This window comes from Notamacropus eugenii, chromosome 2 (genome assembly GCF_028372415.1).
Source record: "Notamacropus eugenii isolate mMacEug1 chromosome 2, mMacEug1.pri_v2, whole genome shotgun sequence".
Lineage (NCBI taxonomy): Eukaryota > Metazoa > Chordata > Mammalia > Diprotodontia > Macropodidae > Notamacropus > Notamacropus eugenii.
Genome location: NC_092873.1, coordinates 292078329 through 292222507, shown reverse-complemented (window position 1 = coordinate 292222507; position 144179 = coordinate 292078329). Strand labels below are relative to the sequence as shown.

The 144179-nt window shown below is 40.6% G+C and overlaps 1 protein-coding gene, 3 long non-coding RNA genes and 1 pseudogene across 5 annotated transcripts; 3 read left to right on the top strand and 2 right to left on the bottom strand.

Moving 5' to 3' along the window:
- Positions 1-50376: 50376 nt before the first annotated feature.
- LRIG2 (leucine rich repeats and immunoglobulin like domains 2) lies at positions 50377-87358 on the bottom strand. Of its 2 annotated transcripts, XM_072644382.1 has the most exons (18): positions 86863-87358; positions 69687-69752; positions 67976-68050; positions 67683-67817; positions 67217-67360; positions 66963-67106; positions 66260-66403; positions 65900-66043; positions 63849-63929; positions 62866-62937; positions 62656-62724; positions 61108-61271; positions 60058-60378; positions 57486-57767; positions 56554-57003; positions 55438-55587; positions 54155-54445; positions 50377-52276 (listed from the first exon to the last, which is right to left on the bottom strand). In XM_072644382.1, the coding sequence occupies exons 1-18, from the start codon at positions 87123-87125 to the stop codon at positions 52050-52052; spliced, it is 3222 nt and encodes a 1073-aa protein (XP_072500483.1). In that variant the 5' UTR covers positions 87126-87358; the 3' UTR covers positions 50377-52049. The 2 variants fall into 2 exon arrangements, with proteins under 2 accessions (XP_072500483.1, XP_072500484.1); XM_072644383.1 differs by lacking the exon at positions 67217-67360.
- Positions 87359-87519: 161 nt separating this feature from the next.
- LOC140527450 (uncharacterized) lies at positions 87520-107676 on the top strand. The gene is made up of 5 exons (XR_011974806.1): positions 87520-87685; positions 88337-88656; positions 97196-97233; positions 102681-102840; positions 107500-107676. It is a non-coding gene; the product is annotated as an uncharacterized lncRNA (long non-coding RNA).
- A 211-nt stretch (positions 107677-107887) lies between these two features.
- Positions 107888-110911, top strand: LOC140527451 (uncharacterized). Its single transcript, XR_011974807.1, has 2 exons — positions 107888-107981; positions 110382-110911. It is a non-coding gene; the product is annotated as an uncharacterized lncRNA (long non-coding RNA).
- Positions 110912-131480: 20569 nt separating this feature from the next.
- On the top strand, positions 131481-132684 carry LOC140527448 (pyrroline-5-carboxylate reductase 2 pseudogene; annotated as a pseudogene).
- A 3671-nt stretch (positions 132685-136355) lies between these two features.
- LOC140523917 (uncharacterized) lies at positions 136356-138798 on the bottom strand. Its single transcript, XR_011973509.1, has 2 exons — positions 137909-138798; positions 136356-136528 (listed from the first exon to the last, which is right to left on the bottom strand). It is a non-coding gene; the product is annotated as an uncharacterized lncRNA (long non-coding RNA).
- Positions 138799-144179: the final 5381 nt, after the last annotated feature.

Genomic DNA, 144179 nt, shown 5'->3' with positions numbered 1-144179 from the left:
TTTCTGAATATCACAGCAAGCCAGTTCAGAAACATGCATCCAGCAACAGGAATTGAGTACTGGTAGAATCCAGGAGTGAAAGACTCTCGAGGGGGAATTGTCCTTTGGGTGGGGGTGGGGTTTCCAGGGAAGCAAATCAATTTCTCTCCTTCACCTCCTCCAGTTATATATGTGTGCATGTATATATGCATATACACACATGTATATACATATATATACAAATATACACTTGTATAAACATACTATATGTGTTTATCTATATACGCACATGTATATACGTATGTGTGTAAATGTATGCTCCCTTCCTACCAAATATTAGTTACAAAAGGGACATATGAAGATAGCACATAGGAAGTAGACTCATTTATCAAGCAAAATAGCCAAACAGAAATCAGAAAAGTTATGCCAGTTAGAATATACTAGAAAAAAATAGATAAGAATGAAGGAGCTCTTCTGAGGATGGCGAGATAGGATCTCACTTACAACCAAGAAAGAGAGAACCCAATCTCACCAAAGTCTCCAGGGAGGAAAATTAGAGATCAGGGACATGTTGAAGAGCCAGCTTCTCTTATGTGTCTGCTGCTTCCAAAGCTTCTTTTTCTTTCTCTTCTGGAGGCAGTCCTGAAGGCACATAGTAGGTACTTAATAAACACTAATTGATTTAATTGATGGAGAGTCTGGAACAACTCATGTCTCTCTTGAAGAATGTATCTCCTTGATAGCTCTCCCACCAACTCCACCTTTCAAACAAGTGTCAGCATTAGATCAGCATCCTCTCCAGATAAGACTCTACTTCTTCATAAGCAGTAGTATGGAAAATACCATAAGCTTACTTGAAAGCCTGTTTACATACAGGTCGTTCAATCATTTTTCAGTCATGTCTGACTCCTCATGACACCATACGGGGTTTCCTTGGCAGAGATATTGTCGTGGTTTGCCATTTCCTTCTCCAGCTCATTTTACACATGAGGAACTGAGGCAAACAAGGTTAAGTGACTTTTCCAGGTTTATACAGTTAGTAAGTGTCTGAGGCCAGATTTGAATTCATAAAGATGAGTCTTCCTGACTCCAGGACCACTGCTCTACCCATTATGCCACCTAGCTGCCCCATATTCACATGTATACTTAGAAAGTATATACATAATATATGCAAAAAAATTTTAAAGGAAATTTGAGATGGGGAAATACAAAAATAGAGGGTTCAGGAATAGCCTTATGTAGGAGATGATCTTTGAAGGAAGGTCAAAGGCAGAGGTGAGGAAGGAGTGCATTCCAGGCACAGAGAACAGTCTGTGAAAAGCATATCCCATAAGAGCTACAGAGGAATAGCCTGAGGAATCCAAGCTGTTCACAAGTCATTAGTTGGAGTTGTTGGTCCATAAAAGATTCCATATATGGGCTAGTCACATTGTGATTCCAGATGTTAGCTGTCATGTTATCTTGGCCACACTACGTGGAGCCCACCTGGGAGTTGTTCAAATGAGAGTATCAGAAGTGATGTAGGGTGGCCTGGAATGGACTCTCATACTAATGGGATTAAAAGAGAGTGTTGTACTTGCCAGACTCCTTGGTACAATCTTCTTTTCCATGGAAAACAACCAAAAAATTTTGTTCAGGAACCAAGAGAGATTTTACCAAGACCACTCCAAGCGGAAAAAATCTCTTTGTTGTGACAGATTCCTTCCCATTCTAGTCCCCTCACAAACGTCTGAGGCAATGACCACAGCTGTGAGCCAATTATTGGAATACGTAAATCGAGAGTTCGTTTATTGTGTGGAGCTCAAATGAGTTTAAGAAGTTTGTGGACAAGAACCATTTCCAGATGTTACCATTGTACCTCCTCATTCTTGAGCAAATGGTCAGGTTAAAAGGAGTCTGCTGAGGAATGTTTTTATTTTTTGGTCTGGACCTGGGATTTCATCAATGTGAAAAGTTCTTCCCCTTGATGCCAATCAGCAATTCCTCCATGAATAATAATGAGGGAAGTGAAGAATTTACATAGCACCTACTATGTGCCAGATACAAATATTATATCATTTGATCTTCACAACAAGCTCTTGAGTTAGATGCTATCGTTATCTTAATTTTATAGTTGAGAAAACTGAGGCAAGCAGAGGTAAAATGACTTGCCCAGAGTCACACAGCTGCCAAGTGTCTGAACTCGGGATCTGTTTGACTCTAGGTCTGGTGCTCTCTCTATCCAATGCACCACCAGCTGCCTTAGAATGTAATAACAACCAAAAAAAAAAACCCATTTACATAGCGCTTTAAGATTTGCAATTTATTGCAATATATGCTGCATAAACATAAGGGGTTTTTGGTTGGTATTCAGTCCTATCCAACTCCATGTGACCCCATTTGGAGTTTTCTTGGCAAAGATACTGGAGTGATTTGTCATTTCCTTCTTCAGCGCTTTTATAGATGAGAAAACTGAGGAGAGCAACGTTAAGTGACTTGCCCAGGGCCCCTTAAAAACTGTAGGTATTTGTATTTACTAACTTCATATTTAAGGAAGCTCAATGGCACAGTGGATAGAGCAATAGGCTGCGAGTCAGGAAGACCTGAGTTCAGATCCTGCCTCAGACACTTACTAGCTGTGTAACTCTGGACAAGTCATTTAACCTTGTTTGCCTCAGTTTCTTCATCTGTAAAATGAACTGGAGAAGGAAATGGTAAACCACTCCAGTATCTTTGAGAAGAAAACCCCAAATGAGGCCACTAAGAGTCAGACATGACTGAAAAACCGACTGAATAATAACAGCTTTTAAATACCAGATAGCTTGAAAGGAAGGTCATTAGCACTTGGGAGAGATCAGAAAAGGTTTCAGGCAGAAGTAGATACGACTTAAGAGAAGAGAGGGCTCTGTGAGGTGGGAGTAAGGAGCAAGTACATTCCAAGCATAGGGGGTAGCCAGTGCAACATGTGGAAAAGTAAAATGGAATATCTTAAGTAAGGAACAGAAAGAAGGCCAATTTGACTGGATCCAGTGTGTGTGGGAAGGAAAGTAATAATGGCTATTAAGGCTGGAAAAGTAGGTTGGGGCCAGATAAGGTACAGCTTTAAAAGCTAAACTTTTGAAGAACCGAGGTGTATTTTTCCACAAGTTATTCTAGGTTAGAAACTATGACTCTCAACCAAAATGTGTCCTTAGCAGTGTAATCTTGTGAGATCATAGAATCTGTGTCAAAGAGGCTCCAAAATAACTCATCTCAGTTCTCTATATCTAGCCAATTCCAGGTCCCCAGATTATAGTTTACCTTATTCAGTCATCCACAGAATACCAGGTCCTTTGGGCCCCTGACCTTCAGAAATCCTGCTCTTTTATCCAGAGGGGAGTTGATCCATTTAACTTTGGGACCTGCTGTGAGGTAGAGTTGCCCAGAGTGGAGAGTAAAAAGCCAATTCCCACTTCATCAGGCTACAGACACCCATCCCATCCAGTCACCCACTAAGATAGGAGGGCTTAGATTGCCTCCTGATGCCTGCCCTGTACCAACAGATAAATGCCCTTCCCCTCCCACTTCCTTTTTTTGTTCAAGTAACCATAGTTAATACAGTGCTACTACAGCTGGTGAAAAGTCGATCCATGGCTTTGTGCTTCCATTTACCGTGCCTGTGACTGCCTCTCTAGGACCAAAGATCTCTTCCCTGGTCACCCCTTCCTCACATATGTTGTTGCCTTCTCATAGAATGTAAACTTGAGGGCTGGGAACTGTTTTGTTTTTGTCTTTTGGTATCACTCAAACACAGTGCTTGGTATATAATAGATAATAAAGAAGCAATTCCTCAGGAGCCATCAGATATGGAGTCTGGGGCAACACCTGAGGATTTACCAGAGCTAAAAAGGTAAGGGAAGCCGAGTTTTTTTTTCTGAGCCCTGCAAATGCTGAGAAGGAGTGCTTGCCATTTCTCTGGTCAGCAGAGAGACAGCCTTGATATAGAGTAATCCCAATTGTGTTGGTTAAAAGATTGTATAAGCCAAGGGAGGAGGGGCATCATGGATATGAGGCAATATTGTGGTTAAGCATTAATAACAATGGTGATGGGTTACAAACATTTGCCAGATAGCATGGTGGTAGAGGATAAAGTCACAGTTTGGAATAAGGACCACCTAGGTTTAAACCGTGCCTCTAAAAACAGGTTGGCTGAACGACCAGGAACAAATCAGTGCTTGCGGCAATTATCTCACTGTAAATTATAGGCAGCTGCCAATCTGCATTAAAGAAGGGAGTTCCCCTTCGGGTGCTCCGTAGACTAATGAAATCCCAGGACTAGAGAGGTAGATGGATAGACAAGATACTTTAAAGTTCATAATACACTTTATGTACATTATCTCATTTGTTCTTCCTAACTGCTACAGGTATTATCATTACCATCTTACTGATGAAGAAACTAATGCTCTAGAAGGGTAAATGGATTCCCATGGGCACACAGCTAGTGAGCATTGGAGCCAAAATTTTAATGCAGTCATTCAACAAATATTTATTGGGCTCAGATCAAGACTATGCGACAGATGTAGGAGGGGGGAGGTAAAAGGAAATTTAAGACACTGTCCCTTTAACAGTATAGTTGAGGAGACAAAATATAAACACATAAAGAGATAGCTATGTTGTGAGGTAGATTATGATAACCCTGCCCTTTGCAGTCAGGAGAGATAAGTGAGAGGGTGAGACAAAGATGAATACCACATTGTAAATGCCTTAAAGAGATTACAATCTAATAGGGAAGATAAAGTCAGTAATAACAACAAGGAGTCCCATTGATATGGGTCCCTAAGGTTCAGGATGTTTTCCTTATAAAAGCCCTTTGAGGTACAAGCATTATTGTAAAGACAAATTAGGTGGTGCAGTGGATGGAGTGCCTTGGAGTATATTGATGGCTAGTGGGTGTAACCTGGATGAATCACCAGCAAAAAAGGAGTCAGGTAGAAGGATCTCTCAATCACTCCTTTTTTTCCCTCTAGATTTGGCATTCTGCTCTCTTGGTTCCCCTCCTTGACTGCTCCTCATCTCCTTTGGTGGAGCTCCTGGCTCCACATCACACCTGCATGACAATGGAGGTCCAAGACTGTCTGGATGAGTCTTCTCTTCTCCCTCTGCACTTTTTCACTTGGTGGTCTCAGTGGTTCCAATTGTCATCTCTAGGCTGATGACTCTCAGATCTACTTGTTCGGTCCTAACCTCTCCCCAGTCTCACATTTCCCATTGTCTTTTTAAACATCTTAAATTAGATGTCCAACAGACATCTTAAACTCAACATGTCCAAAACTGAACTCATTACCTTTTTGTAAGTTAATTTATTTATTTTTAGTTTTTAACATTCACTTCCATAAGTTTTAAATTTTCTTTCTTTCCCTCCCCTCTCCAAGATGGCATGCAATCTGATATAGACTCTATATATACATTCCTATTAAACATATTTTTACATTAGTCATATTGTATGGAAGAATTAGAACAAATGGAAGGAAACATGAGGAAGAAAGGAGAGCAAAACAAAAAAAGAAAATAATCTGCTTCACTCTGTATTCAGACTCCACAGTTCTTTCTCTGGATGTGGGTGGAATTTTGAATCATGAGTCTTTAGGAATGGTTTTAGGTCCTTACATTGCTGAGAAGGTCTAAGTCAGTCATCATACAATGTGGCTGTTACTGTGTACAATGTTTTCCTGGTTCTGCTCACTTCATTTAGCATCAGTTCATATAAGTCTTTCCAGGTTTTTCTGAAGTCTGCTTGTTCATCATTTCTTATAGCACAATAGTATTCCATTACATTCACATGCCACAGCTTGTTCAGTCATTCCCCAACTGATGAGCATCTCCTCAATCTCTGGTTCTTGACCACCACAAAAAGAGCTGCTATGAATGTTTTTGTACATGCAAATCCTTTTCCCATTTTTATAATCTCTTTGGGATTTAATTCATTATCTTTTCCCCCAAACCCTCCGCTCTTCTGAACTTCCCTATTACTATCAAAGGTACCACCATCTTTCCAGGCATCCAGGATCACAACCTATCCTCACTCTAGAGCCATTCCCATAGGAGAGGTGAGTTCACCAGAGAGGAAATGAAAGCTATCTTTACTATTTATCGGCTTGGATTAAAGTCTTGGAGTTTTTCACTGGATTAGATAGTCTGTCCTATATACAATGTTTTGTTAGCCCGAGTACTTGCATAGGAGTTGAGAGCCTTTTTTCATTCTTTGTGGAGACCCAGACATAAGCTAGGTTTTGGCTTATGAGTTATAAGAGAACTTTTATTGTGAAGCATTCCAGCCTATGCAAATGTAGAACTTTAGTACTGAGCCAGGGTCATAGGTGGAAGACCTGGAAACTGTGATCAGAGAGAGGAACATCCAAATTTAAGATCTTGGAAGTGTAACCATTTCAGGCCTTGTTTCAATTTAAGAATATTTTTAAGCTTTGCTGAGAAGATATATGGAACAGAGTTGCATATTAACACAGTAGCTTTTTTGCATTTCAGTAGGAACAGCATGACAAACAGGATCTAACAGCATATTTATTTTGAAAATATGTTTTTTAATTTAAATGCAAACAGACGCTGCCTGGTCTGCAGGTCATCTAGCCTACTGTGATGTGTGATTAGCCAGACCTTTCTCCCTGGGTGGTGGTGCTAACTAATGGACTTGAGCTTTCTGGGTATGTTTATCTTCCTTTAATTACTATTTTGCCATATCTTCCTGCCTGTCCTGCTCTCAGCAAGGCCCCTACCACTCTGGATCTATGACATTGATGTGAACTCATAGGAGGTAGGGTATGGGCAGGACAGGCTTGGAAATATTAATGGAGAGGGCAGCCAGGCCATGTTGGCTTCCAACACCCCCATCCTCCTGCTAGTAAGTCACAAACAGCAGCCAGAGCTCCATGCCAGTGGCACCTCTCCAGGCCCAGTCTGAGTCAGTGCCAGACACAATTTTCTGTAAACGTTATTTGACAATAAATCTGAGCAGAATTCTGGGAGATTCCTCTTAAACACTGGGGTGAGTTACATGGATACCTTCAAAGGAGATGTTAAACATTACGGCAAACTATATCTTATAAATGATGAACGGGTCAATTTACTGGAGCATTTACTTCTAAGTTATAGGGCAAGTTAGAACTAGTAAAATTTCTTGCAGTTCAGATATAATTTCTGAAAATATGTCTCTGCCAAAATCAAAGATTTTGTTGGCAGCATGAGCCTCCCACTGTCCTACCTCCCAGAGTTGTTGTGATGATCAAATGAGATAATATTTGTAAAGCACTTAACACTGTGCCTGGCACATAGTAGGGACTTAATAAATCTTTATTTCCTTCTTCCTCTTTTCTTTCTTTCTTCTCTCCTTTGTTCTTTCTTTCCTTCTTTCCTTTCTCCTTCTTTCCTCCAGACTTCCTTTTTTCTTTCTTCTTTCCCTCCTTTCATCCTTCTCTCCTTTCCTTCCTTCCTTCTTTCCTACTTCCTTCCTTCTTTCCTGCTTCCTTCCTTCCTTTTTCCTTAGTTCTTTCCCTAATTCTTCCCTCCTTCTTTCCTTCCTCCCTCCCTCCTTCCTTTTTTCCTTCCTCCTTCCTTCCTTCATTTCAGGACTGTTGTGAGGAAGACATTAGATCATACTAATGATCCCAGCTCTGCTACTGATTTCACCTCCCATCAGTTAGTTTCCTCAGTCTCTCCCTCCATTAATGAACAGTCAAAGAAGGATAATCACATACAGTAAAATCCTAATTAACTGGAATTCTCAGGGAACTGGGCATTCTGGGTAATCAAATTTTCTGCTTAACTGAGTCTTAAGAAAAAACCTTTTTTTTTTTTTTAAATTTCAAGCTCTGCCATTCATATTTCCCCCTAAGGCCTAGGGTCCAATTCTCTGCCTGCTGAAATAGTGGATAGTATGGCAAATGAAGCTATTTCCTTCTCTGATGACTGGGAATCTTCCAGTGCTTTAGGGTCATCTTTTTGAATTTGACTTCTCAAGTAAAAATCTGCAGATGTGTAAATCGTGAATGCTAGCCTAAACTCGAATCCATCTCCCTCCCCCATTTTAAAAATAAGGAAACTGACTCCCCAAGAGTAAATGACATGTTCAGGGGTCACATAGGCAGTACATGGCAGAGCTTGGATTAGAACCCAGATTTCTGATGCCCAGTTCTGTGTTCTTTTTATCACATTGTAGAAGCGATGCACAAGCATTGTATGTAGTTTACAACTTACTTTTATTTTTATAGCTTAAATATTTACTATCAGCTTATTTTCTTCTATTTGGCTTTTGCTCCCTTAAAAGTAAATGGTGGCAAAAATTACAACTAATTGTAGGTTTAGATTCAGTAGGTTTCCAGTTAAATGAACATTCTGCTCCAATGCACAGAATTACAGAATCACAGAATTGGAAGGATTCCCAGAGGTCATTTTGTCCAAACTGTATGGAATTAGAATCTCCACTAGAACACCCCAGGCAAATGATCATTCAGCATCTGCCTCAAGACTTTCAGGGATGGGAAATGCACCACTTCTGAAGGCAGCCCAATTCACTTTGGAGAATTTGTTAGTCCTTAGGAACTAAAAAACCTGTTTGTTTTCTTAAATTTAGTATCAAATGAGTTGACAGGTAACTATCACAATTGAGTTGACAGATAAGAATCACCCAGTTCCAGTAGCGTTTAACCCCGGAATTTGAGGGACTCAGTATTTAGAGAGCTAATAAAGAGCTAAATCTCAGGTTACATTACATAGTTCAGAGAAAATGCTGAGTAGAGAATGTTCACCTCTAGGAATAAGATGAGAGATAGTCTTGTAGTATTCTGCCCCAGTCAGATCAAACCTGGAGTATCACATTCAGCTCTGGGGACCAGGGTTTAGGAAAGTCGCTATCCAAAATATAAACCATACTATCCCTATCCTTTATATTATAAAGAAATACACAACTGAATAAGATGATATTCAAAGAATACGGAAATGATGTATTCTGCCCTGGTCAGATTACATCCAATGTATGATGCTCAGTTCTAAAGAGCACAATTGAAAAATGTCATTGATAGGTTGGAGAATATTTACAGAAGAATAACCAGAATCAACCAATCTACCAACTAGTCAATTCATAACCAATTATTAAGTATGTACCATGTCCCAGGCTCTCTGTTAGATATTGGAGATACAGAAGTAAAAGTGAAAACATTTCTTGCCCTCAAGGAGCTTATAGACTGATTGAGATAGATGTGTGTATCAGCTTTGTATGTACAAAATAGATACAAAATCATGCAAGGTGGTTGGGGGATGGGGAAGGCACTAGCATCTGGGCTTGCTTGTTGAGCGTTGAAAGAGAATAGGGATTGAGAGAGGAGGACAAGGAAAGAGGAGAAAGAGGAGGAGAAGGAAGAGAGAAGGAGAAGGAGAAGAAAAGAAGGAGAAGGAAGAGGAGGAGAAGGAGAAGAAGGAGAAGAAGATAGAAGAATTTGGGGAATGGGAGACAGTCATCACATAGGCATGGAGGCAGGAGAAGAATTATCAAGTATAAGGAACCACATTTAAAAAGACAAGCATAGCTGGTCTGGAATGTTCATGGAGGTGACGGATATGCAAGAAAGCTACAAAGGAAGGTTGGGGCTAGGCTGCAAAAGACTTTGAATGTCAAAATAAATTTTTTCCTGGAGTTTATTGGATAAGGTAGTGGCATGGTCAGAGTTTTACATTAGCTGTGTGAAGAAATGATTAGAAAAGGGAGAGACTTGAGGCAGGAAGACCAGTTAGGAGGATATTGCATTTGTTCTTGCAAGAGGTGATGGGGGCCTTTAAGAGAGTTGTGGTCATGTGATTTGAGAGAAGGGGATAGATTAGAGAAGTATTGTAAAAGTGGAAGCAAGATTTAGCAATGGATTGGTTCTATGGGGCAAGGAGAAAGAGGAGCTCAAGATGATACTGAAGTGGTGAAACTGGGTGGTTAAAGGAGGAGTACTCTTGAAAGAAAAAGGAAACTTCAGAAGAGGGGGTTGGATTTGGGGGAAAGCATTATGAGTTGCATATTAGATATCTAGTTTGAAACATACAGTAGGCAATTGGCAATGCAAGATTGTAACTCAAAAGAGATTAGGGCTGAATATATGCACATCTGAAAGGAATCAGCATAGAGATGAACATTAAACCTATGGGACCTGATGATGCCCCTGAGCAAGAATATATAAAGAGAATTATTCATTCAGGAAGGGAAAGGAAAGGAATGGAAAAGAAGAAGGACGAGGCCAGAGTCTTAGTGTATACCCACAGTTAATGAGTATAATATGGTTGATTGTCCAGCTAAAAAGACTGAGGGGAGGGGAGGAGAGGAGAGGACAGGGGAGGGAGGGAGGGGAGGGGAGGGGATGGGAGGGAAAGGGAGGGGAGGAGAGAGGAAGGGAGGGGAGGGAAGGGGAGGAGGTAGTCAACAGAGCCACATGCTACAGAGGTCAAGGAGGATAAGGATTGAGAAAAGGTCACCTGGTTGGTGATCAAAATCACTGTTGACTTTGGAAAGGGAAATTTCAGTTGAGTGAAAACAGGAAACCAGATCAGAGTTAGAAGAGAATGAGAGGAGAGGAAGTAAAGGTGAGAGTAGACAATTTTTTCAAGGGGTTTGACTGAGAATGAGAAAGGAGAGATAGGATGACAGTTTGTAGGACTTATAGGGTCAAGCGAGGATTTTTTAAAAGATGGAGACTTAGGAGTGTTTGTATACATTGAGCATGAACCAATAGATAGGGAGAAATAGTGAGAGGTCTTGAGTTCATGCCATATGACAACTAACTGAAGGAACTGGAGAGAGAGAGAGAGAATTCATCAAGATGGTGGTTGTAGACTGGGGAACAGAAACTGGGAATATTTAACTTAGAGAAGAAAAAACTCAGGCAGATATAACTATGTTCAGCATTTTAGGGATTGTCCTAGGGAAGAAGGACTAGAGTTTTTTTTTAATCTTGATCCTATAGGGCTGATCAAGGAGTAATATGTAGGGGTTGCAAAGAGACAAATTTATACTTTGCTATGAGAGAAAAACTCACTAACAATCTGAACTGTTCAAGGGCTGCCCCAGAGTTAATAGATACCTTGTCACTGAAGGTCTTTAAGCAAAGGGTGGGTGAATACTTGTCAGGTATAATGTAAAGGGGATTCTTAGCTCTTGTTCTGGGGTTGAACTAGCTAGCCTCTACGGTCCCTTCCAATTCTGAGATTCTATGACTAATGACTGTGAACCCTCTATATCAAACCTGGCAAGATTTTTCATTTGCAATGGTCCATATGACAAAACTATTCCTTGGCCTATTTCTCCTCTGAAAACACAAGAGATCATTATAAGACATGGAAAAAGGAAGACTTGAGCATGACTTTGATCTTGGGCCTATGCAGTAGCAGGTAGACATAGCAAGAAATATATTCATTCTGGAGAAAAGGATGCTGAGTCTGCAGTCTTTGCAACTAGATGCTAAGTTCCAAGTAGAGTAATTCCTAACTGCAGGGATGGCCTTAGGCAAACCAGGAAAAGGAGGTGAAATTTGGGGCTTACCACCTCCTCCTTCATGCACTTTCACTTGTAACCCCTCCTAACAAATTCTCCCTCCCTCCACACCCTACACTCTTGTTCGTATTTTAAGAGAAAATTCCTAAAAATAGGGCTTTCTGTAGGTTTTCTTTCCACCTCATCTTGACAGAATGCCTAGCTTCCTTCAAGGCTGAGTGCATGAGCCATATCTCATAGGAGACTTTTTCTGATTCCCTAGTGTTGTTTCCCTCTTGAAATCATCATGTATAATTGACATATTTAGCATCCTTCTTCCTCTCTCTGTCCCTCCCCTCCACCCCACTTACTGCTTCAAAGAATAGTGGGGCTTTGGTGTTACAGTGTGTGTGTGTGTGTGTGTGTGTGTGTGTGTGAGAGAGAGAGAGAGAGAGAGACAGAGAGAGAGACAGAGAGACAGAGAGACAGAGAGACAGAGAGAGACAGAGACAGAGAGACAGAGACAGAGACAGAGAGAGACAGAGACAGAGACAGAGACAGACAGACAGACAAAGAGCCCCAAAGAGAAATACAGACAGAGAGACAGAGACAGATAGAGAAAGAGGAAGAGAAAGAAACACCGAAAGAGACAGAGATAGAGAGACAGAAAAGAGGGAGAGATAGAGACACAGAGAGACAGAGACACAGACAGAAAGACAGAGACAGAAAAAGAGATAAAGAAAGAGAGAGACAGAGAGAGATACAGAGCCGCTGCTGCAGCGGCACGATGACTGCTGGCTTCCTTACTAAGGCTGGCCTTTGACTCCGCTTAATGCAGTTGTACAATGAGTTAGCATCGGTGAGAAGCAATCACCAGACCCTGCCACCAACAGGATAGCTAAAACCACATACCAACTTGGAGGAATTCTGTTTTCTAGCTCAGATGGGATCCATATCCTTTGAAATTCTATTTCCTAGGGTTTAATCCAAGGAGTAGCTCTCCTAGATATGAGTCAAGCAAATGAGAGAATGCTGGATCAGAAGTCAATAAGACCGGAGTTCAAAAATGACTCAGACACTCAGACACTGTGTGTGACCTTAGGCAAGTCACTTAATCTCTTCTGCCTCCTCTGAAACCTGTTTTCTCAGTTAAAAAAAGAGGACACCACCCACCTCCCAGGGTGTTGTGAGGATAAAACAAGATAATATTTGTAAAGCACTTTTCAAATCTTAAAGTGATATTTAAATCTAGCTGTTATTTTTAATCATTTTGCTCTCTTCTCATTTGTCTGCTTGCAGAAGGAGCAGCAAGGGAGAAGGGCACTGAGTAAATTAACTGCATTTCCCACAATTCCTGGCTTTGAAGCAGCTTCTGTACTATGTGTGTGGGGAGAGAATGGGGCAATGATTTTTTAAAATTAAATTGTAATTAACTTTGTACTGTCCCCCTCCCTCCTTTCCTTCACATTAGGGAAGGCTACCAATTGACACAGATTTATAAATGTGTGTAAAACCATACTACACATACTTCTATTTATCATTTCTTTCTCTGGAGGTGGACAGCAGCTTCCTTCATAGGTACTTTACATTTGATTAGAAGTGGTCAATGATAAGGGCCTTCAAGTATCTGAGAGCTTTCTGGTAGATGCAGATTGGACCTGTCCTTGTTCCTATTCAATAAAACCAGGAGTACTCAGTAGAGATTGCAAGGAAGTAGATATTGGCTCAATATACAGGAAAGCTTCCTAACAATTAGACCCATTCCTAATGGAATGGGTTGACTCAGGAGGGGGGGGAGTCCCCCCCAATTACACTGAGTGAAGAACTGACAACCACATGTTGGGGATGTTGTAAAATCAGTCTGTCAGTCAACAGGTATTTATCAAATGCTTACTATGTGCCAAGCACTGTGCTAAATGCTGGGGATATAAAGAAAAGCAAACAAACAGTGGTCTCTGCCTTCAGACATCAATGGGAGAGAAAATTTGCAAATAAAAGTATGCATGCAAGATATATAGATATGCATGCAATATATGTACATATATTATGTGTACGTATATACCTTCCATTTCTGACATTTTCTAATAATTCATTGTACCTTAGTCATATTCTATCCCATTTTATCATCCTTTCCTACCATTCTCCTGCCCCCTTTCCTTTCCTCCCCTTGTCTTACCTCTCCTAGCCCTCTCTTCTACTCTCTCTGAAACCCATTTTTCTTCTCTTCTCTATTTCTTTCTCCTGAGTTGAGGGCTTGTGATGTTTGGCATCATTTAAGCTTGGGTTTATAAGGAAAACCTTAAAGAGGCTCCTGAATTCCTTCTAAATTTTGTTTCTGAATTTCAAACAGACACCTGCTGAGGTGGGCAATGTTAGGCCAGGGTGGGGGGAATTGAGAAGCTGAGAGGAGGAAATATCAGGTCTTAGAGAATTAGGAATGATGAACATGCATTTGCTCACCAGACCTCAGGTATACTAAAGACTGAAAGTAAAGACTGAGAGATTTAAAAAAAATATCTTAAGATAACTTATGGATGACAGATCTACAATATATATAAGAAATCAGACTGCGGCAGTGAATAGACCTCCAGCGCTGGAATCAGGAGGACCTGAGTTCAAATCTGGCCTCAGACACTTACTAGCTGTGTGACCCTGGGCAAGTCACTAAATCCAATTGCCTCCCCCCCCCAAAAAAAAAAGATTAAATAAGAAATCAAACTGATGTAAATTCTAGCTTTAGAGGGATCTCAGGGGTCATTTTTTCCAGCACCCCAATTTTACAAAGGAGAAGACGAAGTCCCAGACTTGTCCAAAGTGACACATGTAAGAACCTATTAAGTTGTATTTGCTATAGACTATCACAGTAGTCTTCTGGTTGGTCTCCTTGACTCAACTGTCTTTCCACTGCAGTATATCCTCCAGTTAACTATCAAATGGATCTTCCTAAAGTGCAGGTCCAACATACCACTCCCTTATTCCATGAACTTCAGTGTCTCCCTCTCACTTCAAGGATCAAATATAAAATCATCTGTTTGACATTCAAAGCTCTTCATAAGTGGTCCTCTTCTACCTTTCCAGTCTTCTTATACCTTACTCACCTCCACATACTCTGCAATTCAAGGACACTGATCTCTTTGCTGTTCCTCCCACAAGAGACCCCATCTTCTGACTCCTTGACTTTTTACTGACTCTCTCCCATACCTGGCATTCTCTCCCTCTTTATTTTCCTCTCCTAACTTTTCTGGCTTCCTCAGTGTCTCAACTAAAATCTCCCTTTTTACATGAAGCCTCTCCCAATAGCCCTTAATACTAAGAATGACTTTCGTCTGAGACTGTCTCCAATTTGTCCTGCAGATAACCTATCTGTGCACAGATTTTTGTGGATTGCTTCCTGCATTAGATTGTGAGCTCCTTGAGAGCAGGGGTTGTTTTTTACCTTTTTTTTTGTATCCTTAATGCTTGGCATGTTGCCTGACACAAAATTAGCACTAAATAAATGCTTGTTGCTGACACCTCTCCTGCAGTCCTTCCCCCAACTGATGAGTTCTGCCTAGAACCTCCATTTTGGGAGAGGGGCTCCACACCAGATTTAACCATCATGCCTCTCCTTCCCCATCCCCCTTTCTGCTTCCTTTTACATGTTGTCTTCTCCATTAGAAGAATTAGGACTGTCTTTCTTTTTACTGATATTTGTACCTCCAGTGCTTAACAGAGTGCGTGGCAGTTATGGACCTAAGGACAAAATATAGCAGAGGTAGCTTGGTCCCAGAAAAGTTGAGAAACTTTCCTGAGGTCACATAGTATGGAAGCGTATTAAAAGTCTCTTAAGACTGAAAATATTAAGAAATACTATTTTCTCCACTCTAAATACCCTTTCCAAGCTTGTCACCTTCTTGGAAAAGTAAGTGATATATTGAGAATAAGACCTTTCATAAGGAAATGTATTAAGGGCACAAATGGAAATTTGAACACAGAGGACCTTCTCTCTTCTTCCCCTTCCCAGTCCCCAAAAGCGATTGGTCAATGACACACTGCAGGGGAGTACACTCTGTTCTATTGAAGGTGAGATTCTCTGAATCCTGGAGGGGAGTGGCTTAGAAAGGAATGGGATGGTGACTCATCAAGTCTAGAATGTTAACCTCAGATTGTTCTTTTTACATGCTGTAATTTTTCTTCTTCAAAATTCCTATTAATGTTACCTTAAACCATCTTGAGAATGAACTATACCAGTCCAGATTTTTCTCTCTCTGAGCTAGAAATCATTTGAATATTAATGTTAACTTGAGTAAAATTGTTGATGGGAGATGTGTCTAAAAGTCAGAATACAATATTAAGGTTTTTTCTTCAACAATATGTAGCAGAAAGAACACGGACTGAAGTTAAAAGATCTAGGTTCAGATCCTGCCTCTGATGCTTACTAACTGTGTGACCCTTAGACAAGTTTTTTTCATCTCCCTAGTCTTCACTTTCCTCATGTGCAAAATGAATGGGCTAGACTAGATTCCTTACAACTTTAAATTTGTGATTCTAAGTTAAAGAGCCATAATTCAAACCCAGGACTTTTAACTGCAAATTCAGCATTTTTATCCAAAATACCAAACAGCAAAGAGAGTGATTGGTGACATCATTCTATCCCTTGCCATATCCCTCAGTCTTCCTCAAAAACTCAAATCTGGAATCCATCTGTTGTCCATACTCTGGCCTGGATTTTCCTACATCTCAGACCATTCATTTTTTTCCAATTCTTCTCTAAGAAATAAAAGGAAAGAGAAAAAAGAGATCCCTCAAACCCATAAGCTTTCTAATTGCCAGTTTTGACCTAGTTCTTATGGCTCAAAGTGTACCCTTCTCACCACCAACTGCTTCTCACCTAACAGCCAAGCATGGCAAATAGAGGAAAACTTGGGGAAAATAGCAAAGTTGCCAAGTTAAAGCCTTTGAGAAAATAGCTTGCAGTGTGTTTATTTCCATATTTGTTGCTCCTGTTTCCTGCAAATTACAAGATGCTGCAGGGTCTCTCACTGGGTGCCTTTTTTTTTTTTAATAAAAGAAACAAGATTTCACTTTCTGAATTTGCTTCCTTAGGGCTGAGGTGACTGAGCATCCTGTCTATGTTGAGTTCTGATTTTTTTTCTCTTCTGTACTTTTTGTTCAGACTCTTTTGGAAAAAATTTTGCTTTACTTTGCAAATCTTGACAAAAGAGATAGGCAAGCAGGGCCAGGGAGAAATAATGATCATTATTATAACTAACATTGATAGATTATTTTAAAGTTTACAAAGCATTTTCTTCACAACACCTACCCTTGGGGGTAGGTAGAGTAAATATGATTCATCCTCATTTCATAAATGAGTCTCATAAAGGTCAAGGGATCTGCTCAAAGTCAGGCTAATAACTGTAAGAGCTAGGTTCTGAATCCATGTCTTCTGACTCTAAATCCAACATTCTTATCCCTAAACCACTTCCCAGCCACCAGGCCAAAACATTCTACTGCCATTTATGGAATGTCTTAACCTGCTAGAATATAAATTCCTTCAGGGCAGGTACTTATTTTTGCTTTCTTAACCCAATGCTTGATTCATAGTAAGCTTTTTAAAAAAATGTATCTCTCCATCTGGCTACATTATGGCTAAAGGGTACAGATGAGGATGCTTTACTTCCATGGTGGCCAGGTGTGAGATGTTCTTTAGGGAATATTGTATAGCTAGGTTCTCACAGTTGGCTCTCTGTGACCCAGCATTCTCATGTCTCTCACAGCCTGGGGCTCCAAACCACAGCCCTCTTCTTACCCTGTTTTTTCCAATAACAGCTCCCTCCCCTTGCACTAGGAGTTGTCCCAAATCTGCCTCTCTGAGTCTCAGTTTCCTCATCTGTAAAATGAGGGAGTTACCCTAAATGACCTCTAATGTTCCTACCAATTTTCAATCTATTATCCTATAATCTGATGATTATTTAATATATATTTTAAATATATATTTTGTATGTATTATTAAATATATAATTTTAAATAGTATTTAATAACAATCTGATAAAATTTAAATTTATATAGAATTTTAAGGTTGACAACATTTTAGACTCCACATTATAATTGCTCTCTCTCATTTAACCATCACAACAATCTGAAAGGTCTGCAGCAGAAGGACTATTAACCCCATTTTACAGATAAGTAAATTGAGGTTCAGAGATGTCAAAGGATCTCAAATTTAGAGTTGAGTGGGCTATCTAGTCCACCACCCTCATTTTATAGATGAGAAAATTGAGATTAAGAAAAGTTACTTAATTTGTCAAAGGTTGCCTAGGCAGTAAGCAGCAAAGTCAGGATCTGAATTCAGTTTCTTTATCCCCCTGCAATACACTGCTATCTAATATCACTTTTTGTCCCCACTAAATTTTGTTTTATTGGTTACCTAAAACAGTGTTTCCTGAACCTGCCCTGCCCGGATACATCAAAATGATCATATTCAGTTCTGGTTGCCATATTTCAGAAAGGTCACTCACTGTAGAAGGAACCAGAGTGGAGTGGATTTAAAGATTAAATAACTCTTTCAAGGTCAAATGGCTACTAAGCGACAGAGTCCAGATTTAAGCCCAAATCATCTGACCCCACTATAATATGTTTTTAAAATTCTACATTTAGGTCCAAAAAAATCAATTGCACAAATACAGAAATAGGAAGAACTGACGTTTCACCATTCACAGGCAAAAGGCTTGGGAATTTAATTTGACCACAAGGAGATAGCCTGACCAGGTCTGCCCCAAAAGCTGCGTTGATGGATGTACGATGGAGAAGATCCTTCCGGAGCCCAATTCTTCTGCCAGACATCCCTTGGAGAGGGGCCCCCTCCTGGGAAAGGTACCTGTAGGAGGGTGAGGCAGTATCAAATCACAGAAGGTAAGCATCTGACTCCTTTGCCTTCGTAGTGGTTGTTCATTCATAACCCCATTTGGGTTTTCTTGGCAAAGATACTGGCATGGCTTGCCATTTCCTTCTCCAGTTCATTTTATAGATGAGAAAACTGAGCCAAACAGGGGTAAGGGACTTGCTCAGGGTCACACAGCTAGGAAGTGTTTGAGGCCAGATTTGAACTCATGAAGATGAGTCTTCCTGACTCCCATCCCAGCACTCTATGCACTATGGTGCCACTTAGCTACCCTTGTTTAGGGGCTGACCCTGACTATTATTAGGAGTTATTAAGAGTAGAGACTTTAGTTTAAACTTTTTAATCTAAGGAGCAATTTAACTTTAGATAAGACCTGGGGGAGAGGGAAGGGTCTTTTGTAAAGAGTTAGAAAAGACAGAAGAAGAGATGAAAAAGGTTTAGGGGTACAAAGAGAGAGGTCTCTGGAATACCAACTCATCAGTCTTGGGATTTAAGCATACTAAATATCAAAGGGATGGGGTGTATTAAAAGAGCTAATATTTGTAGATTAAATATATCTACCAGGCACCCCCTCATTTATCCCCTAAGAGATTTGGTCCCTTCTGAAACAGAATTGAAGGGACTTAGATTGGGGACAGTAAGGGTAGGGAAATAATATGGCAGAATCTAATGGATTTCAACTCCAGTCCATGAGTATTTATCAAGTGCTCTCTGGATGCCAAGCACTGGATTAGGTGCAAACACAAAATGAAAAGAACTTCTGCCCTCAGCACACTTCCTTTCTACTTGAATGAGCCCAAGACTTGAAGTTGGAAGACTTGGACTGAAGCCCTCCTGGCACTATGTATTTCAAGAATGAATCTGGACAAATCACTTAAATTTTCAGAGACAAAATTTTCTAATTGGTAAAATACTACCCCCTCCCCCAACTATCTATGTTGCAAAGCTGTTGTGAGGGACGTATTTTGTAAACTAAAAGCATTAGATAAGATAATCAATTATTATGACATGCACAGCCTACAGGACCATTCATAGGAGCTGGAAGGAACCTTAGACATTAAGTCCAGTCCTTTATTTTACAATTAAAGAAAATGAGTTCCAGAGAATTGCCTGAAGTCACACAATATGTGTGTGTAAACGACCAGATGCCAAATCTTTTGATTCTAGACTATACCACCTACAATTCTAAAAGAAGGATCAAATAAGATAATGTAACCATAAAGCTCTACATAGTGGATAGAGTGTTCAACCCTGGAGTTAGGAGGACCTGAATTCAAGCACTAGTTGTGTCACCCTGGCCAAGTCACTTAACCCTGTTTGCCTCAGTTTCCTCATCTGTAAAATGAACAAACCACTCCAGGATCTTGGGGTCACAAATGGGGTCATGAAGAGTAGTTCACAACTGAAAATGATTGAACAACATGGGCTTCAGAAGCTCAATGTTTTCAGCCTAGTTCTTCTTTCTGGCGAAGCTGAGGCTGGTGAAGCTAGATTTCACTCCTCGCTGGAACCTGATCACCTACTTCACTAGGAAATGCTTACATGGAATATTTCACCTCAAAGTCCTTTTTCCCCAGTTCTTTTGGCTCCCACTTCACCATATAATGAGTCTTTCTGGTTACACTTGGTAACTCTAAAAGAATTCTTATTAGTAACAAGCTAATAGAAACAAAAATGCAGCTTTGAGTAGTGGAAAGAAAACAGCACATTGTATCAGAAGACTTGGGTGTGCTCCTTATACCTGTGTGACTCTGGGTAAGTCACTTCATCTCACTGGGTCTCAGTTTCCTCAGTTGAAAAATGAGACAGTTAAACTAGATGATTTCCAAGGTCCCTTCCAGCTCTGAGTCCTACGAATTATTATGAAACCTGCAATGAGATGACATGTAAGGTACTTTTTAACTTTAACATCCTGGAAATGTAAAGTGACAATATTCACTTCACGCTGTGATTCCTTCCTAGGCCACTGTGGACACCAAAGAGATTGGCAGCGCTTTCCCTTGTTACTGTTCATTTTGTAGTCAGAACCTTCACCTGATAATTACCTCTCTTCCACCTGCACAGACAGCTCAGCCCTGGTCAGTCACTTTGGCAATGAAACTCAGTGGAGAGGGAAGAAAAAGGAAGACAGATTTAGGCAGGACTGGTTGCTTTGAGAGAGAGTCTATTCTCCCTAGCCTGTTTTTCCCAGTGAATTTAAAGCATTTGAGCTTATCTATTTGGGCCTTATTCCCTAAAATAACAAGAATTATGGCTGTTCTATTGGAGAATGGTAATATAGCTTTCTGGAAAGAGTCATGGATTTGAGAGTCAGGGGACCTGGGTTTTGATCTTACTTCTGTACTAACCTCACTTCTCCCTGGGTCTCAGTTTCCCCATCAGTAAAATGAAAAGGCTAGACTAGATTGTCTCAGAGGTAGCACTGACAGAATTGACTTGGCAATTAATTGAACATGGATACTGATGAGCCAAAAATATTTTTGTATCCATCATATTTTTTATGGTAGCCTAAAAAACCTCTATTTTTCTGTGCCTAATCTTTCTTGAAAAAAACACCATCTCTGTTCTAGATATGGCTCCTCCTTGACTGATATAGAACCCTTACACACACCCCTTTTCTAGAACCCTCTATTCCTGAAGATCTAAATTGCTACTTTAGTGCATCTCTGCATGTGACCAATCAGAAGTAAATATCTGACATTCCTTATACAACATCTTGCCTCCTTCTGCATCTGTCCCTATAATGAGGGACTCAGAGTTCTCTAGTCCCAAACCTGGAAGAGTAATGAGAGTCTGGCATAAATTGGGCACTGGTCATGAAAACTGCCTCTCATGAGGCCATCAATCCCCTTTCTTCCTCTGGTTGGGTCTAAAGATCATCTCATTCAAAATCTAAATCTTGTGCTAGCTGAATATGCATGTATTCTGACCCAGAGGGACCCAATTATTCCCCTCTCTCCAGTGACTGTGATCCAAGAGTATCCTTGCCCCTGGAATGTCTCAAGTGAGCTGCAAATCTTCCTTTGTCAGTTAGACTCTGCTGAGCACAAGTCTATTGTTTTTTGAATAATTAGCTCATTTGCTTCTCCTGAAAAAATTTCTAAGTCTCCCCCAAAGTAGCTGAATGACCCAACACATCCCGCCTTTTAGATATAAGTTCCATGAGGGCAAGGATTTAGCCTCATTCATCTAGAGTTTAGCCGAGGCTCTGTGCATAATATGTATTTCATAAAAATTTGTTGAACAGAATCAAGATTTTAATCCTAAATGACTGGATGTCATGACGGAAATCAGGAACACCTCAGTTCAAATCTCATCTCTGTGTGATCTTAGGCAAATCCCTTGACCTCTCTGGCCTAGTCAAAATTAAAAGACTGGCGTCATATGTCCTCTACAGTTCCTTCCAACTTAAATCTGCTTGTTTTGGGATTGTGTGACCTCACACCAACAGAAGATGATTCTTGTCATCAGACCAACACCAGGTGGAATAATGGTCACTCCTGAGTAATTCACTGAGTATGACATTTTTAAAAATTTCCTTAGCATTCCCTCTTTGTCTTTCTATAAAAGAAAATTGATACCTTTTCTTTTAATATCACTTTCACTTCCAAATATATCACTCCTCACTACCCTACCCAGTAAGCCATCCCTTACAAGAAAGAATTTTTTAAAAAGGAGAAAAATGAAGCAGTTTCACAGAACTGACATATCAACTGAATCTAATGGTTATACAATGTTTCGTTAGGGGGAACAGGAGTCTTAAGACCTTGCCCCATGAAACTAAGACTTTAGTTCAGTTGAGTCATTTTTAGTTGTGTTCGACTCTTGGTGACCCCATTTGGGGTTTATTTTGGCAAAGATATTGAAGTGTTTTGCCATTTCCTTCTCCAGCTCATTTACTGGGTTAAGGGTCACACAGCCAGGCAATGTCTGAGGTCAGATTTGAACTCAGGAAGATGACTTTTGCTGACTTCAGGGCCAGTACTCTATGCACTACAGCACCACCTAGCTGCCCTGACTGTCCTGAACTGACATATCAACTGAATCTAATGGTGTATGTAATATTTCTTGAGTGGGAGCAATAATCTCTGCCCCATGAAGGCTAGGCTGGTTTTTCCTTAATAGGTCTGTGTGTAGTTTGTACATGTTTGATGACTAACTGACCAAACAGGCTCAGAGAACTAAAGGTTCAGCCATGACCTAGCTTCCTAGTGCCCTAAGTATGAGAACCAGGGCAAAAGTAGTACCTCAGGTTTCTGACAGAGGCAGGGAGGCTGCACCCAATGAAATCAATGGTCTCTGCTCGCTGAATAACACTGCCTTTGCTCAGAATATCCTCCCCCAGCCATGACCAATCAAACCTCCTTTTAACCATCAGATATCTCTGCAAAGCAAGGAAGGAAGCACATTGTCCAATCTCTTCTTCAGGGTCCAAGACAGACAACAGGCAAGTCACTTATTCTCAGAATCCCAGTTTACTCATCTGTAAAAGGGAGATAATAATACTTTCCAAGCAGGGTAGTTGTAAGAATCAGAAGAGAGAATATAACATGTTTCTCAGACTTTGAAGAAGTAGTCAGTTACTCTTATCCTTTCTCATCAAATCAGTTCTCTATGGGACCATGAATGCCAAACTTCCATTTTAAGGGGGAACCCAGCCCTCCCTTACTCAGACAAAGTCAAGTGCAAGTCATGTCATCATTTCTCTGATGAAGTGGTCTTCTTTGGCAATGAAGGAGCAACACATTTAAGGAGGAACCTCAGCTTAGAAATCTCATTTTTCACCTGGCTGTCCTACTTTGGGATTTTTCTCTTGGACTTCTCCAGCATGCCCCCTTTTTGGGTCCCTATCCCACCCTACCCCACCCTCACTTTTCAGTTTCCTTCTGTGTTTTGGCTTCCCCCATTAGATTATAAGCTTCTGGAGGGCAGGGACTGTCTTTCTTTTTGTATTTGTAGACTTTAATAAATGCTTATTGACTATTAAAAAAATCAGTTCCCTACTCTCTCCTCTGAGCTCCAGACCTTTTCCAGCTGCTAGATTTGTCCATTTCCTGCCATCTTCTCAATAGTAACTTTGCTACTTGGCCCAGAAACCATATCCTAGAGAATTTAACACTTAACATCTCTGGAACTACCCCACTAAGGCCCCATACCCCTCCCCCATTAGTGACCCACTATATCTAAACCCAGCCCCATCTATGCTTCACTTCACAGCCTGGCCATCCTCTAGACAGCAGTCTTATCACCCCTTCCCCTTCCCCTTCCTTTCCAGTTCCAGAATCATCATCAAATTGAATTCCTTCTTTCATCTACTCCCCTACAGCTTCACTCACTATTCCTTTCCAAAACAAAATATCTTCCCTGGCTACCACTCCCTCATAGGTATTGCCTTTCCCTATTAGAATGTAAGTTCTTTAATGCAGAGGCTGTTTTCCCCTTTGACAGTTGTATTCCAGTGTTGCAAAATCACCGTGGGTTGTGGCGGCACCATCTCAAAGAATTCAGTCAGACCACCTCTAATCCAAGTATGGACATTTACTGAGAATTGACTCCCCTCAGAAGTCGGCTAGGTTCCAAGAGGAGCCAGTCACTTTGGATGAAGCAAGATGGATTTTTACAGGGTAAAGATACAATTACATAACAGAAATTATGAATATTAAAAAGGCAGGATGGGTTTGTTAAGGGATTAGGTCATAGAGAATGGGTCTCTTCTATGGTTCAGTGATCAAACATCCTGGTCCTGCTGCCCTCTGATTGGCCAGCTATTGTGATCCTGTCTGGTCAAGATGGATAGTTAGGTATTGTGATCCCGTCTTGGGCTAAATAATGATGTGATTGTGATTGAGTACAAAAACACACCTGTTCAAATATTTGAATTGGATCTGGGGGCAGTGGCTAGCTAGGGGCAGTTGTTGAATTGAGTCTGGTGGCCTGTGGTGTAGTTAAAGCCAGATTATGTGGTTAAATCAGGACATGCCTACTGTTCAGTAGGGTCCATAAGAAGTTAGAATATTGGGGCTGGGGGCAGCTTTATTAGGATTCTATCATCAGAATTTAGCACTCCATTCCCAGACTCCTGGACTCCTGCTATTTTCTCTTTCTTTCTTTCTTTCTTTCTTCCTTCCTTCCTTCCTTCCTTCCTTCCTTCCTTCCTTCCTTTCTTTCTTTCTTTCTTCCTTTTTCTTTATTTTTATTTTCAACATTCACACTTACAAGATTTTGAGTTCTAAATTTTCCTCCTCCTCCTTCCCCAAGACGACATGCAATCTGATATAGGCTATACATGTACAAACACATTAAACATATTTCCACATTAGTCATGTTGTGAAAGAAGAATCAGAACAAAAAGGAAAACCCACAAAACAGAAAAATAAAAAGAGAAAATAGTATGGTTTGAGATGCATTCAGACTCCATATTACTTTCTCTAGATGTGGATAGCATTTTCCATCATGAGTGTTTTGGAATTGTATTAGATCACTGCATAATTGAAAAGATCGAAGTCTATCAAAGCTTGTCGTTACACAATTACTGCGTACAGTGTTCTCCTGGTTCTGCTCCTTTCACTCAGCATCAGTTCATATAAGTCTTTCCAAGCTTCTCTGAAGTCTTCCTGTTTATCATTTCTTATAGCACAATAGTATTCCATTACATTCATGTACCACAACTTGTTCAGTCATTCCCAACTGATGGGCATCCCCTCAGTTTCCAATTCTTTGCCATCACAAAAATAGATGCTATAAACATTTTTGTACATGTGGACTCCTGGTATTTTCATTGGCTGTCTGCCTCTTGGCTTCCCTGGCTTCCTTCAAGTCCCAGCTAAAATCTCACCTTTACAGGGAGTCTTTTCTGATCTACCTAATCTCTAATGCCTTCCCTCTATTATTCTTTCCAACTCACCCTGTATACATCTTGTTTGTACAGAGTTGCTTACATGTTGTCTCCCATTAGATTGTGAGCTCCTTCAGAACAGGGATTGTCTTTTGTCTTTTTTTAATCCCTAGCACTTAGCACAGTGCCTGACACATAGTAGGTGCTTACTAAATACTGATTGAGTAACTGGCACATAGTAAGCAGTTTATAAGTGCTTTTCCATTTGTTCAAATAATTGTTAACTTTTATCCAGCATGTGTATTTTGCAGCTACTCTTTCCCTTATATCAGATTGCAAGGTCTTTGGGGACCAGATGTGTCCTACTTCATCTTTGTCTAGATGTTGTCTAGCACAGCACTGGCATACTCTAAGTGCTTTGTAAATGTTTGTTGAATTGAATTGAATTGATTGCATTGTGCACAGCCCTGTCAAGCAGCCTCAGTTATGGAGAGCATAAAGTTTCTCTCCTCAAGAAATCCACTGTGACATTACTGAAATCGAATGTGTCAAAAGATGTTGGGAGTGAAAGTGAAAGCCTAGATATACAGCTTCCTAATTTCTCAGGGAGGAAAGAAGCAGTGATGAAAGAAAGAGGAGGAGATGTTTTGGGTCTCACAATTGTGGATCTGACTGTTACCTTCCAGGTACCTTGAATTACCTCCTTAAGACTATGTGTGGACCTGTTCTGGAAAATAACTTAGGATTCTGGGAGAGAAGTCACAGAACAATTTATACTCTTTGACCCAGTGATCCCACTACTAGATATATACCCCAAGGAGGTAAAAAAAGGAAAGGCTCCACATATACTGAAATATTCATAGCAGCACTTTTAGTGGTAGTGAAAAACTGAAACTGACATGAGTCTCCATTTATTGGGGAAATTTTCAAACCAATTATGTTATATGAACATATATGAATGTGAGAAATGGCAAATATTAGTTGAGAGAAACAAGGACAAATTTGCATGAAGTGATGCTAAGAAAAACAAGCAGAACCAGGAGAACAATGTACATAAATGATGTGATGGTGGTGGTGGTCCGTCATGTCTGATGACTCTTCAAGACCCTCATATAAAGGGGTTTTTTTTGAGGCAACTGAGGTCACTTGTCCAGGATCACATAGCTAGTAAGTGTCTGAGGGCAGATTTGAACTCAGATCCTCCTGACTCTAAGGACAGTGAACCACTGAACCACCTAGCTGCCCCCCATGGGGTTTTCTTGGCAAAGATACTGGAGTGGTTTGCCATTTCTCTCTCCAGTATATCCCCATTTTACAGTTGAGAAACTGAGGCAAATAGAGGTTAAGTGAGTTGGCCAGGGTCACATAGCTAGTAAGTGTCTGTTTGAACTCAGATCTTTCTGTCTCTAGGTCTAATGCTCTATCCACTGCACCACCTAGCTGCCCCACGTAAATGGTTACCATCATATAAACAAAAACAATACTAAAAGGTGACAGAACTTTGAATAATTATAATGACTGATCTTGGTCCCAGGGAGCTGATCATAAAACATACTTCCCACTTTTTGGTGGAAAGGTGCAGAACCATGACCCTGGAAAGTTCCGTGAGTTCAGGACAATGTGCCTTTTGTCTTTGAATCACTAGATCACAACGCCTGGCATGTTGTAAGTGTCTGCCAAATGCTACACTGATGTGGCAGACACTGTCAGACATGGATTTGTGTCCATGTCTGATGGCAAGAGGAACTCTCTTTTACTTGAATTGTTCCCTAATGGCTCCATGGGAAGGGAGGAGAGGGGAGGATAAAGGAAGAGGGGGCCCAGAAGCAAAGGATGGTAGTTAAGGAACTGGTTAGGTGGTATAGTGGTTAGAGGACTGGGGTTAAAATCAGGAAAATCTGAGTTCAAATCCTATCTCAGATACTTACCAGCTCTTTGACCTTAGGCAGGTTTCTTAACCACTGTCTGACTCCGTTTCCTCATCTGTAAAATGGGGATAATGATAGTACCTACCTCCCAGAGCTGTTAACCAGATTAATTGGCTTGGCCCTTTGGTGGTCTCCCCTTCCAGCTTCCTAGGCAGACCAGGTGGGTTTACTGTCTGGTTTCAGCCCCTCAGAACATGGGGAAAGACCCACAACAGCTTTCCCTGCCCATTCTGTTCTGGTAGGCCCACAGCCATTCTTTAGGGGTATTGACATCCTCATCTTACCTCCTGCAGAGGTGAAAATAACTGTGAGTGTCAAGAAAAACAACCCAGGCGGGAGTATTTTGGCAAAAAGTGACAATAGAACTGGGTCCTTTGTGAGATTGCCTTTGAGCAGCCCCACAGCCAGGGGGAGCCCAAGGTGAAGGCCAAGACAGGAGACATACCACAAAAGCAGCTGCTTCTCCTAGATGATGAGAGGCACTCTGCTTTGCATAATTCACTCCAGTCCTAAACTCACAGTTTAAACAACGTAAGGGCCATGCAGGGGATATCAATATTGACTTACAGCTGAGATGAATTGCTTGTCTATAAAAAAAAAATCACTATTCAGATCTCAACCACGCAACCAGCAAGGGGAACTGGCCATTTATTAATTGACTCAATAGCAGTGCTGTGCATTGGAAAGAACTAGCCTGAGACCTGGGAGGTGCGGTAAATATTTAACAACTGACTCTTCAAAAAGTTGTGACCTTTTAAAATTTAACTCGCATTATGAATATTTACTTTCTCAAGCCTAGAATTGGGGTGGGGAACCTGCAACCTCCAAGCCCCGTATACCCTTCTAGCTCTTTAGGTGCAGCCTTTGGACTGAGTGTTTTACAGAACAAATCCTTTTATTAAGGGGATTTGTGAAGTTTGGATTCAGTCAAAGGGCTGTACCCAAGGACCTACAGGGCACATGTGGCCTCAAAGCCACAGGCTCCCCACCTCTGGTCTAGATGATCAAAAATAATAATAATAAATCAATTTTGTAGAATTTGCTGATTTCTGAGGTATAAATGTGCACACTGAAAATATAACAAGTCTCTCTCAGGAGCTAGTTCCAGTGCACCTTGGTCTCTCTCAACTCTGTTACTTATAGATCTTGGGCAAAATACTTTAGCTCAATTTCCTCATCTGTGGTGTCAGAATCAAATTTAGTGAGTACTTTAGAGAGCCCTCAATTATAGGATCATAGATTTACTACTAGAAGAGAATTTAGAGATTATGTAATCCAATGGTTCTCAGTGAGTTTTGTTTTGTGAACCCCTTTCAAGAAGAATAACAGGCTCTGTTGTGATCCTTTAGGGTAATTTAATATACTACTCACAATATTAAATCATTATTTACTGTTTAAGGGGCCATTGAAGATTTTTTAACCCTGACCCATTGGACCAGGAAAGTGAACCGCCAAGGGCTGTGCAAACCACCAAATAGGAATTGAGCTAGTTAAACCCTGACCCCTGTGACTGCAAAATTGCCAGGGTGCTAGGACTCCAGGGATTTGTTCTGTCTTTGTTTAAATGTGACTACAAAGTATATGACTACATAAATAGTCCCTGGATGGAACGTTCTACATTGTACAGATATACACGTATACAGACAGACATATACACACATGTGCCTATACTTGTGTGTGTTCACACAACACATATATGTGCACCTATACGTATTTAAACTGCAGTTGGACACTCATGTGTATGCATGTGTGTATATGCATATCCACAAATGTACACATACATGCATGTATGTGTGTCAGAAGAGAGAAGGCTGTATATATTACAAAGTGATGTCTCATTCAAAGGGTGACAGATGTTACAAAGGTAAAATTGACAGACCTTGGCCAGAGATTAAAGGGGGTAAAGTAAATGAGAAGTCAAGGATGGAACCTACACTGCAAGCCTAGTTGGCTGCAAGAATGGTGGTAAACTGGAATAGTAAGAGGAACATTAAAAAAGAAGAGAATATTTGTGGGTAAGGAGAATGAGTTCATTTTTGGACCTGTTGAGTTTAAGACGTTAATGGGGCATCCAGCTTGAAATGTCCAATAGTCAGGTAGAAATGCAAGATAGGCGATCATTGAAGAGTTTAGGGCTGGATAAGTAGATTTGAGGATCATTTATTTAGAGATGATAATTAATCCATGGGAAATGAAGACATTGCCAAGTGAAATAACATAAGAGGAAAAGAGAAGAGGGAACAGGATAGAGTCCTGTTGGGCATCCATTCTTCATTGGTCTGACCTAGATGATGATCCAAGATAGGAGACAGAGAAGTAGTCAGAGAGGAAGGAGAAGCAGGACAGAGGAGTGTCCTGAAAGCCTAGGGAGAAGAGAGTGATCAACAATGTGGAAGGATGCAGAGAAGATGAGGAAGATGCAGACTGAGAAAAGGTCATTAGATTTGGCAATTAAGAAATCATTAGTGATTTTGAAGAGGGCAGTTCAGGTTGCATGATGTGGTCAGAGGTCAGACTGTAGAGAATTCAAAAGAGAGTGAGAGGAAATGCAATGGAAACACCTATTGTAGAAGGTCTTCTCAAAGAGTTTAGCCACAGAAGAGGGATGAGATAACATGAGGTGATAGCCAGTGGTGACAGATGGATCAAGTGAGAGGCGTTGAGGATGGGGAGACATGGACATGTCTGTGGGCAAGGAAGCAGCTGAATAGAGAAGGAGAGTTTGAAGATGAGTGAGTAGACTGCTAGAGAACACATAAAGGAATGGGATCACTTATCCATGTAGATGGATTTACCTTGACAAGAAGTGTCATCACATTATGTGAGACAGTGGTAACAGTGGCAGAAGGTTATCAGGTTGATGTGAGTTGAGGAGGAGGGGAGAAGAAAAAACTCTTGCTACATGACCTTATTTTTTTTTCAGTGAAATATGAGATAAGTCTCTCAATGGAGAGGTGGGGGAAAAGGGTGCCATGAGAGATGGGGTAAGGATGAAAAGATTTGGAAGAACCACTGTGGTGAGTAGGATAGTGAATCCGTTAGGGAGGCATTAAAAGATTGCCTTGCTTCATTGAGGACCCAGTTGACATTGCATAACATAAATTTGTAGTGGATCCGTTCAGTAAGGTTTCGTGATTTTTTTCCAGCTTTGTTTGGCAGCCTGTGAGTAGGAGAGAAGGCACTGAGTAGATGGTAGTTGAAACATAGTAAATGTTTAATACTTACTAGTTGAGTGACTGAGTTGTTTGGTGGATTAAGTGGATAGAGGAAAGATATTGGAAGCAGAGGAATCAATTATTTAATTTCAATCATTTAGGAAAAAGATGAAGAAACTGAGATTTAGAGAAGGTTAAGTAATTGGTATGTATCTATAGGACCATGTAGATATATGCATACACATATGTATATATGAAGTAAGAAGTATAATTATATAATATATAAGTATGTAGTAATGCAAGTATTAAGTGACAGATGGAATTTGAACCCAAATCTTCTGATCCTAAATTCAGTGCTCTTTCCACTCCTGTGCTGCTATGCCTCTCAATACATAGGGGCTAGGCAAGAGTGGACCCACAAAACTAAGACTTGGATCTTAGAGTATGCATCACTCATCTTTGACCTAATAGCAAATAACCTCCTTCTGAGCGGCAATGGAAACAAAAATTTTAACCTAGCTGAATCACAGGATTATAATAATAACTCTCATTTATTATTATAGTGATTAAAAGTTTTCAATGCACTTTCTTCAGAGAAACTTGGCAAGGCAAATGGTACGAGGAGTTTTATTTCTATTTCGCAAATGAGGAAAATGAGAATCAGAGAATCAACTGATTAGTAAGTGTCAAAACCCTTCAAATGATCCTTTCTAGTCCTCTGATGAGGGAAATGGGACTGTCATTAAGTAGCTGTATGTTTGAAGTAAGTCACAATCTCTGGGTCTTAAATTCCTCCCAGGCAAAATGAAGGAGTTAGAATAGATGATCTCTAAGGTTCCTACCAGTTCTAAATCTTGTGATCCCTGCCTGAGAATAGCCTGGAAGTAATATTGAGAGGTAACATGGCATAGCTTATAGGGCTAGACCTGAAATCAGGAAAATGAGTTCAAATCACATCTCAGGCACTTCTTAGCTGTGTGACCTTGAGCAAGTCACTTAATCTCTTTGTCTCAGTTTTTCATCTGTAAAATGAGGGGGTTGGATTTGATGGATATCAAAATCCATCAAATACATTCCTCTCAGCTAAAAATCTATGAACCTGTGATCCATCTGGTACTCATCCTGTCATGATTCAATACATTACCTACAAATCCAATTCTTGACAAAAAACAAAGTAAGATGCCTTGAAAACAACTTAATCTTGAGCAATGTAGAAGGGGAAAGGGTCAAGGGAAAGGAAGGGGAGGAGTTCTAAAACATCAGTAAGCTCTTTAGCTTGGTATCCAAGCACTCCAACTTCTCTGGGTTTTTTCCTGCACCTCCAGGCAGATCACATTTCCATGGTGATTTCTTTGCTTAGTCAGGAGATCACCAGGGAAAAATTTCTACTTTGTAGGGACCATGTTTGTCTAGATTAGCTTGTGCTATTGTCCTTCATACAGAAGGAGACAACCTCTAAGCCCCATGAGTCATAGTAATTTCAACTCACATTTATGTACTACGTTAATATTTTCAAAGAAATTTTCTCACAACAACCCTTAGGAGGTAGATGGTATGAGTGTTTCCCATTTTTACAGTTGAGGACACTGAGTCTGAAAGAAGTGAAGTGATTTGCCTAAGGTCACAGAATTAGCAAGTGGCAAAGCTGAAATTTTAACCCAGTTCTCCAGATGGGCCAACTGTAGAGGATGAATGAATTTTTACCTCTTTCCCCCATATCTACAGGTCTAGTCTCCATACCACCAGAGAGATATAAAAAAAAAAAAGATATGGATAGAGGACAATCAACACAATCAAGAGCTCCTTTATTAAAACAGACATGAGCATTAAAGAGCTCGTGCAGCATGCGTGCACACACACATACATCAAATTATCTGGAAAGATAGAGGGGAGAATAACCAATATTTAGAAAACTATAAAGGATATGGAGAATATGACTGTATTCTCAAATACTACATTATACAATTACAGACTACTGGGAATGGAAAGGATCTTTCCATGTAAAGGTAGGGTTCTATTCCTCCATCCCAATTAATCCCAGAAGGCTCAACTTGAATCAGTCACTCAAAAGCCAGTAAGTGTGAATATGGTGATCAAAAGAAGCAATACAAGGGTACTCTCAAAGTCTCTCTCAAGAACTTTGGATTTGACTGTGAAACATGGGAGACACTGGCACAGGACCACTCAGCATGGTGTGTCCACATCAGAAAAGGTGCTGTGCTCTTTGAGCAAAGCAGAATTGAGACAGCACAAAGTAAACACAGAATGTGGAAATTTGGGATATTTACCCTAAATATTCACATAGACTATCTGTGCCCAACCTGTGGTAGAGCATTCTGAGCTCATGTTGGTCTGATCAGTCACAGTAGGACACACTGAAATTTCACTTTATCACGGTGATGTCAGTTTGGTCCTCTTTGAAGACAAAGGACAACAACCAACCAAGTGTGAGTAAGTCCTTAATTGATTCAAAAGGATTATAAGAGGCTTTGGGTCATTGGATGAAAGTATTTGATACCACACAGGAAATTCTTGTGATTGGTTAAAGATAATCAGTTATGACCTGTGTATCAGTTATGCATAGGAACAGAAGCAGTCTAAATGCAGTCAGGGAAATAGTGATTGACTCCAGTGATGAAAGATGCCTAAGAGGCAATTAACCTTGAGGCATGGTGAACTCCTCATTTCTGCTTCCATTGACCAGAGGATAATCTTGTAAACGTCAAAAGAAAAGCTTGGAAGATTTGATGCTACTACCAGTGTTGGTAACCAGTATCCACTGGAGTTACTGGTAGTATCCCCAGAGTAGCAGTGGCTGATGGGAAAGTCTATATCAGGAGCTAAAAGACACATCAAAGACAAACTAGATGAAGAGAGGAAAGGCAATTTTAGGACTCTACAAGGACACTAACTCTCACTTCCATGAGAAACTTCATAAGGACCAAAGGGGAATAAGGACTTTTAGTAACCCAAGCTGTGAATTATCTTTTTTGTTTCCTCTCCCTATCCATGGGTTCCCTAAGCATGTGCCTCACTACCGTTTTTACTATGAATTTGAGCCTACTGTCCTATAGGGAACTTATGTGCACAAGGGGAGAGTGTGGCTCAGTGTGGGGAAATTGTTTCTGTAACAACTACAGAAATTTCATCTTGTATATGATGAAGCTAAGACTCAGGGAGGGAAGTAAATACATCTCTTGAAACTTGAAAAGGGTAAATTTAAGACAAGAAAAAGAAAGTACTGCTTTAAATAGTAGGTAACAAACTTTTGGAATTTGTCATCATTTATTCAATCTGCCAACATTTATTAAGCATGTATTACATACCAAACATTGTGTGCTAGGCATTGGGAAGGCAAAGATAAAAATGAAATAGGAAGCTTACATTCTATCAAGGGAAACAACACAATCACATGTAAGTATATGGAAAATTATTCAAATTACTCAAATGTATCATGATCTCATTGAAGAGTTCCCTTCAAGGATACAGATTGCAGCCCATCTATGCCTCCCTATCTTATGAAATTCTTGTCCATGTTGTCCCAAAAGTTCACCACATGGAGTACACCCGTTGTGGAAGGATGTAAAATATATACTAGGTGATGTTGAAAGTGGGAATAAGAAGAAGAACTAGGTGCTAGAGGAAGGTGCTTGAGCATCTTTGAGGGAAAGTAGGATTTTCAGAGGCAGCAATAAGGACAGAGTATATTCAGGGTGGATGTGGGGCTTAAATGAGAATGTAGGTAAAGATCTTTGCATACCTTAAAACACTATATAAATGTCATTTATTATTATAGATCCATGTTCAATTTTGTATCATAGATTCTTAAGTTTTGGAGATTTGTCATGTGGAACTAGGTAGTGCCATAGATAGAGCAGTGGGTCTGGAAGACCAGAGTTCAAATCTAACCTCAAACACTTACTAGCTGTGTGACCCTGGGCAAGTCATTTAACCCTGTTTGCCTCAGTTTCCTCATCTGTAAAATTAACTGGAGAAGGAAATGGTAAACCACTCCAGTATCTTTACCAAGAAAACTCCAAATGGGGTCATGGAAAGTCTGAAATGACTGAACAACATGTGGGACAGGAAGGGAAAGGAGGGAATAAACATTTATTAAGCACCTACTATGTGCCAAATACTATGCTAAGGTCTTTAAATATATTATCTGACCTGGGAGGTGGTTGCCATTATGATCCACATTTTACAGATGAGGAAACTGAGCCACACGGAGGTTAAGTGCCTTGTGCAGAGTCACACAGTTAGGAAATGCCTGACTCCAGGTCAGTCTGGCTTCACTAGCTGCCTCCAAGAGCACTTAGACTTTTTGGCTTGGCTCCACACAACAGAAGCAGAAACAGTATGTAGAAATGACAATTAGGTTTGATGGCTGGGAAAAAATACTTGACAATTAGGATTGTTAAGCGTGAATGGGTACTGTGGGAGCAGGAAGGAAGGAAGGAAGAGAGGCAGGGAGGGAGGAAAGGAAGAAGGAAAAAAGGAGGGAGGTAAGGAAGGAGGAAGGAAGGAAAGAGGGAGAGAAGGAAGGAGGGAGGAAGGGAAGGGAGGAGGGAAGGAAGGAGAGATGAAAGGAAGGAGGAAAGGAAGCAAAGAAGGTAGGCAAGGAGGGAGGAAAGAAGGAAGAAGTAAAGGAAGGAAAGAAGGAGGGAAGGAAGGAAGTATAGGAAGGTGGGAGAAAAGAAAGAAAAGAAGGAGGGAAAAAAGGAAGGAAAAGAGGGGGGGAGAGAGGAAGATCTTTAAGCAACACCTTTCACTGAAGCTTTTTTTTTCTTGGAGATGGCCCTTTAAGAGTCTTGGGGAGGGGCTGCTCCCCTTTTGCAGAGCTGGCCGAGGCTGGGTTGTGGTCAGGAGGAGCCAGAGGCTGGGGCTTAAGGGGCCCCGCCTTCAATTTTTTGGTGGCAGGAGCTTATGCTCCTCAGCTCTTTTCTTCATCCAATTCTGAGCTCGGGTAATCAAAAAAGCAAGACATCTCTCCCTAGGCTGGCGGTGCGGGCCTGGGGAAGCACTATTGCCTCCTCCTGGAGACCTGGAGAGAGGCGTTTCTGCAGAAGCGAAGACCTCCAGGTCCCCAGGCAGGGCAGGGCGGAGGCTGCATCCTCGGTACTAAGCCGCCACCTAGAGGCATTAGTTTCCAAAGGGACATGACATTTCGTAACAGGACAGGAGAAAAGGGGTTGGTAAGGATGGGAGGTGGACAGAAAGCTCAAAGGACATCAGGGGGTGGGAAGGCTAATGCCTCTTAAAAGGATCAGCAGCCCCCCAAACAGATGACAGAACTCTCCTAGCTCAGCACACATTCACGCTGTCTCGGGTCAGAGAACAATCGTTTGTAAAATCTGTTTCATGGATCCTATCCTTTGTGGTGCAGCCAATCAGCTGTCTCCGCTGCCCACAGGAAGAAGGACCACACTCCAAGGACCTAAGGTTCCACCGGACCTAGATCTTGATACACTTTCCACTTATACATATTGTAGCCTCTTTGTGCTAGGGCTAAAACAATCCATCCATGACTGGCCCCGAGTGGGACAGTTTTACTTGACTGATAAGATACACAAATCCAGACTGGTTGGACTTCCTTGAATCCATTCTCGGGTTATTTTTCCTCATTTTACAAATTAAGAAACTGAGGCACAGAGATATTAAAATGACTTGCTTAGAGTCAGCTAAGTAGCTCAGTGGAGAGCACTGGTCCTGGAGTTGAGGATCTGAGTTCAAAACACTTAACACTTACTAGCTATGTGGACCCTGAGCAATTCACTTAACCCCAATTGCCTCAAGCGAAATAAATAAATAAATGACTTGCTTAGAGTTAAATAACTAGTAAGTTTCTGCGGCAGAATTTCAAATTAATCTTCCACACTCCAAGTCCACCTTTCTATCCACTAAGCTACTTGACTGCCTTAAAGCTATTCCATTAATTCAACAAACACTTATTAAGTTCGTACTACGCTAAGCACTTGAAAGATGAAGACAAAACAAAACTTCAAAGAGTTTACATTCTAAAGAAAGAAGGTATCATGTACAGAGATCAATAAATATAAAATACACATAAAATGAATTCACAGTAATTTCTAGACAACTAGAGAAATGACTGTAACAATCAAGGGATGAATGAATGAATGAATGATTTATTAAAAGCTTACTATATGCAAAGCACTAACTGCCAAGTAGGAAAGGGAGAAAGCCCCCGACCCCAAGGAGCTCACGTTTCAACTCTGGAGACAACATACATTGGAGGTTTCAGCTACAAGTCAAATGGAAAATCCCCGTGAGCTATCTCAGAAGGTAGTGGGTTTCTTCTCTCTGGAGGTCTCTGTATAAACATTTATTTGTCAGGAATGTTTGTAAAAGAGATTCAAATGCAGATACCAGCTGGAATAGAAGTGCTCCAGGTCCCTTTCTAGGCTTGGATTTTCTGGTTCTACAAAAGTGATTTTTAGCCAGAAAAGGACCAATTTTTGTTGTTGTGTTTCAGTCACATCTGATTCTTCACTACTCCATTTGGGGTTTCCTTGGCAAAGATATGGAGTGGTTTGCCATTTCCTTCTCCAGGAAATGAGATGAGGAAACTCAGGCAGACTTAAGTGACTTCCCCAGGGTCACATAGCTAGTAAATATCTGAGGCAGAATTTGAACTCAGATCCTCTGACTCCAGGGTTCCATCCAGTTCGACATCTGATTGTCCCTGAGACACTAGGGTTAAGTGACTTGCTCAGAGTCACACAGCTAGTGTCTGAGGCCAGACATAAACTCACAAAGAAGAGTCTTCCTGACTCCAGACCTGTCACTCTATCTACTGAGCCTCGTAGCTGCCCCAAAAAGGGGGCCAAAACCGAGTTCCAATACCATATTTATGAAACCAAGAATACAACTTTTCCAAATTTTTCTCCAGGCTGCGTTCCTGGACTTTCTCAACCAACTCACAGAAACATCTTCACCCTGAAAGTTCATATCAGCCTTGGACTTCTCATACTGGAAGCATTCTCAGCCCTTGTGCCCAGTTCCTCTGATTGGCTGGTTCATCCCAGACTCTCCATTTTGAGGATGCTCAGGTGTCCTCAATACTCCTGATTCTCCAACCTTTTTCTACCATTACCCCTCTTCCATATCAGCCTCCCACTTTCAGCTTCCTTTTCATCTTCTTCCATTAAAAAAAAATTCCCTGAGGGCAAAGACTTCTTTTTTTGCTTACATTTGAGAGAAGTGATTATTTTTTGTATTATACTAATAACCAATTATTAAATTAGGATTAAAGTTTTTCCTTTCTATTTCCTCATTCAAGGACAAGTCCCTGTAAATCATTCAGTTGATAGATGAGATTGGCCTAATACTCAGGGTACATGCTCCAAGATCTTGGGCAGAACCCAACTTGGAGACCTTACTTTTATTTATGGTGTAAACAGAATCTAATCCAGGTGAATTCCAGTCCCAAAGCATCAAGTCTATGCCCTTGCACCCCTCCATTGGAGTCTAGGGTAACCTGTGTCATGAAGGGAAAATCAATCAAAGTGGTCTGGGTAGAGATGGATTCCTTTGTCCAGATTGCTGGAGACAGCTGAGTCTCCTGATCAAGCCACATTCTTAGCAGGAGGAGCTGAAGGCTCTCAGCCCACCTCCTTAACTGAAAGCCCACCCCCTCATTAATTGTTCACCAATCAGGGTTGATTTTCACCTGTGCATTTGCACCTAAGCACATAAGCATTTGGTGATCTACAGGGTTACCAAGAGAACCACTAACCATCAATTTATTGATTATCAGCTAGCCAATTAATAAATTATTAATTACCCAGAAACTCTGTTTCTCAGCCTTTTCACTCATCTCAATTTGTATCCCCAGGCCTTAGCACAGTGCCTGGCACATAGTAATTACTTAAAGGCTTATTGACTTCATTCGGAAAAGTGGAAGGAGAAGGGTGGAAACCATCTGTTTAAATATTTCTGTCCTTAGTTCCTTTGCTGGACTAGTTATTCTTCTTGGTAGGGTTAGACTTATTTAATTTTTGTCAGATTGGAAACAAGATGAATTTACTCTTCATGATTCCATCTTCCACTGCAATTACCTCTGCCATCCCTGTTAGAATGCAGCAGTGCCATGTGGGACCCAGTGGTGCACAAAAGTCCCCTTGAAATAAGACTTCTGACATTTAGGATCAGAGAGACTGGAACTAGAAGCAATCTGTGAGGTCATCTAGGTCAGATCCTGGGGAAACTGAGGCCCTGAGAGGGAAAGTGACTTTCCCAAAGACATCAACCAGGAATGAGCAGAGGGGGAATTCCAACCCAGGTGCTATGCCCCTCTCTCCTTTGATGGAATTTCTGATACAACAAAGTAAAGCTGGTATGAAGGTAAAGTTGAATGAGGTGTGACCTTGCACGAGTCCTCAGAAAAAGCTCTAGTGCTTTTTAAAATTTTATTTATTTATTATCCTTTATTAGAGGCATTAAGGTAGGAGGCAAACTCCAATTCATTGGCAGGATGGAGGAGTATAAAAAATATAAACTGCCTTTCCTTTTGTCCTATATATAATCAGCTGCCAACTCTTGCCAGTTCTTTCTCCAGATCTCACCTTTGCCCCTTTCCCTCCACTCACGAAGGCACCGCCCTAGTTCAGGCCCTGATCACCTCTCTAGATTATCCAGGCCTAAAGTTTCTCCCCTTTCCAATCCTTCCTTCAAATAGCTGCCAAAGTGAGGTTCTTAAGGAAAGTTTGACCATGTCATGACCCTATTCATTAAATAACTCCAGGGCTTCTCTATTACCTCCGGGTTTAAACACAAATTCCAACTGGTATTTTAAGCCCTTCACTACCTGGCTCTAACCTACCTTTCCAAGTTTATTACATATTACTTTTCCCAACCTTCCTGCTAACACAATGATTCTGCATTCCCTTTCACAGAGAAAGGGGAGGGGTCAAACAAAAAGCCCTTACCACCAGTCTCATCACTATGCCCTCCAGCCTCCAGGCATTGCCATCTGACTTGCCAATGCACTCAGAGAACTCCTGAGCTTTACCAACTGTCCTAAAGCCACACCCTTAGATTATGGGGCCCTTTTGTTTGCCTTGCAGCTGAACCCATCGACATGTATTGTCACCCTCACTTAGAAGGTGAGCTCACTGAGAGTCCATACTATATTGCTTTTCTATTTGCTGCACCAAAATGCTCTTAACTTATAAGTACTTAAGAAATGTACTTTTAAAATAATGCATACACAGAGTTAAAATAAAAGGCTAGAGCAGAATCTGTTATGCTTCAGACAAAGTAAAAAAAAGGTAGAGGTAGAAATCATGATCTCAGACGAAGCAAAAACAAAAATAGAGTTAATTAAAAGAGAGAATCATGGAAACCCCACTGTGTTAAAAGGTACCATAGAAAATAAAGTAGCGTCAAAAATGTTTACAGCAAGTTTCTTTGATAAAGGCCTTATTTCTCAAACATATAGAGAACTGAGTCAAATTTATAAAAATAAGAGCCGTTCCCCAATTGGTACATGGTCAAAGATATGAAGAGGCAGTTTTCAGAAAAAGAAATCAAAGATATCTAAAGAGATATAAAAAATGCTCTACATCTTTATTGACTAGAGAAAGGCAAATTAAAACAATTCTGAGGTACCATCTCATACCTATCAGAAATGACAGATGATGGAGGGAATGAGGGAAAATGGGTATAACTAATAAGCCGTCGGTAGAATAGTGAACTGGTTTAACTATTCTGGAGAATAATTTGGAACTATGCCCAAAAGATCATAAAATTATGTATTTACCCAACAATACCACTACTAGATCAAAGAAAAAGGAAAAGGACCAATATATACAAATATTTATAGCAGCTCTTTTTGTAGCAGTGAAGTAGACATTGAAGGGATGTCCATCAGTTGGGGGAATGACTAAACAAGTGGCATATGATTGTGATGCAGTCCTATTGTGCCATAAGAAATTATTTGGGAGATGGTTTCAGAAAAAAATGACAAGAGCTATATGAAAGTAAAGTGAGAAAAAGTGGGAAATCATTGTGCACAGCAACAACCATGTTGCTGTGATGATCAGTTGTGAAAGACTTGGCTCCTCTGATCAGTACAGTGGCCCAAGACAATTCCAAAGAGCTTATGATGACAAAATGCTATCCACCTCCAAAGAGAGAATTGATGAACTCTGAATGCAAATCGAAATATTATTTTCTTGTTTTATTTTTTTGTAATATGCTTCGCATGATTTTATATGAACAATTGATATTATTTTGTTTGCCTTCTCAGTGGGTGGGGGAGGGAGAGAATCTGGAACTAAAAATTTAAAAAGAAAACAACGTCTTAAAATAAATGATAAAATGTTTAAAAAAGAAAAGGAGAAATATTTTTTAATTCATTCCTGGAGACAGAAGACGAGTTCAAATCAAACCTCAGATACTCACTAGCTGTGTGACCCTAGGCAAGTCACTTAACTTCCATCAGTTTCTCCAGCTGTAGAATGGGAATGTTAACAATCGCACTTACTTTCCAAGGTGGTTGTGAGGATCAAATGAGATAATATTTTTAAGGCACTTAGCTCAGCTCATGCTTAATAAATGCTTAGTTCCTTCTTTCCTTCCTATATGCACTCAGCAGTTCAGTCAAACCGGCTATCTTCCTCTCACACGGCATTCCATCTTCTGTCTGCTCCTTGGCACTAGAGATTGCACCTCATGCCTGAAATGCACTTGTTCACCTTTATCTCTTAGAATCCTGCATGGAACAAGGCTCAGCTCAAACACCATATGACCCTTCTGCTTATCAGCCCAAGACCTTCCCCTCTGCCAAACTACCTTGTATTTATGTGTATATGTATGAGTGTGTGTGTATTAAATACATACATGCATCTATATACATGTGACTGTATACATAGATATATGCACACATATATACACACATTTTTACGTTTCCTCTCTAATACAATGTCAGCTCCTTGAGGGTAGAAATTTTCTTTTTTGTTTTTGTAATCCCAGTACCAAGCACATAGTAAGCACTCAACAAATACTTAGTGCTTGAAATACCAAACAAAAATAATAATAACAACCTAATAACTCACATTTCATTTTCATAGCACTTTAAGATTTGCAAAGCACCTTCTTCATGAGCTGCCTGTGAGATACTCATTAGGATCACCATTTTATGAATGGGACAGCATGTGTATTGGAATACACAGTTCACTGGCATCAGAGAACCTAGGCTCAAATCCCACTTTAGCTACTTAGTAATTGTGTGCCCTTGAATAATTCACTCAGTTTTCTCATCTGTAAAATGAGGGGTTTTTTGGAGATCCCTTCTAAGACTGGATCCTATGAAAAACAAAACGTAAGCTTTCTTTTCTGCCATATTAGATCAAATAAGGTAACGTGCAAAAGGCAAATCCTACATAAAGGCATCCTCTTATCAGATATTTACTCCTCGAGGCATCAGAATATTACAGGTGTCTTTGTGAGAATGGGTTTCCACTGTGGGACTGAATTAAAGAGTGGAAGAGAAAGTAAGAAGGAAGGAGAGAAAAAGGGGGAAATACATGGGAGGAAGGGGGAGAGAGTAGTTTGGGGAAAGAATTAGGGTGAGCATGAAAGAATAAGAGGAAAATAGGAGGAGGTAATGGAATATAAGAATGGAAAGAGAAGTAAGATCATTGTGTTCATCCTTCGTTGCCAAAGAAGACCATGCCATCAGAGAAATAATGACACGACTTGCACTTGACTTTGTTTTGAATGAGGGAGGGCTGTGTAGGTCACCAGCCTCACTTCTCCTCCAGAGTCATCTGAATCCAGTGACCTGATATTCCTCAGGATGACTGGAGATGACCTAGGATGCACTGGGAGACCTTGGGTCCTTTAGACCAAGGTCTTTGCAGGTACTCAGTTAGGGTGAGGCAATGCCATTCATTGAATAGGCCTGTTTAAGAAGTAGCCAGGTCATAGCCAGGGAGAGAATGGGGAAGGATGCGGAAAAGAATTGGAGGAATGAGGAGAGAAGAGATGAAAAAATGAAGGTCACTTGCCAAGCCCCTTCTCTTCCTCTCCTCTTCAGCTCCCATTACTCAGATGCCTTCTTCCACTCCCTCCTCCTTCACCATCTCCCATGAAGAGATGGACCTCCCTGCCAAAAAGTAAACCTCTATACATGCACAAGTGATCTCATTCTATCCCATCTTCTCCAATATATTTTCCCTTCTGTCATCCCTATTCTCTCACTAATCTTCAATTATTCCTTGTCTGTTGGGTGTTTCCTACTGCTTAAAAATATACCCATGCCTCCCCCATTCTCAAAAACCACCACCCGATCTATTCATCCTTTATCTCTTCTCCCATGGTTCTCTGAGGTAATTTACAAACAGTACCTCTGCTTCCACTTTCTTCTCACTCTCTTCTGAATTCTCTAGTCTGGTTTCTAACCTCAACATTCATCTAAAACTGTTCTTTCCAAAGTCATCAGTGATCTCTTAGTTGCCAAATCTAATGGACTTTATTCAATTTTCATTCTTCCTGACCTCTCTGCATCTTTTGACATAGTGGAACATCCCCTTCTCCTTAATAATCTCATCTCAAGAGGTTTTCATGACTCTGCTCTCACCTGGTTCTCCTCACACCTGTGTGACTGTTCTTTTTCAGTCACCTTTGCTGGGTCTTCATCCAAGTCACACTAATAGTGGGTATTCCACAGGGGCTTGTCCTGGGTCTTCTTTCTCTATACTACTTCTTTTGATGATATCATCAGCTCCCATGGATTCAATTATCATCTCCATGCTAATGATTTTCAAATCGACTTAGACAGCCCAGTTATATAACCTCTCTGTTCACCTCACATCCTCAACTGCCTATTGGGAGATATCTCAAACTGGATGTCCCGTAGACATTTTAAACTCAACACGTCCAAAACGGTGTTTTATCTTTCCCTCCAAATACTTTCTACCTTCCAAACTACTACTGTTGAGGTACCACCATCCTCCAAGTCACTCAGGCTCATAACCTAAGTATCATCTTCAACTCCTCCCTCTCTTGCTCCCCATGTCCAATCAGCTGCCAAGGCCTGCAAATTCTACATTTGCAGCATATCTCATACATACTCTTTTCTCCTCTGACACTACCACCACCCTGGTACAGGCCCTTATCTCCTCACTCCTAGACCATTACAGTAACCTGCTTGTTTGGTCTCCCTGTCTCCAGGGAGGCAGTCCATCCTCAATTCAACTATGAAAAGGATTTTCCTAAAACACAGGCATGACCATGTCAACTTGTCTTCAGTAAATCCCAGTGGCTCCCTACTATCTCCCAGATCAAATATAAATTCTTCTGCTTGATTTTTAAAGCTCTTCATAACTGTCCCCTTTCTACCTTTAGAGTCCTCTTATGCCTTACTCCTCTCTCTCTTACTCCACAATCTGGTGACACTGACCTCCTTTTTGATCCTTGTACATGACATTCCATCTTCTGGACCTATGTATTTTCACTGGCTGGCCCCCATGCCTGAAATATTTTTCATCTCTGTCATCCATATTCCTGAGCTCTTCTAGGCATGAGGTAGAGCCAGAGAAAATGCCTGGAGATAAAAAATGGAGAGCCTTGTGCGAGGAACAGCCGGGAGACTAGTGTCACTGGATCAAACAGTACATGTCAAGGAGTATGATATAAGAAGACTGAAAAAGTAGGAGGAAGCTAGGTTATGAAGGGCTTTAAATGCCAAAGAGAGCATTTGCTCCTGGAAGTTATAGGAAACCACTGGAATTTACTGGGAGGGGTTGACATGAATAGACCTGAGTTTCAGAAAAATCACTTTAATGGTTGAGTGAAGGATGGATTATAGTAGGGAGAGACTTGAAGCTGGAACACCCACTAACTGGCTATTACAATAGTCTAGGAGTGAGATGATAAGGGTCTGCATCAGAAAGGTGGAGAGGAGGAGAGGTCAGAGGACAGAAGGGACCCTCTATGAGAGATGTTGCAAAAGTTAAACCAACAGGCCTTGGCAACAGATTGGATATGGAGTGAGAGACAATGAGGAATTCAGGTTGTGAATCTGAGGGACTAGGAAAAGTGCTGCCCTCCACAGGAATAGGGAAAGTAGGTGGGGAAAGATAATGAGTTCTGTCTTGGACATATTGCACTTGAGATGTCTGCTGGACATCCGATTTGAGATGTCTGAAGGGAGTTGGAGATGCAAATGCAAAATTGGAGGTCAGCAGGGAGATTGGGGCAGGAAAGGAAAATTTGAAAATCATTAGCATAGAGACAGATTAAATCCATGAGAGCTGATGAGATCAGGGTCCAGGACAGAACCCAGAAGGACACCAATGGTCAGAGTACCTGATGTGTGTGAAAAGATCCAACAAAAGAGAGAGAGAAGGAACGGTCTGATAGGTAAGAGAACCAGGAGACAGTCGGGCCCTGAACACCTAAAGGGAAAAAAGCATTAAAAAAAGTGATTGTCAAAGGCTGCATAGAGGTCAAGGAAGATGAGGAGTAAGAAACGGCCAGGATTTGACCACTAAGAGATCATTGGTAACTTTGGAGAGGGCAATTTTGGTGGAATAATAAATAAGGTTAGAAGCCAGATTGTAAGGGTTAAGAAGAGTAAGTGGTAGCATCTAATGTAGATGGCCTTTTCAAGGAGTTTAGTTACAAAGGGCAGAGACATAGGATGATAGTGAGAAGCCTAGCTCCACATTCCTTCACTAATAGCATGCATGTTTAGAGAGCCCAGGGCTTTCAAAATCAAAGATTCAGGCCACAGAGGCAGTGTTATTCTTGGTGTTTGAGGATGACAGTTCTCATTCAATAATTTCTACTAAGATGATCACCACTGGCCTGGACCTATAGTTTTTCTTTTAGGGAGATTCAGATTTGCTTTGATGAAGTTTATCTCGTGAAGAAGGGTGCATCCACTCCACTCGTGGAACTGCACAAATTTAAATACCTAATTTCTCCTGGGCTGTGATTATGCACTTTGTAACCTGAAAGCACTTACCTTTGGCTGCTCACCATAACTCCAGGCTTTGTTTCTAAACCTACTCTGCTGCTTATCTCTTCTCTTATAAATCAGGTTGGTTCTCTGGACTCATGTGAACATCAATAAGCATTGTTCATAGGCCCTTGTTTGGATTTTTAGTGTAAGGCTGAAAACATGCCGTCTGTCAAAGCAATAAAGTCACTGGATAGGGTGCATCCATCTAGCCTGACTCTCCCTCTGGGGACAAAGATATTTAAATAGCAAAGGCTTATATCTGGTCACATTAGCAACCAAGAATTGCAGAAGAGAAGCATGTATCTTCCGAATGCAAGATGACTTGGAAAAAGCAGGCTGGTCACATGGTGAGAGGAAGGCATTACTGATGGATCTCTTAGATGAACGGCCACAGGTCTCCGGGCCATGTTGAATTAAAGGCAAGCAAAGTGGGTTGGGCCCCAGTGGAAGATATATAGGGGGGATACAAGTGAGCAGGCAAGTATGGATTTGGATGCCTTATTAATGAGAACACAAGTGTGTTGATATTTTGTTGTTGTTCAGTTCTAATATTTTAGAGGAAAGAAGAGGTTTTAGAGGAAAGAAGCCAATAAGGATCTAGCTATCAAGGACTTATTTTTTAAAAAGTGACTTCTAGAATGTACCCACCCTGGGGTGTAATCAGCCCAATCCCTTTTTTTTCCCCATCTCTATACTGTTCTGTAGAACAAGTGTTAAATGCAAAATTCCCAGGTACTCCTGGGAATGGAAATGGGAAATATTAAACAGAAAAAATGCAATAAAACATAGATGCTAATTTGTGGCTTTCTAAGTCAATATACTGCCTGCAGGGATTTATTTTTATTTCAATTTGACACCATTGCTGGACAGTAGCTGCTGGCATTGGTCCAAAAGATTCTTTGCACTGGGTACATTTTATTAATGTGGTCGACTACATTTCAGGAAGTCTTGGAGAAGGAAAGAAATACTATTTTTGAAAATGTTAACCACAAAACAAAATTAGTAAGATGACTTCATTTTCTGCACATTATTGAAGTTTAAATTAAAAAAGATTCATTCAAATGCCTTCCTCTGACCTTTGTATCAGGAGAGGTTTTTCCTCCAGAAAAGTAATTATTGAACACCTACCATATTTAAGACATGTTGGGTACCATTTTTTTATTCATTCTGTAACTACATACCATAGGGTACAAAAGTCAGCTTTGCCTATGAAGGACAATTTTTATAATAATAATAATAAAGTTATGAATGATAATATATAAAGTGCATAACACAATACTATATAATCAATTATAACAAAGCTCTTCACATAATCTCCACCTTTTATCACCTCTGCCTGGTGACAGTGTTTAAAAGAGTGAAAGGCTGCCCCCAGGAAGGGATGGAATTGGAATGGCTGGGTTCTAGTCTTGGCTCTTACTTTGTACCAGTGTAATGCAAAACAAGTTATTCTCTCTTTCTAGAACTGTTTCCTCATCTGTGAAATGGAAAAATTGGCCTAGATTATCTATAAAGTCCTCCCAATTCTGACATTCTAGGATTTAATCCACTGAAACAAAAAGAAAATGGGAGAGCCTCTTCTTTTTTGACTTGAACACAGTGGTAGTTTTCAAAATGCCCTCCTCCCTCAAAAGAATGAAATCACTTTAGAATGCCATGTTTTCACTCTCGTACAGCAGGCAAAGTGACAAGGAAATCGCAACAGTCCTTGTGTTTTATTGAAGACATATTACAACAGACAAATATTACACATGCTATACAAAATATACATTCTTATAGGTGAGAAAATATAAATACCAGGAAAGGGCAACATCAAACCAGGACAGCTTGACTGATACCTCTCTTTGGATTCAACTGATTCCACAGCTGCTGCTACTTTGGCATCCTCTGATAGAGGGTGGGGAAGGGAAGGGAGGAAGACTGAGAGGTTAGTGGGGGAACGGAGAAGACAAGCGAAGGTCAGAAATGTGTCCCTTATAAATGAAGAGATTACTTTTGAACCAGTTGAAGTACCCTTCAGCTCTGTCTCGGATAGATACAGTAACAGCTGATAATGAAACAAAGTTCACTTTGCCAATTGTATCTTTTAAATACAGATATACCGAGAAGTTCCCAGCCTCCCTTTCCTCATATTATTTTGAGTGTGATGAGGACTTGTCAAGGCACTCACCATCTATTCTATCTTACAGAGGACTTGGATTTTCAAGCCTGATTGGGGTTGATATCAACTTCCAGAACACCAGTTAATTTGAAATTTTTCATTTTATAAGTCAATAAAGGCTGGTTTAAAAAAAAAAAAGACAAGCCCAGATGATTGTTGTGATTTCAATTAATCAAAAAAAAAAGTTAAAGGGCAGAATCAGGGGATGTGGATGGACAAAATTCATTGCCCAAGCAAAAGCGGGAATAAGGTAAACGAGGTATTATTTCCAAATAAAGAAATATAAGATATCAGTTCAACCTTACAAGGGTCAACTATGTCTCTGTGGCCTTTAAATAATGTAGAGAAACAAAGCAAAATAAGGAAAGTATGTGAAATGAGGGCAAATGAACTCTTAGCATTGCATCTGCATTCTGGCATTTTTAGATTTCAGCCCGTAAACAGATAAGGATCGGGGTACAACAGTGAAGAATACAAGTCCCTCTGGACTAATCAGGAAGGAGAATGAAAGTGAACCCATGACAATAAAAACAGTTTTAGCATATAATGGATATTACCATTTGTGGGAGATAGGGTGGAAGGCTTTTAATTACCAGACAGGTGCTTGGATTATCTGACCTCCAAGGTCCCTTTTCAGCTCAAGGAGCAGCATGGGACATATAAAACATGTGATTAATATATTTTTAACGTTGGCTGTTAGGCTCCTAATTCCACCTTCCCCATCAATGTCACATTTTCTGGAGATTCATAGGATTTAGAATTAACTTGGTAGGACCTAACAGCTTCCCTAGTCTTAGTACCTATTTTATAGATGAGAAAATAAGAGAAATTAAATGACTTGCCCTAGGTTACAAAGATAGGAACAGGAGAGCCCAGAATTTGAACCTTGTTTGCCTGATGCCAAATCTTTCCACTTAATCACATTTTGTGGCTTTAAAGACTAAGATACAGGAAAGAAAAAAAGATCCAAGATGGTTTTAAATTGGGTAAAAGTCCATGAGGGAGAACAAGAAATGGTGGGATTATCAAAATCCCCTGAAAATGTGGGAATTTCACAGAAATCATAATTGGAAGGGACCTTAAAGGTCCCCATGTCAAATCTCCTTCCTAATGTAGGAATCTCTTCTATAATATCCCTAACAGAGCGTCATCCAGCCTTTACTTGAATAATTTCTCACGGTGTAGACATAGGCCACTCCATTTTTGTGTAGTGCTGATTAAAAAAAAACAAACAAAAAAACTTCCTTACAGTGAACTGACAGGTATCTGCTGAACTTACATTCATAGGATCTGGGTTCAAATTTCTGCTTAATACCTACGTGACCTTGGGCAAGTCACAATCTCTCTGGGACTCACTGTCTTCACCTGCAAGTGGTTGGACTAGCTGACACACTAGGTCCCATCCAGAACTAAACCCATGAACCCATCACCTAATGCTTCCATTTTTGCACTGATATTATAATGCCTAATTCTCCTCCCCCAACATTTTTGGTAGACTGGAATAAAGTCTGACCTGCCAATATCCTGAGGTTCTTTCTCATCTTCAAAGTGATATATGGAAGCAATTGCTCTTGCACAGGTAAATGACCTATTCTGATAACACTCCCGGGCAGACATATATTTCATGGGTCACCTAATGCCTTCTATCTTAGAGAAGTCTGAATTGTTAGGGAATAAGAATGAGAACACGGATTTGTAACAGGAAGCCAAATAACTCAGTCAGACCTAAAAGTCCATGTTATGGTAAGCCTTGGGTAACTAGGAAAATAATGCTTATTTTTTTCAGGTGAAATCAGGTAATCAATCAGTGAAGAGATAAAAATGGATGATTAGGAACACTTGCTTATCCTGCTGAAAGGCAGTGATCAGAAAAATACAGCCCTGAGCACTTCAGCTTGCCTAGGAGCTAAGTAAGCAAGGATGCCTATTATATTAGCATTAGGTAGACATTACACTATTTAGAACAAACAATGAAGAGCCACTAAGTTTGTTTAAACTGTGTGGTCAAATTGCTACTGAAGCATTAGTTCTGTCATTAGGCCAAAAAATGTATGTACAATGAAACCCGTGTGATGCCTGCTTCTACAGCAAGCACTGAGCCATGAAGCCAATCAAATTCACTTCTTTTTAGAGCTAAGCTAGCTTTGCCCCTTCTCCAGATCCACCAAGTTACTGAGGGGGGAAAACCTTGGAAGACTTACATGAACTGAAGCAAAGTGAAATGAACAGAACCAGGAGAACACTGTGTATGTGGTCACAGGGATACTGTACAGAACTGAATGACTGTGAATGACTTAGCTATTCTCAGCATTACAATGATCTAAGACAATTCTGAAAATGCTATCCACCTCCAAAGAAAGCACTGCTGGAGTCTGAACACAGATCTAAGTCTACTTTTTTAAAACTTCATTTTTCTTTGGGTTTTTTTGGGGGGGAGGGAGGGTTTCTTTCACAATGTGACTAATTTGCATGACTACACATGTATAATCTATATCAAATTGCTTGCCTTCTTAAGGAGGGGGAGGGAGGGAGAGAATCTAGAATTCAAAATTTTAAAAGACTAAGGTTAAAAACTGTTTTTACATGTAATTGGAAAAAAATTACAAAATATAAAAATTTTCACCCAAAAAAAATTACTAAAGGGACTTAAGGATCCCATGACTACAGTGCAAATGTTTTAAGCTGACCAGTTATTGGGTACCCTCCTAAGGGTAGGAATGAACCACTGATTGGAGAAGTATAGGTAATTCTTGAGACAGTGGTGAGTGGATAAATGACAGTCCAGAAATAAGCAGTGGCTAAGCCATATGCAATCACTTTGGCTAACAAGGACATGATTTCAGGCTTGTTAACATGCCATCATTCCTGCAATAGAGGAAGAGAGTCAGGGATGCTAGTCCAAGAACACCACAAAACCTTGTTTTAACCTAAGTGGTTCTGTGAAAATTGCTTTTGTTCATGTAGTGTTGGTTTTTCTTGGATCAGGAAGAGAGCCCTTCAAAGTGACTCATATTGTAACAAGACAGGGACAGGAAGGAGAAGGATAAGAAGCAGGCCTGTCTTTCAAAAATTTTTTAAATGAAGAGATTTTTTGAGAAGTGATTCTAAGTGAAAGTGTCCACTTGGCAGTGGGAAGAATGGAAATAAGGGAAAAGCAGTATTATCCAGTCAAGAAAGTGCTACTGAAGGGGTAAGGAAAACATAAGAATTAAAAATAAATCAATGGAACTTAGCTGAAATTACTGATGGATGGCATGGAAATCTTTGTGAGAATCTAGATCTTCTTGAGAAGCACATTAAACAAGAAAATTTTAGTAAGATAATTAGTGACTGACCTCCCTTTAAAAATGGCTCAAACCATGACTGGGTTAGGGGACTGGATTTGAGCATAAGACCCAGAAGCTATAAGGAAAACAGAAATATGCAACATTATTTTTCTTTGCCCACTTAAAGTCATCAACTTACAAACAAAATCTTTAGTAACCAGAAATATCATTTGTTGGGGAAAGTTAATCTGCCTTAAATATCATTTACACAAACACTGAGCCAAAGACCTCACAGAGCAATAGCTTCTCCATCTACATCTTCTTTGTATTCTACTTCCCTCTTCATCTAGGATCAAGTTTTAGCTATATGTAGCACATTTTCGTTTTTAAAAAATCATTCTCTGTCTATTTTGAAAGGAAAGTCTTTGGTCAAATAGGTTGTTCCCTCAACCCCATGTCTATGACTAGTACAACAGGACAAGTCTTTTTAGATCAAAAGCACAGTAACATGTGAGGTTTACAAAAATGAAAGGGAATAACTGAGGACAATCTGTCCATAAAAAAAAAAGTGTGAATTTCTGCCAAAGAAAAGAATGCAGAAAGTGTTAATTACCCCAGGATGGTCTTCTATGTGTAAGTTATCATGAGGTAACCATACACAGACTTCTTAATCAGTAAGTTTTCAATGCAAATTCTTTAAATTTTCCAAGTTCTACAAAATCCATTTCTGGTCTGTTAAGCAGCTGTCAAAATAAAAAGGAATATTACATAAATTGGGCATATTAAAAAAATATTTACATTAAGCTGACATTTTACATGTAGTGAATACAAAAAATATTTATAAGTGAAAATGTATTTACAACTGCTGTCCTGGTCTGATGGGGACAGAAACTTAAAACACAAAGCCCTAAACTTGGTACCAGCTTGCCAAAACAAGGATGTGATTCTTGTTTGTCGCCATGAAAAAGAAAGCACCAGCTCAAAGGTAGGCTTATGGTTACAGAAAAACTTGATGTGCACTTTAAGGTCTTCTCAGAAGACCAAGTGAAAAAGCTCTCTACAGATAGTCAGCAGCAATGTCATTCTTCCAACCTCTTTCAACTGCAAACCTGCACTTGTCCCACTGGGCCCAGAAGAAATGGTTGTTGTACTAGTCACGTCCTTGGGCCCTCTCTCGATCTGATGTGACCTAAGAGAGAAGTGAGCTGGACTCTTCCATCCTCTTTAGTGACCTGCTCACTTGGCCCACTCAGTTGTACTTGTAAACATGACAGAAAAGCAAAGGCGAGCCTTGGGGTTTCCTCTGAGCTCTGAGGTAGTACATACACAGTTGGGATTGGAGTGTGTGCCCACATGCCAGTCTGAGTTGAGTATGTTTCATGTAGCTTCACTGCCATCGTGTACGTTCTGAGTCCTGCTGAAGTTAAAGGGGTGGCCTTGCAGCCTGTGATAGGGTCTGGGGGAAGCAGAATGGTCCTCATCACTTTCTGTCAGGTTCTCACTTTGGAGAAGTCGTGGTGACTCAAGGACTGGCTGCTGGGGAAAGTGGGATTGTGGAAGTCCTAGTTCTTTGTTTATGCCCCATAATGGCCGCTGGGACGATTCTGAGAATAAAATATCAAACAAGATAATACAAGATCAAAATTCATTTTTAATGACTTTTTTCTTTTCCTTTCTTAAACCAACTCTTTTTGAAACAAAGTTTTTCAGTATTCCTTAATAAACACTATTGATGGGGCTAACTTTAGCACCCCATTCCATTCCCACTTCCTCCATCTAAACCAGGAGTGAGAGACCCTTTACTCTGGCACTCCTCTCTTAAAAATAAAGCATTCACCCTAAAGCACATGGAAGCACTTGCAGAATTCAATGCTGATTTATTAATCTAAAATGTCATACCACAGATGATAAATCCTTGATTTGGTACAGGCAAGAAATTTCTGACAAGAAATCCATGGTAAGCATCACCCATTGCCCTTCCCCTCCCTGTCCACCTGACAAAAAAGTTAGCACTGAAAAGATTATTCACATAGTATCTCTTGAAAGAAAGCTTTTCTGCCAGGTAGAGGTTTCAATTTCATTTCTCCTCTACTTGGCTCTACTCAGAGTGAAATAATAGGTAGAAGTAAGGTGCTTCCCCCTACCTTGGGACACTGTTAACAATATGCTCTATTAATATGCTTCATGTTTGGGACTGGAAAGCCAGATATCAACAAAAACTATTCAGAAACAAAAATGAAATATGTTTAAAACAAAAAGACCTATAGAACAATTATGATGGACACAGGCAAAGGACTCTCACTTGCGACTTTCCTTATTTGGAAAGATAAAATAACAAAGGCAAGTAAAGATAAGGAAAGAGAAATCAGAGATTGGTGTGTCCATTTGTTTCTTTCATATCCACTACCCTGTGTTCTGAGGAGAAAGGTAATGAATGGGCCCTGGCTAATGTCTTTCCCTGAGCAGCAGCAGTAATGACAAATGATGGGTATAACTTCAACAATGGCACTTTTCCAACTTAGGAATGCCATTTCTGCCACACAAAAACCCTCTAGTCTCTTACACACAGAGGCCTGAGGAATGCTTCTTGTCTGATAACCGAACCCAGCTTAGTTACAGGTCAGGCTTTCTCAGGAGATACGATGCTCAGGGCAGGCCCACACACTGCAAATATTCAATGTGCATATTCCCCCATCTTCTCCTCTTCAGCTGCTCCTGCCCTTCACCAGAGGACCTGGGCTGGCAAAAGAGGCTGGAGTGCTGACCGGTTGAAGAATTGGCCTTTAAAGGTGCTTTTCAGGGGCCAAGGACAGAGCTGGGTTTCATTCACTCCCTCAGTAATCCAACAAAGATTTACCAAGAGCCCAAGTACAAGGTATTAGGTGTTTTTCTCTAGCAGTGTTTGGGAAAGCAGTAGCCTTACTCCATCCCTCCCCCAAAATGCTACTCTGTGGTATGTCCCCAAATCAGAGCAGCCTTAAGCACAGCCCACAAAGGAAATCAGGAAACTGGACAGTGAGAAAAGCATTTCATATTTATCTCATAGTATCTAGAAGCTGCTACAAGTCAACTGAGTGCAAACTTTTTATTCTTCTCAATGAAACTACCAAAAAAGGAAGGATCTTTCAATCTTCCTACTATAACTTTTACACTTTATTCACTGTTATTCCACTAAAAATAAAAGATGAAAAAGGGGAGGACACACATTTTCTAACTAAGCTCAACCTCCTATGTACCCTGTAATTTTAAAATAGCATCATTTTGTTAGCACCCAAAAGTTTTCTCAGTCCTACCAAAACAGAAATCTTTGATTCTAGTTTATAGCACAAAATTCAGCATTATGAAAGTAGGTACATACTTCATCAAACCAATTCATTTTGCACAATGCCAATTGACAAAGCTGTGTTAGGTTCAAAGTTAAAAACTCAAAGCAAAGAAAGTAACTCTTGAAAGAAGAAAACAAAGTATCAGGGAAGCCTTACCACTGCTCATTTGTGTGGATACAAGTGCCTTCTCATTTATCCTGTCATGGTTGGTGAGGAAGCCTGACATGTCTCTATCTCCAGTGGACATCAAGGTGTCCACAGCTGAAGTTTCTGGGGAAGGATGTGCCAAACAAGCCTCCTGGGGGATCTGGACCATGAGGCTAGACAGCGTTTGATCTAGGCCATCCTCTTCAGTGATATAAGCGTATGGACAATATTCTCTGGTCCTGGAGTAGATGTTGGCATTGTCATAACAATCCGAACAGATCACTCGGCTTCCACTGCCACCTGAGGACAATATGTGAAAAACCAAAACATTCCTCACAGAAGAAGTGAAGCAGCCAAGCCCTATTCTTCCTGCTCAATCATGATTTTGTGAAATTATGATGAAACCAAAGGAGCTGAGACAAAGTTGGCATCACAGCCCAAGACACTCCTCTGGGTTATGCAAAACAAAGCAAGGACTAAGGAGGTGGGAACTCATTCCACGAAACCCTCACAGCAAAGTAGGCAATGCTGGCTTCTGGAAGAAAACTTGCAAGGATCTGGGATGGGGACACAATCTCAACAAGCTAGGTTACCAGCAATTTTTTTAGCACATTTACCCCTTTCCTCGGATAACACTGGTTTGATACTCTCAACCAATGCTTCATTCCAACCCTTGTAAGTAGATATTTTGCCTATTTCTGGCAATTAAGACTTTTCTTTACTGGAGTCAGCATGGTACAATAGAAAGAATTCTGGCTCTGTAAAACACCTGGGTTCAAATCCTGCTTCTCACAATTGATCTTGGCTAATTACAAACCTCCTTGGGGCCCTAGTTTCCTCCTTTATAAAATGAAGGGGCTGTGCTAGATGTTCTTTGAGATAGATGACTGCTCTGAATCTAGGACCCTGTGAGCTCTGCCTGGCAAGGATTTCTGTCTAAAAACAATCATACAGATATAAGTTAGAGGATCTGGGTTCCACTCTCTGCTCTGCTGCTCACTACCTATGAAACTCTGGACAAGTCCCTTCCTCCTTCTCAGACTGTACAATAAGGAGGCTGGACTGGTGACCTTGAAGGTCCCTATAAGCTCAAAATCTGGGTTTCTTTTCTTTATAACCAGATGTTTTCCCGTAGGGTTCTATCCTTAAAACAATGCAAGAAAATAGGATGTACTTCACAAAAATGTTTTAAAACCAATTTTTCCCAAACACATCTTTTTTGCATAGTGAAGAAAATGTGCACTATTTGGGTCCAAGACAGGCTGGAACGATAACTAAGTGGGTGCAGCTACCTTCTGGGCCTTTATGTATGTATCCACTTGCAGGCGGCATGAGCTGCTGGTGACTCCCAGCCTCAGAGTTGCTATAACCTTCCTGTGGTTCAGACAGTGTTCCCTGAGAAGACAAGTAGCTGGGGATGTCAGCAGGCAGATTCAGTTCTTCTGCAGAGACAGGCACACAAGCAACTTTCAAGTCAACACTCAGAAAAGTACTGAGCATGTACAGTCTATGTAAAGGTATATTACCATTAGCCAAGTTACCTGGGGACACCAGCAATCCTATCCATACACATCTCTTGGCTCCAGGCATTTTATCTGTGCCTAGAATGTTCTTCCTTCTCTGCTCTGATTACTGACTTCCCTAGATTCCTTTTAAGTCCCAGCTAAAATCACACATTCTACAGGAAGCCTTCCCCAAATCCTCCTAATTACAGCATATTCCTTCTTTTAATTATTTCCTATTTATCATATTTATTTATTTGTTATATGCCTTGTATATATTTGTTTGTATGCTGTCTCCCCCAGCACGGGCTGTCTTTGGCCTCTTTTTTAAATACCCAGCCCTCAGCAAAATGCCCAGTACATAGTAAGCACTCAAAAAATACTGATTGACTGATATCCCCCCAACCTATAACTGCACTTAAAAACCATCACCACTGGCCAGTTACCACTTCTATCTCTCTCCTTTATAAGTTCTGAAAAAAAAAAATCATTCACCCACAATTTTTCCCTTTTGTCATACTTTCAGTATGGCAGATGCATAAAAGTAGTAAAATCGCCACACTATTTCTCCCCTCCAAAACAAATGATCTGATCTGAGCTCCAGTGGGATGAAAGAGATCAAGACAAAGGGGCCACTGCAACTCACAGAGCGTCAGGAACATATTTTTTGCCCAAGGAGAGGCTTTGGAAGGTTAACAGTCATTTCAGAATGCTCCTCATACACAAATTTCCTGATACATCAAAGAAGTCAAAAAAACTCTAGCAGAAAAACCCTTCCCCCCAGCCACCCCTTATCACAAACCAGGGAGAGATGATCCAGGTCCCTTAGTTCACTCCTAATATTCCCCTGCACAGCAATGACTAAAACCTAAAAAAACAAGCTCTAGCTCTGCGGCCCCTTCTCACCTGTGTTGGTGATGCTATAGTCTTCGTTCTTCCTTCTCATATGGTAGATAACAATGACCCAGATCAGGGAGGTGCCTACCACGCAACACACCACCACGATGATAACAATCCCCACCGTGGTCCAGCCATCATCTTCATGACCAATGTTACTTTGAGAGGAATCACAATTGGAGGAAGAGATTACGTTTAAGTAAATGTGACCACGTTCTGTCCCCAAGGTGTTGGACATGATACAGGTATATTTCCCAGCATCTTCTAGCCCAGCATCAACAATGATGAGAAGCTGATTGGCTGCTGCAAAGAAGTGTCTTTCGGTCACCATCAGAGGACCATCATCTTTGGTCCAGTTGAGGCGAGGGCTTGGACTTCCTCCAGCAATGCACTGCAAGACAGCCGTTTCACCTCGAGTTACAGTTCTGTCCTCCAGAGGTCTAATAAAAGAAGGTGTTTCTAGAAGGGGAAAAAGAACATTTTAAGTTAGGCAACCTGACTTGCACCTGTCTTTAATAAACTGGGAAAAGGAACATGTTTCTAGTATTATTTAAACTCTTTGGTGCAATACTGCTTCAAACCCCTATATTACCATGGAAAACCATCAGAAAGTCAATGGATTCACCTACAGCTGGACAAAGGACATGTGTAAGGTATTTGTTCCTTTTGTCAAGAGCAGAGGGATTAGTTCTACCATGACAGAGCAGAACTTATACTTCTCTATCACAGCCTCTCCACCAGACTACATGACTCACCCAATTTTATTTCAAAACGATACTCCTCCCCATAAGGGACAAGACCAGGAGATCCAGGCTCCCAGGCCAACTTGGAATGAAGATGTCTCGTTTAGCAGGGTTCTTTACCACAAGACCAGGGGTAGTTCCTGAGACAAGAGGCTTCTGTCAAATACTGTGAACCAAGGGAAAGGAAAAGAAGCTCACCTAACACAGTTAAGGTGGCATTCGCCGAGAGACCACCTGCAGTATTTTGTGCCATGCAGCTATATATTCCCATGTCTTCTATCTTCACATTGGCAATGAAGAACACATCATCCTCAGGCATAACATGCATGCGTCTTTCTCGGGCTGCAGGGAAGTCTGTGCCACCATCCTTCTGCCAGGAAATCTGAGGTGCAGGGTGACCCTCTGCAGCACATTCCAGTCTGGCCATGGCTCCAGTACGGATAGTTAGGTCCATTGGGGTTTTCAGAAATGATGGTAGCTCTGTATCAAAAAGCGTCATAGCAAAAATGAGATGAAGAATACACATGTACAAGAAAAACTAGCATCCTCGCTACCAAATCCTAGCTCCTCATAAACGCTTGTGCTTCTCGATCAGGTGTGATAGAGGCAGCCTGAAGGAGAAATGGGAGGCCAGTGAGACTGTGCCCCTCCAGGCTCCGGGGAGGTGACCACTCCACTCCCAAGAACCTGGTAAGTAGCAGCACCCTGCCTCCCCCTGGCCCTGAAGAAGTAACCAGAGGACCTGTGGCTCCAGCACTTGCTTGCCTGCCTACCAGCAAGTCTCAGCAGTCACGCCTACAATATACCCAGAAGAGTTCTTGCCACAAAACCCCTGGCATGGTTCAAGGGCTCAAATTGAGAAACAAGTGCGGTTCTGTCAGTGAGAACCACCTCAGAGATGTGACTATTCACCAGCCTCCTCTCTTTCTGACACTCTAGCTACCCTGGATCACTTGTCACCTGGACTGGCTTGCTCCCAACAGTTCTGAAGGACTGGATCTTTCACGTGAGCTGCACCACCCCTCCATGTCACTGCCAGCTGCCCTTCCATTTCCTCTCCGTCCAGCTAGAGTCTCTCCCCATCAGAATGTGAGCTCCTTGAGAGCAGGTACTAGTTCAATACTCCATGTGTATTTTCAGCACCTTACTCCCCTCCAGCTACCTGGATCTCCCACCCAGATCTGGGTGACTCCGCACTGCCCATCCCACCCAAAACGTTCTCCCTGGTCCCTCAGCTTTCTTCATGACTCTCCTTCTCTAGGAGCCCCTTCCCAGCTCCTGTATCTGCGCCCCCCAAATCCCCCACCAATGCCATCTCCCCTGGGAAGTTACCTTCTCCCTACTCCGTGATCCCCATTAGATGGTGAGCTTACCAATGGCAGGGACTGTTTTTGCCTTTTTTGGTTTCCCCAGCCCTTAGCACTTAGTGGCCCACAGACAGGCACTTAACAAATGATTGCTGGCTGATTACTAAGTTCATAATAAAGTCTTGTTCATTCTTCCATTTAAGGAAGAGGGAAAGGAAAGGAATAAGCATTTATATAGCACCTACTGTGTGCCAGGATCTGTGCTAAGTGCATTACAAATATCATCTCATCTGATCCTCCCTGACGTTATTATTCACATTTTACAGGTATGAAAACTGAAGCTGACAGAGGTTAAGTGACTTGTCTAGGGTCACAGAGCTAGTCAGTGTGTGTAGCTGGATATGAATTCAGGTTTTCCTGACTCCGGGCCCAACTTTCTACTCCCCGCAGCATCAGGACTCAAGTCTTTGCAAGGTAATGGTACAATAGCTTCTAAAAGCAACTGCCTACCCTCACTGACAGGAGGGAAAGCAGAATGTCCAAAAATGCGTGTGTACACATTTGTATATATGTTTATATAAATGTAAAACACATATGTATATATGTGCACATATGTGTATGTATATGTATATATGTGTGTACACATATACACGTATATTTAAAGCCATTTGGAACAAAGTATCTTCACTTCATTGTTATGTTTTCACCTACAAACTGAGTGTTTTTCTAACTAACACTCATAAAGCTGCAAAAGAGACCAGAGGTGAAAGTTTCTGTCCACCTTCCACACTGTCCTGAGACATGCAGAAAACAAGACCCAAAAATTGCTCCTCTTGCCCTCACAGATACTATCTGGTACAGAAATGCCATGGTCATGAGGTGACCCAGGAAGGTCACTGGGGGTGGGGGGGAGTCATATGATTTACATACAGCAAAAGTCAATAATCCTAACTCATCTTATCAGATGGGGACCGATACCCCCAAGTACTTCTCAGGGCAGAGGCAACCAGACCCTCAAGGAGGCAATTTCGCCTAAAGGAAAGACCAGCATTATTGGATTCAAAAGATCTGGAGGTTCAAGACCCCGCTCTGCCATTCACTAGTTGGCAAATCACTTCACTACAGAGTCTCCATTTCTTCATTTGTGAAATCCATGCACTACCTATATGCCTCATGGTGTTGTGAGGAGAGTACTTGGTAAATCTTAAAAGTGCTATAGAAATATAAATTATTATACTGCCCTTTTGTAAAACTCTTTCAAAGTTACAGACCTCAAAGAATAGTAAATGGGCAAGCCAGCTCAATCAGGGAACCTGCCTGCTTACAGAGCTCTACCATAGTACAGTACTATCCTCACACATAGTAGGAGGAGTCTCATTTTCTTGGTCAAATGAATAAAACCAAAAGAATAAGTTATTAACCTTTCTCAAATTTAAAAGATATCAAAGGAAATGGTTTCTTACCATTCACAGTTAATCGAGCTTTATGAGAATAATTAGAACCAAAGTGATTAGTAACAATGCACTGATATTTTCCTTCATCTGTGAAATTCACATTGAAAAGATGTAAAACAGTAGTATATTCCCAAGCTTCTCCATCTTGCTGTCGATATCGAGCAAAATTCTCAATGTCTGCATCATACAAGATTTCACTGTCTTTTCTCCATGCAGTTGACATTGGTGAGTCACTGCTGCTCACTGCAGTGCATGTAAGGGTCACGTTGACTCCTTTTAAAGCAATCGTGGTCTCTGGGTGTGTCCTTATCTGGGGCTTGGGAAAATCATCTGTGGAAAAAAGCAACAGGAGCTAAGTTAATGGATCTGTTCTTTCAAACAATCAATAAATTTAACTAGAAACCAAATGCAAAGGGCAGTTAAGTGCACCTTCCAATTGTCGCAATTTGTTTGAATCTTCAAACCTTAATCCATCTTCCTAGATGGCATTTCCATTACCTTCCTAGTCACCAGCAGCTACTGGACAGAGGGGTAAACAACTCTAGCCCAACATCCTAAGGTAGTCTTACCATTTACTACACAAATTTAAGCAATCTTTAACCATCCTGTGCTAATTTCCTCATATATAAAATGGGGAGTAAACTCTTATCCTATTTCACAAAGAATAGCTATCACTAAAAAACAAAGTTATTTGAAGACATTATATGGGGCAGAGCTGTCTTACAAACACCATGAATATCTTTAATTTAAGAGTGCCTATAGATAGCCCAGGGTGGGGAGGCGGAGGGTGCTGGGGGGAAGATGACAAGAAAAAGGAACTACTGGTAATTTGCAAAACAATCTGCCTGGAAGTTCCTATCATCTGAGTATACAAAGTTATTGTACTTCCAAAACCATTTTGCTTTAAAGGAAAATTCTCTAAATATGAAAAGGTATAATACAATACTTTAGTCAAAATCCCAAGTAAATGACAGATCCCAGATGGATAAAATAACAGGTTTCTAGAGAATCACAGTCACTGTCTCTTTGGACTCTGGACATTGCATGAAATGTACAAACCGCAGACAAAGTCTTTGGGATCCACGTTGAGGATGCTCTGCCCAGCTAGCCATTCAGGGTGAGCACAACTCACATTCACTGCCTGTTCTAAGTGACTGTCCACTAGCCACTGCAGCAGCCACCTCAGCTGGCAATCACAGAGCAAACTGCTGGTGTTCAACATCCTACAAAGGACACAGAGAGAGAGAGAGAGAGAGAGAGAGAGAGAGAGAGAGAGGGAGAGAGGGAGAGAGAAAGAGAGAGAGAGAATGAGGCCCTGGTCCTTTCACTCTTCTCACTCCAAGTTTTTGCAGTGCCAGATGCCTGCTTCACACAACATCTCCTTAAGCAGGGAGTATGTTGTCATCCCTAATGAGGGGAGATTACTTTCAAATTCTTTTCACAGGACCAAAGTACCTGGGGTCTCATTTCCAAAAAGAACAAAGAGAATGTCACTAGAGGTGTGCCTGTGGTCTGCAAAAAACCTGTTAAGCACATCTGAAAAATAAGGGTTTGTTTAAACAACCATTAGTGATCATGTTTCTACCAAGGTCCAGAAATGGTTTCCTTCACCTTTTTCAGGAGACCAAGGTGAATTTTTGAGGGTGTAATATTGCCTAAACAAGACTATATTCCTGTGCTTTCTTGCACGTGTTGTTTTTCCAAAAAGATAAGCTCAAGTAAAAAGACAAGGTTCTTCTATTATTTTTGTTATCTCACTCCAAGGGTCTCAGCACACTACTCTTTCTCAGCAAAAAACATCTGAGCACCTACCAAGTCAGGCAGAATCAGGCATTTGGGGGGATACATTTAGATGGACCTTTTGTTCTTTGAAAAATCTATGCTAGGGTTCAAGTCTCCATTCTGAAACATTCTAGGTTCTCTCTCAACCATCTTGACACCAGAAGTCCTCTTAAATGAGGAAAACCAGTTTTAAAAAATGGAGAAAACTAGTTTTTAATGAAGTGTGGATAAAAATAGCTAATGATGGCTTTTGTGGCATCATTGAGTAAAAAGGCATGATCATAAAACCCTTAAACTTATTTGCACAAAGACTGAGTAAAAGAAAAACACCTTCTATTTCTTCTACTGCAACTACAACAGTTTTTAAATAACACACCAGTTTGAAATGCCCAGAAACACTCCTGGAAGCAGCCATCATCAGTGGAAAGCAGTACATCATCAAATGAGATCCTATCTGGAAAGTGCTTAGCACTCTGCATGGCACACAACAGATGCTTAAGAGATGTGTGTTCCCTTCCTCCACCCTTCACACCCAAACCACAGCCTACATACCCATCAGAACCAAAGGCCAGGGGCAAAGATTAGTGGTGGGATGAAAGAAAATGGAGGACAACAAAGACCAAGGAAAAAGACAAGGTCGGAGGCAGCAGCACCAGAAAAACCCACACCTGGACATTTCCATGGGTTGACAGAGTTTAAAAAATTAACTCAATAGGATATCCAGTTTTTACTCTAATTTCTAAACACATTTTGGGTCAGGCTCACAGTCAAGACAATAAACATCGGTGACTGATGACAGGAAAGACAGAAGGTTCTACTACTTACAGTTCTTTCAGATGTGTCTGAGCAAAAGCATTTTCTTGAATAGACATTATAGCATTATTGTTTAAGTCTCTGCAACCAAAAGAAACAAAACACTTTTTACCTCTCCCCATCTGTACAACTGCATTCGAAACACTTTAAGAAGTCACAAAAACCTTTGCTAACAGCAAAGGTTATTTATTCAGCGGACCCTAATGTATGCAAACTACTTACAGATGCTCAAGGGCTTCAAGACCGATGAATGCCTTCTTTGTGACCGACTTAATATGGTTTCCTTGTAAGATTCTGAAACACAAACAAACCTTCCTAATAAAATTCTCCGTGCCCTCCCTCCCAAATCCACTAAATTAACCTATAAACAAGACCAGAATGAGCTTAAAAAAACAAAACAAAAACAAAACAAAAAACCCCTCCATTTTCAAGAGTTATAAATCTTAAGTACAAAACCAAAAATAACATGAAGGCTCTGAACATCACTCTGACCATGGTCATGGAAAATGGAGTTGTACTCCTTGTTCTAAGTTTTTCCCTCTTTGGTACCAGATCCAAGTCTCAGAGGGGATCCCAGATTCTGAGCTGGAGGGATTTTAGGGATTGTCTAGTCCAACTCCTTCATCTTGAAGGTGAAGAAACTGAAGCCTAGCAGGTTAAGTGAGTTTCCAAAGCCACACAGGAAGAAGCAAGCGGCCAAGCTGAGAAAGGGACCTGGGAGCCCTGGCTTCTGGGCACTTCCCACCTTGGCGGGCTGCTGGAAGGTCCAGCCTACTTCAGTTTCTTTGTCTTACTTTTAGGATTTGCTTAACATATGTGTGTTTAATCAAATCTACATGCTTTATCTCACAGAATCTCACATTTAGGTGTGAAAATAGATTCAAGATTCCCAATTATTGCTAGATAGAACTGACAGAAACTTTATGGTATTTAACAGTTCTGTTCTATTACTACAACTCCTGTTTCTCAGCACCTTTTTTTTTTTTTTTACCTGAGCACAAACAGCTTCACTAGACAGGTGTCCACAACTTTAAAAGATAATGGTTTTTCAAAAGTTGGGACACAAAACAGAAAGCAAATCCCAGGAGAAATTTAAATTCTTCTGGGTGGATAAGGGAAAAGGGCATCAGCTCCAAAAGTCTTAACGGATACACAGTTGTAAAACATATTCTTGCATCAGCACACACAAGACCATGAATACATACAATTTTGTGAGCTTGGTGAGTCCTACAAATGCTTCGCTTGCATCTTCTATGGCCCAGGAGATCTCATTGTTCCGTAAATCTCTGCAAGAATGAAACCACCTTTTTCATTTGGGGAAAGGTCAGAGACCACAACATTAGTTAACATGGTGGCTCAGTGGTTAGCTTCCTCATATGGCCATGCCAAATAGCCACTCTAGTTGGATATTTTACCTAAAAATCACAGAGTATTTCCAATGAATACTATGCTTTGAATTCTTTACTTAGGAAATTCTGTGATCATCTGAAAGATAGGCATGTGAGAGAGATTTGCTATTTGTCACAAGCTAAGATTCCAGAGGCCAGCCTGGATAAGTAAATGAAGCAATATGCTAAGAATGTTAATCTTCCTGGCTAACAGTTCCTAATTGTGTTAGCATATTAAAAGATTATAGGAAGGGGACTGTACAGGGCTGTCAGGCAGGCAGCAGGAGGCTTTTCCAAGGCAGGGAATATAGCTCACAAATCTGGTTACTGGCTAATGGGATTTCTTTGTGACCTATGCCTATCCCCAGGGTCCTCAGCTTAGAAAGGCTGACTAAGAGTAATACCAATCCAGCATTTCACAGCTACAGAGCAATTAGACTTTTCCCCTGGGAAGCAAGGCCAGTACATCCCCGTGAATAACAATGCCTACAGTGTTTTCTTTAAAATGAAAATTATGGGTCTTTTAAAATCCACTAGTCCATCCTCAAAGGAAATGTAGTTACACGAGTGTGCTAGATGAAAAATGCAGCAAGAGAATGTGTTATTAGTATTTGGTATCTATCTCTTCAAGCCTCCTTATGCCAAAACACCAAAAGTTTCTACTTTTACAAGCTAGTTTACAGCTATGTTGGATTAGTTAACTTTCCTAAAAACCAAGGATTAGACTATTAAAACCATCAATGGCCCACCTTACTCAAAATCTTGCTATTAAACTGCAAAGGTTTCTTTCCTTCTGCCTTCTATGACTCAGTTTATTTAAGACTGCTCATCTCCTGCCCTTTTTCCCCCAAAAAAGAAAGGTCACAGGACCAATCCAATCCCAGAGCCAGGATCTCCAAACTCTGGCTCCAATTCTGTCTTCAATTTCTCTTATAGTCTTAAGACAGCTAAAAGCAGTCTTAAGCAGAGGATCACCTCAGCATCCCCTTCCACGTAGTTTCACTCTTGTTCCTTGGTAAAGTATAGAGTTCTGAGAGTCAAAACTAGCTGAGATTATCTGTGTCTTACCAGCTCTCCCAAAATGGCTGTACCAGGTAAATCCAACCTACACTGCTCTATTTACTCTGACAAGAAGCTAGAAAGCTCTTGAAAATCAGCCAAATCCAAATTTGGAGAAAAACCACCTCATCTATTTTAAAACTCAGACTAAAGCCTTGTATAAGAAGATCTACATTGCCATTCTCATGCATGGTTAAGCACCAGTGTTTGCAACCTGCTCAATCAGCATGCCCCCTTGTCTTAAAGTATTTGTTGATTCAGAATTTGATGACCAGACAGTCTCCAACTTAGGGCCCTTTAAGACCATATAAATTCTGCTAATTAATCATTTTGTTCACTCTCATTTTGCCATACATTTTTTGAGATTACTTTTTACTTCATTAAAATGCAGTAAGGTTAATAGAACATGACAATTTATAAAAATCTCCTATAATTTTGCCTTAATTGGCATCTTCTTAATGAACCAACAATCAGGATGATTCCTTTCAAATGACTTTCTAAATGGCAGACAGAAGTTCAGATGTATTCCTGATTATCATTAAAGACTGTAAGTTCCTTCTAGATAAGAAAGGTATGCCTTACTATACTACCCCAACAGTACTTGGCATAAGGGGAGGCACACAATGGATAGTCAACAAATACTTGTTGACTAATTCATCTAAAAGACAGCTGAAAGATTTGTTACGGTTTTAGCCTAGGGCAAAAGAGCAACAAATTACAACGATGACAAAATTATTAAATTCCAGCTAAGTACACTTTAGTTATTCGTATTGAAACAAAAGCCAATGTTGCTGAACCAGTATACTTACAATGTCTGAAGATTTGAAAGGTCTTTAAAAACCCCATCAGCAATGTGAGTGACCCTGTTGTCCCCTAAATTCAACTTCTCCAATAAGCTCAGACCCACAAAAGCAGATTCATCCAGGCGAGTTAACTGATTATAGGACAAGTCACTGTAAATAAGATTTTGGCAACAGTAAGGAATTCATTATACCTGAGTTCAACTTTACAGTTCACATCCTTCCTTACAAGATACATGTATTCTAGAACTTTCAAACTCCTAGTATATAGATTAGGAACTTCTAGCCTTCATTACTGACTATAGCAATTATTCATTTCAACCTGACCTAAACTGCAAAGTCATCACTGAAATTGAGTTTAACACTTACAGTTCAGATAGTTGCTGGCAGAACTCCCAGGCATCAGGGCTGATTCGGTCAATAGCATTCTGGCTGACATAGAGTTGCTGTAATGTCCTCAAGCCGTAGAGCCAGCCCTTGTTCACTTCTATTAGGTTATTGTGCTCCAGTTCTCTGCAGAATTAGAGAAACAGAGCAGAAAATGGGTTATAAAACAAGATACTCAATGAGAAGAATATTCTTAAATCTTCACAAAGTCTTAGTCCTGGAAGGTATCTAGCCCAGATCTCTTCTTCACTCAATCCTACACTATTTAGGAATGAATTGATAGGAAGACCTATCAATGAACCCAACAGTATGTTTAAAGCTAAATAAAGTAGCAAGACTGCTTTGGAAAATCAGATTTTCAAAACCTAAGAGCTTAAGAAAATGTGACCAAACAGTGTCAAATACACCTAATCCTGATGAGCTCCGATAGTTCCACTCACCTAATAGAATAAAGCAATTTAGTTAGCTTTAGATATGATACTCATGGGTAGAGCAGCCAAATCCACTGACTTAACATTTTACAAATCATGTCAACTTTGTACATCAATTGCCTCAGGGATTAGAGCAGGGAACTCCTTAGTAAAAACTCTATGTAATTAAAGACCCTCCTCCAGCCTTCTGAGCCTTAGAAGTCCTAATCAGAAGCCCTTGTTGACACTCCCCTGCTGTGGTTCCTGGTACTTACAATTCTTCCATGTTAACCAAGCCAAAGAAAGCTCCATCCATAAGTCTGCTAATTCCATTCCGCTGCATTTTCAAAGATTTTAAGGAATCAAGCCCTTGGAATGTAAGACTTTCCACAGTTTTAATCCTGTTTCTTTTAAGTTCTCTTTAAGAGAAATGTGAACAAAAGTTAATACACAGTTGAGAATCATCCATCTACTTAAAAAAAAAAGATAGTTGCATAGAAGAAAAAGACCTCTCTAATTAGCTACTTACAAAAACTGAAGATGAGGCAGCTTAAAGATCTTGGGTGGAATCATGCTAATTCTGTTTCTATTTAACTTGACCACTACTAAAGAACTGGACAAATTATCAAAGCAGCCAGCTTCCAAGGTGGCTATCCTGTTATTACTCAGATTCCTAAAATAAGTAAAACAAAAATATATATTGAACAAGAATTCTACCATAAGTAACTCTCCATAGACAGTACTGTTATTTCAGTTCTTAAGAGATTTACACTGAAAAGCCAGCAATTTGGCAAGTTTTACTTACTTGTTTTCTATACAATTACTTTAGTAAAATAAACCAAAGTTAAGCCTCAGAAATCACCTTATTTTTTTTTTCTGACCAGGAAATATTATAACCTTACTATCTTATCAAAAATGAATATTTTGATTCAGGTTGTCATGTAAACACACAGTTTAAAAATCATCTAAATGGAACTTTTTTTTTTTTTACTTACAGATATTTCAGTTGCATTCTAGGAAAGGAGGATGCCTTGATTTCTGAGATGATGTTTGAGCTGAGATCCAGAGTCTCCAGGGAAAGGTAAAACTGGAGCTGTTCTACACTCACTTCTGGAATTACATTGTGCACTCTGAAGACCAAAAAGGAGAACTCTAGAAGTTATCTGTGACCTGTCCTTTAAGTATTACCCATACCAACGGAGGCAAAAGAATTATGAACAATATAGTATCTTAAATCTTTTAAAAGATTTAAGAAAAAAACTGAAAAAATCCTCAAATATTTACTTACAATGAAAGGAGAGTGATGTTAGAAGTTGGTTCTCCAAAATATGGAATTTCTGTTAACTCGTTATAATTCATTTTCCTGGGGAGAAAGAAAGGAAAGATTTGATTCTTCAAGGATTTGTTTTTCCTTCTCTAGTTCTCAACTAAAAAGTGTGCAGACTCTAGGACACACAATGTGATTAATACATTTTTACTGATTGGACTGACAGAAAACACAGACTGGACAACACAGAAAAGCCCGTGGCTCAAAATAAATTGGACTAGGACTAAAAATTATGACTGCTTTTTAAGACTGGAAATCTATTATCATTGTGACACTGGTAAGTACAGAAAAGACTAGGAAAAATTGTGCAAAATCATGTTTTCCTAACTTTTCTACAGAGCTAATTAATTGCATTTATGATATCTATTCTGGGAAATAATATAAGTGATTAATACATGTGCATACACACATGTATGTACATGTGTGTATGTATACACACACACACACAAATGTATGTGTGTGAATGTATATGCATTATCAAATAAGCTACCTTATGTAATTCTGAGTTTCCTATGACTAGAACAACTCAAAGAAAGCCTAGATCAGCGCTTCTTAAACTTAAACCACTTGGGGTCTCGACCCACAGTTTAAGAAGCTGTGAAAGGGTTTTGAGTGGAAAAAGAAGCCCTGGCCTATTTGACTATTTGCTGAGGATGTGATAGAAGGGATTCAGGACTGCACTGAATGGCCCCCTAAGTTTCTGAAACAGTCTATATTTTTATGGGAAAAAGACCTTTGAACATCCAAAATCCTTTGCAACAACATGCTTGTACTTTTTTGGTATGAGTCTGTTTCCTCTCACTGTATTTAAAATTAAAATAAAGCTTGGTTATGGAGATTAGAAGCAGAAAATAAGATCAAGAGAAGCTCAGAGAAGTAGGTAACTGAGAATATCAAGAAGTATTAAGTAACAATATAATAGTGAGAAAACACTGAGAACCCAAATCTAAATTATCTACAAGTCTCCCCAAAGTACAGAATTCTGGGGCCATTTTTGGGTCTGGGCAAATAGGTCCCACACAAAAGTACAAACAAAAACACCTAACCAAAAAAAATTATTTTCAATACAGGGAAAAATAAAACATATCTAGGTAAACTGAGGTTCTTGAAGATAAGCACGATATCCTCTGCACATAGGAGGCAACAAATAAATGCTTACTGAAATGAATGAAGCTTAAAGCTGGGGATTAGGGGGAGAATATGATTTCAACTTATCTTGAAAATACCAAACATGAAGGCCTCATTCCCCCAACACCCCCAGATAAATGGGGTATTACTGTAAATAAACCTACTTTTCTATATTATTCATTTATTTTAGATGCCAAGTATTTGGCAGAACATACAAAATGTTTACCTAATATGGGGGAGCCTTCTGTTTCTCTGGTAAGTCTGAAGAAAGAAAATACCATATATAACTCTACAAAGAACTTTTCACTTGTGACTGTAAGAAAGTACAGAGCAGACTACGACTTTAAAGCAACAATACAATGGCATAACGCCCAGAGACTTTACGATATAACAAATCCAAACAAACTGCTCTGATGCTTAATCACAGCTTTAACATTTTAATTCCTTCCTACCCTCATCCCATATTCTCTACCATGTCAGGATTGGCAATCCCAAAACTATCAATGTTTATTAGGTCACAAAAATACAATTAAGAACAACTTACACGTCCTGTAACACCTTTGAATCCAAGCTGATGCTCCAGTTAGATAACCGATTATGACTCAAATCCCTAAAAAACAAAAAGTTACTCAGTTTTCATCTGAGTCCTTGAAGAGGAGTAGGAGCAAATGGTAGCTGAGTGTACAATAAAAAACTAAAGGGAAAATTCTATATTCACATTATATCATCAGGTGTTTATGAGATGAGAAAAAAAACCACTCATATATGAAAACTCCTCTAGAGTACAACACTGAAGATAGTAGTCCATATAACAAAGCTACCAAAGTTGAAATTGAATCCACCTTCCATAGAAATGGTTTTTCTAAATAACACTAGCTCTAAGAATGGGAAATCCATTTCATAAGATCACAGAATTTAAAGCTAGCAAAGGACTTCTGAAATGGAGGCTAATCTTCTCACTTTACACAGCTAGGGATAGAACCTAGATTCAAAACCAGGTCTTTTGTCTCCAAATCCAATGTTTGTTTTTTTCCACTATAGCACACTGTCTTGTTAGTCCAAATTACATCACTAATGGAGAAGAAATGGATGAAATAAAAAATAAATTCTACAGTTCACTTTTAGCTTAAATACAATCTAGTTTTGACTGAATTTGCAATGAGAGCTAAACATTTAAATAAGTTTTAAGATACTCCCCGCCTGCTTGTTATTTTCTGGCACCTTTACAAGGCTGAGGTGGAATCTGGCCCACACAAGCTGTCTGCAAAAGTGCTTTACTATATGCTACAATATGGTTGGCAATAGGAACATGCTGTTGAAGCATTACAGATCACTGCAAGAGGAGAAGGAAGAGCTTATCTCACCGTGCTACCAAACGGTGTTGACAGATGCACACAGGTTTGAACAATGTCTTTATTACAGCCAAACGATCAATTTCAGCCAGTCTTGTCTGTCAGTGAAACCAAGCACTTTCCCTCACAAATGTGAATTACACCGTAATATATCACTAAGGACATGCCAAAGATCCTCACCCTTTTTTTCTGTAAAGGTTCTAACACCTTTGCTCTAAGCTGAAGTCTGGCAAGACTTATCAGCTCTAGGGTATTAATGGGTGGAGAAGAGGGTGGGGAAGATGGAGGTGATGAAATATGCCCAACAGAAAAATCTCACTCAGATATTTTTGCCCCCAAGCTGAGAGAAGAATAACAAGAAAAGTCACACAATTGTGAAAAGACTTTAGTGTTTTTATTCTAATTTTATTAGGAGTTTTCAACAAGGATAGAAATGAAACTACTGCTCTCCTCCAGATTAGTTCTTTCATGCTCTGCTCCTTCCTAGTAGAACAGACCAGGCAAGCAGATAGCTCATACCTACAGTGTTCCACCTCTAAAGGTCCTTCCTTACCTACTAAAATCTCTCATCCTTTCCCCACTAAAGCTTGCAGACTGGACTGTTTTTTTTTTTTATTTGAATTATATTCACATGATCCTCCTTCCTAGTTCTTGCTAAGTCTCTGTTTTTCTACACATCTTCTCTGCATTTTGCTTCTTTTTAAAATTTTTGTTGTAAAGATTTTTTATTCTCTTTTTTATCAGGTAATATTGGTGCATTTTTCTTCATATTTGGGTTTTTTATTAATTTATTTTTAGTTTTCAACATTCATTTTATAAGATTTTGAGTTCTAAATTTTCTCCCTTCCCTCCCCAAGATGACATGCAACCTGATATAGGCTGTACATGTACAATCATATTAAACATATTTCCACTATGCTGTGAAAGAAAGAATCAGAACAAAAGAAAAACCATGGGAAAGAAAAAACAAAACAAAAAAAATAGTATGCTTCAATCTGTATTGTGACTCCATAATTCTTTCTCTGGATGGGGACAGCATTCGGAACTGTCTTAGATCACTGCATTGCTCAGAAGAGCTAAGTCTAACAAAGTCAATCGCTGCCCAATGCTGCTAATACTGTGTACAGTCTTCTCCTGGTTCTGCTCACTTCACTCAGCATCAGTTCATGTTAAATCTTTCCAGATTTTTCTGAAATCCACCTGATCACCATTTCTTATGGAACAATAATATTCCATTACGTTCATATACCACAACTTGTTCAGCCATTCCCCAGTTGATGATCATCCCCTCAATTTCTAATTCTTTGCCACCACAGAGAGCTGCTATAAATATTTTTGTACATGTGGGTCCTTTTCCCTTTTTTATGATTCCTTTGGGATACAGACCTAGTACTGGTACTACTGGATCAAAGGGCATTGCACAGTTTTATAGCCTTTTGGACAGTTCTAAACTGCTCTTCAGAATGGTTGGATCAGTTCACAACTCCACCAACAATGCACTAGTGTTCCAATTTCCCCACATCTTCTTCAATATTTATCATTTTCCTGTTTTGTCATGTTAGTCAATCTAATAAGGTATGATGTGGTACCCCAGAGTTGTTTCAATTTGCATTTCTTTAAACAATAGTGATTTAGAGCATTTTTTTCATATGACCATAGATAGCTTCAGTTTCTTTATCTGAAAACTACCTGTTTATATCCTTTGACTATTTATCAATCGGGCAGCTCCCTGCATTTTCTACATAAGGTGACAATAAATCTGGCCCCATGCTTCTTTCATGGATCTCACAGGATTGAATTTAGAGCCAGAGACCTTTCCAGGCCATCTCTAACAATCCCATCACTCTGCAGAAGGCAAGGTCAATGAGGTAAAATTATCTGTGCAAGGTCCCACAACTAAAAAATGGCAGAATCAAGATTTAAACTCAAGTCCTCTGACTCCTGATCCAGCAGTCTTCATGCTACCAGTGATTTTCCTTTATTTATCCCATTCCATTTAAAAGAGTTTCTTAAAATTCTTTTCAACTACTCATTCGATTTTATCAAGTACAAGAAATACCAACACTTTCCATCACAGCCAAAGCAATACAAACAAAAGATTTTTTAGTAGAAACACTGTGTTTAACTTAGTCCCCGTAAAAACTGGTATATGTCACTGCTGGGGAGGGGAGAAGGAGGGAAGGGCATAACCACTTTTTTATACCTTTTAAATCTAAAGCTGGGGTTTAATCTTTTTGGTGTCATGGACTCCTTTAGCTAGTTTGTTGAGGCCTACTGATCTCTTCTCAGAATGTTTTTAAATGCACAAAATACTTGGGAAAACCAAATATAGGAAACCAAATATAGTAAAATAGAACTGTGAAAATATACATACATCTATTTTAAAGTTCACCAACACTAGGTAAAGAACACCTTGTATAAAGGAGAAAGGCGGGGGAATGGAAGTGAAAACTTATACTCTGAAGCTAAACTGTAGCCTCATCAACCTTGAAGACAACATGACTGCTTTACAAAAAACGTTTTGGGGTCCCATCCAACTCCCACCTTACACTAAAATCAGTTCCATAGTGAATACCGTAACAAGGTACCAGGAGAAGACTTAGGGCCCCTCATTTATAAAAACAACACATGCCACAAAGCAGGGAACATAACGTGTCTGTAATTAACATGCTCTGGAACAACCATTCTTCCTGTAGCAGGATACAGGCAATCAGTAATCTGCTAATATCTAAATCCTCCCTTCTAGCTAAACTAGCATTATGTGGACTACCATATACTAACTAGCAGAATTCATATCACATATGTAGCTGTAGACATAAAGAAAATTATACATTTGTTCCAGTAATACTTTGAGAACTTTGAAGTTTCAGATTTCTTCAACTTGCCTATGCCTTTTGATTGAAAGTTTTAACAGCCAGACAATTTGTTCACTGTTCTCAGGATTTCTCTTTTCTATAGCAATTACATACACTGGCACATCTGATGCTAAAGTCAAAAAATGAAGAAAAATCCCCAATAAATCACACATTTTTAAAAGATGCTATTAAAATCTAAAGAGGCTCAAATTTATTGGAATTGAAAGAAAAATTTCTGGAAAAGCAACTCAGGTTAGTCTGCTGTGGTTTAGCAGTCAAAACTACTAAACTGCCAAACTGAAGTTGTAATCTTCCCTAGGTCTTCACTAATACTAATATTTCAACTCATGTCTAGCACTTATTTTAAAAAACTAAAGTTCTAAACCTACCTGAAAACAGAATTATTTTGTCTCTTTATAGGTTTTTACTCTTAATAGGGCGCTACAATACATTCAAGTACTTAATGAAATGACCTAGTGTTGTTGAACTAAATCTAAAAAAGCTCAATGTTACAAGTTACTATTATAACTTAATAGCTCATCTTTTCAGCTCCTAACACCACTATTATCTGAATATTTATGGATAAGACAATTGAAAAGCAGAGGTCTTAAGAGCCAGCCTTATCAGTGTTGTGAACTAAGCTTCCCCTCATGCTAATCTACAGGGATAGAGCTGTAATAAATGATGAATTATTAAAGTTCTTGATATCCTGTGGAGCCAGAGGTGCCATTAATGTAGTCATTTAGTGCCATCAGAGTGTAAATAATTTATAGGATCTGCAGAGCAATCACAACAGGTTAGAAAAGGAGGACTCTACTCCACAAGGTAATTACAAAGTCCTTAGGCAAGGGGGGAGGAGGGTTCTTCCACATAGTCACAGAAAAGAAAATTTCTCAGTCATCTTAATCATTTTCTGCTTTCAGTATTATGCAGCCGTAATGGACTGATCTAGAGATGTTAGGGACAATAATCTTTATGAAAACAGATATCCACCTTTGCAAAAACTAACAGGGCTAATAGTACTTGGAAAGAAAACTTATCACAATTCATTTTCCTTTTTTTCAAAGTTGTGTGTATATTCAGTAATGCTTAATTTATCCAGTATCATCAGACATTGAGACTTTCTGCCTAAATGAACTGACAAAATAATTGTTACCTACTTGATAACATAAGAGAAGGACTCACTTCTTACAGTAAAGCCTCAATTAACTGGAACAGGTCTCTCCCCCAAATCATCTAATCCACTTCTAAGAATCAAAGCTTAAAAAAAAAGCTTTTAACCTTACCAGACCTCATGTTTAAATGATCTTTAAGATCTTGTTCAGATTCAAATAACAGAATCATGAAAAAATGATCATCTTAAATATACTAAGAGCTTCTCTGATTTCTTGGGGTAAATTGGCCATAATTCAACTTTTTCTCCAAGACCCTAAGGTATTCATTATGCAAATTATCAAGCTGTGCTATATTATAGTAATGTCGGCAGGGAACATTAGGGTATGTGTAGCCCTATACTGCTGTACTTTTAAAAGTTTCTTAATTTGTTTTTTATAAGTTTTTCAGTCTCTGCTCTCAATGTCAGACTGTCAAAGCAGTTTCCTGCTACTCTCTGTGAGGAACTCTAGCAGTCCTACAATTTGTTGATTCAAATTCACAGCTTGAGAAACCAAATAATTAAGATATGTGTATAGGATATGATTAAATAACAGTGGAAAAAATATTTGCACCAAATATTACCAATAAAAGTATGACAATCAAGATACACAGGGAAGTGACACTACTAACTAACATGAAGGCCATTCCCCAAAAGATTTACTTAGATGAGTAGCCAAAGGATATGACATTTTCAGAACTGTAATTTATACGTGACCGTATTTTTAAAATGGCACAAATCACTACCACTAAGAAACATGCAAATTAAAATAAGTCTTTGAGGTTTCACCTTACACCATGATAATTGAGGGAAATGACAAAAAAAAAGGAAAAATCAATGGAAGTACTGTGGGAATTTAGGAACATTAATTCATTGCTGATGAAATGGTCCAACCATTCTCAATGTCAATTTGAAATTATGCAAGAACTAAAGGAACTAAATTCTCCACACCCTTTGACCCAGCAAACCCATTATCGTACTTAAGCCCTAAGGAAGTCAATAGTAGAAGAATATGGGCTCAATATTTACCAAAATATCCCCAGCAGCAAGTACACTTTATGGTTGCAAAAAAGTAGAATTAAAGTGACTGTCCAATGACTGAGGAAGAACTAAAAGAAAATAACTGTCACATGAACTTGATGGAATTTCTGTACAATAAGAAGTGACAAATATGAAGAATTCAGAGAAATATGGATAGATTTATTTGACTAATGCAGAACAAAACAAGCAGAACCAAAAAACCAAGATTCACAATGACTACAAAGAATGAAAAGATCACAATTGGTGAATCTGAAAGCTGAGTAATGGGAAAACAAATGAAGGTCATTCCAGGAAACATTATGAAACATGCCCTTTCCTTTTCATAGCAGGGAGCTAGGTAACTACAAGGACAGAGCATGGCGCACAGTGAGATCTATGGCCACTATGTGGATATTTTTGCTTAAAGGTTTAATCTGAGAGTGAAGGGAGGGTTTTTCCTCCTTTCCAGGAATGACCATGATATAATAAAAATAAAAGGCATCAATAAAGCTTATGTTTATGTTTTATTTATTTTTAATGTTTCTATTACTAGTTTTTGTTTTACCTTCATTTCTGTACAACTTCTGCCCCACTCCCACTCCCCTAACCAGCAAGCCACCCCTTGCAAAAATAAAAAAAAAATTAAAATTAAAAGCATTTTTCAATCAAAACATCAACAGTGTTTAACAGCAAATGCAATATTCCACAGCCTTAGTCTCCCTTCCCTTACTCCCTACTCCCTCTGCAATGGAGAGGGGTGCATTTTCCCATCTCCTCTTGAACACAATTGTGTGTTCATGCTAATCATGGTAATGGCCAAACGCTGGGTTTCTTTTTGGTGGTGGCTGTTCTTCCATTTACACTGCTGTCATCACTGTACATCTTGTTTGTCTGGGTCTGCTGACTTCACTGGGGTTCAGCTCACAAGCCTTCCCTGTTTCTCCAAATTCTTTCTATTCATTATTTCTTATAGTGCAGTACCTACAACCAAAGGGCATCTATTCTGTTTCAAGTTGCTCTACTATATTAAAAAAAGTGCTGCTACATATATGGTACCAAAATAGTTGTATTCTGATCTTTGACTTCCTCAGTGCATAGGCTGCCTAGCTAGCTAGCCATGGGATCTCTGGATCAAAAGGTATGGGCATACAGTTCCCTTTTCTTGGACATAATTCTGCATTGTTTCTCAGGCTGGTTGAATCCATGTACAACTCTACCAACGGTGTCTACTGGTGCCCTCATCTTATCACAACCTTTACAACACTGATCTTTCTCACCTTATCTTCTCTGCCACACTGCTAGATATGAAATAAAATATCAGAATTGTTTTGATTTGCATTTCTATTACTTTCAGTGATTTTAAGTAGTATAGTAGCAATCATAAAGTAGTTTTAGTTTGGTGGGGTTTTTTGCTTGTTTTACTTCTTACCACGTTACAGGTTGTTTAGGTTGCAGGTTAAGTAATGCTACTGTAATAGAAGGAATTATTCTCTTCTAAACTACATTTACTTTTTTGTCTACTTTGATTTTCTGCAGTACATTCTGTGATAATGTTGATCTACCACTGAAAAAAATGTTTTCATGTAATTGAAAGAACCCATGAATAAATGAGATCTTTAAGTGTCTTATTTTTAAATCTTTATTAGTTAAGAGTAAAATTATTAAAGGAAATTAGGTGAGCAAATATTCACTGAATTGCTGCTGATTTAATTGAACTTCTGCCACACTCTCAAACAGACTCTTTTAGGGAAAATATGCTCATTTAAAAACAAAACCCCCCACAACAATCTATCTTCTCAACTATCAAAGTTTCCTCTATCTGCCACCCTACTCTCAGCAGACATGCTTGTCTTTACACTCCATCAGCTGCTGTGACCCCTCTCTCTTTTGCTTCTCTTACCTGTGCTGTTCCTTCTCAAATAACTTTTGCTGAACCATCATCTTTGTCTCCTCTATTGCCAAAGAGTGGGTGTTTCTCTGAGGCATAGACCTGGGCCCTGTCTTTTTCTTTTTTCTACACAGACCCACTATCAAAGATCAGATTCTATGAGACATACATCACTTGCAAACTTATATATTCAGTCCAAATTATCTCCAGCTGTTTGCTGCCAAGAAAAAAGAGACAATTTCTTATTTTCCACAAAATTCTGTGGAATCTGAATTAGAAGAATGAAAATAACTATCTTATTTAGGAGTGACATGGAGAAAGTGTGCTTTGTCTTCTTCTTAGGAGTTAGGTCTCGCTGCAAAAATTTCTTTGTGAATCATTATGCCACATATACAACACTACTAAAAACTAAGAGCAAATGTGACACTGAATGAATAATGAAAATGACAGAGTTCAGAAGTAAGTGGATATAATAAAAGCGCAGATATCTCAATTTCAACAATCTTGCTGTTTTATAAACCAAGTTAGACACTACTTCAATTTCAGGATATTTTATCTGTCCTTTAGCAGCATAATGTAGAAAAAGCACTATCATGGGAATCAAAAGATCTGAGTTTGAAACCTGGGCCTCTCACTCACTAAGTCTGTAACCTAAAGTAAGTCTTTTAACCCCTCTTAAGGTTAAGTTGTAAAATTATGGGCAGTGGACAAGAGGTATTTTCAGGTTTTTTCCAGTTTGAAATCAACTATCCTTATCCTGTCACCTTTTAAGCTGACCATAAAGAACAATTTTACAATCTCTATTTGGTCCTAAGTGATCAACATTCCTTTTTATCTTTCAAATAAAAACAAAGTGATAGTTTTGCAACTGTGGAACAAGTAGTTGATAATCATAAATCTAAAGAAAGAGAAGGCTTTTAACATTTTTTTAATCACCATTACAAAATATTTATTAGGCACCTAGCTTTGTACCTGGTGATAAGTAATTACTTAGGTACTTACCATAAAGGTTTTTGGGAGTGGCTAGATTTTAAAACTAGGCACCTGCTATTTCTCACTATGATTGGCAGAGATTTAATCATAGAAAAGCATCTGATAAATCTGTTACTAGTGTAATCTGTCATTCCTTATGACTACATAGTATTACCTGGCAAAATCTAATACCATATTCCTCCAACAAGAACAATTATGCTCAGAACTGGCTACTTTTCTCACAGCAACCTGCTAGGATTTTTATTTAAACAAAGAAGCAAGTTATCTTACCAAAGGCAAAATGGGAATGTTAAAAAGAGCTTCCTTATGGAAATCCCTGTTCAAATATAACCTAAACTAGGACAAAGAAAATGACTCATACATTAGTTCATTTGGGCATTCTCTGCCATCTTCTCTGGGAGGAAGACCACTAAGTACAAAAAAAAAAGGTAAACAGGGTAAAGAATGGAAGGGCAAGAGAACATGGAGCACAGTCACACAGTAATACCAATAAACCCTTTATGAACTAAATATTCATTAGAATGCCAACACTGCTTTAACTTTAAAGGGTGGGGTTAAGGCTGTATAATATTAGAGTTTATACTTTTAGAGTTTACAAAGAACTTGTAGAAGGGGTCCTGAGAAGGGGTCCACATATTTTCCCTGTTGAACAGATGAGGAAACTGAAACTGAGGCTCTGAATTAATGAATCAAGAATTTCAAATTGCAAGTAGTATATCTCTCCCAGACAAATTCCCACAAGGAGAAAGGAAAGGCTTCTTCACGATGAGAGGACTTAGCCTAACTTCTGTTCAGTGGGGATGGAAATTCTTAATCCAAAGGTAGTAAACTCCTAGGTGTGCAAGTTCATCACTTCATCTACATTGCATATTACCTTTCCACGCAGTCTATACTCTACCTTTCCCATCAGAAAAACCGTCCTTCAAACTTTCCTTTTCCTCTCATATTACTCCTCTGCCTGGAACCTTATCTACCAGCTGCCTTTAGGAAGCCTTTGCACATCCCTTCGGTTATAAATGACCTTTTTTATATCAGTAACCTCACCCAGTACTCCACACGCCCTGATCCAATGCACTGAATAATTACTGCATTATGGCTAGGTGGCACAGTGACTAGAGTGCTGGACCTGGAGTTAAGGTCTGCGTTCAAATCTTACCTCAGATATTTACTCATTGTGACACTCTACCTTTCTCCACTTCAGTTTTCTCATCTGTAAACTGGAGATAATAAGAGCACCTACTTCATAGGGCTGTCATGGGGAACAAATGAAATAATTGTAAAGTGCTTTGCAAACTTTATTATGGAACTCTTTAAGAGCTCCATAAATGTGTGTGAGACAGAAAGAAAGAGAGAAAGGGAGAGGGATACAGTGAAAGAGAGAGAAGAGAGAAAGAGAGAGGCACAAAAAAAATAAGAGACAAAGAGATAAAGAAGAGTGAGAGATAAGAGACAGAGAAAAGAGACAGAAAGACAAAAAGACAGAGAGAAGAGAAATAGACACATAGAGAAAAAGGAAAAGAGAGATACAGAGAGAAGAAATATAGAGAGAGGAGACAAAGGGGAAGGAGACAGAGAGAGAGAAAACAGAGATAGAGAAAAGAGAGGGAGGAGAGAAAGAGGAAGGGGGAGAGGGTGGAATTCCCTTAAAAGTCTATCAGCACAACCTTGAGTGCAGGTATTTCATCTTATCTAGACTTTTTATCTCCTTGAGCATCTTCTAACCCAAAATAGGTGCTTAATAAATGTAAGAAAGTTGAAATTAGTAGGAAAAGAGATTCTTAGGTGAGTCTAAGATGTCTGGTGACTCTGACATCAGAACTGCTGATTAGTGTTACAAATCATTAGCTGACAGTGGACAGAAGGGGACAGCTGCCCTTCTAGGTTTCTCTTTTTTGTTTCTTTACTGGTCTTATTTCTCCTTCCTGACTCCTCACCTCACTGCTACATGCAGCCAAGTTCAGCTTGCAAAGAACAAGAGCTAAGGGTCAACATCCTCCTTAGCAGCACACCACACGCATGAAGATACTTCAGACTGGCGAGCACATCAGGCTGGGATAAGAGCAAAAAGTGTTTCCTTTATTTAGGCATTTTTTAAGTGACTACTACGTGCTAGGCACTATGCCAAATGCTTTACCAATATTTTTTCATTTGATTCTCAAAACATCCCTGGGAGGTAGGTACTATTATTATTCTCATTTCACAGCTGAGGAAATGGAGACCAACACAGTGTACAGGGTCACACAGCTAGGAAATAGTGTCTGAAGTTAGATTTGAACTCACATCTTCCTCACTTGAGAGCCAAAGCTCTATCTACCATCCTGTCTCCTGGATGCCTTATTTGAATAGCACCAAGCTAAGCTCTGGAGATCTGAGGGGCCATCCCCAAGTTTTTGCCCAGTTCATTTGTTTACTCTAATGTCTCAAATAATCCAGTAGTATGGAGTATAGTATACTTGAATGGTTTTGAAAAAAGTCAAGAACAAACTGGGAAAGCATACAAAAAAAACACCAAAAGTAAACAACCTCTACAACCTAACCATGGGATTTGCAGCACTACTTTTGTTGCCTACTGGAGTCTGAGATCCTTACTGGATTTTAAGGAATAAGTTGTGATCAAGTCCATTCACAACATCAATTTCATCACAAGGGCATGACGATCTATAAATAGAGCAAAAGGACTGAGCCCTCATGCCATAGGGAAGACACAAGGTCTCTGGGGTCTGAAGTAGAAGAAAAATTAATAAAGTCATCATATGATGTTTGTAATTTGGGATGTGACAATTCAGCATTTGAAAGATATCCTGTCGGTATTATTTTTAAAATGTTTGCTCTACAGTGTCACCAGATAGCAAATGGGTCTTGGTCACTTAGGCAAACACTACCATATTTAAATTTTATTGAGTATACGTAGTTAAAATGGAGATTACAGTACTTGTTTCCTATCTAAATTTTTTTTAAAGCACAAATATTTATTAAAAACAATTAAGCATAAATTTACTATGACACCTTAGGCATGCCATTTATTCTCTGTAGTAATCAATTTCCTAATCTATAAAATGATAAAGGCATTGGGATGGAATGACAGTCAATGAGAGGATCTCTTCCCAATACAGGCCCTTCTCTCACCTACCTGGTTGAAGCCCTCATTACCTCACCTGGACTACTGTAATTGTTCTCTTTTCTCCTAGTCTCTCCCTTCTTCAAACCATCCATCTGCCAAAATAATTTTCCTAAGGCACAAATCTTACTATGTCATTTCCATGACCCAAAAGTCTTCAATGGCTTCCCACTGCCTATAAGATATAATGAGATCTTTTCAACCTGGCATCGCATCCTAGACATCTCTCTTCCCCCCACCAAAAAAATTCTGGTTTTACTTCACAAAATGCAATTCCTGTCAACCCAGATTACCATTCCTTGAAACTGACGCTCCATCTTCCTCCTCTTGGCATTCACACAAACTCTTCCCCAAGCCTGTAAACCACTCCCTTTTTATCTCTGCCCCTGAGAAAGCTAGTCTTCTTTCAAGGCTCAGATCACACACTATTTCTTCTGGGAGACTTTCCCTGATCACCTCCAGGGCCCAGCAGAACATCTCGCCCATTTTGGGAGAAGGGATGGCTATCTGTGAGCAACAGGAAGAGACCTGGACTGAGTCAGAGGACCTGATTCTGTTACTTACTGATTCTGTTACTTACTAGCTGGTTTGAGGGAAGTCACCATCTCTGAGCCTCAGTTTTCTCATGTCTAGAAAAAGGAGTTGAATGAGATGACTTTTAAGGTCCCTTCTGGTTCTAATTCTATGATGTTATCATGTGCTGGAGTGAACAAAACAGATGAAATACCAGAGGCAAAGTAGTACCATGGAGTAACTAGGACCTAGGGCTTTAAATCTCAACTCTGCCCTTATGATTCAAGGCAAGTCATACTATCTCCCTGAGCCTCAGTTTCATTAACTGGAAAAATAAAGGTGTTAAACTAAATGCCTTCTGAGGTTCTACTACCTCTTGCAGCTCTAGTTCTATGATCCTATGAAAGATACATGCCTCAGGGACAATTAGTAGCTAGACTTTAGGAAGCTGGGCTGGGGGCGGTAAGGAAGGGAGGATTAAGGAATTACTATGATTTATTAATCAGGCAGCAGGTTTTCCCTATATAGTGGACCACTTCTTTCAACTGACCTCTGGATCAAATTAAAAGCCTTCTCACAGATTCCCCAGTCAACTTAATGGATTTACTTCACTGACCTCTCCTTAAATTTTTCATAGCATTTTGCTTGAACCCCTCCTTTACGTTGTTTTATTCTTCTTTTTATCAATTATCTGTGTAGGTCCACCTTTATATTCCCATTGCCTAGCATATGTATGGAAGTCTAAGAATTATTTGTTAAATTTGAAGTGATTTTTTTTTTTCCAAATGTAACTTTGGGTCAATTGAATTATCCTACTACAGAAGACTATATGTTAAATGTTACAGAAAGCTACATTTTTCAGAAATTTTAGTTTTCATTAACTTTATTTCATATTCATTTTCAGAAAAATAAAGAATATAATAAACTTGAGGGGTCATACCTTATCAGCCTTCTAAAACTTCAGAATACTTTGCAAATGAGAGTATGGTGTCCTCAGTATCCTTACAAAAGGTAGAACAGAATGAATTACTGAATTATCTGCCATTTAAAGATGGGAATCCAAGGCATACACTACACAAATTAATGATAGATGGTTCAGGGTTCTTGGAGAGCTCAAGATTAAATCCCACACCGCAAGAGTGATCTGAATTCAGATATGCTTCTCTAGCAACATACCCCAGAATTCTCTAATTGACCTTATTAAGAAAATATTAACAATGACTTAGATGAAGATATAGCCAACATGGAGGATGGTGACTGGGGCTGGCCCTTTGATGTTGATAACATCTCTGCCCATGCAGAGTGGCAACTTTTCTACAAATCAGTTTTAGAAAGTTGTCCAGGGTATAACCAGTATGTGACAGGTTGGACTTGAATCTAAATCTTAATGGATCTGAGGCAGCCTCTCTTATCTACTACACCATGCTACTCATAGACGACATACTAATCATGTAAGTGAATTACACAGATGACAGAATCAGAACCCCAGAAGACCTCAACAATATAGAATGATAAATGGCATCTAATAAATTGATATTTAATAATGTAACAGAGAGTCAGATTTGAAGCCTGAAAGACCTAGGTTCAAACCCCACCTCTGCTGGTACTGGTGATTGCTGGAGAGAGGTCCCTTAACCTCTAGGTATACTGAATTAACTCTCTAAGACTAATTTACAAAGGTAGAGATCAACATGATGAAATCTCATGTCTACCCCAGAAAAAAAAAGCAGTGGGCAAAATGGCAAACTCAAAGCACCGTTACTACAAAATGGTTAATGCATTGTATACAGAATGTCCAACTTCAATTATACACCTATTAGCTGTGTGGTCATGGACAAGTAATAATCTTCCCAAGCCATAGTTACTAATAAGATGAAAACAGTACTATTTGTCTATCACACAAGAGTTGGGAAGAGTAAAGTGCTTCACCAAGTAAAGTGCTACATAAATAGGAAAGTATGTATTCACTACAAGCAAAGCACTTAATCTCTCTAAGAGGACAAGTTACAAAGCAGCTGCCAATCTGTACCAATGGAGTTTTTATAATGGGTGAACTGACCTACAATAGGGGGAAAATCTCAGGATTAGCGTTGGAAAGAAGCTATCTAGTTGAACCTTTTTGCTTTACAGATGAAGAGAATGAGGTCCAGGGAGGTCACACAGAGAATAAGCATCAAAAGTGGAATCTGAACCCAGGACCTATGAAACTCCAAAACCAGTCTCTTTCCACTGTATTATCCCATAAGCCTCTTCTAATCTTATTCCATCTTATTATTATAAAGTCAACAGAAAAGGAAACAACTTTCAATTATCCTTAACAGGAGTGTGGGGAAACAAGAAACAATAGTTGAAATTTATATAAATTTTTTAAAATTCTACAAATAGTAATCAGTCACAAAGCAAAACAAATTCTAGGCCAAGAAAAACTTAAACAAGGCCATTATCTAAATACTCTGCTTAGTAAAAGAGTGACTACTCTTTTCTTGAAAACTTTGTTCAAGATCACAGAATTTAGATCTGTATGGCCCTCTCAATGGCTACAAGTGTGAATATCTGAATTCTAATTACTGCTGTAATTCGCACAGGTCACATCTATCTAACATACAAATTCTAATTTTTGAAAAATTTATTTATTTCTAGTAATAGCTATATATCTGACAAGTACTAAAAAGCATGTTAAAAGTCTCAATTAAGGTCAAAACATTTACCCTTTTGTATTCTAAAAGCGTGATTCTACTATTAGACTTTATTCCAATCCCCTTTTTAATGGCAAGATTATTCTCAAAAGGTTTGCATAAAAAAAAGTGTCAATTTCATTACATTTTTTTAAAAGGTTAATGTCACCAGACAGGCCAATAAAAGTAAGCAAAAGCCAAATTTGGATACAGCGTATAGCTCAAATGAAACTCTTTTTAATACCTTCTTTCCCAACACTGTTTAAAGGGAAATGCATTTACTGGATGCAGTCTTGTTGCTTTGGAAGCTGGACCACAGATCACTCCATCATAATTCGGGGCAGTAAGAAATCCTTAGAAAGCTCTAGTCAGTGCATATGAATGAATGCTGACTAGATTTGGCTGCATGCTAATTAATAGTAATTTTTCTTAAACTTACAGAAACTGAAATCTGCCACAAGTGTCACCACCATACTCAAAGACACAGAAAAATCTAATACCCTGCACTATTAGGAATGATTTATTCAGTCACTTAACATTTTCCTTCATTTGCAGGAGGGAAGAGAAAGGGAGACACTAACCATAAGTTCTCATAGTTTAGCAGCACAAAGCCAGATACATAGTAAGCATTTAACAAGTGTTTGTTCCTTTCCTACAAGTATTTTAGCAAGCAACATCTGAGTTACATGAGGCCCTTTAGCTGAATATTTGCTATTAGAAGACATGTTCCTCAGTTTTTATTTCTTGTAACCCTAGGATTTAAACTTTTATCACTGTCTATCCTTACACTTTGACTAAAAGGCAACTATTAGAATTCAATCAGTCAAAACCAGTGACAAAGAAATAACTGAATACTAGCAGTCATTTTAATATGCGGCATAATTGGGGCACTTAATATCTAATTGCTGTACCTAACATCACCTCTCTGACTCAGGTTAATGAGCTCTCCAGATGCCACTGTCACATATAAGTGCTACGTGAATAAGAACAGCCAAAAGTCAAGAGTAGCTTCCTCTAAGGTATGTATTTCTTCTATACAATTTACTGAAAAAGAGGGGGAGTGGGGGAAGGGAATGTATTGAAAATAATAACATACCCCAACAAGCCTAGGAATAACTAATAGGGCAAACACCTCTCCCTCTATTTGTTCTGTGTCATGAGAGAAAACCAAAAAGCTCAAGGAACCAGTTATTTCACACCCACTACTCACTCCTGGGTCACACCCTAACCCCCAATTCTGTTTATGGGTAGGGTTGAAGTGCGTTTTCCGGGATACTTCAACCACAAATCTACCCCCACTCCTCCTTTCTCTTGGACTCAAATCAGAGGAAGTGGGCTGCACAGGCAAAGACCAAGTGACCCCAAACCCGCCAGCATCCTGCCTCTAACAGAAATTGTGCAAAATCGGCCTTCTCCAAATGTTTTTGCTCAACGAAGCGTTCCTTTCCTCCGGACCCCTAGGCCTCCTACCACACCCCCTCTCTGTTCCCCAGGTGTGTCCTTTCCCTCCAGTTCATGGGGAGGGAATTCCCTCCCCCTTCACCATGGGGGGGGCCCCTTTCCTTTCCATGAGGATGCTCCCTTCCCCCTCCTCTCCACAGGGGTGTCCCCTCCCTCCTCCTCCTCTCTACAGGGGTGTCCCCTCCCTCTCCCTCGTCTCCACAGGGGTGTCCCCTCCCTCCTCCTCCTCTCCACAGGGGTGTCCCCTCCCTCTCCCTCGTCTCCATGGGGTGCCCCCTCCCCCTCCTCTCCACAGGGGTGTCCCCCCCCTCCCCCTCCTCTCCACAGGGGTGTCCCCTCCCTCCTCCTCCTCTCCACAGGGGTGTCCCCTCCCTCTCCCTCGTCTCCATGGGGTGCCCCCTCCCCCTCCTCTCCACAGGGGTGTCCCCTCTCTCCCTCTCGTCTCCATGGGGTGCCCCCCTCCTCTCCACAGGGGTGTCCCCTCTCTCCCTCTCGTCTCCATGGGGTGCCCCCCTCCTCTCCACAGGGGTGTCCCCTCTCTCTCTCTCTTCTCCATGGGGTGCCTCCTCCTTCCCCCTCCTCTCCACAGGGGTGTCCCCTCCCTCCCCCTCCTCTCCATGGGGTGCCCCCGCCCCGGGGTGCTCCCTCCCTTCCTTGGTCGTCGTCCCCCCGCCCCAGGCGCGCACACTCACAGGCTGGTGGTGCCGGGGGGCAGAGGGCCCGAGAGCGCCCTCCAGCCCGGCGCGGGCAGCAGCTTCCTCCAGCTGCAGTCGAGCAACGGGAGAGGACAGGAGCAGGGCGCGGGGCAGAGGCCCGTCCGGGCAGCGGCGGCGGCGGCGGCGGCGGCGGGCAGGATGAGGGCGGTCTGGGCGAGGAGGAGAAGCCGGAGCAGCAGTCCCGACAGGAGCACGGCCACGAGCGGCTCCCACGGGCCGGGCTGGGGCGAAGCCGCCATCTTCCCCCCAACGTGGGCAGGGCCTCTGGCGAAAGGGGCTCCCGGGGGATCTAGAGCGGCCGCACGATTCACTAGAAGTCCCGGCTGAGGCCTGCACGGAGCGAGGGGGAGGGGCGCTGTGCGGCAGCGACGGTGGCAGCGACTCGGCGGAGAGGCCCGGGAAGGGGGGGCGGGAGCGACGCAGCTCTGCGGACCCACCCCGCGCCGCAACGTTCGCACGCAAGGTAGCCAGCCAATCCACGCCTCGGGGCGGGGGGAGAGAGGGAACGGGCCGTCGGGGGCGGGGCCCAATTCCCACTCTAGAGGCGGGGCCAACTTCTCCACGCCCTCCCATCCTCCGTGCCCGCCCCCTTTTCGCCACACCTTCACTCTCTCTCAAACCCCCGGTCCCAGTGCTCTCACGGGTCTCTCCAGAACGGTCTGTACCTACCAGCCAATGCCCGGCGGTCAGCAGACCCAGAGGACCACAAAGCTCGGCCACCAGCCCCACGTGCTGCGTGGCCTCGCGGAAGTCGGTTACCCTCTCTGAGCCTCTGGGAGAGAAGTTCTCACTCTTGTGGGTGTGTGCCTCTGCAGCCGCTGGGGTTGGGGCTGCCGCATTGGAGGGTGTGTGGCTCGGTGGAGGGGGAGGAGGGTCCTGGAGCAGGCGTTGGGCGCAGCTGCGTGAGCATCCCCGAGTGTGCTACCCCGAGCCTCCCCGGCCCCGTGTCCTTTCAAAGTTAGGAAATAGGGCTTTGGGGACAGGACTGGGTGTCAGAGGTCGGAGCAGCCCCATCCCTTATCTCCATTGGTTCTCCTGAGCTGGACGGGGCAAAGGTTTTTACCCTTCTTCCAGACGTGCGGAAAACGAGCCTTGGTGCCGCTGGTCCAAGGTCAAGGTCGTAGCAAACGGCAGGCCTGGCCCAAGAGCCCAGGCAGGCGTTCCTGACTCCCCGAAACCTGGCCAGCTTCTCCTGCTTCCGCTGCTCCGTGGGGTGTTCTTGGAATAAAAGTCATTCCCAGGACTCCCCAAGAGCCTGACTGGAGGCCTGCAGGGGCAGAAATCAGTGCGAGTCACCCTCTGTAGTCCAAGAGCAGTGGGGGGGAAACTGACCCTCCTATATCGCACTTAGATGGTGTTGCCTTGATGACAGTAGACTCCATCTATATCTTAACTATGCTGTTTGCTCTTTGTATGACCTTACTTTCCTTTTTTTCTTTTTTATTTAAAGGGACCATCCCCTGATTACTTTCTAAAGAGGCCTATTCATTGAATGGGCACCACCTTACTTTGAGTGAAAAGGCCTTAGCCTGAAAGGTCAAAGTCTCCCACTGCATACTGGACCATCTCCAGTCATCCTGATGACTATCAGGTCACTAGATCCAGATAGCTCTGGAGGAGAAAGTGAGGCTGGGGACCATACGCAGCCCTCCCTCACTGAAAACAAAGTTAACTGCAAGTCATGTCATCATCTTGATGTCGTGGTCCTCTTGGAAAACTAAGGCGGAACATAACAACAATACCACACAAAGGAATTCACAAAGAAACTGGGTATGTTAAAGAGTCCCTCCACATACATCTAAAACTTGATATTAAGTGGCTAGCACCTGATTAGCATGATTTCCTGGCGTATAGCTTCAACTGTGCCCTCATAGCCACATGGCAAACTTTTTAAGGACTCTTATCAAATTCCTCAGAGATCCTATTTCAAATCTTCCCCACTCTTTTTGGGACCCCAGTTCAACCTGTCTTGCCCTTTACTCAGTAGACAATTTCACCTCCTTTATAGGAATGTAAGATTTTAGAGATAGAAGGGATTTCAGAGATCTGTTACAATGGCTCTGAACATCAAGTCAGGGGGCCAAAGCAATAATTACCACAGGGTGAACAGAGTTTTGCCCCCAGTGTAGTGTATGGGGGTTAAGGGGAATCACCTGCTATGTGTAAGGCTCTACGCTAAGCCCTTTGCAAATATTGTCTCATTTGGTCCTCAAACAACCTTGGGAGGTATTCTCATCTTACAGTTGAGGAAACAGGCACACATCAGTTAAGTGATTTGCGCAGGGTCAAAGAGCTAGACACTTAGTCTGAGGCCAGATTTGAACTCTGGTCTTCTTGACTCCAGGCTCAGCCAAACTATTGTCCCACCTAGCTTTGTGGTAGAGGGAAGAAGGAGCATACTTCCTTTCCTCCCTGAACATTATCCTAGTACCTCACCTCTTATTCTGTCATTGAATCAATGACCCTTTGCTCAAAATGACTCTCTGTCCCCTCCTCTATCACCTTGTTGGCTTCTTTTTCTCCAAACCCAGCTTCCTTCCCTCCCCCCAAAGTAGAAGGTCAGTCAGGCAATAAACATTTATTTCTTTTTAGTTTCCAACATTCCCTTTTATAAGATTTTGAGTTCCAAATATTCCCCCCTCCTTCCCCTCCCTCTTCCCCAAGACAGCATGCCATCTGATATAGGCTATACATATACAATCCTATTAAACATGTTTCCACGTAAGTCGTGTTGTGAAAGAAGAATCAGAACAAACGGGAAAAACCATGAGGAAGAAAAAAAGACAGAGAGAAAATAGTATGTGCTTCGATTTACATTCAGTTTCCCTAGTTCTTTCGCACAATGTGGATTGCATTTTCCATTGTGAGTCTTGGAACTGTCTTAGATCATTGTATTGCTGAGAAGAGCTGTCTATCACAGTTGATCACTGCACAATGTTGTTATTACTGGGTACAGTGTTCTCCTGGTTCTGCTCACTTCACTCCAAATCAGTTCATTTAAGTCTTTCCAGGTTTTTCTGAAGTCTACCTGCTCATCATATCTTAGAGAACAATAGTATTCCAGCAATAAACACTTATTAAGTACCTACTATATGCCAGGCACTATGCTAAGTGCTCAAGATAGTCCCTGTCCTCAAGGAGCCCACAGTCTAATAGGTGAGAAAGCAAGCAAACATATGTACAAAGTATATACAGGATGAATAGGAAATTATTTCAAAAGGGAAGGCACAAAAATTAGGAGAAGGTGGGAAAGGCTTCATATGGAAGATAACATTTAGTTGGGAATTAAAGGAATTAGTGTCTGGCACATAGCAGGTGCTTAATAAATGATTAATTTATTGATTGATGGAAAGGAAGCCACTGAAGGCTGGGAGGAGACAGAGCATTCCAGACATGGGGACAGCCAGAGAAAATTCCTAGAGCCAAGAGATAGCAAGCCTCATATCTGGAACTGTAAGGAGATCCGGTGTCAAGAGAACATAGTGGATAGTAAACCGTAAGAAAGGTCAGAATGCCCCCTTTCCTGATATTATAGCACCCTCAGCCAGACTGTCCTCTTTGCCACAACTACCCTATGTGGTCTCTCCATATCCCTTTAGTCTAATGTTTTGCTACGCTCCTCCATGATCCCATGAAAATATTTTTAGCTATGGCTCTGAGGATATTTTTTTTTTAAACATGAAATTTCAAAGATACCTCACCTAATGAGTAGTTGTTCTATTAATTGAGAAAAACACATAATGACAAAAACCTGTTAATTCAGTACTAATTTTAAATGAATTTGTACTTTATTTCAGCAGCACATACATAATTTTTACATACATACATTTTAAAAACTAGTAAAACATGTGCAAGATATACTCAGTCTACAGAAAGTATGTTTGTTTCTTTGCAGATTCACATAATGTTAAATAGAGGAAAGAACTTTGAAGTCAAAGCAGAAGGGTTCAAGTCTTACTTCTGAAGCTTATTGCCTTTGTGACCCTGGGTGAATCACAACCTTCTTGGGTTTAAATTTTTTAAGTTTAATAAGGGGATTCGATTTGATTCCATGGCCTCTGACGTCCCTTCCAACTCTACAGCTATGATCCCATCATCCCTTGCAAAGCATTTGAAGCCCCCCCCAGGAGCTTCCTTACCCTAGATTGGAAGCCAATCATTCAACAAGTATATGGAATCAGGAAAACCTGAATTGAAATCCAGCCTCAGATACTTACTAGGTAACTGTGTCCCTGGCAAGTCACTTAACCTCTGTGTGCCTTAGTTTCCTCACCTATAAGACGGTGATAACAATAGTATCTAACTCCCAGGGTTGTCATGAGGATCTAGCACAGTCCCTGGTACATAGTAAGGGCTATATAAATGTTATTTTTATTATTATATAAATATAATCATATAAATTGCAAGTATTATTTTTATTATTTTGTTGTTGTTACTCTTCAGTCATTTTCAATTGTGCCTGACTCTTTGTAACCCCATTTGGGATTTTCTTGGCAAAGATGCTGTAGTGGTTTGCCATTTTGTTCTCCAGTTCATTTTACAGATGAGGAAACTGAGGCAAGTAGGTTTAAAGGACTTGCCCAGGGTCACACAGCTAGAAAGCGTCTGAGGTCAAATTTGAACACAAACCTTCCTGACTCCAGGTCTAGCTCTCTATCCACTATACCACTTCAATGCCCATATTATTATTATACACCTACTATGTGCCAATATACTGGGAATACACAGACAAAAATGATACCAGCATTGCCTACAAGCTTACGTTCCATCAGGAGATAATAAGTACAATATAGCTACGTACAAAATAAAAACAAGGTAATTAGGCAGGATAGGGGAATGCACTAACAGCTGAAGGATCAAGAAAGGCATCGTGGAGAAGATGGGGCTTAAGCTGAGTTTTTAAGGAAACGAAGGATTCTGAATCTGAGGTGGAGGTAGAGATGGGACAGTTTGTGCCAAGGCAGAGACTGGAAATGGAGTATTCTGTGTGAGAAAGAGAAAGAAGACCATTGTTAGACCAGGGGTGGGGAACCTGCGGGCTCCAGGCCACATGTGGCCTCCTAGGTCGTTGGGTATGGCCTTTTGACTGAGTCGAAGTTTTACAGACTGTAAAAGCAAGCACCCCGACATAGCAGGACCTGCTGTCATAGGTTCTTAGATCTGCATTTCTAAAAGGAAAGCAACTTTTGAGGGGTCAGCAATCACTTTAATCAAGCACATGTATCATTCACATAGTTCAGAGGAAAAAGTCAGCACCCTGAATGTCAGAGAAAATAGAAATCAAAATCAACAGACAGTGCTTCCAGCTGTCTGACAGATCAACAGACAGATAGCTGTCTGACCATACATACATAATTACCGGAGAGAGAAGCAGCAACATTTGAATTTTCAAGGGGGGTTGGGGAGCTCCTTAACAGCTGCCCAGAATCTCTTCTGGTCAAACAAAACCCTTTGAATCAGTAAGCCCCCAAATACAACCTCACCAAAGAGTATTTATACATTTTTTTAGAGCCAGAGGGCATCACAGTGCCTTGAGAACCAGTGCCTCATTAACAAAAGGTGTGGGCCTTCCTACAAATCTTCCCTAATCAAACTCTCCTTAAAGGACAAGCTCATTAATGGGTGGGAAAGATCTTCCCATTAAGAAGCAAAATTATATTAACGATAAGCAAGAATGCATTTTCAAAACACAGACCAAATTGTTTTATTAAGGGAATTTGTTCTGTGAAGTTTGGATTCAGTCAAAGGGCTGTCCTTGAGGACCTAGAGGGCAACATGTGGCGTTGAGGCTAAAGGTACCCCACCCCTGGGTTAGATCATACAAGGTATGAAGTAAGTGATATGTCATATGGCTCATCTGGGGCCATCTCCAGTCCTCCTAATCTATAGCTTGCCACTGGATCCAGATGGCAGGATAAAGTGAAGCTGGTGACTTTGCATAGCCCTACCTCACTTAAATCCAATTTACTTGCACATCAAGACTTTACCTTCTTGTTGTCAGGGTCCTCTTAGAGAAGGGAGGTCAAATAGCAATGTCATATGGCTAAAAAGATGTGTTGCATCTAGGTGGTCAAGGGTTTTTTAAAGGGTAATCATAGGAGATGTATTCGACCCCTTTCTTTTTCTCTAGGATTTTGCTATAAAAATCCTAACAACAGTAACAATAATAATAGCTCAGTTTTATACGGTGTTTTAGGCTTTATAAAACTCTTTACATACATTATCTCATCCAATCCTTACAACTACCCTGTGAAGTAGGTGTTATTATCTGAATGTTACAGATAAAGAAACTGAGGCTCAGAGAGGGTTACACAACTCTGAACGAAAAGACTTGAAATAGAGAGATAAATTAGGTGCTTATTTTGATAGTCCAGGGGAGAGGTGATAAGGGCTCAAATTAGAGTGGTGACTGTGACACCATTTCAAGAGGTGTTGGGGGGCAGCTAGGTGGTGCAGTGGATAGAGCACCAGCACTGGAGTCAGGAGGACCTGAGTTCAAACCCAGTCTCAGATACCTAGTCACTTAAATCCAAATTGCCTCCAAAAAAAAAAAAGTGGAGATAGAAAGGACAAAATTAGACAACCAATGGACTCTGTGGGATGCAGCCAACTGAAACCAGCTCAGACTCCACAGAGCCAGTACTAAATTTTCATCTGGGGAATATTTATGCCTTAGAAATTAGAAAATGCTAAAATCCAGGCTTTATTTATTGTTTTGTTGATTGCCTAGATTGACGAATGTGATGGAGAAAAGGTTACGCTCAAAAGTGTGTTATGGGCTTGGTTTTTGTTTTAGAAAGTTGGTTGTTCAACATTTATCAGTACACCCCTGGTGAGAGTGAAGGATGATAAAAAGGTGTCAGAGCCTGGGTGACTAGGAAGACTGCGGTATTCTCAACAGTAATAGTTGAAAAGGATGGTGGGCTTGTGGGGAGGGGGAGTCTAAATGAGCTCTGTTTTGGACATGTTAACTTTGAGATGTCTATGAAACATCCAGCCTGAAATGTGGGACTGGAGGTTTGGAGAGACACTGGTGCTAGATACATAGATTTGGGAGTTATCTGTGTAGAGATAATAATTCAATCCATTATTCTCTCTTAAATTACTCATTATTCCAGGTACCAGGGTGATGGCAATTTGGGTAACACAAAAGAGTGACCCCAGTGCTTCAGATTCTCACTCCCTTGCTAGGGCAATAGCAGGACTGTCTGAAGTGCACCACTTACAGCAGGATGAAGGGATGCCAGAGGACAGATGGATGTAGAAAGAATTAGTGTGCAAATATTTCTCTGCCTCTTTTTGCCTTTTCCTTTTGTTTTTGAAACGGAAGACCTCCTGCCAACTATATTGGGAAGCAAACAGCCCCCTTCACCCATAGGCCTGCTGGTGTGACCCTTCCCAATATTTCTGATCATCTTCCTTCCTTAGCATAAATTGCATAAATTCAGAATTCGGCTAGTTTTTGTTTTTTGACCACTTGCCCAGACATTGGGGATTTGGGTGGGGTGTGTTTGACACGACTAGACCAAAACTTCTAGATTGGTGACTGGAGTGGATCTCCATCTGGTGGACGAATTATGTATTACATCCTTTTGAAGTTTTCTTATAAATTTAAGGAAAGTGAGCCATGAGAGATCTGGGCTAGACTGCTAACGCGGCACCCCAAGGGTTCCGTGGATGCCCCACCAATCACATATACAGCCTGAACTTGTGTCACATACTGTCAGATGGACTTGGAATTGGTTGTTTGCCTGATGCCAAAGAGTGTTAATTAATGGATTGATGTCAATTTGAATCACTATCAAGATGCCCCAGAGCTCTATTCTTGACCCGCTCCTATTCACTATTTATACCAGTGACTTAAATGAAGAAGGATTTGACATCTTTGTCAAGTATATGAATTACATGGGACATATTAGATGACAAAATCTGAATTAAAAAAAGATCTGACAATCTGGAAGGGTGGGTTGAATCTGATCAATTGAAATTTAATAATATACCATGTTTCTATACCACATTACATTTTATAAGAGTAGTAGTATAACATAGTGGATAGAAATCCAGCCTTGGAGTCAGGACCTCTTGGGTTCAAGTAATCTCTTTGCCATATACTCTGAGTGACCCTGGGCAAGACATTTAATTTCTCGGTGCCTAAGGCAAATCACTAAGACCAGAAGTTGCAGAATAGTTGTTGATTTGCAGGGATAAATGGATTCTCTTTACTGAGAGCTCCAGAGACCAGTGAAATCCCAGGCCACAACGGCCATGATCTTTGTACTGGGGCACCCTTTTTCCCACTATCCCACTCCCACCTTCTAGTCTGTAACCAGCAAACTGACACGTACTCAATACTGCTGCCCACACCCAACCTGAGATATCTTATACCATCAATAACAAGTCTTTTTCTCTGCCTCAGCTGGGCAGAAACTGACTCATAGTCAAATTGAGAAGCTTATGATCTTTTAAAAATCATAACCATTTGCAAGACTCTTCTTGAAAAAGTCCCTGAAATGAGTGTTGGGAACCTCAGAGCCAGGTTTTTCTCAGCAATCAGCCTGTGCGGTCGTGCATCTCTGAGGGTTTATCCTCCCCTTGTCCTCCAAAGCTGCTGCCCTGGAATGAACCCACCGGCTTCTTAACTGCCTGAACACCCAGAGAGGCTGTGTGCGTGCCTGCCTGCATGTACATGCTTGAATGGGAACTGGGAGAATGGAAGGAGAGGGGCCTGCGGGGACAGATCCCTCCAGCCTGGTTGTTCTTTCCCAGGGCCTCTCTGTCCATGAACAGAGCCAAGGTACTCTGCCAAAAAAGCCACCCTCTTGTTCCTGGTGATGAGGTCCTGAGTGATCAGTCTAACAATTATACCAGAGGAGAAGTGAACTCAAGAGATCCCCAGTTCCCTAATCTATTCAACGATTGGAGATAAGAGTGTCTAACAGCCTCCAAACCTTGTCACTTCCCTAACAGCACCTTCTATACTGGCTGAAAACCCAGGGAGTGTAACTGAATGGATGCAGCTTACTAACTAGGCTAAAAGAGGGACTAGATACCAAGAGAGGCCTGGAAATAAGAAGGAAGGAAAGATAATGGGAAAAACCCTGAACATTCAGTACCATGGGGAGGTCAGGATCATATTGCAAGAAGATTAGCTAGAGTAACCTATTCAGTGTAAGAGAAAAGAGAAATATTTGGAATTTATTCACAAACTTGATTTATTAATGTGCTAGAATCATGAAATCTTAGAGCTGGAAGGAACTTTAAAGACCATCTAACCCTTGGGTTGTTCAAAGGGTGTTCAGTAGGACTAGCACCTCCTGTGAGAGCTTGCTGAACCCTTTTCAAGGCTGTTCATCCATCTTTGATGTCCACCTTTACCAGCTCTCACCTGTGGCTCTAGAAAGCTGTAGTATGCAGAGTAGCCACACCTCAATAAAACCTTCCAGCAGATGGGCTAAACCAGGTTGAGGGTAATCAACAGGCCTCAAACCCATTCGTAAGTTAGAAGAATGTGTACCCCCAGCATGTGAAAATGTCCCCTTGGCTGAATGGGCAGATGAGAACAATTTGCTCCAATGGCCATGAAGGCAGCTGAAGCAGGAGCTGTGGAATACTTGGAACTTGGTTAGACATTGTGGATGCCAAGGTCATCCTGGGCCATCTCCAGTCATCTTGACTTTTGTCAAGTTGACTTCAGTGACTCTAGAGGAGAGAGTGAGGCTGATGACTTTGTGCAATTCTGCCTCACTTAAATCCAATTCATGGACAAGTTATCACCTATGATATCATTGGTCCTCTGAAAATGAAGGACAAACAAATCCAACCCTTACCCAAATCATACATCTTGTTTACAGTCTCCCCAACAAGTGATCCTTCAAGGCTCCATGTGAAGACCTCCAAAATAACTCCCTCTCCTCAAGGCAGCTCCAATACATTTCTGACCACTCTAATCATTCATTTTTCCTTCTGTTGAGCCAAAAATTGCTATTTTGCCATTTTATCATCCACCAACGCTAGTTCTGTCCTCTGGAGCCATATAAGTCTAATCTTTCTCCCACTTGACAATCAAAGGGGAGAGCACATGGTGCAGTGAAATGAACAATGGATTTGAAGTCAGAGGTTTAAATTCTTGTTTTGCCATTTAGTCCTCTGGGCAAGCAATTGAAGTTCTCTGGGTCTATTTGCTTACTTGCAAAAAATGAGGCAGGGGAGGTTTGGACTAAATGACCCCTAAGGTCCTTTTCAGTCATGATTCTATTAATGTTTCAACTGTTTCAAATCAATGATTGTTTTCCCTACTTCTTGTCTACAGGTCAAACATCCCCAGTTCCTTCAACCCACCTTCATAAGGTATGGTCTGAACCTTCCCTACCATCCCATTCATCTTGACAAACTGCACTTCATTCATGACTCCTAATCCTTCTTTTCTCCAGGACCCATCACCACAGTTCCTTCGGATATTCTCCATATTAGCATGGCTTTTAGTTTCCCATGTTTCCTGGTCACCCTCCCCTCTAAAAAGTGAACTGACAAGAGAATTCAGCAGGACGCTTCTCCGCAGCCTCAGACTGCATTGGGTGTTGATTTGGTTTTTGCTGTTTCCATCTCATATTGTTGAACATCAAGTTTTCAGTGCTAGGTGTTTTGGGCACCAACTTCTACCTAACCATTTCTTATATCCCTGACCTCTTCTGCCCCACCCCCAATTCTGTGTTTGATTTTTTTTAATACTCAATCACCAGATATTCATCCCTATTCAAATTCATCTTATTAGCTTGGTCCTATTAGTCAAGCTTGTTGAAATTCTCCTGAATATTAATTCTATTGTCCAATGAAATTTTCTCAGCAGGAATTCTGATGCTGCCATGAACTAGTGGTGTGACTTTGGAGAATTCATAGCTTTTGGGGGTCCAATTCCTTTACCTATAAAATTAGGGGGCTAAACTAAGTGATATTACATGCTTGATTTTTTTCAACAAGCACTGAAATGTGCTCTGGGCTCAAGAAGAGGCAGGTTATTGCTGCAGAAAGAGTTAGGGTTTTCCCCCTTTCTTATTAAAGAGTCCCAGATTGACCTATGGAATAAGGATTCCCCTGAGGGCATGGCCATTGGGACCACAGCTATTGCCAAGTACAGAGGAAAATACCCAGCTTGGACTGGCAGCCTTTAAATGCATGCAATGGTTTTTGTTTTGTTTTGTTCTGCTTTCTGGGCTGTCATAACTCAACTGAAAGCATTTTTCAAAAGCTCTCCAACTTCAGAGATGATAAGAGAGGGAAGGAGGGAAGGAGAAAGAGAGAGAGAGAGGAAAGGAGGAGAAGGAGGGAGGGAGAGGGAGAGAGGGAGAGAGAGGGAGAAGGACGGAGAGGGACGGAGAGGGAGGGACGGAGAGGGAGGGACAGAGAGGGAGGGACCGAGAGAGGGAGGGACCGAGAGAAGGAGGGAGGAAGAGAAGGAGGGAGGGAGAGAGAGGGAGGGGGAAAGGGAGAGAGGGAGGGAGAGCGAGCCTTGAATAGCCTAGAATAAGCTTTTTAAAGAATCCCCATATTGGGGTCAGCTTAGAAGCTGGCTCTACTGTACTTACAGCTGAGTCCTTCCAGCATTTACACTTCTGTAAGTGTTAGCTGCTTAATTGACAGCTGGAGGTAATCTCTTCCTACTCGAAGATGCTAAAGCAGGGTAACTCTCCTGCAGCTGCTGGGAGTAGCAGTGTGAAGATCAATCTGTATCATGAATATGGGTCAAAACCTGAATTTTTTCCCAGAAGAATTCAGGTCACCTTCTATGGAATCACTTCATACCAGGGGATGTAGAGTAACTACCAGAAATGGTACCTTGGCAGGGCTCAGTAGAGAGTAGTAGAGAGTTTGAATCCTTTGGTACTCATATCTTTGACTTGTCATTACTTTCCAAGTTTTCTTTTTTCCCCCTCTCCTCTCTCTTCTTACAAAAATTTTATTTTTTTAATCTGCTCTTAACCAACACTAAGGGGGGAAAATTAGCATTTCCTCATACATAGTAGAATAGAAAAAAAGATGATTATTTATGAATCCATGAATCATTATTAAACACAATATGCTCTTTCCTCATGTGACTTTCAAAGTTGTCCTGCTTGTCTATGAATTTCCTCTGTTCTTTTCTATGCATTTTCTTTTCAATACTTCAATAACCTTTTCTTTCTTTTTCTGAGGGGGCAAAAACCTTCCCCCAGTTTGAGAGAGTGAGAGAGAGAATCCTCGGTCTGGTATCAAACATATTCACACAAAACCAATCTACACATTTACAGAGTCTGAAAATATGTCTCTTTTAGGAGGGGATAACTTTAGACAGCTAGGTCGCACAGTGGATAGAATGGGAAGACTCATCTTCTTTATTTCAAATCTGGCCTCAGACACTTACTAGCTGTGTGACCCTGGGCAAGTCACTTAACCCTGTTTGCCTCAGTTCCTCATCTGTAAAATGAGCTGGAGAAGGAAATGGCCAACCCCTTCAATATCTTTGCCAAAAAAAACCTGAATTGGGGAACCAAGAGTAAGACACAATTGAAATGACTGAACAACAACAAACTTGCTTCATCATTGCTGTGCTTGAGTACTATGATTGGTCATTTCATTCATCAGAATCTTTATGTTTTTCAGAATTGTTTTTCTCTACATTGTTATTATTTTGTACAATGTTCTCTTCTGCTCCCACCACTCCTCTCTGTTCATATAATTCTTCCCAAGTTTCTCTGAAATAGTCTCTCTAGTTACCTCTTACTATACAATAACACTCTATTTCATTCATATACCTTACTGAACAATTTTTTGAGCCATTCCCCAAATGATGAGCATTCCTCTTAGTTTACAGTTCTTTGATACTACCAAGAGTTGCTATTAATATTTGTGTATATTTGGGTCCTTTTCTGTTTTCTTTGATTTCTCTTGCATATAGGCCTGGTGATGGCATCATTAGGTCGAAGGATATATTAGAGTTTAATGACTTTTTCCTTCTAGTTTCAGATTGCTTTCTGGAATAACCAGACCAATTCATAGCTCTACTAACAGTGAGTTAAGGTGCCATAGCTGCCATCTTCCTTTTTTTTTTTTTTTTGTCATTTTTGTCAATCTAATGGATATATATATATGTTTGATGGAGCCTCAAATTTGAAGGGTTTTTGAGGAGTGAATTTTGATACCCTTGATATTTGATTTAGCTTATTTATCTTAATTTGACATTTTTGCACACCATAACAATGCTTTCTTCAGCAAAGTAGGTATATTATGCTTTTGTTTATTTACTTCACCCCCCACCGCATGGATGATGTTTTCATTACATTTTTGACTATACTAACAATAAATATAATTTATAATACTGCTCATTTAGTGAGATAAAAATGCACAGGACAATAAGCCAAGATCAATGGTAAGATAAAATAAAATAATGGTAAAATAAATTCAAAGTCTAAATTCTATTAGCAACAGTACTTCAGGCCATCAGTCCCCCACCCACCCTCTAACCTCCACTTGCTTGGAACTGATTTAGAAATTCAGTTAAAATCACCAAATATTTATTGGACATCTATCATGGATCTAAGACTGGTTTCGTGGGGGGTTATTAAAAAACAGGAATATCATATAGTCCCTGCCCTTAAGGAAATTGGGTCAAAAAGATTTACACATATAAAACAACTTGAGAATAATATACACTATAGACAAAAACATTCATTTAAGAAAAGACAATGGCCAAAATATATGATGAGGTTAGGTCTACAGCTGGTCAGGAAAAGGATTACCTCATTGAAGAGCAGGATATGAGCTGAATTTTGAATGATAGTAGGATAAGAGGAGTGAGGATATTCTAGGCCAGTAGAAACAAAACCATCATGGTTAAATGTGAAATGTTTGGGGTAGGAGAACTTTGAAAACTTTGGGCTAGATAGAGTGAAAGATTCATGCAGAGGAGTAGCGGGAGATAAGGAACAGGATTCTAACTGGAGGAAGAGATATAGCCAACCTTACTTGGGAGCTCAAGTAGTCTGTTAGAGTGGAGTCGGGCAAAGAATGCCCTCAAATTTACATTGTTGTAATATCCTTTACCATTTAGCTATTGGGGTGTAATGTTAATGAGAGTTAAAGATCTTTCCCTCCCATTAATAAGCCTCAGGTGGAGTCCATTAAGGGAAGCTTGATTAGGGGAGGCCTGTTTTGTAGGAAGACCCACACCTTTTATTAGTTTCTAATGAGGCACTGGGTCACAAGGGTCGTGATGTCCTCTGGCTCTGAAAAGTGTATATATACTCTGAGGTGAGGTTTTGCTTTGAGGCCTACTTTTTGGAAAAAGGTTCATGTGTCATATGAGACTCTGGGCAGCTGTTAAGGAGCCCGCCGGCTTTAAAAACCCAGATGTTGGTGGTTCTGTCTCTGGTAACTATGTATGTATGTAATGGTCAGACAGCTGGATCTGTCTGTTGATCTGTGATGTATGTATTGCTTATGATGAGACAGTTAGAAGCCCTGTCGGTCTTTATTTCTCTGCTTGTATTTTATCTGTTGGTATATGTGATTAAAGAAGATTGTTGATGCCTCAAAAGTTGCTTTTCTTCTAGAAAAGCAGATCTAAGAACCTATACTAGCTGGCTATCCTGGATGTATCAGGGTGCTTGTTGCTACATGAGATTGACTTTTGCTTTTATATATTTGAATAAATTCCTTATATCTTTTGGATGTCAGATCTTTATCAAAAAACTTTGTGGCAAAAATTTATTTCCCAGTTAATTGCTTGCCTTCTAACGTTAGCTATATTGGTTTTAATTGTACAAAAACCTTTTGATTTTATGTAATCCCAAATTGTCCACTTAATCTTCCATGACCGTCTCTATCCCTTGTTTGATCATGAACTCTTTCCTTATATGTGATTGCTAATGATATTTCCTTCATCACGTCTCTAACTTTTTAATGCTATGATTTTTTATGTGGAGATCACATATCCATTTGGAGCTTACCTTGGAATATGCTGTGAGTTTTGGTCTAAATCTAATTTCTACCAGAATGCTTTCCAGTTTTCTCAGCAGTTTTTGTCTAATAGTGAGTTCCTACCCCAGTAGTTGCAATAGTTAACAAAATTCTGTGCTACTATGTTCATTTGTATAGGTTATGTGCTCAATCTGTTTCACCGATGAACTTTTCAATATTTTAACCAATATGAAATAATTTTGATGATTACTAGTCTGCCATATGCTTTGAGATCTGATACAGGTAAGCTCTTTTTCCTTCTCGCTGTTTTCTTTATTTTTTTTGAGATTCTAAAAAGTCCAAATGAATTTAAAAAAAAAAAACAACTTCTGGCTCTAAAAATAATCCTTTGGCAGCGTGATTAGTATGGAACTGAATATGTATATTAATTTAGCGTAACAGGGGATCTGGCTGTAAGGGCTCAGTTCTCACAGCATGTGTGGGAGCTCTACCTGTTGCCAGTCCAAATGGAGCCTGAAGGGTCCCATTTCCAGAAATTCTGGTTGACATATGAGAGAGGGATCTAGCTCTATATTCCAAAGTATACACAGATGTTCTATTACTGTTTTTTGTCCACTTACTGTGTGGTGGGGGGAAAAAGCCTTTTCACTGGCAACTGAGTATGCACACAAAAGGCACTAAGAAGTTATTTTGATCTCTCTTTCCTGGTGGTGATTCATTAGGGTACAACATAGATCTCTGAGTAGAAAAGGCCTCTCTCTCTACCCAAGTACACTGTGGCCTGGAACATTTGGCACCTATGTTGCATCTATCCATGTTGTATCTTTTCTTTCTATTCTTAGGTGAAGAAGAATTAGAGACAGAATCACCTTGTGAGATTCAAAAGGTCAGAAGAACCAACAGAGTTGGGGGCAGCCATGGCCACTGCAGCATAGAGGAGAAACCTACTTGACCTAGCCAAGTGGTGAATCAACTCTCCCTCTGAGACCCACAGTCCTATGAGTAAGGATATGATTTTGTTGTCTATGCTGCATTCAGAAGTGGACTTGGTGGGGTGCTCTGTTGTGGGGAGGTGGGCCACTCAATTACATACATTCACAGATTTCCATTAACTAGTTCTCCAAGTCTCCATGGGGGCTGGTGATACGTAGAGTCCCTTGCACAGGTTATAAGAATTGGATCCATATTGGTTAGATCTTCTCCCATTACCTTAGGTCGTATTAACATTTTTTTATTATATTAGCTCAGCCCAACCATAAGCAATTAATATCTCTACTTAGGTCTGTCTTAATTGTTCTAAAATATTTCATGATATTCATACAGTTTCTGAATATGTACCTTGGTAAGTGAATTCCAAATATTTTATACATTCTTTAGTTATTTGAAATGGAATTTTTCTATCTTTTACTGTTGGCTTTTGTTGGTAACATATAGAAAAGGCTGATGATTTGTATGGGTTTATTTTATAATCTGATACTTATTTTAATTAGTTTTTTTTTTTGGTTGACTACCTGGCGTTCACCAAGTAGACCCTCATATCATCACAGAAAATGGTCCTTTTATTTAAGACAGCTAGGTGGCGCAGTGGATAGAGCTCTGAGCACATAGTAAGCCCTATATAAATATTAGCTGCTATGATTATTATTAGTATCTTTTCTTTGTCCACATTTATTCCCTCAATTTCTTTTTATTATCTTATTTCTAGAACTCCATCAAACAGCAGTGGTAATAATTTACATTCTTACCTTATCACTTATCTTATTGAAAAGGTCCCTTTCTTCATTACAAATAAAGCTGGCTTGTATTTTAAATAGATATTATTTATCACATTAAGGAAAGATCCATTTATTCTTATGCTTTAATTTTTTAAAACAGAAATGGATGTTTTGTTGTTAATATAGTCTATTATAGTAATAGGTTCATAATACTGAACCAACCCTATTTCCCTAGTATAAATCCAACCTGGTCATAGTATATAATTTTTTTATTTGGTGCTGTAGTCTCCTTCTTGCTTTATCCTCTTCTGTCACCATCATCATCAAACATTTATTGAATATCTATAATGTATGCTATAGATTTCAAATGCAGATACTATCAGAAAGAATTCTTGAAGAAAAAGACCTCATATACACCAAGACAATTTCAGCAGCACTTTTTGTAATAGCAAAGAATTAGAAGCAAAGAGGTCTCCCATTATTTGGGAGAATTGCTAAACAATTTGAGGTATAGGAATGTAATGCAATACTATTCTGCTATAAAATATATAATGGCTGCGATGCTTGCAAAGAAACATGAGAAGATTTTTATGAATTGATGCAAAGTGAAAGAAGTAGAACCAAGAAGACAATGCATATAACTATGACAGGGTACTGATCTCTGCTAATGAGGCAAGAGAATCCCACACCAATGGGTGTTGGAACTGGGGTTACATTCCTCCTCTGGCTCAAAACTTTTTATAGTCCTTGCAAATATCAGCTGGAACAGGCACACAAATATCAACACTTTAAAACAGCAAGGATGATTTTCCTGGAGTCCCAGGTAAACAGCCTTTGTACTGTTGACATTAAAATAAACAAATGTACACAAACAGTTTATGTGTACTGTAGACATAGCAGAATACTGAGCATCACCTAGGAGAATAGTACAGTGGCAACATGCCTAATTATGCCCAGGGCATAACACATGCATACTTCAAAAGTATGTGCATATAGTATGTGTCAATCAGTCAAAAGCAATAAGCATGGCTAACTGACAAAGCAAAGATGGCTAGCTAGCTACGACAAAAACGCTATCAACAGGCCTATATAAAAATACAACTTAATTATAATCAGTAGAATATATGCAAAACAACTAACAACAAACATTACTACAGCACTAATACAACACAAAGCATAGTCAAAACTTAAAAAGAAATTCAAGCATATAATTCACATGCATCGCAGCAAATATATATAGTTATATGCAAGGCACTTTTCATAGGACAAGCTCTAGTATCATTGCCTAGATAACATGTAACATGTGTTACTATCCTTCAGGTTTGCCTATAACATCATAACTTAGGTTAATAATTGCTCTAATAGATCTAGTGCCTCTATCACTGACTGATCTCCCTGCTCCTATATCAGAGCTAGTAGTTGATATGGGTTAACCATCATGATCATTAAAGACTTATGTGTCTACACCTGAACCAACTGCCATGTCAGGTTGGTTATCAGTGTGTTCAGCTTTTTATAGGTTAAATCTGTACCCTTGGAGTCACTGGAGGAGCAGTTTTAGACAGGAAAAGAGTTGTCTCTGGATTCAATTCTCCTTCCCTGTAATAATACGCAGTTTCCTTCACAGTATGCATCACTTTCAGTGTCCATATCTGGGTCAGAAACTCTTTGTACAGCTGTTCAACAGTCTCTTTTCCTCACCCTTTATCTAGGTGAGAGTTCATCAGTTTTCTCCACTTTCCCATTAGAAAGTCCAACCAAACTCTCCCATGGACAATAGGTGGTTGCCAAGGGCCAATAGGACCCCTCCCATTTCCTGGGGCTATTTTCTAAAAAGATAAGTTGCTCAGTTTCTTAAACTGGCAAATTCCAGCTGGACAAATGAAAGTAGTCTTCCTTGTCATCTTAAGACATAGGAATCGGAGAGTATCCACTATGCAAGTCCAAGACTGAAAAACACTGGCTGCCTGGCAGATAATCCTTGGCATCTTAAACCTATGGTGTAGTTTACTGGCCACATTAGTACTTTTGATCCAAGTTTGGTAATCAAAAAATATCCATATATTTCTATTTTTCTTAGGTACCACCACTAAGGTGATGCATGAGGTCTTCTGGATTGTGATGGTGCCATTAACCAGCCTTTCTTAACGGTTTCTAAGATCTTCCGTCATAGACTAGATCTCCCTGAATGGTTGGGAATTAATGAGTTGGATTCTGTGGAGTGCACCTCCCACAACCCTCTCATGCAATGAGAACACATGTTCTCTTGCTGAGTTCCAGTTCCAACTTATCCTTCCACTCCTGTGGTCTGCAAAGTTAAATATGTCAGGATCCAGCTCCAAGGGTGAACAGTTGGAGATCCTGTGGTATTCAATGGAACCTCTTGCCCCTCTCCTCTTGTAAGCCTCTGTACAGTTTGCATGAATAGGCAAAGTGTGCAGTACTGAGTCCCAGCTTGTTGCTTGCAGTATCCTGCTAGAATTTTGAAAAGACCAGGATAAATGTCAATCAATACTGACACTCCAGTGAGTGTTGTAAGGGTGTGAACATACCAGAAACAGACTATCTACTTTTTCTGTTAGCACCAACAACTTTCTTGGGAAATTTCAAGCTCACCTGGATATATCCCAGATATGAATAGTCTTTATCATTCAAACCACCAAAATCTGGTAAACATGCCTTCTACGTACAGAAAAGGCAGTGATTTTATTGATGGCAGGAATACAGGACAACAATTTACCAGTTCCTTTCAGTCTTGCTAAGTGAAGTTCAAAGGATGATTTATATGGCCCACAAGGGACATGATGAGAGTTGAAGGAATTAAAAAGAGAGGAAGGAAGGAAGGAGAGGAGGAAGGAAGGGAGGAAGGAAGGAAGGAGAGGATGAAGGAAGGAGAGGAGGAAGGAAGGGAGGGAGAAAGTGAAAGAGAAGAAAAGAAAGGAAGAAAGAGAAAGAAAGAGAAAACAACAACAACAAAAAAGCTGAAACAGCCTTATAACACTAATCATAATCCTCCTACAAGTGTTAACATAGCCACATGTATTTCCTGCATAAGGTGTCTCTCTCTACTAGTCATTAGTTAAATTAGGAGAGGGATGGGGAAAGTATAGCATTTATGGGGAAGAATGTTTACTTGTTATTTATTTTACTGTTCTTTTTGACTCAATATCTTTTGCTTTGAATTAATATGTCATCTAGTTGGTCTGATAAGAGAAATGTCAGTGTGGGGTTCATGAGCTTTGCCCTTCCTAAAATGTGACAACCCAAACTGAGCTCAGTACTTATGTTCTCTATAGGGTAGACTATGTCACCTCCATATCACCATTTTCCAGAAAGGGATTAAGTGGCCAGAACTGGGTAGAACTGAGTTCGATTCTAGCCTCAGACATTACTAGCTGTATGAGCCTGAGCAAGTTACTTAACCTCCAGAAGTCTGGGTTTCCTCATTTGTAAAATGTAAAACACCTACCTCGCAGAGTTGTTGAAAAAATAAAAATGAAAATAATATCTGTAAAGCACTTTGCAAACTTTAAAGTGCTATACAAATTTTACTATTGTTGTTATTCTCAGGTTTTATTCTCATTTTCTTAGAGTTTCTTTTAGGGTTTTTCCCCTTTTCCCCCATCCATTGACTACTCCTCCCTTTTGAAAATAAGCCATGGCTAAGGAATCACAAAGAGCATTTACTTCTCCAGCCACCAGGAGGGGCATGTGAGCAATGAGGGGAGGCAGAGTGCTAGCTAACCTTGGAATCTAGAAGAAAGGAGTCAAGTCCTGCCCCTGATACTTAGTAGCTGTATTAACTCACTTGGTTGACCTTCAGTTTCCTCATCTGTAAAACAGGGGAGTGGGGGTGGGGTGGGGGGTGGGAGGGTGGGGGGGGGGGTGATCTCTAAGGGACCTTCTTGCTCTAAATCTGTAATTCTCTTTTTCTCTCTAACTCTAGGCACCTCTGGCCTCCCTGAATCTTGTGCATGAACAAGAGAAGCCCTCCATTTTCAAACAGTAGCACATTTTTTTTCCCTTTTCCCCTTGAACTAGGCTGCACTTTCAGTCATCCAGGCAGAAAGGAGCCAGTTGTTTCTAAGGTGTTCTCAGAATAAAAGCATCTCTTTCTCTCATAGACTTTCTGGCTCTCAGTTAATGTGAGTCTTGTGTATGATCTGGACTAATGGGCTCTCTGCAATGTCATGAAAGCAACAATGTCTCTTTCTTCAGCCCTGGTCCTCCCCTTCAGCTTGCGCTGAGGGGAAAAGCTGCCTGTTTCTTCAAAAAAAGGATCCTCTCTGTGTGTGCATTCAATAACCAAGCTTGCACAAAGCTGGATGACCATCATATTGAACTGGGAAAGATAGAAAAGAAGGAAGCAGAAATCCAGCTCTCCCACCCCCATCCCAGATTCTTTGCAGAGCAGTCAAGGAAGTGCAAGTAAGTGAAGGAATTGACTAGAAAACCTGAATATGTCTTCTGAAGGATGGGAAGTGAAAGATACTTTTACTGGGCGGATGTTCCTCATCAGCCTATAGGTTTCCCTCTTCCTCTAGGCCTGCCCAGGCTGGTCCTCAGTTCCCAATCCAATCAATTCCACTGTCTCAGTCAGCAAGTATGTAAGTGTCAGCAAGAGCGCGTATGTCTGCGCTGGGCGCTGGGCGCGGAAAGACCCCTCCTCCCAATGAGCTTGTATTCTAATGGGCAGAGACGAGTACATATAGAAATATATACCGTGTAAATATAAAGTTAATAAATGCATGTATGGATATTTATATTTGTGTGTACATATACATACGTGCACACATATACACAAAGTAAATACAATACAGCTGGGGGGAGGGCACTAGTATTTGGAGCATCAGGAAAGGTTTCATCTGGAAGATGGTTTTTGAGTTGCATCCTTAAGGAAGAGGGGAACTTTGTGAAGAGAAGGTGACTATAGGGCAGCTAGGTGGCCCAGTGGATAGACTGCTGGAGTCAGGAAGACCTGAGTTCAAATCCAGTCTCAGACACTTACTAGCTCAGCGATCCTAGGCAAGTCACTTCACCCTGTTTGCCTTAGTTTCCTCATCTGTAAATAAGTTGGAGAAGGAAATGACCAACCACTCTAGTATCTTTGCCAAGAAAACCCCAAATGGGGTTACAAAGAGCCAGACGCAAATGAGCAACAACAAAAAAGAACTATGAGTATTTCAGGCATCCGAGAGAGCCTGAAATGGAAGAGAGACACAGAAATGGGAAATGAGAGTGTCATGAGTGAGCAGAGAGTAGGTCATTGTGGTTACAGAGTGCAGGAAGGGAAATAATGCCCTGTGAGGCTGGAGGGGTAGACTGAGGCCAAGTTGTAAATGACAACAAACAATGTAAAAGCTAAGCAGAGAATCTGATATTTTATTCTAGAGTAAAAGGGAAGCTTCAGGAGGTGACTGAGTAGAGGAGTCACATATTTAAATGTGCATTTCAGGAATTCTTTTGGCAGTTGTATGTAGAATGGATTAGAGTGATGGGAGACTTGAAATAAAGGGACCAGTTAGAGATTGTTACAATAATCCAAGTGAGAGGTGAGGAGGACCTGAACTGAGGTGGTAGGTAGTGAATGGAGAAAAGTTGCATTTGAGAGATGTGAAGATAGAAACTTCCAACCCCCTCCTAGCCACCACTCTGCTCCACACATGAACAATCTGTAGCAAAGCACTCAGGATGCTTTATCCTGATTTTCTGTCCAAGTGTCATGGTTTCCCCTCTGTAGGTACACTGTTAACTTCTTCAGAGAAATCCATTCAAGGTCTAGAGTGAGACCACCCAAGTTGGGGAACTCTAAGTAATCTGCTCAATTCATAGGCAAATATCTCACTCACCACATTTCCATTTCAAAGACCCTGTGGATAGGGAAAGTTGGTTATATCAGAAATTGGGGCCATTTGATTACTAAGGAAATTTATCAATGGTCAGGACATTCAAAGTTGTGTCCCAAGCCTGGGATTTCATCTTCCTGATTCACAAGAGGAATGGAAGTTGTTAAATGTAGCCATAGATTAGGCAGACTGCAGCTCCATATCCCATTTAAAGAAGCCGAGAATGCTAGGGTGGGAACTTTCTCATCTCTATCTGTTCCTCTGATCAAGGAACCGTAAATCTTCAGGACTGAGTAGTGTATTTTCTTGACAAAGAACTTAGCACAAAGTAGGAATTCTGTGCATATGTAAAAGGGCAGTCTTCTAGAAGTTCATGGTCCACTAAATCTGCAAGCCTGCCATGAGCAGGATGTATGAGACCTCCTGACACTGGTGTGGTGCTTTTAGTGGCCAGGATTTGACCCCTGGCAAAAAGGGAGGAGAAAACTAGAAGACTCCCAAATGCCTGGCAGAATAGATACGTATCGGGCCCTGGTTCTTTCTTTTCTTCTTTACATTGTTAAAGCCCTGACTACTTTGTGTTTTTCTGTCCAGAGTCTATGTGCTCCAGCATGCTGAGCATGGGAGAAAAGGGCAAAGAAAGCTATAACAAAGTGTCAAAGTATTGCCTAGTTACCAGCTGTTCTGGCCTGCCAAGATCTTCTTACTAAAATTACTTCCTGAGAAATTAAACTGTCAGCAGAGCAGGTCAAGAAGTTATGGAAGCAAAAATTAAACACATTTAGACACAGTGTAGCATCATCTTGGGCTTAGAGTCAGAAGACCTGGTTTAAGTTTGAACACCGTTAGAGTCTGTGACCTTGGCTCTGTCCATTTTTGGAAGACTGTCAATGACATCACAAGGTGATGTCTTGACTCCCCATGAATTGGATTGAAGTGAGGCAGAGCTGCACACAGTCATCAGCCTCACTCTCTCTTCCAGAGTCTTCGAAGTCCAGTGGCAAGACAAAAGTTGGGATGACTGGCAATGGCCTCGACTGCAGTGGATGACCTTGGCATCTTTGATGTCTGCCCTAGCCTAAGGACTCCACAGGGTCTGCTTCAACCACCTTCTTAGCCAACAAATCAAATTGTTCTCATCTCCCCATTCCGCCAGAGGAAGTGTTCACAAGCTTGGAATAGACACCGCCCCCCCTCCCCCTCCCACTGAACTCACTAACAGATTTCAGGCCTGTCAATTACTCTCAACCTGGTTTAGCCTATCTATCAAGCAGATTTTTTTCAGAGTATGGCTGCTGCACATACTTACACCTTCTTGGAGCCACAGGTGAGACTTGGGTGAAAGGTACACATCAAAGGTGGATGAGTGGCCCTGAAAAGGGCTCAACAAACCCTCACACTAGAGGTGCTAGTCGTCCTCAGCACTCTTGCCTCTGTAAGACCTTGGGCAAGTCACTTATAATTCCTCTGAATCTATTTTCTTATCTGTAAAATAAAGAAATTGGAATGCAAGAGCTCCAAGGTTTCTTCTAGCCGTAAATCCTATAACCTATGACACACGGATGTCTGATATCTTAGACAAAACATCCGGATTTTTTTTTTATCATTTTGACAATCTATCCAGATATTTAGTTGAAGCCTACCTTTCCAGGCTTATCACATCACTGCCTTTCACATACTCTCCCTTCCAGCAGACTTGCCTATTTGCTGTTCCTGACATAAAACAGTCCTTCTCTCACCTCCACACAGTTGAACAGACTCTTTGCAGTGCTTAGAAGGCACTCCTTTCCCCACCCCCACCCCCACCCCCCCACACTTTTGCCTCTTAGGCTCCATAGTTTTCTTTAAAGCTCACCTTAAACTTCACATCCTACCTGGAGTCTCTTCTGATCCTGGCAACTGGGGGTGCCTTCCCTACCTCCAGTGGTGGGGGTAAATGTTTAACAACAGACTCGCATAACAATATATGCCTGGCATTCTTTTAAGTTTAATCAGCATTATTAACATTTTCTCGATTACTTTCTTAAGTTTAGACAATCAGTAAAACCTTAAGTTAAACCCTGATTTTTAGCATTTACATTTGGGAAATGTAAATGCTCACACAGAAAATCTAACAATTAGCTGCCCACCATACAAAAACTACCTTGTATATGTGTGTGTGTGTGTATGTGTGTGTGTGTGCATGTACACTAGAGACACATATATACACAAATACATACATATTTATTTATATGTGTACATGTTATTTCTGAGTCTTCGTTTTCTCTTCTATAAAATGGGAGTGGGGATGGATTTATTTTCTAAGCTCCCTTCAAGCTCTAATCTATGATTACAAAAAATGTAACTCTTTGAAGGCAGGATTTTTGTCACTTCTGTCTGTGTATTTCCGGTCTAGAAGAGTGCCTAGAATACAGTAGGACCTTAATAAATGCCTATCAGTTGATAGATTGAAGCCCATTTCTGTTGGGCTCATAGAAAGCCTGACTTCTATGGTGGGTATGAGTATTGGGGGAAGGTGGGCAGGGAAGGGGAAGAGAAATGCTAGGCCATGGTGGTGCCAAGTGCTTTACATATATTATCTCATGTGATCCTTACCAACAAACCTTCGAAGTAGGTGCTGTTATTGTCCCCATTTTTTAGTTGCGAAAAAGGAAGCAAACAGAGGTTTTGACTCGTTCACACAAGTGTCTGACGGCATATTTGAACTCGTCTTACTGACTCCAGGCCTAGCATTTTATCCCCACTGTTACCTAGCTGGGGAAAAAAATGGCATATTCACAGCAGATAAAGTTATCAAATCCCATGTACTCACAGTGTCTTTCCTTGCACTCATCATCCTCTACTACACACACACACACACACACACACACACACACACACAAAAGCAAAAGTTTTCTAGACTTTACAAGGAAGCTGCTTAGTCATTCCCCCACTGGGGACAAAAGTGAGGTGTGTCCAGGAAGCTAGCTACCCTTACTTTTAGGGCTGAGAGCAGGAGTATGCACCAGGAAGAGAAAGAGGTTGGGGAGGGGGAGGGGGAGAAAAGATCGGTATGAGGGAAGGAAAGGAGACTGGGAGGAGAAGGAAAGGTAGGTAGGAGGGAGTGAAGAAGAAAGAGTAGGAAAGTGAAGGAAGAGGTGATGAGGAGGATGACTAGGTTGAGGGGAGAAGAAGCAAATGGAGGGGAGGAAGGAGGAAAGGGGAGAGAAGGAGGAGGAGGAGAGATGAGAGAAAGGTGTAGAGAAGAGGCATAGGTAGCAGGGAGATGAGGAAGGAGTGAAGGCAGAGGGAGAGGAGGAGAAAGGCATAAAGAAGGAGGCATAGGTAGGAGAGAGAGGAGGGGGTAGAGAAGGAGGAAAGATTGGTAGGAAGGAGAGGAGGAGGGTGTGGAGGGGGGTGGGGGGAGGGAGGAGGGGGAGAAAGAAATGGGTCACTGCCTGGGGCTGGCTAGGGCAACTGCTGTGCTTAAACTTTTATTCCAGGAACAAATCTTTCCTTTTCTCACCAATGACCCAGATGAACTGACCTTCCTACAGCAATAAAGTGCCTGTGTGTTGGGGGGGGGGGGGGGGGGAGGGGGGGGGGGAATAAGACTGGTTAAAATGACTGACTCCACAGTCTTGGGGGTGAGAGTTCTCTGGCTAAAGAAGAAAGATTCTGACACTGACCTTGAGGAGGGCACAGAAGAGACAGAGAAGGGGGTGGGGAGAGGAGGAGAGAAAGATGAAAAGCAAGGCAGAGATTTGGCTAAAGTTCCTGGCTCTGTCTACCTGCCAACATTTCCCATCCTTGCTCACTCTTCATGTGGCTTCCTTGATTTCACACATTTTCCCTTCAAGCAGGGGTTCTTAGTCTTACTTGTATCGAGGACCCCTCTGGTGATCAGTAGACCCCCTCAGAAGTGTGTTTTCAGTGCATAAAGTAAGATACATAGGATTACAAAGGAAAACCATTATAATGAAATAAAAGTTATAATTTTTTTAAAACAAGTTCACAGACCCCAGGTTGAGAATGCTTTTTTAAAAGATGAAAACTAAAAGGGAACCGTTCGGAGGGAGGTTACAAGACAGTGGGAATCCATCCCAGGCGGAGGGGATTTTCCTGGAGTAAATCTGGGTCCCAGAATTACCTAGCAGCTATTGCTTCCTCCTTCCCCAAAAACAAAATCTTAAATCCTGCTGCTGAGAGACAGTGACTTTGTGAACTCTGGAACTCATCTCTCTTTGTGTCCTCTACCCCACGCTGGCCTCAGAGACTTTGCTTCCTTTTTCTTTGGCCAAGTCAGGGTGAGGATTCTATTTTTAAGGTGTCAGCAGAGGGCGATCTGGAGCTAAAGAATGGCGGGTCACTTCACCCCTGGGCTGCCTTACTAATGACTTTCTGCTCTACCAACAGAAGCCTGAGTGCATCACAAAGGAACATTGTCACACAGATTTTTCTCTTCCCTATTCCTCAAAGAAAGATCCACCACCCTGATGCCCTCCCCTTCCCCCTCTCCTAGCGTCTTCATTCCCATCATTATCCCCTTCCCTTCCCCCACCACCTCCAGGAAACTGCAGGAAATGAATAAGACAAGTCTTCCCAGATGGAGAAAATTACCTTTTCTGTGGGGAAAACTTCAGGGAAATGGTCACATTGCCATAACTGAAGAGAGTTCTTATTTGGAGACTGCATGGTTCAGTGGGTAGAGTGCTCTGGGTTGGAATTTTGCCTCTGATGCTTGCTTACTAACTATATGACCATGGGCAAGAAACTTAATGTTTTGAACTCTGTTTCTTTATTTGCAAAGTGGGGATAATACCCGTGTTTGTTACTTCATGGTGTTGTCTTAAGGTACTGTGATATAATACAGAGTATTCCCCAAAAGTGTTGGGATGAGTTTAAGTTCTAATAGCTCAGAAGGGCACTGAGACTTTGGGGACAGGCTGTATTTTTAAAGTGCTAGACAAATGTCAGTTTGTTCTTCATATAAATGCTCATGTAGAGGCTAGTGTGGGATCCTGGAGCTCAGTGGAGGCAACCTCTTCAAAGCAGTCCACATCCCAGCTTGGTCAAGGGAGCAGTGTTCAAATCCTGTTTCAGACACTTACTACCTGTGTGACCCTGGGCAAGTGACAATGAAGCTTTCCAGCTCTCACTTTCCTTATCTGGAGAACTGGGGGTGGGGGTGGACCAGATGGTTTTTCAAGTCCGTTCTACCTCTAAATCTGTAATCCTATAATGCTGACTTCTCCCTGAGAAACAACTGATTAGTGATGCTTCTGCCAACAGCTCTGGCTAAAAGATAAAACTGAATAGTAAATTTCTAAAAAATACTAAAAGTATGAGTTAAAAAACTAAATTGAATTGTAACAAAAAAATGCCAAAAAAAGTGCGGGTTGAAAGATAAAATTGAATAGTAATTTTAAAAAAAACTACTAAAAGTGTGAGTTAAAAAACTAAATAAATTGTGGCAAAAAAAATATTTTTAAAAAAGTGAGTTAAAAAACAAAATAGAATAGTATCTCAAAGTCTGGGTTAATTTACGAGTAAGTGGGTCATTGACAAAAGGAGAAAAAGAGGGTCATCCTTACATCTTCATCCTGCATCCAAGTGGTTTTAAACAGAGAGAGGGATGAAACTGGAAGAACAAAGGTTGGGCTAGATTGCTAGAGGACAGGCAGCTCAGCAGGGGGCATTTGTGAGTACTTCAACAAGGGCTGAGAGTATCAACCAGACTTTTGTTGGAGAGGACTCGGTTTGGATAATAAGGCTGGTTCCTGATTGACTGTTTCTTTCATTCCATCTGGCTGAGCAACCCTTAGTAGGACCCCATTTCTTAAGCTCTGGGGAGAAGGTGAAGACCATGCATGCATAAGAATGAGCTTTTTCTTCCTGGTCACAGCTGTGAGCCCCAGCCGGTCCCCAGGAACTTTAGATGTGATTATCTAGTGACACACAGAATAGAAACTTCCCTGGGTTTTTCATTCTCCTTCATTCTCCTCTCAGTACCACCCAAGCCACTGAACTGTGATGGAGAGAGGAATGCTAGGCTGGCCGAGAGAGAGACTTCAGGTCCCCCTTGGCAGCTTCAGAAAATCTATTCTCTCTCTGTTTGAGGGAGCTTTCCGATCATTTCTATTTATGCTCCATAGGAAAAAGCCTGGACATAGTTTAACTTTAATCAAGGAAAGCCTCTGATCCATTTCTTACCCTCTCTCCTTGCAGGAGTTAAAATCAATGCAGCCATTACTTTTGCTGTGTGCTTTATTTTAAGGATATGCTTGAGCTCAAAAGAATAAATGAATGGAAAACAAATTACTTAGCACTTTCTTTTTGCAGAGCACCATGTCTGAGAAGCAGATGGGAGGCCCTGGTCACTTAACACTTTTCTGTATTCTAGTTTCATCTTCTCCAAGAGACCATGAGCTCTTTGCGGGAAGGGAACTATGAAGTCTGAGACTTTCTGGTGTTCCTCCACCGCACCAAGCCTCTTGCTTAGATCCGGGCAGGAATTCCTCAAATACTTATCTACCTAAATGCCCATTTAATAGAGGTAAAAGTGGAACGTAGTGGTTAAATCACTTTTCTACGGTCCCATTCAATTCAATTAACCACATCAACTCAATTAATTCCCACCTCTTGGAAGACATTGTGCCATTGTGATCTTGTGTTACAAAGTAATCATCCATGCTCAGAGGTTTGGATGGGTGGGTGGGTAAACTGGGGTGTGGGGTGGTACAAGGTAACCAAAGAATGAGCATTATCAAGTGTGGGGATTGGGGAAAGGCAGGCACTGAGGTAGCATGGAGAATTCATGGTCTGCTTGAAGGCAGAACTGAGTGTGAATCCTGCCTCAAATACTCAGTAGCTGTATGACCTTGGGCAATTTGTTTAACCTCCTTCAGCTTCAGTTTAGTCGTCTGGAAAACAGGGGTAACAATATCACCCACCTCCCAGGAGTGTTGTAAGAATTAAGAGATTTTACATCCATACATCTATGTGTGTATACATGTATACATACACAGGTAGATACGTGGGGGCAAATGCATGTATCTATTATGTTGTGTCTGTATTCTCATTTGACTATCACAACCCTGGAAGGCAGATGCTGTTACATATAACACACACACGTATAATGTTACATACTTAATATATATATAATACAAACCCTTTTATATGTAATAATAACATCTGCTCCTAGGGTGCCACCCTCTCATTACCTATATACAATTCTATTATTATATATGTGTATACATACACACATGTAATAATCATACCATATATATAACATATACATACCCACAAACATATAACTATATAATATATTTAAATATATTTAAAGTACACACATACATATATATGTATATATATATTGCACTGCAAACCTCAATGTGTTATATACATATATAATAATATATACAGATTACATATCATTAATATACTAATATATACATATTATTAAGGCTTCTAGTAGGAGGTGACACCCACACTGAGCCTTGAAAGAAAACAAGGGTCATGAGAGGCCTGGGGACAGCTGGTATCAATGCATTGTGGCAAGAGATGGAGCCTTCAGGTCCATGGTTTCTCATGGCACAGCCAAGAACAGAGCTCATCTCTCCTGGCACTCAGACTGCCCCTTTCCGCCCTCTGTTTCTACATTCAATGGTTAGAGAGGAGCAAAGGACAAGAACGCATTATTGGCTTCTTTCCAAGAAAGCCTGAAATCATCTCAGCTTCTTTATCTTTTCCATTCAAGCACTACTGAGACTTGAACAGAGGCATTGACAAAAAAGTTAAAGCTCAAACTCAGTCTAGCTTACAACCTACTGTTCCATCCTTATCTCACTCCCCTTCCTTTGCCCTAACCCTGTAAGTGAGGTCTTGATTATAGCAGGAGAAGTAGCTTGGTGTAGTAGAAAGAATTAAGGAAAGACCTGGATGGCAAATGAATAGCCTCCTTATTTCCATTCCTTGGTATCCGTCTCTCTTGTTTGAGGCCCTACTCATCTACTGCCTCCTCCATGACCCAGTCACAACTTCCTGAGCCACAGAAACACAGAATCTGAGATTTGGAAGGGACCTTAGTGGGGGCCATCTACCATAGGCCACAGAATCCCTGCCATAGCATACCCTACAAGTGACCACCCAGCCTCCACTGGAAGATTTCCAACGGAGGGGTGGGGGTTAGGATGGATCACCTTTCAAGGAGGCCCATTCTGTTTTTATAGCTTTATAGGAAGTTTTCCTGACAACAAGCCCGAGTTTGCCTCTTTGTGACTTCCAGCCATCATTCCTCATTTTCCTTATCTGTGAAAGAGGGAAGATAACACCCATAGTTCCTCCTTTGTAAAGTTGTTGTAAGGGTCAAGTGAGATCATGTATGTAAAGAGTTCTATAAACCTTAGAGCAGCAGCTTCCAACCAGGGGCAAAAGTTCTTAACCTGAATAGGGTTCAGGGAGTCTCTGAACTTTTAGTATTTTGACATAATATCCTTTGTAATCCTAGGTTTTTATATTATTCATTTAAAATATTTTTCTAAGAAAGGATACAAAGGGTTCCATGACAAAAAAAAAAAAGAGTTAAGAACCCTTACCTTTACCCTTGGAAGTTTCTCAAGGGATAGAGAAAAATTTTGGTAAATAACTGTATTATCCTGCTGAAATTAATTTTTCTCGTTATTATGTGCATTGTGTGGTAAACTCTCACATTTACTTCTTTTCATATTCAATATTGATTATAGAAAGGTATACTAAGGGCCAAAGGGATACAGGGTCTTAAAAGGTTGGGAACACCTGTTTTACTATACTGTGTAAATATCAGCGGTCATTTCCCTTTTTCAAAACTTTCAATGACTCCCCAAGATAAGACAGGATGAAATAGGATAGCATAAAATTCAAATCCCTTAGCCTGTCCTTCAAAGGGGAACTCTCATCAAATAGCCTCATTTTGGGGAGTTTTTGGTTTGGTTTCTCATGAAATATGAGAGAAGTTTCTTGACTAAAAGGATAGAGAAGAAGGAACAACAGATAGTATGAGAAGGAATGAAATGGTTTACAGCAAGTGGGACAATGAATCAGTTAGGGAGGTAGAAGAAGATTGTCTTGCCACAGCGAGGTTCCAGTTGAGATTACATAACATACATCTGTCATCACAGCTTCATTTGGCAGCCTGTGAGGAAGAGCGAAAGCAGAAGATTGTGGGAGTAAGCCAAGGCTGAGGCTTGGCAAGCAGGATCAGTGATGGGCTCAGGGAGCAAGAGATTCAAGAGAAGACAGTATAGAGTTTAAGGGGTCAAGATGGGGAAGGGAGGAGTGTGCAGGGGTGATAGCTTTCGAAAAAACTATAGGATTGTGAGGGATTGGAGTTCATCATGAGAACCAAGAGCCAAGATTGGGTTGCAAGGCAAAGGGAGAGGTAGAATGCAATATCAGATAATGGAATTTCAGAGTTAGTAAATGTAGAAATAGTGCGATTGTGGGTGAGGGCAAAATCAGGGTATAACCATCTCTGTATATAGCTGAGGTAGGGTAGAAAAGTGAGGTCATGGGAAATCCTTGTATTGCATTCTACTATGCGTATGGAAATGTTCCCTTTATTTGGTATTTGTGAAGTTCAAAATTTGAAAAAAAAAAATGTGTATCCTATGAACTAAACCTTGGACTTCCCTGTAATATTATTGTTTAATTATAGAAAAGCAAATTAGTAGTCTTGTAAGATTGATTCAGGTTTGAAGTCTACATTTTTCCCCATCATCCTAAGAAACATAAAAGTCAACAAACATTTATTAAGTACTCACTATGTGCCAGGCACCTGTGCTAAGTGCTAGGAATATGAAGAAAGACAGAAAAAGCAATCACTGCTTCCATGGAGCTTGCAGTCCAATGTGAGGGGAGATGGGAGGAGACAACAGGCAAATGACTATGTACAAGTGTATGTATGCATACATGAGAGAGACAGAGACACAGAGAGAGAGAGAAAGAGAGAGAGAGAGAGAGAGAGAGAGAGAGAGTTTTTCAAGTGGTTGTTTGTTTTTACTACTTTTCTCTGTGCTGATTGATTTTCAACCTGTGGACCCTTGGACTCACATGCTACAGGATGATAAATGGGAAAAAACCAAACTGATGAAGGGAATCCATGGCTCTTCACACTTTATCTTCAATCAGTCCTGAAGGGACTTCCACATTCCTGACATACCTTTGTGGTTTCAGGAGAATATGGGTGCCTTTTGTGGGCCATCAAAGGACTGGGGAGAAATTTGGGTCAAAAACGTGGACAAGAATTGACCTTGTGAAGGGTGGTTTGACAGAGTGGAAGGAACAGGAATGAACCTGCCAGAGAAGACATATGGGGAGGAGAAAAGCCAGCACCTCAAATTTCACTGTTCACCATCTCCTCTAACTGGGAGTAAATTGACCTACCGGGTTGGAGAAGGACATCATTGATCAAGGAAACAGAGAGGCACAGGGAAGAGGTCCAAATAGTCTCTTTTCTCAAAGTTTTCCTAGAAAATGGTTAATGCCTTATGAACATTATATGAAAAAAATGCTCCAAGTCACTAATAATAAGAAAAAGGCAGATTAAAACAACTCTGAGGTTCCACCTCACACACTTTGGACTGGCCAGGCTGACAAAAACAGAAAATGACAAATATTGGATGCATCTGTGGGAAAACAAACCTCTGTGAATGTGTACAGCCATTTCTGTAGAGCAATTTGAAACTGTGCCTGAAGGTCTGTAAGACCATGCATATCCTTTGATCTAGCAATACCCCTACTAAGTCTGTATCCTAAAAGAGATTAAAAAACAAAAAGGAAAAGGACCTGTATACAAAAATATTTATAGCAGCTCTTTTCTGGTGGCAAAGAATTGGAAATAAAGGGGATGCCCATTGATTGGGGAGAGACTGAACAAATTGTGGTATGTGATTATGATGGAATATTCTTGTGTTATAAGAAATGATGAGCAGAATGCTCTCAGAACACCCTGGAGCTGATGCAAAGTGAAACACACTGTGTACAAAGATGTAAGATGATCAGCTGTGAATGATTATTCTCAGTAATACGATGATCCAAGACAACTCTGAAGGACTTAGGATGGAAAGTGCTATCCATCCCCAGAAAAAGAACTAATAATGCCTGAATCCTTTTCATTTTTTAGAAGTGATCTTTCATTTCCTCCCTTATATCATTCTTAATAATCATGATTTCTCATGTAAGGACATCTCTGACAACTTCTTTAAAGTAAAACAAAGTAAGTTCTTTCTATTGATCTCTTCCTGTTTCAGTCTTTCTTTGGTTCTCTCACTGTTTCTCAGCTTTCTCAGTAGCTATATTCTAATATTGAATAGGTCTTTGGTAATCTTTTGTATCTTTATGTCTTCCATCAAATAAGAGTCAGCCCAAGCTAAACTTGTCTATCTGGTTGAAGTTAAAGAATTTAGAACATCTAAATTTTTCAGTGCATAAGCATCTTTTCACTTTCTGAAGATGAGTTCCTGAAATTCTTTACCATTCCCAGGACTTCTGAGAAAGATGTGTAGGTGGTGAAAAACAGCCCCTGATCTAAGTATTTAAGTTTTAGCTTCAGTATTTGTGAATAGTCTGAATTAATTTATTTAAGTATTGACTGGTTTGACCTTTTTGCTGTCTGAGGGATTCTCAAAAATCTTCTCTGGCACCACAATTCTGCAGCTCTCGGCTTTCCTTTTAGTTCAGCTCTCACAGCCATACATTGCTAATGAAAAACCAGAGCTTTGACTGTAAGGGCCTTTGTTGGCAAGGTGATGTCTCTGCTTTTTAGTATCCTATACAGATTTGCCATAGCGTTCCTTCCAAGGAGCAAGCATCTTTTAATTTCATGGCTGCAGTCACTGTCTGCAGAGATCCCTGAGCCCAAGAATACAAAATCTGACACTGCTTCTCCCAAGCAGTGATGGGAGCAGTCGCCATGATCTTAGATGCGGTTGTTGTTTTTTATGTTAAGCTTCAAGCCAGCTTTCATACTGTCTTCTTTCATCCTCATCAAGAGACTTCTTCATTCTTCTTTACTCTCTGCCATTTGAGGATGGGGAGTATACTAACAAAGGGGATTGGGAAAGGCTTCCTGTAGGAGATGACACATTGAACTTATAACAGCAAGTCAAGAGGCAGAGGTGAGGAGGAAGTACATTTCAGGAATGAAGGAATACCTGCTGGAAAGACAAGTGATTAAAGAAAGCACTAGAGTGGGACAGTTTAACTGGACCATAGAATGACTGACACACAATAATATTGGTGGGAGGGGAGGGGACAATCCTGAAAGGTAGGCTGGAGGTAGATTCTGAACAGCTTTAAATGCCAAAGGAAGGAGTAAGCCACCTGGGCTGAGTTGCGATTACAAGCAAATCTGGGTTCCTAAAATCATAGGAGTAAAGATTGAAAGTTGAAAGGGACCTCAGAGGTCATTTGATTGAACCTTCTTAATTTTATAAATTAGGAAACTGAGACCTAGAGACGTAAAGTGATTTGCCCGAGATCATACCTGCATAAATTGGTACTCATGTAAGTAGTGAACTGCTGCATTGTTTTTCCTTTTACTTTCCTGGATGCACCATTACTTTATTATTTTGTTCAAATGTTTACTGTTAGTGAGAAAAGCTAACAAGCCATCCAGTTTTTAGCTAAATACTAGATGGTGCCTAATTTTCTTCTTGTTGTCCCTGGAATATACTTAATAAGAGAAAATTGTCTCCTGCAAGCCTGCCTTCTGTCTTGAATTGTTATAAGTATTTTTTCTTTTTTTCTTTCTCAGTGGGATAGAGAGAATGTAAAAAGGAGAAAAAATAAGCTTGTTCATTGAAAAAAAATAATTAAAAAAGAAAACAATTTGAGGAAATTGTACAAATGTATTTTATAAATTCAAAATGGGGGTTATTGAACATAGAATGATAATCTGTTAATTAAATATGTACATTCATAGCATATTGGGATGGTTTTTTTCCATATTACCTAGCAGGCAGACTCTTTGGTATCGGATTTTCCACTATAAGTGCCAGGAAACCCTCTTTTCTTCCTGCTCCCTTCCCCCACCTCTTGTCCTCCAATCCCAGGACAGGGGAAAGGCTATTCGGATAGCCCAGTAGCTCTCAAATTGAGGAAGGAAAGACAAAATACGCAACATCTGGCTTCTTCAGAGCAAAACAAAACAAAAAGCCTCCAAACCCAGGAAATGAGAAGGGGGTGTGAAAGCTACACCCAGGTCCCTGAAATTTTCTAGAGGACGTCTTGGATTCTTGGATCCTGGAAACAGAAATAAACGAACTATGCCTATACAGTTGGCTTGTAGTCGTGCTTCTAGGCTTTAGATTGATCTTTGTGATTAAGAGTTCACTAAAGCACTAGGAAATAAGAAATTCAATCATTCAACTGACCACTTTCCCCTACATTATTTCTTTACTAAAGCAAATTGGGAGAATTATCAGCAAATCCATTAACTGTCCTTTATAACATTTCTATGCAGGTTGCTTAAACAGTTCTCATTTTTTAGTCCCCTATTGCTCAGAAATAGAAGCATAAACATTTAGAGCAAGAAAAAGAGAAGTTTAGAGCACAAAGGAGCTTGACCTATGTTTTAATCCAATCCTTCATATTTTTACAGATGGAGAAACTGAGACCCAGAAAAGTAAATGAGTTACCCACACAAAAATGTGTAACTCAAGCCCTTTATTCCCTATTAAGCTACCATCTTTAGTCCATTCTTAAGGCAGTGAGTCAGAACCATAATAAAATTTAGACATAATCTAGTTTCAACTCTTGCACTTTACAGTAATGAAAGCCTTTCTTACACACATACTATGTGTCAAGCACTTCCCTACACCCTGGGGATATAAACATAAGCAAACAAGACAGTTCCTGACCTCTTGAGACACTCACATTCTAGAAGGGGAAGACAATCTATTTAGAAGAGTGGTAGCCAAGGAGAAATGTTTTGGTTATGTTTATTAGACTGCTGTTTTCAGAGTCTGTGTTGGAGGAAGGAGTCTGTTGAGGATGATTATAAAGTCATTCGCTTCCGTTCTCTGGGCTCTCAGTTTCATCTTTGGCAAAATAAAAGGCACAGAGTAGGTAGTCCTTCAGTACTGACAATCCCCTGTACACCACTTGGAAAGCAATGGTGGATGAGAGGGAAGCAGTAACAGGAATACACAACTATCCTACTCCAAGTCCCCTTTTCAGGGCATCTCCTTAGCTAACTAACTGCATGCCAGCCATAGGGGCAGCCAATCATCCATGGAGATCTGGAAGGGCTCAAGTGCATCTAGTCCATCTCGTAAGAGATTTTTATCTTTGATTTGTTTGAAGTCAAATGTCTTAGTGATAGAATCTTAAATTCTTTGGATTGACCCCCTTTATGGTTTGGCTGTCAGTTCCTGTCTTTCTCTACCTTCTTTCCAAGTCCTTAGATGACTTTTTGTCCTGAATCTGTACTCTTGCACCAGCAGCAAACTAGCTTCTCTTCTAGATATGCCTCTAGGAATCTAAAACACCATCTTTGGGGATGTTGAGACTTGGGGAAATGAAAAAGATCAGAGACCTCATCCTTCTTAAGGACAGTGACTGGTTTTTCATCTGTGTATCTTTACACTACTCAGGACTTTGCACAGAGGCACTTAATTGAATTGAATGACCTTCAAAGTATACCCAGGATATTCCAGCAAAGAAAATGAATGGAATGAATTCAGGTCAAAGTCCTGTTGATAGCTAAGGAAAATGAGAATTGTTACTGTTTCAGATCTACTTTAAAATCAAAGCTTGGAGTCCCAGCTTTTGCCCCTTCATTTCACTATAACAAAAAGAAAGTTCTTCCTAAGGATTCTCCCACCCCCCCCCCCCATCGCCAGCCCCCAGTTGTTTTTCTCCCCAGCTTTACAGCCTAATAAAGTGGCCATGATGGTGTCAGCTGCCTGTCTTGCCCTTAGTCAAGAATTCCCTCACCCTTCTTAGGAAGAAAGTGCCTAGGTATAGGAGTTGATCATTAATGAAATTAATTGAGATTAGAGTGTATAAAGGGGTGTGTGGCAAGAGAGATGGAAGCTTTTCCCTGGTTGGAAGGGGGAAAGGTCTTTCATGATCCCCTGAGAAGAGTCTTTCTCCTGAGTCCCTTAAACTACCCCCCACACTCAGCCCAAATCCCTATAAACACATGCTCTTCTATGATTTAAGGTTCGTCTCATTTTCCTATGTCTTTGACCTTTGAATGATAGAATTTCAAAGTTAAAAGTCAGATTGGTTCAATTACTGGCACCCACCCCAACACACACACGCACACACACACACATACACACACGTTGTTAAAACTACAGTGTAAGGGAAAGAAGAAAGGGACTCTAAGCAAGGCAAATATAGATTTACCCACATCCTGCAATGAACAGCCAGGCATTTTTTTTTTATTAAGTGTATACCATGAAACACCTACTAGCTGTGTGACCCTGGGCAAATGCAAACTGAGAGAAAAATTCATAATACTCACTGCCCTCAAGAAGCTTGCCTTCTATGAGGGAGAAAATATAAACACATGGAAGCACATACAAAATATGTTCAACATACATATAAGGTAACTGAGGGTGGGAGAAGAATGGGGAGTGGGGATAGATCAGACTATATAAAAGGTAATGCTAGAGCTGACTATTGAAGAAAACAAGAGAAAAAGACATGCGTTCTGGCCGTGGGGGCCAGTCAAAGCAAAGGCATGGGGGAGGCCTTAAGAAGGCCAGTTTTGCAGGGCTAGTCTGTAGGTAGAGTTTGGGAAGGAGAATATGTGGTGTAATAAGGTTAGAAAGGTAACTTCAACACCTCATCAGGTTTAGAAGAGCTTGGAATGCCCAAGGAGTTTCTATCTGATCCTAGGGATTATAGGAAATCCCTGGAGTTTATTGTGGGTGTGGCATCCATTCACCTTGAGACCTACACTTAAGGAATATCACTGCCACTTTAGACCAGGGAGAAGTGGGAGGAAGCAAAGCCCCTCTCCTCTCCAATCCATCTATACAGTGGCCAGGTGATATTCCTAAAGCACTGATCTGAGCAGGTTACTCCCTTGCTTAAGAATTTTCAGTAACTCTGGCTTGTCTTTAAGATAAAATACAAGCTCATTTGTTTGGCATTTAAAGGCCCTCACAATCTGGCTTCAAGCAATCTTTCCTGGCTGATCTCACATGAATCCTCCTCAGGGACTTCATACTCCACTCAAACTAGTATACTAGATCTTCCCCACCAACAAGTCTTTCCATAGGCAGCACCCTATATGTGGAAGCCTCCTCCTTATCACCTCCACCTCTTGGACTTTAGCTCTTTTTAGAACTCAGCTCAAGCTTCACCTCCTACTCAGGGATTTTCTCAGTCCCTCAGGTTCTTAATCCCTCAATCCCCTACTTCTGAATTGCTCTGTATTTACTTCAGATATATTTATGTATAGATTGTCTGTGTACATTCTCTGATCCTCCCCCCTAAGAGAATGAAAGTTCAGTAAAGGCCAACTGCTTCAATTTTTCTTTGTATCCATAACATCTAGCACAGTGGTACTTAATAAATGCTTGTTTGAATGGAAGGAAATTCAGGACTATCACAATATAGCAATCAATCAACACACATTTATTAATCACCTAATGGGGCAGCTGGGTGGTTCAGTAGATAGAGCACTAGATCTGAAGTCAGGAAGACTTGTCTTCCTGAGTTCAAACACAGCCTCAAATCACTTACTAGCTGTGTGACCCTGGACAAATCACTTCATCCTGTTTCCCTCAGTTTCCTCATCTGTAAAATGAGTTGGAGAAGGAAATGGCAAACCTCTCCAATATCTTGGACAAGAAAATCCCAAATGGGGTCATGAAGAGTTAGATGTGACTCTATGTCACAGGAAAAACTATGTGCCAAGCATTATGCTAAATCCTGGGGATACAAAAAGAGGCAAAAGACAGGTCTGGTGGGAACTGAGAACCAAAGAACCTAAGTTTGAATCCTGGCTCTCCACGTGGTAGAATGTGACCTTGGAGTAGTAACTTAACCTCTGTAAGTCTCAGTTTCTGCATCTGTAAAATAAGGGCAGGCTGGACTAGATGACCTCTAAAGTCCTTTTCAGCCCTAAGATAAAGAATGAATCATCTCTCCCAAAAGAAACATACAAAACAATCCTAATGAAGTGATTTTCATACCTTGTCAGTCTTCTCCACAAAAAAATGATGATCATGAAAACGTTCCCAGGGACAGTGAGTACTTTAAGACAATGTTATAACTGGTTCATCTACTGAACTTTGGGATGGTAGGATTTCCTGTAAGTCAGCTCTACAGACATATATTGAAGGTTGGGTCCTAGAGACTAAAGATTTTCATTTTTTTTTTGTCTTCACATCCTAGAACAGGGCTATGCACATAGTTGGTGCTGGGCATCAGGGATACTGTGATAACAGACATATACTGTTATCTGGAAGAGTTTACAATCAGATATTACTGTTATAATAACTGATATTATAATATTACTATCAATCAACTAGCATCTGTTAAGCTCCTATTGTGTGCAAGGCACTATGGGTTGGTGGGAGAAGGGAGTCTTAAAGTTTCGATCAGGACAAGGGCACTCACTTGCCATGCCAGAGTGGCACTGTATGCTATTCCCTGTTAATCAGTGATCAGCCTATTTGAGTGGGGGTAAGGAGGTTAAATCCTCCTAACATCCTCACATTAAAATTAATTAGTTCACATGAAGTGTGAGAGCAGAAAGAAGTCATGGTAGAATTTGAAGGTGAAAGGGGAATCAAAGAATGAGGGCTGGGACTGCAGGGAGAAATAGGAAGGGCTTATCTTCTTTCCACTTCCCACCCCCATCCCCTGCTCTCTAGGAGAAAGAGACCCCGCTGATCATGGATGCATCCTGGTATAGGCAGTGTCTCTGTTCTGGGTACTCTGGTAGACCCACTTTGTCTACACTGTTGTGATAGTCTACTAAGTCTTCCTGCCTCCAATCTATCTACTCATCATACCACTGCCCAGGTATGTTGCTGTTTGTCCTTTGTTGACCATGACATGCAAATGAATTAGAGTCAAGTAACGGAGGGCTGTGCTCTGTCACCAGTCTCACTTTCCTCTGGAGTCATCTGGGTCCAGTGGCAAGATATAGATGAGGACGACTAGAAATGACCTTCAGTTAATCAGCAAGGTCAGCCCTCCCTCACTCAAAACAAAGTCAAGTGCAAGTCATGTCATTATTTCTCTGATGGCACGGTCTTCTTCAGGCAACAAAGGATGAACACACAGCCCTGTGCTGGGCACTATGGATGCAAAGATAAAAAAAAAAATGGAAATTCCTGATCTGAAGGATCTCACATTCTAGTGGGAGAAGTAGCATACATGCACATAGGTCTATGGAGAACAAATTCAAAAGAGTTAAAGATAATTCAATACAAGGTCAGGAGGCAGGGAGTTGCAGGGAGTGGGAGCACGGGGTGGGGGTGGGGGCAGGAGGCAAGAAGGAAAGACCCTTCTGTAGAAGGTGAGATTCTTGCCTGTCCAAGTACACAGCTGTGATGGTGCCGTTCCTTCAGGGATTCCCCATGGTCTACAGGATAAATATTTTTGCCATTCAAAGTCTTCCACAATCTGGCTCCAACCTACCTTTCCAGCTTTATCTAATTCCACTCTACATGCCAGACTGAAGTGCTCATCTTGCTTCATTCTTGTTTTTGCTTAATCCTTCTGTGCTTCTGCCCCATGACTGGGATGACTCCTCCCATTTCCACCATCAGTTTTCCTCTCCTTTCCAAGTTCAACTGAGATGATCTCCTCCCTGGCACCTAGGGTAAGCCTTGAAACATTAAATAGCAGCACTTTTGGACTCCAAATTCAGGGCTTTTTCACTTTCCTTTTTGTCTTAATGATATGTACTGTATAACTGCCATTTTTTCATCTTTTGCTGGTGTTTCTTGAAAGTAGAACCTGCCCCGTATCTAGCCTTGTAAGCTTAGAACTTTGAACACTGTCTTGTATGTAGGAGACACTTAATAAGCATTTTTAATGAATTGAAAGAAATATAGATAAATGATTATGATATAAAGGAGAATAATATAAGTACAAATGAGTACTCCAGGCTAATTACTATGAAAACTTTGGATTCTGGAAAGAACATTTTCACCTGACGACTTGAGGGATGGTGTTGACTGGAGATAAAGGACTTAAAGAAGAGTTAGCACCTGAGTTGAACCTTATAAGAAAGGAGAGACTTTAAGGGACAGAGGTGCAGGGGTAATTTAGAATTTTCTCAGAAGAGTTGATTGTTAAATTTTCAGTGTAATCATTTATACTTCAGAAATCAGCAAAACTACAAATCAAGACTTGATTTCTTGATTTGTTGGTTGTCTAGGTTAGGAAAGTGATGGATGAAATCTCACAAATTAAATTGAAAAGCTTCTGTACATTTTTTCCCCTCAGAGAGCTGGTTGTTAAGCATTTCATAGCACATCACTTTGTGATTGAATCTATTCTAGGCATGGAGATGAGGAGATGAAGTGATCAAAGACATGAAGACAGTCAAGAGTGTGATGAGAAATGAGATTCAGAGAATACTCTAGTTTGTCTATAATTGGGAACTTTATGACAAAGATGGTGACGTAAGCTGGCCAGGCTCTTCTCTTCACTTCCTTCCTGCTCCCTCCGCACAGTGGAGACACAGTGGAGTGTCTGTAGAAATAGCCAAAGTGATTGGTCAACCCTCAAGGTTTAAGCAAAATAAATTATAACAATCCCAAATTCTGTCTCTGGCATAAATGGACTGTGACCCTGGGCAAGTTACTTAATCTCTCAATGGACTCCTTCAGTCTCTAAGTCAATTCCAGAGAAGGTGCCAATCAGAATTACTATGGGATTTTCCTTCTTAGATCTGTGTACCCCTTCCCCCTAAGTACCCAGTATTCTCAGCACTCTTACCAATGCCCCCCACCCCACTCTGAAAAAAAAACCCTCTCCAGAAAGGGTTGGAAACACAGTGACATTAAAGTCCCTTGGCAGTCCCAGTTTCAAAGGAATTTGCATTTTGATAGAGATCAAAAGATAAAATAAAAGAAATGAAGCTTTAATTTAGACAGAATTTCTGGCATCAGACTCAAGGTCATACAGATAATTTGGCGAGGGTAGGGTAACCTTCACATTTCTTTGAGATGGAACATATGGAGGATTGGTCCCAAAAGCTATTCCTTTGAATAGCCTCAAACTTCTCGTTTAGGATGTTACCCAGAAGCTTGGCTATCTGCCATAACATCCATGCGTTCCTTTTCCCTCATCTCACATCCCTACCTCCAAGGGATTTGATGTATTATCATTGCCATCATCATCATCATCATCATCATCATCGAACTGACTGGATGTTTTGCATCCTGTAGGAAACATTCTGATTCTGACAAAAACAGGATTTGCAGAATTGGGAGGAGAAATGGAGTGGAGAAAGAGAGGAAATGAGGGAGGACGGAATGACTTGTAAATATTTTTGCATTTTATCAGTGGGCTATCCTTAAATGTCACCTAGGCAGCATTCTGAGAAAGAGAGAGAATGGCCTCTCTCTAAAAGTTTATAATTTAAAAAATGAAAAGGGTAATAAAAATGCACACCTATATAGTGCTTTAAAGGTTTACAAAACAAATTTACAAATTCCAATACAAAATTCAAGTAATACAAATGAAAAAGAGGGGAAATAGAGACCTAGGCAACCAGTCAGGGTCAGTCGGTAGACATTATTTCTTCTCAGGAGCCCGTATTACTTGTTCATTCATCCTTCTAAAGACAGTCTTGGAAGAGAAGAAGGAGTGTTTCTCCCCATTTTATTTAATAGGAAACTGAGGTTTAATAGAAGGCTGAAATCCCAAGAGTTTCTAGTCCCCAAAGTTTTTCATGGTTCACTGGTTTTGCCCATCTGTTTGCTCTCTTATCCCTTTGATGGCTGTGGAGACCTCTTGGAATGGATTCTTAGAAGCTCTCCTCTGAATAGCAGTGACACCAGGTCCCTAGGTTTGTGCTGAAGTCATTAATCTCTTTGAGCCTTCTCACAAAAGAGAACTAGAAAGTGACAAAGGGGAAGCCCAAGAAGCTTTGTTCCCAAAGGGGCTAACTGTAAAGTGAAATTACCCCAAAGGTCTTTGTCCTACTTCTCCTCCTCTTCTTCCATTTTCTCAAGGACTAGGGATAGTTTCTCTCCCTTTTCTCTGGTTTCCATCATGTGATTTCATGAAAGTGCTGCATCGGGGGAAGGGCTAAGTCCAACCAAAGTATTTCTGATATAACATCCTGACCTGACCTGTACGTCCAGGACATCATCCTTTAAATGAGAAGACGGTAGGTGGAGTGTACATGTGTCTGTTGGGGGAAGTGCTGAAAGGGAGAGGGAGGGAGAGACAAAGACAAAGACTGAGCGACAGAGACACAGAAAGAGAAAAGACAACATACTCCCAACCACAGTCATTTATTACTATAGCATTGGGGGGACTATAGAATTGCAAAGAACTAAAGAAAATTAAGTAAAGAGTGTTGATAACTTGTCAGACTTCCTGTACTTGGCTGTCTAAAGCAGGAAAGCTGGGACAGGAATCAGTTTGTGAACAATATTTATGGAACATAAACTAATCATCGGGCTTACGTTAGACCAGGTATAATCAGATTTTAAGCTGCTGTTCTGTTTGGTGATGCCCTCTCCACCTCTACAAAGCTGCCTTGAATTACAATAAAATTAACTTCATATTTGCAGAGTGCGTTAAAGCTACAAAAACTTAGTACATTTGTCCCCTTGATAGGATGTCTTCTTTAATGTTAGTACTTCCCTTCTGTTGATGATCTCCAATTTGTCTCTCATATGTATGTATGTATGTGTGTATATATCTATATCTATCTACCCATCTATACACACGAGTGTACATCAGAAAACGGTTTTTCCACACATCAGAATACAAAAAAGAGGATTCTATATGAAACTATAAATCTCCATTTCACACTGCTTGCTTGAAAAAAAAAAAGATATGCTGGGGAGCAGGTACTGGGTTCGGGACGGAAGGCTCCCGCACGCCCCGCCGGTTTGGGGAGGCTTGCAGGGAGCTGCATCTGAGGGCTTTCCTTCCAGCCTGTTCCAGCTGTTGGGGGGACAACGCCTCCAGGAGTATGAGTGTGGGCTTCACTGGGGCTGGCCAGTTGGCCTTTGCCCTCGCCAGGGGCTTTACTGCAGCAGGTGTCCTGGCTTCCCACAAGATAATGGCTAGCACTCCAAATATGGATCTGCCCACAGTTTCTGCACTCAGGAAAATGGGTGTGAGGCTGACCCATCACAACAAAGAAACCGTGCAGCACAGTGATGTGCTCTTCCTGGCTGTCAAACCTCACATTATTCCCTTCATCCTGGATGAGATTGGTTCTGATATCAAGGACAGACACCTCGTGGTCTCCTGTGCTGCTGGTGTCACTATCAGCTCCATTGAGAAGAAATTGACAGCATTCCATCCAGCCCCCAAGATCATTCGATGTATGACCAACACCCCTGTATTGGTCCGGGAAGGAGCCACAGTATATGCCACTGGTACCCATGCCCTGGTGGAGGATGGGAAACTCCTAGAACAGCTAATGAGCAGTGTGGGCTTCTGCACAGAGGTGGAAGAAGACCTGATAGATGCTGTCACAGGACTCAGCGGCAGCGGCCCTGCCTATGCATTTATGGCCTTGGATGCTCTAGCAGATGGCGGGGTGAAAATGGGCCTTCCAAGAAGACTGGCAGTCCACTTGGGTGCACAGGCCTTACTGGGAGCTGCTAAGATGCTCCTGGATTCAGAGCAGCATCCAGGACAGCTCAAGGACAACGTTTGCTCCCCTGGGGGAGACACCATTCATGCTTTGCACGTCTTGGAAAGTGGTGGATTTCGATCTTTACTCATCAATGCTGTTGAGGCCTCCTGCATTCGGACCAGGGAACTGCAGTTCATGGCTGACCAAGAGAAGATCTCCCCAGCTGCCATCAAGAAAACCCTCCTACATAAAGTGAAGTTGGAGTTGCCTCCTGTTTCCACACACTCACTTTCCAGCGGAGTCAAGCTCCTTAATTGGACCCAGGCCCCTGGGGCCAAGAAGGATTGAGATGGATTTACCTCCCTTCTACCTAGTCTGAAACCCATCCCTCTTCCCGGCCCTCAGGGTACTTACTCTGAGCTCCTAGCCAGTTCTAGTCCCTAATACTCAGGGAGAGGAGTCTCTGTAGCAGCTTTATCCCCTGTAATAAAGCTACTTTAAATCTCTTTATGTCAGTGTAGAGGTGGACGTAGGTGTATTAATTTAACTACATTTAAAGTAATCTTTTTTCTTTTATGGACGGAAGGCAGAAAATCTAGGAGAAGTTTTTAGTGCAGTGGCAGTGAAGAAACACTACAGTCACTTGAGTTTGAATGAAAAATATCAAATTTGTACATGTGGGTTTTTTAAAAATCATGCTTTATAGATATAATTATCTTTTTAAATAATTTTAATAGCGTTGGGTTAAAACATGGATTCTGCTAATTTTATTTCAATAAAATTCTATTTTTGATTTAAAAAAAAGAAAAAAAAAGATATAATAAATTCTACATGTTACTTTTAAAACTGCTGCTTGTCTGTTTCCTTTGGACCTTCTGTCCTCTTCAGTTCTGTGCATTAAAAAAAAATGTTTAAAGGACCCCTTTTTTACATCAGTATTGTTAAATCCCTTCTCTACCCTTCCCCCCTTAACCTGAAATAAGAAAGGGAAGAAACTTTTATAACAAATAAACATAATCGAACAAAATGAATACACAGTGCACCAAAATGCACGTCTTTAGACCTTGTATCCAACAGCTATCAGGAAGTTTTTTCCCCTTATTTTTAGGGAAGGTAATTGAGAATTCTTTCTCAGACAACTATACGTGACTGGAGTGCAGAAAACCCGTGGTAAAGACGTCTGCTTTAAGGGATCTCTCTGCATTTAAGTAAGTTCATAATAGCCAGCATTTTTTTCATAACAGAGTTATCTGTGAAAAGGTCTCAAAGAATGTTTTGAAGTCCAGATAGAGCATCTCACAGCCTGAGGGAGTATTTTTCCTCCCGTAGCTTCCAAAAACCAACAGAGGGTTGTTTCAAGGCCAGAGTCCTCACAGTCGTCCCAGCAGCACACTGACTGGCTCCCTGCTGGTCCCAGCTGGCACCAGGAAAAGTCGGTAATCCTCACCAAGAGGAGGCACAGCTCTTAGCAGGGAGTTGGACAGGGCAGGGGAAGTCTCCATGTGGTTTTGTGTCTTTGGGATGTCAAAACAGCAACTAGGTTAAATTAGTCCAATCAGTTCTGTGCCATCCTGCAAATCTTCAATTTATCACAGGCTTCACAGTCTACCTAGTCCAGCTAATAACTCATCAAGCACTCTTCTTTTACAAAATCTCCAGCAAGGAGACATCCTACTTTCACTTGAAGACTCCCTGTGAAGGAGAGCTCTCCACAAACCTTAAAGCAGAGCTACAGCAAAGCTTTATGATCATTATTTTACTTTTCTCTGTTAGCCCACTCCAGACTTAGACAGGTTTTTTCTTGTTGTTTTGTTGGTTTTTTCCCTACATCAAGCCAAAACCAACCTGCAGTGGCTACCTCATAAGGATGATGCCATGTTCAGTTGAATCAAAGTATGCAAATCACTTGGTAAGCTTCAAAGCTACAGACAGAGAAAGTCACATCTTTTGGCATAAATTGCCTTCAATGGCTCTCCAGTCACTTCTTACACATCCAATAGACCAGTCCTACCTGTAGGGTCTGCTCTGGGGTTAAGAGGAGCTCAGAGCAGTTGTTTAAGCCGTGCTTTCTCTGCTGCTCAGCTAGTCTTTCTTCAGTTCTTGGTATCTGATGTTCATTTATCTTGAGGTTTCCTACTCTGAGATGGAAAAAGATAGATAGACAGATAGAGAGAGAGAGAGAGAGACATGGATGACAGACAGAAAGATAACTATCAAGACAGAGGATAGACAGACAGAGGGATAAAAAGAGAGACAGATGTATGTGTTTATATATGTATATATGTGTATATATTCATCACATATGTTTGTTCAGTCATGTCTGATTCTTTGTGACTTCATGTGGGGTTTTCTTGGCAGAGATACTGGAGTGGTTTGGCCATTTCCTTCTCTGGCTCATTTAACAGATGAGGAAACTGAGGCAAACAGGGTTAAGTGATTTGCCCAGGGTCACACAGACAGTAAGTGTCTGAGGTCAGATTTGAGCTTAGGTCTTTCTGACTCCAGCACCGGAGTGCTATCCTCTGTACCACCTAGCTGCCCACATCTCTCTCTCTCTCTCTCTCTCACACACATACACACATATACATACACACACATACAATATGTGTATGTATTTAACATATAAGCACATAGATTCACATATATACTGACTGTATATATACTAACACATACAGTATGTATATATGTAGCATATATGTGTATACATAATATGTTTATATACATATAATGTATGTATATATGTACATATGTATATATATATATACTCATACTACACATCTATAGAGGATAGGGATCAGAACTAGGCCTGTGATTTTACTGGTCCAGGAAACCCTGTAGGAGGACCTAGAGAGCCACAGGTGACCTGGAGGCTGCAGGTTCACCACCTCCCCATACTAGGTTTAAAGTCAGGAGATCTGTGTTCCAATCAGGTTCTGCCACTTGACAGATGGGTGAGCTTGGGTAAGAATGACTGCTGACATTCACATAGTAAAAAGTTTCCAAAGTGCTTTATGTAAATTATCTCGGGCAAAGATGCCAATGGAGACATGGCATTAGGAAAAACTTCCTAACAATAGAGCTGTCCAGAATCAGAGGCGTCTGCCTCCAGAGGCCTTGTGTTTCCCCTTCTTGGAGGTTTCCCAGCAGTGGTTGGATGACTATTTGCTGGTCATGCTATAGTTCAGTGACCACCTAGTTCAACTCATACGTAAAAGGAAAGTTACTGAAATACCTTTCTGTTCTCAAACCCTATGATTGTGTGGTCTTGTTTGAGCCTCATAAAAACCCTGAGAGATAGGTGCTACCAGTTCTATCATTCTTATTCTGTAGAATAATAACAGTGATAATAGCTAATATTTATATCTCACCTACTGTGTGCCAGGCACCATGCTAAGCACTTTACAAACACTAACTCATTTTATCCTCACAACAATGCTGGGAGGTAGGTGCTATTGTGATCTCATTTTACAGTTGTGGAAATTGAGGCAGGCATGACTTTGAGGCTTGCCCAGGGTCACCCAGCCAGTACTCAAGGCTTTCACTCTATGCAGTGCTGTTTCTATAAATGAGGCAATATGATTAGAGAACTGAGAAATTATTTGTCCATGGTCACACAGCCAGTATGTGTTGGAGGCAAGGTTTGAACATAGGTCTTCCTGACTCAACTCAAGCATTCTATCAGCTCCAACACGCTTCCATGGGCAAGTCACCTGACCCATAAGCTGCTTTGTGTAGTGGGGGGAAATGACATAGATCAGGCTTATGATGAGGAAAGAGAGCAAGTACACATAAAGATGAGCTATGCTTATTTGTCAGATTTCTGGGTGGAGGTTCAAACCAGGATCAGTATGATTGCCTGGAAAGCAAGCATGAATCCATCTTGCTACCCTGAAAAACACAACAACCCCCACCCCAAACAATGAATACCCTTTTCCCTACTAAATAGGTTTATAAGGGAGTTATGGACAGAGGAATTGAGAGGCTCAAATGAGAGCATGGATGAAAAGCACTTCGCAAACTTTTAAACCCTCTGTAAACACCAGTCACCAGGTTCTCTGTTCTGGTGATGGCTTCATTCCCTGAACCCCCTCTTGCGCTCCAGCTAAGCTCAAGTAACATTTATTGAGAAGTACAGGGCTGTGTCCGCAAATGTTTAACAATGGGGACGACGGGAATCTATCTGCGCACACATTTGAGTTTAATCTTTATTATTAACATTTTCTCAAATCTAGAAAATCAACAAAACAATAAGTCAAGCCCTGATTTGTAGCAATTGATTTCTGAGGTGTAAATAATAGTGAAAATTTAACAATCTGCCCAGCCAAGCCTTGAGATGGCCACCGTTCAGCAAGATGTTTGCTTACCTGCGAAGGAAGAGAAGTAAAACTGAGTGGAGTACAACAAACAAACAAATCTGCAGATCCCCTGGATGAGATCCAGAATAGGGAATTCCTAAGGGAAATGAATTTCAAATGCTGGCAGTTGAAAGGAGCAAAGCCAGGAAGCCAAAATGACCAGAGAAACCCAAAGCTAATTGCCCATTCTGGGTCCCCACAGTAACTAGTCCCACAGGTCCTACCAGAAGGAGGAGGTGACAGCTGGCACGAGTTGTGCCTGGAGAGCTGTGGAAAATAGCTCGTCCCAAATTAGCTGCCTCTTCATTTATCTGCTTTCATATGACCCCCACCCTTCCTATCTGATCCAAAGAAAGTTTCCACCAACCAAATCATCGAGCTGGGTTCTACAAGCATGGAGTAATTATCTCCACATCACTCTTTGAATTTACTGCAGTCAAACTTTGCCACTTGCTGGAAGGCAGGGTGGGGTCAAGCCTATTGTAATCTGAATAATTATTGTTTTCTCCAATGGCCCACCCCTTGTCTTTATTCTGTCTTCCATCCACTCTCCCCACCCCCACCCCCAATTCAAGCTTCTAACCTGGAAAGCCCTAAGGGACACTATTTGGAGATAATCTGATTTCAGGGTTTAAATTTCTGAGACACAAAACACTAGATTAGCCAGTTCAGTTTAGGGGTAAATTTAGAGGCTTGAGTATTGATGGTGGATTGGAGGGTAAAGAAAGTGAAAAAGGAGCATTATTACTTTGCTTTTTAAATTTGCTGCCTCCCCACCCCTAAATATCCCTGACCAAAGGCTAGTGAAGAGTTCTTTCCTTCTGGTCTTTCCACTTCTGAGTGGTAAAGCTTTACATCCTTCTGACTCCCCACAAGTGATAGAAACAAAAACCCCAAACAACTTTCAGGTTTCAAACTGAAACTCCTAGAGAGTGGGGAGCATGCCTGTTTTTTAAAATGGTCTCTCCAATCCTTAAGGGAAAAACAAAACTTTGAATGAAGTTTCTGTTCCCTCAAACTATGATCCTCTTCTCACACACACCCCCTTTTTTTAACTGCCAAACTTGTGAAAAACAATCTTGTGTTTTCCAGTTCCCAAGTCTTCCTCAAGCTTTCCCCATGGCTTGTAACACTCCCATTTTATTGAATTCATCAATCAGTCACTTACCAAGCATTATTAAATTCCTACTATACCAGTCATTGTGCCAGGAGCAAGAGATTAAGGAAAAAAAATAATAATAATCCCTGCTCTTGATGAGCTCAGAGTCTAATGGGAGAGACTACAGGCAGACAATGGTATGCAGACAAGCTATGCACAGGATAAATTGGAGATAATCGACACTTCCTTGAGGAAGGTGGAATTTTAGCTGGGACTGGAAAGAAACTTACATGAAGAACGAATGTCAGGTATCCGGGGCAGCCAATGAAAATGCCTGGATTCTGGAGATGGAATGTCTTGTTCCAGGGACAATAAGGAGGCCAGTGTCACTGGATAGCCGAGTATGAGGAGGACTAGAAAGGTGTTAGACCAAGGTTCGATTCTTCAAGGAAGGCAGCTAAGCTTTTCCACACTCTACGTTCCAGCCACACTGAACTACAAGGTTTGCCTTGGTCTCATCCTGTCTTTCTCTCAACATGTTCACACTGGCTTTCTTTCATGCCCCAAGCACACTCCCTCCACATCTCTGACTGCTGCAAGCTTTCTCTCTCTTCAGGATTCCTCATCCTTCAGATGGAAGGGTTTTCTCCCTCTTCCAATTTCTCATTTGACTGTAAGGATTCCCCTTTACAGTTATCATTGCTTTGTATCTAATGAATTGCAGATATCTAACCTCCACCTCCCATCCCCCTCCCATTAGAGTGTAAAATCCATGAAGGCAAGGACTAGAAATTTTTCATTGTCATATTATTACCAGTGCCTTGCATGTCATATGCATTTAATGAATGATGGTTGTGTTTCTGTTTTTATCCTGGAATTTCAAAGGCACCGTAGGGGAAGAATCAGACTTGTTTGATTTGGCTTCCGAGGGGCAAAACTTGGAGCGACAAATGGAAGTTTCAAAGGGCTTAATATAAAAAAAAACCCTTCCTTACAATGAGAGCCAAAAGGGAAAGGGGTGGCCTTGAGCTGACATAGGAAGGATTGCTGAAATGGGAATCATGAAGACTGTGATTCTGGGCAAGTCTCTTCTTTACCTTTCTCAGTATCAGTTTCCTCATCTTTAAAAACTGGAATAGTTATAGTATCTTAAGACATAGGTTATACAGGTATAGTCATGAAAAACACATTTCTGTGTAAGTCATGCTGTGAAAGAAAACACAGGAAAAAACCCAAGTCAAATTAAGAAAAAAATATGCTTCAATCTGCATTCAGATTCTACTAGTTAGAAGCAAATTTCTACCTGGATATTACATAAGGCTTCTCAAACTCAATATTTCCCCTAAAGAATTCATTCTCCTCCCTACCCCCCCAACCCCAGACTCAAGGGTGATTCTCTACTTTCATTCTTTATCATAGCCCTCCATTTAATTACTTGCTGTCCCTCACACAAGAGTTTCATCTCCCAATTCTGAAAGTGTTTTTTACTGTCCTCAGGCCTGGAATGCTCTTCCTCCTTATTTCCATTTCCTGTTTCCATGACTTTCTTCAAGTTTTAGATAAAATCTTTCCTTCTGCCAGAAGCCTTTCCCAGTCTTCCTTCATGCCGTCCCTGAGACTACTTCCAATTTATTCTGGAGATATCATCTCTGTTCCTAGTTGTTTGTACGTGGTTCCCCATTAGACTGTGAGCTCCTTCAGAGCAGGGACTCTTTTGCTTTTCTTTGTATTCTCATTGCTTACTACAGTGCCTGGCACATTTAGTAATTACTAATTACTTAATTACTAAATAGTAACTTTTTTCTCTTTTACCCAGGAACTCTTAGGATCTTCCCCTCCCAGTTTGATTTTTTGTTGTTGTTTTTTCTTTTCTTAAAAGGGGCCATCTCTTGAGTAACTACTTAAAGAGGCCTATTCATTGAATGGGTTTATCTCATTCAAAGTGAGAGTCTGATAAGACTTTAGCCTAAAATAGCCAAGGTCCCACATTGCATCCTGGGCCATCTCCAGTCATCCTGATGAATATCAGGCCACTGGACCCAGATGGCTCAGGAGGAGAAAGTGAGGCTGGTGACCTTGCACAGCTCTCTCTCATTCAAATCAAAGTTGACTGCAAGTCAAGTCAACCTCTTGATGTCATGGTCCTCTTTGAGAACTAAGGACAAACACAACACCAAGCCTGACATATAGTAGGCACTTAAAAATATTAGTTTCCTGATTGACTAGTCCCACTATATCTTTCAAATGCATCCATTCTCTCCCTGACAGCACAATCACAATAGTTCATCATCACTTCTCACATAGATAGTAAGCACTACCTTTCTAATTGGTCTCTCTCTTCTTTAATCTATCCCTCACCCATCTGCCAAATTGATATTTCTAAGCACAGCTCCCTCATTCCTCAAATACTCTCTTCTGTTGAGCATTTTCAACCTTTCATAATCTGACTATGATATACCTTTTCAGAAGTCAACATTATTTTACCTCATTCCCTCTATTCCTACCAAACTTGTCTATTCCTGTATACACTACATTCTAGCTTTTACCTTCATGACTTTTCACAGTCTCTCTCCTGGAATGCTCATCCACTTGATCTCTGCTTTTTGGAATTCCTAGCTCTCTCCAAGGTTCAGATCAAATGCCCTTTCTGATTCCTTCCATTGTTAATACCTTGGGAGATATGAACTAGCAAATGACATTGGGACAGTAATCACTGGCCATTGATACTGGGGAGGATACATTTAATGGGAAATCCAGCCTACTGCATCAAAAAGACAACCTGAGGAAGATGAATAACTAGACTCTAAGAACTTTACCTGCTAGTCCAACTGCATGATTAGAGACAGTGGCAGAACCATGTTTTCTTAACAGCAACAATTAAATAGAATGCAAGTGTCTGGGGGCAGGGATTGTTTTCTGGTTTTTGTTTTTGCTTGTAACCCCAATGCCTAGCTCAGGTCTTCAATTCAATAAACACTTATGAAGCACCTACTATGTGCTTAGTCACAGTAAGCACTTGGAATACAAAGAGAGGCAAAAGACAGTCCCTACCCTCAAGGAGCTCACAATCTGATGGGAGAGACCACATGCAAACAAATATGTACAAAGCAGGCTGTATCTGGGATAGTTGAGAAGTAATTAAAAGAGGGAAAGCACTGAAATGAAGAGGGGCTAGGGAAAGCTTCCTATAGAAGGTGGGACTTTAGTTGGGACTTAAAGAAGCTAGGGTGGTCACTAGTCAAGAGTGGAGGAAGGAAAGCATTCCAGGCATGGGGGAAGGACAGATTAAATGCTCAGATGCAAGAAATGGAATGTCTAGTTGTCAGAATAGCCAGGAGGCCAGTGTCACTGGATTGAAAAGTGCCTGTCAAGGATTGAGGATAAGAAGACTGGAAAGGTAAGAGAGGGCTAGGTTATGACGGACTTTGAATGTCAAACAGAGCATTTGGTATTTACTTCTGGAGATAATAGGAAACTACTGGAGTTTATTGAGTAGGAAGTTTACATGGTTAGACCTGTACTTTAGAAAACTCATCTTAGTGGCTGAATGGAGGATGGATTAGAGTGGGAGGAGGTGAGACAGGCAGATCCACCAGCAGGCTATTACAGGAGCCCAGTAGTGAGGTGATAAGGGTCTGTATCAGAATGGTGGAAGTGTCAGAAAAGACACATATGAGAGATGTTGCAAGGATAAAACCGACAGGCCTGGGCAACAGATTGGATATGGAGGATGAAAGAGAGTGAAGAATTCAGGATGACTCCTAGGTTGTAAATCTGAGGGACTGGGGTGTTGCCCTCTACAGTAATAATGAAGGTAGGAGGTGGGAAAGGGGAAGGTTTAGGGAGAAAGATAATGATTCTGTTTTGAACATAGTGAATTTTGGACATCCCATGTGAGATGCCTGAAAAGTAGTTGGAGATGTGTTTGGAGGTCTGCAGAAAGTGGTATAGGAAAGGCAGATTTGAATATCAACATTATAAAAATGGTAACTAAATCCATGGGAGCTGATGAGATTACTAAGTGAGGTACATAGAGGGACAAGAGTAGCCAGGACAGAACCTTGAGGGACACCTATGATTAGAGGGTGTGATCTATATACCCTATCTGCCTCAGTTTTCTGATAGTTAAAATGGGGATAAAAACAACACCTACCTATGAGGGTTTTTGTGAGTGTCAAATGAAATCATATTTATAAATCACTTGACAAGCCTTAAAGTCTTACATAAAAATTCCAACTATTCAGGAACTCTTCCTGAGAGAAAACTCTGACCTGGTAAAAAATTGGTATAGTTACTTGGAAACAAAAATAAATAAACAAATAAGAAAGGAAAATGTATACAATAATATTATTGAAAGAAAGATAAAAGTGTGCTGATGAGAAAGGGGATTCCAGGTCAGTACAAGGCACACCCAAGTTCTTTTGAGATCTGAATGCTTATTCTCTTCTTCTTCCTGCTGTAGACACATCTGGAGTTTAGATTACAGGATGTTTAAAAAGATTAAAGGGGGAGAAGGAATAGGTTCTGAGAAGATAAGAGTACCCTAGAATGTATATTTATGGATGTTCAAAGTATCAGTTCCTGTACATTTTTAGAATTATTTTAACTTTTTTTAAAAACAGAAACAAACAATATTTATACTTCAATATGGCTGGAGATGTGGGAAGACTATTAGGTTTGGTGTCAGGTGAATCTGGATTCCAATCAACACTGGGCTGCTTATTCCATTACCAGGATGATCTTGAATATCCTTAATAGCTCTAAATCCCAGGCTCACTATGATCCTTAAAGAAGATGCTTTCACTCAAATGCTACCTCCTTGGGGAAGCCCTCTCTGATCTCCATTCCCAACCCTTGCAATAAGTATTCTCATTCTAATACATCTATCATTTTTTTGTACCTGTCTTACACTTACCATGTACAAGTTTGTATTATAGTTACTAGTATATTTGTCATATCTCACTAAAAGTCTGCATATTTCATGAAGACAGTAATGGGAGTCATATCTCCCCTCACCTAGGACAGTGCTCAACAGGTAGGAGGTGCTGAATGAATGAACATTTAATGATAACTGCTGGTAGTCCAAGCCACCAAGGTATTGTACCATCTCCTTTTCCACTAAACTTCCCCTCTGCTTTGGACCCACACTTGAGGTGATCAGATTCAAATATGGGGTAGCCTGGTCCTCTAAAGAGAGGCGAGCCTCTTTTGTCTCACTGTCTTTGACTCTTTATCCCTCCCCCTCTTGGAGCTCTGAGGTAAATTACTGAAAGCTTAGATTTTGGGTTATGACCAAGGTCTTCCCGAACTGGAGAATAGAAGGGTACTCAGTGTATATTCAGGATCAAGTATTGGACAGCTATTTATTTCATCTCCATAAAAGAAATGCTTAACACACATAAGACCCCCAAAGACACATTGACAAAGAAAACATAATAAGCAGCTGTAGTCACAAAACTGTTCTCTCCCTAAAGGCCAATACTTAAAACACCAAGACACCATGCAGTTTGTGGGATGGTTGCATAGGCATTTTACCTTCCCCTCTAGCTCTACAATGTCCACTTTCAAGGTCTCTCTCAAGAACTTTGGATTTGACTGTGCAACATGGGAGACACTGGCACAGGACAGCTCAGCATGGTGTGCCCACATCAGTGCTGTGCTCTTTGAGAGCACAAAGCAGAATTGAGACAGCACAAAGTAAAAATAGGATGCACAAATTTGGGATATTCATCCCAAATGTTCAAATGGACTATCTGTGCCCAACCTGTGGTAGAGCATTCCGAGCTCGTATTGGTCTGATCAGCCACAATTGGACACGCTGAAACTTCACTTTATCATGGTGATGTCATTTTGGTCCTCTTCGAAGACGAAGGACAACAACCAACCAATCAACCAACCAACTAACCATAGTTCTTCTCCCTGTGAGACCCTGGGCAACTGCCATCTCTGTCTTCTGTGGCCTTGGGAACAATAGTAACTCCTAGAACCAGGAGAACAAATGAGAGACGGCTACAGTACACAAAAGCCTCATTGACGTAGGAGTAGCTGGTCAAAGGTTTCCAAGCTGGCAAACCCTGAAAGGTCTCAGGATTTTACTGCTGCTGTTCAGTCGTGTCCGACTCTTTGTGACCTAATTGGGATTGTCTTGCCAAAGATAGAGGAGTGGGTTGCCATTTCCTTCTCTAGACCATTTTACAAATGAGGAAACAGACCAACAGGATTAAGTGATTAGTGCACAGCTAGTAAGTGTCTGAGGCTGGATTTGAACAAAGAGGACTCTTCCTAACTCTAGGCCTGGAACTCTATCCACTGCACCACCAAAGTAGTCTACTATTTACTCATGAAAACAGAGGCAAGCCTCTGACTGTGAGCCTAGACAAGTTAATAATTTTTCAGTCTTTTAAGTAACTCTAAAAATTGAACAGTTACAGAGAAGGTGCTCACCTATATTGGTAGAGAGAGTTTTCTAACCTGGAAGTTCTAGATCCCAAGACAATCATATGTGGAGTCCCCAGTCCCTATCCCCTTAAAGATGAAAACACATCCTCACCCCCAGCTCCC

Coding starts and splice junctions, on each gene's coding strand:
- LRIG2 (XM_072644382.1), bottom strand. CDS start 87,125: ATGGCGGCTTCGCCCCAGCCCGGCCCGTGGGAGCCGCTCGTGGCCGTG. Junction 62,725..62,865: donor CTTGAAGCCCTTGAGCATCT/GTAAGTAGTTTG, acceptor TTTTGGTTGCAG/AGACTTAAACAATAATGCTA. Junction 54,446..55,437: donor CATACATAAAGGCCCAGAAG/GTAGCTGCACCC, acceptor TATTGTCCTCAG/GTGGCAGTGGAAGCCGAGTG.